Below are 138988 nucleotides of genomic sequence, written 5' to 3'. Positions count from 1 at the left end.
GTCACATTATGCCTTAACATTTGGAGAGTTTGATCCTTAAGATTTTACTTCAAGTATGGAACTTGAGCAAACACTACTCAACATGTTGACATACAATTTTAGCATTTTGTAAGCTTTTTTCTTTTTATTGTATAGAATGCTAAAATATTCTGAGGTCAACTATGTTGGGCTTCCCAGGTGGCGCAGTGGTGAAGAATCTGCTCGGCAGTGCAGGAGACATAGAAGAGTCAAGTTCCATTCCTGGGTTGGGAAGATCCCCTGCTGGAGGAAATGACAACCCACTCCAGTATTCTTGCCTGGAAAATCCCATGGACAGAGGAGGCTGGCAGGCTACTGTCTGTGGAGTCACAAACAGTCAGACATGACTGAACACGCACGCACACACAAGTTGTTAGATTTCTCACTTTTCATTATTAACAACAATACAAATATCATAATTTTCTATTGAAAAGCAAAGCATTAAAGGTCTCTGATTCCTTGATAAACTTCCCTCAACGCTTATAATGGCATTATAAGTTATGACACAGATTGCCACTTAATAAAGAAGATGAGTTGCAAATATATATAAGTAATAATCTGAAGTGCCTTTCACTGCTCCTTGGTTATTGAACTAGTTAACTCATCTTAAAATCACTAGTTAAGGAGTACTCATTTGCTCCCTTTACCAGGGATTGGTAACAAATATTTACTGAGTGCCTGCTCAGCCCAGTCATTGTACTAGTTAATTTTTATAAGCATCTCATTCTCATCATTTAGTCTCAGACAGTTTTTTATTGTTACATCCTTTGTTGGTATTTTGATTCAGCTTTTCTTTTGCCATATCCATTTGTTGTTTTGCCAGTAGAAATGAAATTTATAAATTATGGAAACAGTAAGTAGGTTTTGGTACCTTTTTTAAAATGCAAAGATTTGCCTGTAAAAAATGGAATTATGTATTTGGAATGGGGTCAGATGATCAGTGAGAAGTCTTCGATGCTGGAACCAATGAAGTCTGACCTACACACTTAAAGGGTACAATGTTTGCTTATCTTTATTATGTATCTCGCCCTGTGAGTTCAACCTATAGTTTTTAACCATTTTTTTCTTTTAACTTTAATACAATGAAGTTATTTGATATTTCAAAAAATATTGCCACCATCACACTCTCCAAGGATAACCTTTGGGAATATTTGGATGTATCCTCTCCAATTTAAAAGTTTGAACTGAGAAATGGATGGGATAAAAGTTGGATTTTAGGTGGCTTAATCTGACCAAAGCATATTAGAAAAATCTAAGCAAGGAGACCATAGAATGAGAGCGACCATATTGAGCTATAGTGACAAGTCAGACGTAAGTCAAAAAGAGCCAAGGCTGGTACCAGGGCAATGGACGTGGAAAGCAAGCAACAAATACAGGAAACAGTTCAGAGGGAGGATTAAGAGGACTTGGTGACTCATGAGCTCTGAAGGGGTGAAGAAGATAAGTCATTAAAGATGATGGTAAGGTGTCACCTTGGGCAATTTATATAAACTTCAATTTCCTGGTCTGTAAAATAGGGTTAACAATTGTACCTTCCTCATAGGATTGTTGGGAGGACTCAGTGGATGACATCTAAAATACTTAGCACAATCACTGGAATGTATTCCCAGTCAGGGTTAGCTGTTATTGTTTTTATAGATGTTGAATCTAGATGACTGGGTTAATGATGAAACCCTTAAAAGAAATAGGAAAGTCAGGGTGGAGGTCGGATTGAGGTGGGGGAGGTGGGGTTGAGCTATAATCTAGACATGTGAAATTTAGGTTCATGGTGGTCAGTGAATTTAAAATATTCAGCAAGTAGCCACCACTGCCCAGTGATGTTTTTGACAACAGGTACGTTCTAGGAAGATTATATTTATAAGAAGCGGAGCTATGAAGAGTGGATACCCACTGCAAAGTATTATCTGCCCCTCTCCCCATGGCCTCCATTTATTAGAGAAATGACCTTGAGTAATGAGCAATCTCTGTAAGAACTGACTTCCTTGTTGAATGGCTCTCTGGGTAAGACATGTCAAAGTAGTGACACATCTGGATTTTGGAATTAAATCTGTGACTCTTGACTCTTCTACTTAACTATTATCTGATTTTATAAAAATTAACTCTAGGAAATTCCCTGGCAGTCCAGTGGCTAGGACCCCATACTTCCACTGGCGAGGGCCTGGGTTCGACCCCTGGTTGGGGAACTAAGATTCCAGGAGCCATGTGGTGCGGCCAAAAAAAGAAAAAAGAAAAATTAGTTTTCTAAGCTTCAGCTTTGTTTACAAAACAGAAAATAAAAATTTCGACCTCATAGAACTGATGGGAGGATTAAATGGAAACATTAAGTGAAACTCTTCACATATAAAATACTCTTTACATATAAAATGTGACATAAATACCAAGTATGGCTCTTAGTCCTATCTTTCCTGTAGGTTATAAGTTGTATTTATACGTCTTCTCCTTCCTTTATGATGCCAAACATGAGAAGCACGCTCTACCAACTGCTGACCCCTTTGCCCCCTTGACCTTGGTCTTCGGCCTCTCCCTCTGTCTCAGTCTCTTTGGAATTTTGTTGCCCGTGATTGTGAGAAATTCCAGAATGCTGGGCAGGATCTGACATGAACTTGAGCAAACTCCGGGAGACAGTGGAGGACGGGGAGGCCTGGAGTGCTGCAGTCCATGGGGTCACAAAGAGTCAGACATGACTTAGCGACTAAACAATAGCAAGGCAGGCTCTCTGGGGCAAGATGGCCTTTGTTTGGAGAGACTGTTAGTTTTCTATTGCTGCTGTAAACAAATAACCACAAACAGTGTCTGAAAACAACACAGATTTAATATCTTTGTTCACTCAGTCAAGTCCGACTCTTGTGACCCCATAGACTGTAGCATGCTGGGCTCCTCTGTCCATGGGATTCTCCAGACAAGAAAACTGGAGTGGGTTGTCATTCCCTCCTCCAGGGGACTTCCCCACCCAGGGATCAAACCCACGTCTCCCTGCATTGCAGGCAGACTCTTTACCAACTGACCTATGACAGAAGCCTCTTTATTATCTTATAGTGCTGGAATTCTAAAGTGGGTGTCAGTAGGCCAAAGTCAAGGTGTCGGCAGGGCTGTGTTCCCATCTGGAGATTCCAGGGGAAATGCATTTTCTTGTCCTTTCCAGCTCCTGGTCCCTTCTTCCATCTTTAAAACCAGCAGCAGTAGATTGAGTTTCTCTCACATCCCCAGCCTTCTCCCCTGGTTCTCCTCTTCCTGCTCTTCCCCTACTAAGGAGCCTTGTGATTACATTGGGCTCACCTGGACAACCCAGCATACTCCTGCATTGTTAAATCTGCTTATTAGCAACTGGAATTCTCCCTTGCTATGTGGCCTGATATTCACAGGTTCTGAGCATTAGGACACGACTTTGAGAGGCCAATATTCTGCTGACTACCGAAAGGAAATTTCAGGGAGGTTTGCCCCTGCTTTTTCCCTCTGCCTTGCAGGGCCTAATTGATTCGTCAAATGATGGGCTGGCAACCACAACTGGAGATTGTAATAGTCACAGTTAGGAGGCATTTCACACTAAGATTTTTCTTCTGGTCTACTCCTGATTCAGCTCCACACTGAAAGATATATTTGCAGCCAAACACAATAAATAGTAGCTAACTAAAATTTTTCAAAGGAATACTGATCCCAGTGAATATTCTCCAGTATGGAAAAAAAGTTTATGCTCAATCCTTAATTTTTTGGAGATTTTTTTAAAAATGTGGATCATTTTTTAAAAGTCTTTATTGAATTTGCTACAATATTGCTTCTGTTTTATGTCTTAGGTTTTTTTGGCCATGAGGTAAGTGGGATCTTAACTCCCCAACCAATTGCATTGGAAGGTGAGGTCTCAACAACTGGACCACCAGGGAACTCCCAATCTTTAATTTTCATAAGTGATATCCATTTCATTTCTGACACATTTTTTATTTCTCTAGAAGAACTTCAACAGCAGTGTTGAGCTAAAGTGTTTCACTTTAGCTCCAGTTGATGATGAATGGACAGCAGACTATGGCTTAAGAAAGACAGGTGAAAAATATCAAGTTGCAAAGCAAAGCATGTAAATATATCAGAGACTGGAATTTTTTTGTTTAAAGGGGTAAAAGGCCATCAGTCCTATTTTAGGAGCACCAGGAGTTCAAACACTATAGTTGAAAATGGCTAAAACCTCAATACCTTTGAATTTCACTCTGAAATTGAGTATTCCTGTCTTTTAAGTTCTTCTGTCTCTACTGTATATGTTGTTGTTCATTTGCTAAGTCTTGTCCCACTCTTTTCGACCCCGTGGACTGCAGCATGCTAGGCTTCCCTGTCCTTCACTAGCTCCCAGAGTTTGCTCAAATGTACGTCCATTGAGTCGGTGATATCATCCAACCATCTCGTCCTCTGTCGGCCCCTTCTCCTTACGCCCTCAATCTTTCCCAGCATCAGGGCCTTTTCCAATGAGTTGGCTCTTTGCGTTAGGTGGCCAAAGTATTGGAGCTTCAGCATCAGTCCTTCGAATGAATATTCAGAACTGATTTCCTCTAGGATGGACTGGTTTAATCTCTTTACTGTCCAAGAGACTCTCAAGAGTCTTCTCCAGCATCACAGTTCAAAAGTATTCATTCTTTGGTGCCTATCCTTCTTTATGGTCCAACTCTAACATCCATACATGACTACTCAAAAAACCATAGTTTTGACTATATTGACCGTTGTGGGCTTGTCATTTCAGTTCAGTCTATCAGTTATGTCTGACTCTTTGTGACCCCGTGGACTGCAGCACGCCAGGCTTCCCTATCCATCACCAACACCCAGAGCTTGCTCAAACTCTTATCCATCAAGTTGGTGATGCCATCCAACCATCTCATCCTCTGTCGTCCCCTTCTCCTCCTGCCTTCAATTTTTCCCACCATCAGGGTCTTTTCCAATGAGTAAGGTGGCCAAAGTATTATTGGCATGTAAATGAGCTCAAAATAAATGGGTCCAAATCTCCAGTGAAAGTAATTTTTAAAAATTGTAATAATTGATCTTAATTTTCTAGGGGCGAAGAGGCTAGTCTTACTATGTAACCGAAAGGATATTAAGCTTGAATATCAGAAGAGCCAAGCACTGAATTGTTCGATGACTTTGGGCAGGACATTCAAGAGAGTGCCTACAAGTCCTGAGCATCTCTATTCCCAAGCACTGTGTTTACATATACTGTCTCACTTAATTCTCACACCATAGGGAGGCATCGTTATCCTCATTTTAAAGATGAGGAATTGAGTCTCTAAGACGTGAAGAGACACTCACAATCACAGCTAAAGAGGAACAGCACTGGGATTCGAATCCAGTTCTGCCTGCCTCCGAAGCTTACACATCCTCTCTCCACCACCCTCAACTGCTCTTCCCTGAGCCCCAAGTTTTCTCATCTACAAAATAAAGGATCCGAGTCAGCCAGTCTCTGATGCTCCTCCCCTCTCTCACTGTATGACCTTCATGGTTGGGAAGGAAAAGGGCAATTAGGATGGGGTCTCAGGCACTGGGGAGGGTGGGAGGGGAGCATCTTTCTCTCCTAACTGGTTGGAGAACTAAGATTCCACATGCCATGGCATCCAAAAAAAGAAGAAGAAAAAACAGGTCTTCTAATTTTCCTCGGTGAATTTGCATTTCCCAAAACAAATTCATCAACACTTATTGCAGAGAATCTTCTCGTGCCCATACTGGGTTAAATTGTATCAAAAACTGGCCAGCAAAAAAGTACAAGAGGTGGTCTGTATTCTCAGGAAATTCACTGTTAACACACAAAGCAATTTTTAGAAGACAATAGACAACCAGGACTGAACTGTGTAGTCTAGACAATATGTATTGGGTTGGGCAAAAGGTTTGCTCAGGTTTTTCTATACCATCATATGGAAAAACCTGTAGGAACTTTTTTTGGCCAACCCAGTAGTACAGGAACCAGAGACAGGAGAGATCAATGTGGCTGTAGTACTCAGAGACGGCTTCATGAGAACTTGGGCAAAGACAATGTTCTTAATCTTGCCTTCTAGACTAGTTTTTCCTGGCCTTCTCTGTCATTGTGAAATCCTGGTATGAGCCTTTCACATAGTTCAAAGATTCTTGGTTTTGGAGTATGCAGTGATGGACTACATATCACGTCATCTGAAGGCCGCTTCACCCTTATTGGCACATAGGGGAGGAGTAAAACCCCCACGGTATGCAAACACCGTCATGGAGACTTGCTCCGAGCCATGGGAGGTTTCATGCAAAACCAGTTTCTCAATAGGGCAAATGTTGTGCAAAGATGTAAGAAGCTTGAGAAACTGGTTCAAGGCAAAACCTGTCACGGCAAGAACTAGATTTGAATTGGGGACACTTTCTTGTCTGTGTCAGCCATGGTCTGCCTCACCTGGGCTCAAGAATTTCCCCAACGCTTTGGCCCAGAGGCCATAGGCCCATCTCATCTACTAGGAGCCTCTTACCTCTACCCCTATTTGTCTGTCCACCCTCATGTGCCACTCTGTTGATAAGATAAACTTTTTCAGAATTCCAGATCCTTTCTTACCCTCAGACAACTAAGTATGTGTCCCATTCTCCGAATTCCACCCTCAATACAATCTGAAAAACCATATTATCTAAAGAGATAGTCTGAGTTGATAAGGTCATCTAGTAGTTCAAATATTCACTACACTACTCTGTATTCTGAAGCAATGCTAGACTGAGGAATATTTTCCAAACTAGTTGAAGTCATAAAGCAAATACACAAGAAAGAGCCCCTAAGAGTGTTGTTGTTGTGTAGTCGCTAAAGCACGTCTGACTCTTTTGCCCCCCCATGGACTGTAGACCGCCAGGCTCCTCTACCCATGGATTCTCCAGGCAAGAACAGGGCAGCATGTTGTTATTTCCTTCTCCGGGGGACCTTCCCAACCCCAGGGATCGAACCCACATCTCCCGCATTGGCAGGTGGGTTCTTTACCACTAAGCCATCTTGGGAGCCCACCTAAGAGTGTACCAGATGCTAAACTGAGGGTCCCAGGTTTAGAAAAATGAGAAATCAATTTGTACAGAAGTGATGAGGGCAAGTTTCATGGAGGCAGGATTCAGGATGGACTTTAGAGAATAGGAAGACTTTGGATAGGCAGGGAAGAGAAATTATGACAATCTAGAAAAGAGATGTACCATAACCAAAGGCAAGAAAAGTGGGAGACATATTCATGAAAAGCCAGGGTAGTTGGCCTGTCTGGAGGACAAGGGGCACAAGAACATCCATAGCAAAAATCAGTAGGAAATGAGATCACAGGCATAAGATGAATTCATCAACAAATCTAGCAAACATTTATTAAGTGCTGATCAGGTGTCAAGCTCTGTGCTAGGTCTCTGGCACATAATAACAGCTTATACCCATTAGAGGTTTTGTTGTGTCAGGCGCTATGTTAAGCACTTTACATTCATTATCTTACTGAATTGTCACTATAGTTTTATGAAGTATTGCACTGGTTGTATCTTCATTTTACAGATGAAAAAGATGAAGTGCAGACAGGTGAAGGAACTTGCTCCAGGTCACATAGTTACTGTGTGATAAAGCCTGGATTTGAATCAAGGCAGTCAGCTCAAACGTGCTTTCTGAGCACAATGCAACCCTGCTTCTGCACACATCATCTCATTAAATCCTTGTGAAATTCCGTAGGGCACGGGCACGGTTCTCCCCTCTGTGCAGATGGGGACCCAAGGCTCCAGGAGCTAGTGAATTCCTCCAAGTGGTTCTGCTGAGTACAGAGCGGGGGTTTGAAAGCAGATCCACTAATCCCAAGTCCATTAAACTTTCCATTACAATATATAATAACTGCCTGGCAAAGCGATTATCTAGAATGGGGTAAAATTAAAGGAAATTTTAACAACCTGAAAGGGGTTTCCCCGGTGGGTCACAGCTAAAGAATCTGTCTGTAATGCAGGAGCTGCAGGAGACGTGAGTTCAGTCCCTGGATTGGGAAGATCCCATGGAGGAGGGCATGGTAACCCACTGAAGTACTTACTCTTGCCTGGAGAATCAATAGACAGAGAAGCCTGGCAGGCTACAGTCCATAGGGCTACAAAGAGTCAGATGCAACTGAAGTGATTTAGCATGCACACAGGGGCTTCCCAGGTGGCTCAGTGGTTAAGAATCCACCTGCCAATTCGATACCTAGGTCAGGAAGATCCCCTGGATGAGGAAATGGCTTCTTGCCTGGAGAATTCTGTGGACAGAGGAGCCTGACAGGCTACAAAAGGTAGCCATAGGGTCACAAAAGAGTCAGACACAACTGAGCGCGCACACACACACACAACAGCCTGATAAGGGCAAGCGTATAGGATAGGAATTGGAGAAGGCAATGACACCCCACTCCAGTACTCTTGCCTGGAAAATCCCATGGATGGAGGAGCCTGGTAGGCTGCAGTCCATGGAGTCGCTAAGAGCCGGACATGACTGAGCTACTTCACTTTCACTTTTCACTTTCATGCATTGGAGAAGGAAATGGCAACCCATTCCAGTATTCTTGCCTGGAGAATCCCAGGGACGGGGGAGCCTGGTGGGCTGCCGTCTATGGGGTCGCACAGAGTTGGACACGACTGAAGTGACTTAGCAGCAGCAGCATAGGATAGGAATAGGGAAGAGTTTAAAGGTTAACAGCTGTGACTTAATGAATAAAGACAGGTCTGGCATTGGCCTGGCACAGGGAATTGAATTAGGAAAGGGTGGACATGAGTGGTAGATGATATTAGAGGTGGTGATGACCTAGAAATGGGCATGGGACAAGGGAGGGAGAGAAGAATAGAAATGATGATCAATATTTGGAAGAAAATCTGATTGTTCTTGGGGACTGAATGACTGAGGGCAATGAAAGGAGATTAGATCAAAGAGAACTTTGCTTCTTGCTTGAATGACTTAGCCTATTATTGACAAGGGCTGAGAGGTTACGGGAACAGCTGGTTTGTGGCAAAAAAAAATGAAGGTCGCTTTGGACAATCTGTCGCAATCTGTTTGGCAGGATGATGAGTGGTACATTCCACAGGAAATGACCAGTAGGCAGTCAGGGACGTGGGATTGGAGCTCAGGTAAAGAGCTGAGGCTCAGCATTGCATCTGATGCCAAAGCTATGCAGGACCCATAGATAAGAAGGAGCAGACAAGTCAGATCCCAGGGAGAATAGGTTTTTCATAGTCAGAAAAAGCCAGGAGTCTGCTGAGAACAAAAATGTAGCAAAAGAAAGGAAAACAGGCCCAAGGGCAAAGCCACGGGTCTGGACAAGTTCTTAGGGCCAAGACAGAGATACAAATTAAAGGGACATAATGGCAAGTGAGATCTCACCTGTATCAGTGAAAAACGACCTCTGGATAATTTTCCATTGTGTATGTGGTATACTGAGGGTGTTTCCCTATTTCAGGAGACAAACCTACCTTAACCAATGAGACCCTACTGTCTGACTCCGCAGGCCAATAAGGACCTTTGACAGCAAAGAGTACACAATCTATTGTACATCGGCATAGAACTGAAGTCATCAAATATGTCTCCCCACTGAATTACACTTTCAAAGATGGTTACAAAGGTAAGTGTTAGGTTTTGCCTATTATACAAGAATAAAAAAGGAAGGTCTCTCCCCTGAGAATATAAATGTCTAAGGATCCCACAAAGATCTGCAAAAGTCCAACTAATTTGGCATTTCCTGGACTTACCCCTTTTTGTCCAAGGTTTTCTTTCCTTGCCCAAGTTGGTGGCTGTGCTGCTGATGGGAGGCAGGTACTCAGGCAGCCAGAGATGCTGTAGCTACCTGGCCCCTTGGTCCCCTCCGATCTACAAAGAGAACAGCGTGGTCAGTTGTTGCTATTTTCAGGGGCTACTCCTCTTCTGGCCTTTCTGCTACCTCTGTTTCCAAAACATGATCTTTTTGGCCACCGCCCCACTCTCAGTGACCTCTTCCGCCTGGCAGAATGAAGAAAGTGAGACTTGGAGCAACTCAGCCCATACCTGGGAGGGACTTACGTGATGCAGGAACCCAGCAGTCTGGGGATTTTGATTCTTGGTTATTGTCCTTCAAACACTCAGGTTCTAGGGTCCTTCTAACAGGCTTCACAAGGTTCGCCGCCAAGCCTATACACAGTTCCTTCCCCACTCAGTGTATGTCCTAGGCCTCAGTCAGGGGTCCTCTGTGAACCAGGGCTGCCTAAAATGACTCCTCCACTCTCCAAAGTAGCCAGGTGGGATTCGGCCTCACTTTTCAAGTGAGTAGACAGGGACCCGGGGGTGTTGAGAGGCTCACCCGAGGGCTCACACCTGGGTAACTGCAGAACAAGGAGATGCAGGTTGTTTGATCCACTCTCTAAATCTCTTGGAGTTAGACAAAGCGAGCCCTGCTGAGATATTTGGAATTCTATTTTTATTAAAGCTTTGCTTTTCCCATGATTGCTCTCTTTTGCCGTCTTTGTCTCCAAAGATGTTTTAAATGCTGGAAAATGTAAGACGAAGGGACTCAAAAGAGAATGGCAGCAAGAGACAGAGGGAACAAGCCCACTGGTTGTTCACAAAACCATCTCAGGCTGCCTGTTGGGCTGGGACCCCCACCCTCTCCCTCCCTCAGCCCCAAGGCAGCAGAGCCTAGTAAGGGGGCCTGTGTCCTAGGGATCTCTAGTCCTTTCTGTCATGGTTTCATGTTGACCTTGGTCTCTGAGTCTGAAATCCCTGATTACCCATGTCAATAAGCAGCCAGTCAGCTTGGGAGGGGCCCTTCAAGGCTATGGCAAGATAGAAGGATGACAGCACCGCTCATCATAAACATATTTATCAGGCAAACTTCAGGAAAAACTGGTTGCTCAAGCTTGCCACCTCAAGAGAAAGAGTTTTGTGCAAAGCTTGACCTGCTGCGAAACAGACGTATGCAATTTTGTTCCACTGCCACGTGTGCTTCAGGAGGGCTCTGTGGGGGACATCAGCATGCAAAAAGATTTTTTTTCCCACTGGAGAGCCCTGGGGCTGTAGAGTTAAGCAGAGAAATGAATTATTTGTTTTCATCAAGCCTGTATATCTTTTCTATAGTCACTTCCCCAAAATGCAGGAATTCAAGTTTAGGACATTAAGTCACAGACTCACAAATCACAAGTTGTATGGGACTCTCAAATCATCTCATCCAGGCCCTAAACTTGCAGATGAGGAACCTGAGGTTACCCACTATTGGGTATTGTACTTCTACTATGTAGCCTGAGACCACACCCATTTCTCTACAAGCCAAAAAACTGCACTGTTGGCTCCAGAGAGATGGCAGTTCACCTAAAATCTGTGGTATTTTTCATATAAACCACTGTTCAGTGCAATTTACCTTGTCCCGGGTTTATAGCCCAGATTTCCCAAAACCTTGTTCAGGCATTTACATGTTCTCTTTCCATTCGGTTTTGTTAGTTTTATCTCCATATTCCAGTCTATGATTTGGATTTTGGTTCTGCCTTAAGCTCTTGTAAGCGTGTTTGGGAATGGGGAGGATCACATGTGAAGTCACATTTTGCAGTGGGCTTGCTGTCTCATAGTTAACAGCTAAATTGTTGTACCAATAGCATTTCATTTGATATGCATGCATGCTTAGTCGCTCAGTGGGGTCCCCATGGACTGTAGTCTGCCAGGCTCCTCTGTCCATGGGATTCTCCAGGCAAGAATACTGGAATGGGTTGCCATGCCCTCCTCTAGGGGATCTTCCCAACCCAGGGATCAAACTCAGGTCTTCTGCAACTCTTGCATTGCAGGCAGATTCTTTTACCACTGAGCCACTGGGGTATATGTTGTAAACAGAACCTAAGAATTGCCCCTGATTTCCTTCTCTCTTTCATCCTCCATATCTAATAATAAGAATGGCTAACATTTACCAGGTACTTATCATGTGCCAGATACTGTGGTAAGTAATTTATAAGCCCGACTGATTTAATCCTCACAATAAGTATCATGATTTTACAGATGAGAAGACTGACACTTTCAAGAGATTAATTACTTGCTTGAACTCATGTATCTAGGGATGGTGGGGCCAGATTCACACCCAGGTTATTGTGGGTCCAGAGCCCAGAAGCTTCCCCACTTAGTTCAGATTCTCTGGGACAGCCATCAGACCGTGATGTAGGTCTGACCCTTATGAGTCTTGGAAGGAGGAGGAAGGAAGAGAGGGGCAGAGGGAGGGAGGAAGGAAGAGGAGGGGAGGGGAGGGGAGTGGAGGGGAAGGGAGAAAGTTGGTGGAGTGGAAGAATCTTTGACTGCAGTGCAGTTCTAAGAAAGTCTAGCAAAGCTGATGAAACATCCTGGAACTGATACCGCCCAAGAGGGAAGTCCCACATTTCCCAGGAATGGGTCTTCTCAGCATTGCCACCCCCCGCACCCACCTCCTGGCCCCACCACATTCAGTCATGAAGCAGCCTTTGAGAAGCATGACCTCAGTAAAAAGCAGACTTGGATTGCAGAGCAGAGAAGCTGAGGTTATCAGTCAATTGTGACTGTTCGTGAGAAGTACCTTTTTCATTGCTGCCACATTGTGTGTGTGTTAGTTGCTAAGTCGTGTCTGACTCTTGCAACCCCATGGACTGTGGCCTGCCATGGGATTCTCCAGGCAAGACTACTGGAGTGGGTTGCCAATCCCTTCTCCAGGGATCTTCTGGACCCAGGGATCGAACCCAAGTCTCCTTTCATTGCAGGCAGATACTTTTACTGTCTGAGCCACTAGGGAAGCCCTGTCACATTATAGTAAACCAACTTTTTCAGCAAATCTGTTGATTCTGTCAATAGTTGTCTCTAACTACAACCCTCGTTCAAGCCTAGACATGGTTTACCTAGGCAATTCCAACAGTACTTTATTTCTCTCCTTTCAGTCCCAACATTCCTAAAATGGTCTCTTGCAACACTAGCAGGAAGATCTTTCCAATACATAAGTCCAATTATGTCATAATCCAGGTTGAGAAGCTAAGGTGGAGACTACATTTTGTCAATCTAAGAATAGGTATGGGACTTCCTTGGTGGTCCAGTGGTAAAGAATCTGGCTGGCAATGCAGGGGACAAGGGTTCAATCCCTGGTCTGGAAAGATTCCACATACCTCGGGGCAATTAAGCTTATGTGTCACAACCACTGAGCCCACACGCCTTAGAGTCCATGTTCTGCAACGAGAAGCCCACGCACCACAGCTAGAGAAACCCTTTGCACAGCAACAAAGACCCAGGACATCCATAAATAAATAAATAAAAATTTTAAGAAAGAACAAATATGATGATCTCATGGCATATAAATGACAAGAATCTCACCAGCATTCACTAATTAGGCCAAGTACAAAATTGCCTTGTATACTTTTTCGCTAAGCTCATCAGTATATTTATATAGGGAGTTATCCCAGTTACTATAGGTCATTCATTTGTTCAAAAGCCCTTCAAACATTTGTAAGCTAAAACCCAAGCTTCTGATCATGGTACACCAGGACCTCTAGAATTTGGCTAGTCCCTACTTCTTTCCCAACATCTCCCCTGCCATGTCTTACCTGGCATTTGATGCTGCGAAAATATGGTACTAAATTCTCTGTAGCTCCTGCTACGCAGTATCATCACATCACCATGCCTTTGCTTATACTTTTCCCTCCACCTGGAATGCCACTTTCTCTTCTCCTCTCGCTGTTGTGCCTCATTGCATCTCATTTTAGATTTGGCTCAGCTTCCTCGGGGAAGCTTTCCATGACTCATACACAGCCCAACTTGAAGATCACTTAGTTCAGTCTCTACCCCAATACAGGAGGTCTATCTGAGGTCACCGCGTAGAAGGTCATCAAAGGAAGATTCTAAGTCTTCATAGGGTAATAGGCTCTGGACTGTTCTCTTGCATGCTCAATCGCTCAGTCGTGTCGGACTCTGCAACCCCACGGACCATAGCCTGGAAGGCTTCTCTGTTCATGGAATTTTTCAGGCCAGAATACTGGAGTGGGTTGCCATTTCCTTCTCTAAGGGATCTTCTCCATCCAGGGTTCCAACCTGTGTCTCTTGCGTCTCCTGCATTGCAGGCGGATTCTTTACGACTGCACCACTGGACTATGATCACGTAAACCAGTCAAAACCCCTTCTTATGTTTTATGAGGGAGTCCATCAGTTCTTGTTTCCCCAGGTTTTCTAGCACTCACCTGCAACTTCAAGATGGAGAGTTACAAGTTGGGAGCCTAACTGAGAAATTCTCTTGGCAGGTACCTATAGATGGGATGTCTAGCACTGAACTTTCAAATCCTGTCGGGGAGAGGGGGTGGTGGTGAAAATGATGATGGGGAAGGACAGAGCTTGCCAATAAGCCACTGTGTCACTTGCCTCTGCCTGTAATTTCTGAATTTTCTGGCTTTTCACTTATAAACCCTCCACTTGTGATTTATAGAGGTTTTAACAGAACTTCTGAGTGCTGAAGGACTTCAAGAAGGGGAAGGCATGGGGAGAGAGAGGATGGGCCTCCGGTAAACCACACAAGGGTTAGAATCCAGCTACCATGGCTACAGCTACTAAGATTCCAAAGGTTTCCTTAATAATCTTGGTAACTCTCTTTTTTCTAAGAATGAAATGATACATCTTTAAATATTACATAGATGGGAGATACCTGGCTTGGAGGAAAAGCTAGCAAAGGCTAATTCTGGGACCCCGCATTTACTTGGGGCTATGGGTGGAGAGGCAGGATGGACATGAGCTTTCTTTACCCACCTTCTAGCACACGCCTTGGGTTTTCACCTTTCAACAGGCACTGCTTGTTTTTTGTGCGTTTAAAAAAGTTCAGCATAGTGACTGAGTAAACACTGGGACATTGTTAAACAGTCTCGAGCCAAAAGTTTATTTGGGGAAGCACAAGAAGAAATTATAATACATACAAACACATCAGAAAAACAGATATGAATCAATGTTGTTCACACTGCAATACTGGAAATGAAAACAACAATAAAAAATCATAGTGGTTATTGACTCATTAAATTATCTTATCCACCATTGTTACTGTACACAAAACAGAGCATACCATTACATCTTTTATTGGCACTTGAGAACAGATCATCTGCAAATATAAGGATGAAGACACAAAACATTCTCTAACATAAATCATACTAATGTTTTCTTAGGTCAGTCTCCCAGGGCAATAGAAATAAAAACAAACAAAAAAAAAACAAACAGGACCTAATCAAACTAACTAGTGCTGGCACAGCAAAGGAAACCATAAACAAAACAAAAAGACAATCTATGGGGTGGGAGAAAATATTTGTATTAATAAACGATGCAACTAACAAGGGCTTAATTTACAAAATATACAAGCAGCTCACACAACAACAACAAAAAACCAAACAGCCCAATTGACAAATGGGCAGAAGACTTCAACAGACATTTCTCCAAAGAAAATAGACAGATGGTCAAAAAGCATGTGAAAGATGCTCAACTTTGCTAATTATTAGAGAAATGCAAATCAAAACTACAGTGAGGCACCACTTCACATGAGTCAGAATGACCATCCTTAAGAAGTCTACAAATAACAAGTGCTGGAGAGGGTACAGAGAAAAGGGAATCCTCCTACACTGTTGGTGGGAATGTAAATTGGTATAGCCACTGTGGAGAACAGGGTGGAGGTTCCTCAAAAAATTAAGAATAGAGTTGCCATATGATCCAGCAATCCCATTCCTGGGCATGCACCCAGACAAAACTATAATTGAAAAAGATACATTCGAAAATGTACCCCTATGTTCATCACAGCACTGTTTACAATGGCCAAGACATGGAAGCAACCTAAATGTCCATTGACAGATGAGTGGATAAAGAAGATGTGGTGCATATACAATGAAATCTCACTCACCCATCAAAAAGAGTGAAATAATGCCATTTGCAGCAATACGGATGGCCCTAGCACTTATCATACTAAGTGAAGTATGTCAAAAAAAGAAAGACAAATACCCCATCAGTTCAGTTCAGTTTAGTTGCTCAGTAGTGTCCGACTCTTTGTGACCCCATGAATTGCAGCACGCCAGGCCTCTCTGTCCGTCACCAACTCCCGGAGTTCACTCAAACTCACATCCATTGAGTCGGTGATGCCATCCAGCCATCTCATCCTCTGTCGTCCCCTTTTCCTCCTGCCCCCAATCCCTCCCAGCATCAGAGTCTTTTCCAGTGAGTCAACTCTCTTCGCATGAGGTGGCCAAAGTACTGGAGTTTCAGCTTTAGCATCATTCCTTCCAAAGAACACCCAGGACTGATCTCCTTTAGAATGGACTGGTTGGATCTCCTTGCAGTCCAGGGGACTCTCAAGAGTCTTCTCCAACACCACAGTTCAAAAGCATCAATTCTTCAGCTGTCAGCCTTCTTCACAGTCCAACTCTCACATCCATACATGACCACAGGAAAAACCATAGCCTTGACTAGATGGACCTTTGTTGGCAAAGCAATGTCTCTGCTTTTGAATATGCTATCTAGGTTGATCATAACTTTCCTTCCAAGGAGTAAGCGTCTCTTAATTTCATGGCTGCAATCACCATCTGCAGTGATTTTGGAGCCCCCCAAAATTAAGTCTGACATTGTTTCCACTGTTTCCCCATCTGTTTGCCATGAAGGGATGGGACCAGATGCCATGATCTTCGTTTTCTGAATGTCGAGCTTTAAGCCAACTTTTTCATTCTCCTCTTTCCCTTTCATCAAGAGGCTTTTTAGTTCCTCTTCACTTTCTGCCATAAAGGTGGTGTCATCTGCATATCTGAGGTTATTGATATTTCTCCTGGCAAACTTGATTCCAGCTTGTGTTTCTTCTAGCCCAGCGTTTCTCATGATGTACTCTGCATATAAGTTAAATAAGCAGGGTGACAATATACAGCCTTGCTGTACTCATTTTCCTATTTGGAACCAGTCTGTTGTTCCATGTCCAGTTCCAACTGTTACTTCCTGACCTGCATACAGGTTTCTCAAGAGGCAGGTCAGGTGGTCTGGTATTCCCATCTCTTTTAGAAGTTTCCACAAATACCCCATGGTACCACTTAAATGTGAAGTCTAAAACACAATACAAATCAACATATTGTGAAACAAAAACAGACTCACAGATATAGAGAATAGACTTGTGGTCACCGAGGAGGAGAGGAGGAGGGGAGGGAAGGATTGGGAGCTTGGGATTAGCAGAGGCAAACTACTACATACAGGATGAAAAACGACATGGCCCTACTATATAACACAGGGCACTGTACTCAATGTCCTGTGACAAATCACAATGGAAAAGAACATGAAAAAGAAGATATAGTACAGAAAAAATTAACACAATATTGTAAAACTGTACTTCAACAAAAAACTTTTTTAAAAAGGATGAGAATAGAGTGATGAAAGGAAGTTAGTGCTGTTCGTTTTTAAATTCTTTGATTTTATTTTTTATTTTTCTAGAGCAACTTTAGGTGTATAACTTGAAGGGAGATACAGACTTCCCATTTATTACCACGCCACACATGCATAGCCTCCCATTATCCACACTGCTCACTGTAATGGTTCTTTCTCTTTTTTCAACCAGGAATGAACCTACCTTGACGCACCACAATCACTCAACATCCATACTTTACCAAGGGTTCCCTCTTGGTGGGGCACATCATACGAGTTTGGACAAATATATAATGACATACAGCCATAATAATAATATCATATAGAATACTTTTACTGCCTTAAAGCCACTAGATTTTTTTAAAATGCATTCTAAACCACATCAATGAACAGTACAGTGCTGAAATAGGCAGGTCAATGGAAAAAGGTAGACAGTCCAGATATGAACCCATGTGCAAATGAAATAACTTTTATGATAAAGGGAGCATTCCAAATGAGTAGGGAAGATATTCAATAATCACCATTGGGATAAGTGGTCAGTCTTTTAGAAAAATAATAAAAGCAGAGCTCCATTTTTCTCTGTACATCAAAAATAAATCCAAGGTGGAGAAAAGGTTTAAATATAAAAGTGAAATTGCAAAAAGTACGAGAATAAAACAATGAATTTTTGTATAATCTTGTCACGGAGAAAGCTTTTCCTAACTATGACATAAAATCTAGAAGTCATAAAGAAACGATTACTAAATGTGACTACTGAAAAATGGAATTAAAAATACAACCTACAAAGTCAAAGGCAACAATCTGGGCAAAAAAATGATTAGCATATATGACATCAGCAATAATTTCTTGAATATACATATAGAGTTTTTAGAAATCTGAAGAAAAAGACCAACCACCTATAAAAGAATATGAACTGGAAGTTCAGAAAACAAAATATGAAAGCCCCACCACATACACAAAGAATATCCAATCTCACTGCTAATTCAGTAAGTGCAAATTAAGGGATCACCAAGATACCAATTTTTAGTACCTTGAGTTGGCAAAACTTTAAAAGTGTGATAACAAACCATGTTGTGTGGTGAGGAAACATACACGAAATGGAAATTTCTGGTGGAAATAAATGGTTTGTAACTCTTTCTGAGGAAACCTTGTCAGTAACCTGCCAAAATTCAAGGGTTTATGTACTTAACCTAGAGCTTCTTCTTCTAGGAATCTGTCCCACAGACAAGAGTCACACGAGAACAGAAAGATGTATAATCAAAGTTGTGCATTTTTTTTTTTTATTGTTTAGCTAGTAAAAATAAAGAGTAAAACAAAAAGTAGATTCTGAAAGAAAGGAAAGAAAACCAAGACTGAAGGAAGGAGAGAGTTCCACATACAATGACAACGGAATCATGCCCAGTACAGGCTGTTAATTGAAAAATGTGCAAACAGTGTAATTTAGTACCATCTATGTAAAAATGAGAGGGAGGTACTTTTACTCTTTGTAGTGTGTTCAACATTTCTGGAAGGCTGGACGGTGGTTAACTCTAGAAAGTGTGTCTGGAAATTTTACTTTTTACCTTACAATCTTCTTTGCTGTTGGGATATTTTAACCATGGGCAAATACTAATTTTGAAATAAAAAGCTCCTTTTTTTTTTTTAACTTTTACAAATGAAAAAGAGAAATTCCATCTGTTTAAGGAAAGTTTCTGTGGACAACACAGAGTTTTAGTTTTTCACCTCTCTTAAATAATTTATTTTCAACTCTATTGAATAAATGAAAGATTCTAAATTCAGCTTCTCTGTCTAGCATTCTCTCTATCTGCCCATCCATTTCTTCCTGGAGATATACATCTGGTGTAATACATATATTACAAGTATGACACAATATAATAAAATATTATAAAATAGGAACTTTCCTGGTGGTCCAGTAGCTAAGACTCTGAATTTCCAGTGCAGGGGACACAAATTTGATCTAACTGGGAAGGGAACTAGATCCTACATGCCACAACTAAGAGTTTCCAAGCCGCAACTAAATATCCCTCATGCCACAACAAAGATCAAAGATCTTGTGTGCAGCAAGTAAAACCTGGTCCAGCCAAATAAATCAATATTAAAAAAAAAAAAAAAGTGTGGGGGTGGCTCAGTGGTAAAGAATCTGCCTGCCAATGCAGGAGACATGAGTTAGATTCCTGATCTGGGAAGATCCCACAGGCTGCGGCGCAACGAAGCCCACGAACCACAACTACTGAGCCTGTGCTCTAGAGCCCGGAAACTGCAGCCACTGCAGCCCATGGGCCTGGAGCCCGTGCTCCACCAGAGAAGCCGCTGGAATGAAGAGCCCGTGCACTACGGCGAAGAACGGTCCCCACTCACTACAACTAGGGAGAAGCCTGCACAGCAACAAAGACTCAGCACAGCCAAAGTAAATAAAATTACTTTTTTTTAATATCATAAAATGACAGATACTGAGGAGCTGCCAGCTGCATGTGAAACAGTCAGTTCCCCCCATATTTGTCATTCTCCTGCTTCAACTCTCAGCAGCTCCTGTGCTAAATTGCTTTAGTCTTTGTGACCCCATGGACTGTAGCCCGCCAGGCTCCTCTGTCCGTGGGATTCTCCAGGCGAGAGTACTGGAGTGGGTTGCCATGCCCTCCCCCAGGGGATCTTCCCCACCAGTCTCCTATGTCTCTGGCACTGGCAGGCAGCTTCTTTACCACTAGCACTTCCCTGGTGGCTCAGACGGTAAAGCATCTGCCTGCGATGTGGGAGACCTGGGTTCAAACCCTGGGTCAGGAAGGTCTCCTGGAGAAGGCAATGGCACCCCACTCCAGTACTCTTGGCTGGAAAATCCCATGGACGGAGGAGCCTGGTGGGCTACAGTCCATGGGGTCACAAAGAGCTGGACGCGACTGAGCGACTTCACTTTCTTTATCACTAGCGCCACCTGGGAAGCCCAAAGGCTCCCAAGCACCTTCAAATTAAGTCCCTACTCCCAAGCTAGACATTCAATGTGCTTCATCATCCAGTATACATTTGGCCCGAGCTCTTGACACTGCTCTTCCCAGCTCCTGAGAAGCCTGAATTATACTCACACCAAATTATGCGTGGGTTCCCCATTGTAATTCCACACCACAATGCCTTTGAAAATGTATCTTTTCTTGCTTTATACTCATCCTTTGAGACTTGGCTCAGAAATGAGCTCTTCAGGAAAGACACACCCTAGATCCCCTCTACATTTTATGTGTGCCTTTAGGATCACACTTAACACACTATCCTGCAGATATGTAGAGAATCCCTCGTCAGCGTGTAAGCCTCGTGAATCTTGGTGTGTCTAGCATACAGCACAAGGCCTGATGAGAAGGAGTTGCTCGATGTGTTTTTAAATGAAAGGATGGATTTATAAAACATGGATGGTCCAGTGGTTAAGACTTTAACCTTCCAATGCAGGGGATACGGGTGTGACCCCTGGTCAGGGAGCTAAGATTCCACATGCCAAAAGAAACGCTGAAATATAAAACAGAAGCAGTATTTTAACAAATTCAGTAAAGACTTTAAAAAATAAAATGCCTTAAAAAAATAAATCAGTTATCCTCTGGATACATTCTGCATCTCCCTTGGGTTCCAGCTCCTCCCTACCTCAGTTCCAGTGCGACAGGCCTCCCCAAGGCATTATAGTGCGGTTCCCATAACAATGAGTAGAGTGTCAACCATGCTGCCAGTGCATCTTATGTAGGGAAAGGGTCACCTAAAAATGCACCAAGTCAACCTGTATGTATCATTTCCCTAGAGAAGGAAATGGCAACCCACTCCAGTATTCTTGCCTGGAAAATCCCATGGACAGAGGAACCTGGTGGGCTGTAGTTCGTGGGGTCACAGAGTTGGATACCACCGAGCACATGTATCATTTAAATCTTGACAGTGTACCCCTAGGCAGATGCCTGAATTTTTCTTCCTTCCCATAGTTAGCCTCTCTCCAAACAAGCTCAGATAGCAACCTGCTTTGTTTGGCAAATTGATGAATGGGGACGTGATTCAATACGCCCGGTTGTATGACATAGCCAGTAGCATTGCCATTTTGTTTATGAGGTGTTGGATAAAAATACTCAGGAATTTACTTCCAGTGGAGGGACCACCTGTTAGCTGGAAACATTCAAGAGGGAAATCTGGGCAGGCAGCTCCGTTATGAAGTTCCATCACCAGCCTCATCTCCCCTCCCTACTCCCAACCCTGCCCCCAACAAACTGCCTCTTCAAAGCATGGCAACGTGGGTACCTTAGCCCTTTGACTGCCTGAGCTGTTCTGCCAGCACCTGGAGAGATGCCCAGTTAGCTCTTCCCCAACCTGAAGGAGGGCAGAGCTGGACTGGGTGTCAAGCGTTGCTTCGGTGGCCAGGAGAGAAGTGGATCTTGATGAAGGGGTAGAAACTAGGGAGAAAAGAAGTGTGAGAGAAGGGATGGGAGGTGGGGAGGAAACACAACTGTTGGGCAGAAAACTCGGCCAGTGCAGCCAGGACCACTCCCACCTTACCTCCAGGCCTCTGTGGTAGATATGCGGGAGGGCTGGGAGGCTAGGGGTTACTACGAAGGAGGTGTGACCCTGTCTGGGAGCTGTGACCGGGCAGGAACGGAGCTGCCTGTATTTGAGTCTTACCTGCCGCAGCCAGAACAGAGCTGATCAACAGACACCTTCCAAGCTGAGCAGGAAAGGAGGCAATCGGAGGGCAACACAGCAGAAGGTCTGGAGTTTTCCAAGACAAAACAAACCGGAGACAATCCTTCAGGTGTAGGGAAAGGATAACTCCTTCTCAGGACTCCATGTCTGAAAACATGAAACAGCAAGAACAGAACACCAGGCAGGAACCATGTGAGAAAGGGGAAAGGGTGAGGCACAGAGGAGAGGGTCAGAGTCCACGCTGAGGCCAGAGGCGCCAGACATTGCGGCAAAGGACGGACGTTCCGTGCACAACCCCTGATGGCGTGTGCGTCTGCCTGGGCGAGGCCATCTTGCTGGCCTCGCTGGCAGCCTGGTCTGAGGAAGGCAGCGTCACTTAGGACAAAAATTACTTTCTCTTCTCCTGTAGAGAAACATCTATAGAGGAGAGAGCTGAAATGTACAGTAAATCTGTAAAATCTGAAACGACCTGTATGGACTACTGGTGACGAGTGGAAGGAGGGGGCTGCTGTTCATGCCTTGACTCTCGTCACTGTGAGAGCATCAGGAGGGTCAGGAGAGGGGCAGCACCAAATTTTAAGATTCTTACATGCCTACATTGCACTCGATCTTCATTTTGTGTTTGTGGTTTTTTTGTTTTGTTTTGGCTGTGCCATGTGGCATGCTGGACCTTGGTTCCCCAGGATCGAACCTGTGTCCCTTGCATTGGGAGCGAGGAGTCTTAACCACTGGACCGCCAGGGAAGTTCCTATACCACACTCTAAAATGAGTCCTGTAACAAAATTAGCCAGTCATGCAACCAATGGTATGACTCAAGCCCAGAAACAGTGAAGGCAGAATCACCATGGGTTTTGTTTTTTGGTTTTTTTTTTTTTTTCACAAAATAAGGATCAAAGGATGTCCTTTGAAATTTGAGATATACTTACAGTACATATTTTAAAAGAATTATTTCACACAGCAAGCAGAAAAAAAGGCTTTAATGACTCAGACATATTTATGAATGACAGAGATAGAAATGGCTACTCAGCAGAATGATGCTAATTTTTAAGGACAGTCATTCTATTCTACCAAAGGACTGCAGCTGGGTGACAGGAACACCATTAGCACGTCAGTCAGCTTCCATGTGGCAATCCTTTAATTCCTCTGAGACAAATTTCATGAAAATAGTTTTGGAAACAAAGTGGTATTACTACTACTACTATTTTATATGTATATTTAAAATATTTTATTTTTATTTTCTTGGTTATATTTATTTTTATTGAATTATTTGGCTGCACTGGGTCTTAGCTGTGACATGTGAACTCTTTATTTGCAGCATGTGGGATCTAGTTCCCTGACCAGGGACTGGAATCTGTGCCCCTTGCTTTGGGAGCTTGGAGTCTTAGCCACTGGACCACCAGGGAAGTCCCCTAATATTCTCACTAAATTAGGTGCTGTCCCATTCAAGTAACACTGCATTGACCAGAGAAAATTGACATTAACCATATTCAGGCTAACATGTTTTTGGAAACAACCTTATGCACAAGTGAAAAGGTTTAAAGGCAAATCCTGGAATGGAAGACTTCTTGTGTAGATAAGGAAGGCTTTAAAGGAATTGAAAATATGCTGTAAAAAATTCTTAAACATGTAAACGAGTCAAAAATAAATGAAGATGCATGATGCTAAGTTGCTTCAGTCCTGTCTGACTCTTTGGGACCCCATGGGCTGTAGCCCACCAGACTCCTCTGTCCATGGGATTCTCCAGGCAAGAACACTGGAGTGGGTTGCCATGCCCTCCTCCAGGGGATCTTCCTGACCCAGGGATCAAACCTGCATCTCTTGTGTCTCCTGCATTGGCAGGCGTGTTCTTTACCACTACTGCCACCTGGGAAGCCCAAAGGAAGATATGTGATACCAAATAGAAAAATTACAATATCTGTAATGTTAGGAGAAATGATAGAAAGAGTCAAAGGTATTTACTTCCAGCAGTAGATAATACTGAGAGACAGGAAATATTAATACTTAAATCCTCATAAATAGTTTGTGGCTTTTAAAAACATCTGGAGGGCCATAAGTAAGTCTGGAGGCTTCCCTCGTGGTCCAGCGTGCAATACAAGGGACACTGGGTTGATCACTTGTCGGGGACGATCCCACGTGCTGCGGGGCAACAGAGCTCGTGTGCCACAGCTACTGAGCCCTCGCTATAGAGCCTGTGCTCTACGAGAGAAGCCAGCGAAATGAGAAGCTCACACACTACAGAGGAACCCCTGCTCGCTAGAGAAAGCCCGCACGCAGCAAGGAAGAGCCAGCACAGCCAAAAAGAAACGAATTATTTTGAAATTCTATTTTTTTTTAAAGTAAGTCTGATAGGGCCTCAGGGGTAAATCTGATTGCTTTTTTTTCCTCTCTCTCTCTCTCTTAGAAATGGAGAAAACTGAAGCAAAATTTGGAAAAGTCTCTTTGTAAAATAAGAGATGGGTCCCCTGCTGTCCTTCTGAAGTCACAGGTACCAAAACCAAGCTTCCTCCTGGATTAGCCAGGATTCCAATCTTTTGTTCCTTAAAAATGCAAGACCTGGAAGAGGAGCCCTGTCAGGTTTCCATTCAGCAAACAACTCAGGGTTTACTAAAACTTACACTGGAAACAACCTCAAAAGCGAACTTTGATGGAGGGTGTTTTTTTTTTTTTTAAAGTTTCTAAGCAAAAATGCAGGCTGAGTTTTTTTGTTTTGTTTTTTACTTACTCTATCACAAGTGCCATGGTAAGTTTAAGCATCTTCAGGTTTGAATCCGTAGAATAAAATGTGCTTGTCCTATGTGTGTCTGTTGGGTAAATCCTCAGATTTGTGAAAGAAGGTACCTGGTCATTAACTGTTGGCTCTTCATCTGTCTCTGTCCTAACCTCCACAGGCATCCAGGGTCTACTTGGCTGCTCTTTCAAAGCTCAAAGCCATAGCACAGCAATCAGATCTACCCAGATCTCTCCCCTTCTTACAACGCCTATCCTTCAAAACTGTATACATATTCCTCTTTTCTCCCAAACCTAAACCTAATTGTTAGGTAGCAAGTATGAGACCAAAAAAAAAAAAAAGCAGCTGCAGCATATTCATACTAAAGTGTCAATGACTAATAGTGATGCTTAGCAAGTCATCTCTTAGAAGGGGTAGCTTAGTCTTAAAGAGCTGTTTATTGGCCAAATAAGTATATTTTCCATTTTTTTCTGCAAACATGGGCACACTTTATTCTTTCCTGCCTGAGAGTTTTATAAGACTTAGTTATTTTCAGTAGAAACGGTAGTTGGGACGATACTGAGAAAAGCTCTTGAGTTGGAGGTGACAGTTTCAGTACGTTGGTGAAGGGGAAGAGGTAAGGCAAAGTTTGAGCAGGGAAGGTTTTGGTTCCTTGAGCTTCATTTTCTCTTCCTTATTTTTATGCTGATCAGAGCTTTTTTTCTTTCCTCATCAACAGACTTTTTAGTCCTTCTTGGCCGTATTTCTTCTGCTCCTGCTAACAAGCTAGAAGCTGAATTATGTACTCATTCTGAAAATGTTCCTTTAGGCTCTTTCTTCTGGACTTTCTAGCCAGTGAAGAGAGTAAGTAGGTACTGTGCTGTATGCAAATGTAGGCATATTTGTCCGTGTGGGCAAAAGGGAGGGGGGCATTTCGCAAAATGCCTTTAGAACAAAACCAAACTTTTGAGATGGAATATTTTATAGCTTCATGACAATAAAGTCAAACTTTTCAGAAACAAAAAGCACAGAGGAATACTTATCTATAAAATACATTGGGGAAAAAGAAAACCACACACCAAACAAAACAGAGGACTAATACTTCAACAGTGAGTTCACCTCAAGCATTTCATGAATTTCACATGAACCACCCACTTTTTCTCTGTACCTCTGAAGAGTACCATATCAGCGGCAATAACACTCTGTTGTTCTAGTGCCAGATTTACATATCAACGTAGCCATGGCATTCCTGAGGGCAGAATATTGCACTGTTACCCTTGTTTGTGGTTTCTAAATAAGGTTAATTTTTGTTCCTTTACGCTCCTCACTTAATCTCATGCCACCCCCTGCCTCTCTTCAATCAGTGGTTTGTTTTTTTTTTTCTTTGAATAGTTTTCCTCCTTTTCTTTCTGGGTCTCTGTATCATATTTGAGACTATCCACAAATTCACCATATAACTCTGCTGCGTTTTGAAAATCTTGATCACTCAGCCACAGACAAACAACTCTTTGAAAAGACAGGCCAGGGACAGAGAAGTAATGACGGGTCACTTCTGGGGTGACTCCAGGATACCTACTTCCCCAAATGTATGGTGTGTGTTAAGGTGGGTCAGAGGTTACCGTTGTAGATTTCACAGCCACCTTTGCTTCTTTCTGGGCAGGTTTTGGTGTTCATTATTACTATTTCTAGATTGGAAATGGGTCTAGCACCAATTTGCATGCCAGAATTGAATCAACCAATTTTTATTTCCATTGACTGTTAGGAAAGGGCTGGAGAATTTTTAAATTCTTAGACTCACGTGTCAAGCTTAATGGAAAGCCAGTTGGAGGCCAACAAGCTATTTTAATGAGCTTCCTTTCTCTCTGACGTTCCCCAGGGGCTATGTGCCAAGCAGGCCTATGTGGCCCAGGGAGTAACAAGATCATCTTGACTCTGTTTGGACACCTGTGCCAAGCAGTAATGGGAACAGGAGAAAGAGAGAGATGAGGGCATGGAAGGCATGCAGATCGAGTGGGAGTGGGTGTGTGCCATGGTGCTTAGGAATTCACTACAAGGAACTCCCCAGAAGCAACAGAGAAGATACGCCACAGGCCATCAGTGCCTCTATGTGGATTGTCTGATGGGCCTCCCTGATGGCTCAGATAGTAACGAATCCGCTTGCAATGCAGGAGACCTAGGTGTGATCCCTGGGTTGGGAAGATCCCTTGGAGAACCCACTCCAGTATTCTAGCCTGGAAAATTCCATGGACTACAGTCCATGGAGTCGCAAAGAGTCGGACATGACTGAGTGACTTTCACTTTCACTTTTCTGAGAGTATATGAAAAGGCGTTGCAGTGTATGTGTGCTGGGGAGGGAGGGATGGGGAGGACAGGGAGGAGAAAATTGTATACATGTTTTAAAGGAACTGCATGCTAAACAGGTTCCCTTTGAGAAGGCAATATAGGACAAAAAGATTGCAAAGCATGGATACAAAATATGCCCAGGACCCTGAGATTAGAGTCTTCATCTAAGCTTCCTCCCACTCCTTAAAAAAATAAAAAGTGTTTGGTTCACTTTTCCTTTCCTCTGAATCAGCCTAATGCTTGGCTCTCCCTACCCACCCTGAACAACTTAACACAGAGACATTAAACTTGGTCTGTACCGTTCAGTGATTGTTCCTAGTCTCCTGTGTGTGTGTGACTTTCTCCTTCCTGGATTATAGACTCCTTGAGGATTAAAATGTACAGAAGCAAATAATTTCTTTTGTCCTTCCTCACTTTTTGTTACAAATTCTGGGTATTTCTCAGCAAATGATTAACATTGTAACACAGCACTCCTTCATAACATTTTATTCCCTTTGATGTTCAGTCGCTCAGTAATGTCCAACTCTTTGCGACCCCATGGACTGCAGCATGCCAGGCTTCCCTGTCCCTTACCATCTCCCAGAGTTTGCCCACGTTCATGTCCACTGAATCAGTGATGCCATCCAACCATCTCATCCTCTGTCGCCCTCTTCTGCCTTCAGTCTTTCCTAGCATCAGGGTCTCTTCCAAATGAGTTGGCTGCTCACATTAGGTGGCCAAAGTACTATTCTCTTTACCAAGTCTTATCTTATGATACAATTCAGAGTTTTTTTTTTAAGATATTTTTTGATGTGGACCTTTTTTTTTCATCTTTATTTTTTTTTTTATTTTAAACTGAAGGATAATTACAGTATTGTGTTGGTTTCTGCCATACATTAATACAGATCAGCCATAGGTATACACGTCCGCTCTCTCTTGAGCCTCCTCCCACCTCCAACCCTATCCCACATTTCTAGGTTGTTACAGAGCCCCAGTTTGAGTTCCCTGCATGCTAAGTCGCCTCAGTTGTGTTCGACTCTTTGTGACCCCATGAACTGTAGTTCACCAGGCTACAGACTCTGTCCACGGAATTCTCCAGCCAAAAATACTGGAGTGGGCTGCCATTTCCTTCTCCATGAGTTCCCTGAGTCATACAGCAAATTCCCGATGTGGACCACTGTTACTGAATTTATTACAATATTGCTCCTGTTTCAAGTTCTGGTGTTTTGGGCCTCAAGGCATGTGGGATCCTAGCTTCCCAAAGGATTGAACCACATCCCCTGCATTGGAAGGTGCAGTCTTAACCACTGGAGTGCCAGGGAAGTCTCCTGAGATTTGTTTTTATAAATTAAGTTTTTAGTAAATAATTTAACATATTTCCACACTTTCTAAAGTGTGTTTATAGATTTTAAAAATTTAAAGTCCTATTCTAACTGTGTAATATTTCAAACATACAGAAATATGAAGGAAACAATAGACCATACCTCCACCAAGAGATTTCATATATTTGTTCCATCTCTTTAAAAGCTGTATCTGGGGACTTCCCTGGTGGTCCAATGGCTAGGACTCCACGCTCCCAATGCAGGGAGCCCAGGTTCAATCCCTGGTTGGGGAAATAGATCCCACATACTGCAACTAAGACCTGGCACAGCCAAAAAAAAAAGAAAAAGTTAAATATTCAACTAACCACCCCAAGACCTTCTCCATCTAGTTCCTCTCTCCCTCCCTAGAGAATCTCCCTCCCTCTTCTGAATCTGGTGTACACACTACTTCCCTGGGAGTGTTCAAATTTCCACTACCTGGCTCAAAAGGTCTTTAGTCCTCCTTCCTGAGGGGCTGGCGATTGTCAGCAGGGATGCAGGGAGCGTGACAAAGGACTAATCTGGAAGAATGGCAGCTCCATTCCAAAAAGAGGGCTCAGCAGGGCAAGGGGGTAGCTGGGGACGACTGAGGCCTTACTGGGCACTGAAGAGGAGGCTAGAAGGAGGCGCAAAGGGACTCAGACCAAAGGGGTAGTAGATGAGGGAAGAGGAGGAGAACCTGCAGGAGCACAGACTTGCACTCCCCGAACTGTCAGAGAGGGTGTGGCTGGAGTCTCTACCTGGAATATGGTCTGCAGGTGACAGACGACCCCCGGCTGGGCAGACCTCACCTCATAAGCCCATGGACTGCAGCATGCCAAGCAACCCCATGTCATGACCTGTTAGGTGGCATTTACCTTTGAGGAACTGACCTGCTTTGGTTCCTCTGAAGCATTACATAGATTTGATGGAGATGATTCTGCTTTTCTATTTTTATTCTTCCTCAATTTGAAGTTGTTGGATAAAATAGAAGACACTTTCTCATAGACTTAGAGACAGAACTTGTGGTTACGGTGGGTGGGGGCAGGGGGGGATAGTTAGGGAGCTGGGGGTGGACATGTACACACTGCTTTATTTAAAGTGGATAACAACAAAGACCTGCTGTAGAACACAGGGAACTCTGCTCAGTGTTATGTGGCAGCCTGGATGGGAGGGGAGTGTGGAAGAGAATGGACACACGTATATGTACGGCTGCGTCCCTTTGCTGTGCATCTGAAACTAGTTCACATCACTGTTAATCGGCTATACTCCAATACAAAAGAAAAAGTTAAAAAAAAAGACACCCAGTTGAGTCTGACTTTCAGATAAGCAAAGAATACTTTTTTAAAGTAAAAGTGTGTCTCAAATATTGCATGGTCATACTTATACTAAACAGGTATTTATCTGAAATTCAGATGTGAGTGTCCTGTATATTTATTGCTAAATTTGGTAACTCTACCTCAATTTGAATACAGGAAAGACTTGGCAAAGCACTTAGTACGAGTCTAAAGAGAGAGTCAAAGGACTCTTCAGAACATTAATGAAGGCACCATTTTTGTCAAGTTCTCAATGGCCTAACACCGTTCAAAACAAGCCCACTGACTTTACTAAAAGTGGACAACGCCAAAACATACCTCCTTATTTATTATTGAGATGAAATTCTCATACCATGATATTCACTTAAAGTATACAATTCAATAGTTTTTAGTATGGTCAGAGTTGTGCTGCTGTTGCTGCTGCTAAGTCGCTTCAGTTGTGTCAGACTCTGTGCGACCCCATAGACGGCAGCCCACCAGGCTCCCCCGTCCCTGGGATTCTCCAGGCAAGAACACTGGAGTGGGTTGCCATTTCCTTCTCCAATGCGTGAAAGTGAAGTCGCCCAGTCGTGTCAGACTCTTCGCGACCCCACGGACTGCAGCCTACCAGGCTTCTCCATCCATGGGAGTTTCCAGGCAAGAGTATTGGAGTGGGGTGCCATTGTCTTCTCCGAGTTGTGCAGCTATCACTAACTCAATTTTAGAACAGTTTCACCACCTCAAAAGAAACCCAATACCCATCAATACGCCCCATTCCTGGCCTCCACCCCCCACTTCCACCCAACCTCAGCCCCTGCCAACCACTCACCAACTTTTTGTTTTTTTTAAAGGTGCCCATTCTGAACAGTTCATTTAAATGGAATCCACCATATCCGATCTTTTGTGTCTTCTTTTACTCTTAAGTGTATTTTCAAGGCTCATCCACATTGCAGCAGGTATCAGAACCTCATTCATCATGAATAATATTCCTTTTTATATAAATACCAGGATGGGTCTATCAGTTCATCCACTGTTGAACATTTGGGTTGTTTCCATTCGTTGACTACTATGAATAACCCTTCTAGGACTGAACATTACTGCACAAGTTTTTGTGGGGACAAACAGTGTAATTTCTGGTGGAATTTCTGGCCATATGGTTAGGGCTTCCCTGGTGGCTCAGAGGTTAAAGAGTCTGCTTCCAATGCGGGCGACCCGGGTTTGATCCCTGGGTTGGGAAGATACCCTGGAGAAGGAAATGGCAACCCACTCCAGTATTCTTGCCTGGAGAAGCCCATGGACTGAGGAGCCTGGTGGGCTGCAGTCCAGGGGGTCACAAAGAGTCGGACACGACTGAGTGACTTTACTTACTTATGGTCTAACACTGGGAGGAACTGTCAAATGGTTTCTAGAAGCATCTACGATTTCACATTCTTTGTTGTTTTTAGGGGGTGGGGGTGGGGTGTTGTTTCTGAATTTTTAAAATAAACAATCTTCATGATTTTCTCGGGGTCCATGAAGAGGGCCTACTCCCAGGGACCGTCCTCCAGGGTTGCCTCTGCCAGGCCCCAACGGTCCCCACCCCGTCCCCAGGCTGCTGGAAACCACCGACCCAAACGTCTCTGAGCGCGCACTGTGGGAAACCTAGCTTCAGCTCCGCCTCCTCGGCGCTCCCTGGCAGAAAAACGGACGCCGCCTTGCTGAGGCTCTGTGGACATTGTAGTTTCCTTTCCAGTCCACCGCGCAGAGACCTCGGTGAGGGAAACTACAATCCCCAGAATGCTACGGTGCTACGGCAGCCGAGCGGGCCAATCCCCGCGACGCGCTCCAGCCCACCCTCCGGTCCGGGCTGCTCTCCAGGGCGTCTGTAAACACAGCCAGAGCCTGTCATGGAGGGGGAGGAGGAGGGGGCGGCGGCAGCGAAGGGAGGCGTTCTGGGCCGCCTCCAGGGTCCGCTCTGCCATTCCTGAACTGGTCCCTCGTCCCCGTGACTGTGGCATCAGGGAACCGAACTGTTAGGCGAGAGGAGGCGGTCAGAACCATATCCCCTTCTTCCCCCGGGGCGGGGCCGGGCCGGACCAGGCCGGCTGAGCCGGGGGAGGGCCGGCCTGTCTGCCGAGATGGATGACAGTAAGGTAAGTCCTGGGTTTTGCACGCTCCGCTGCCGCCGCCGCCTGCTTGTCGCTAAGTGTCCGTCCCGCCGTTGAGCCCTGTAGTCCACCCAGCACCTAACAGACGTCTGCCTTAGACACCCCTGCGCCTCCAGCTATGACCCCAGGTATCCAGACAAGAATTGAGGGAACAGCGGGCTGCGTTCTTCCTACAAGGGCCCACTCCGGAAAGATCACACTCAGGGCGAGCTTGTTGGTCAGCTTTTCCAGCTGGTGCAGACCCTAGTGCTTCCGAGATAAGTGAAGAAACTACTGTGCTTTTTCTTTTTGCCTTCCGTTGCCCCCAACCAGCCTTTTTCCACATCGGAGACCTAAACTAGGGCACCCTGAACCGGCCCTGTTTCCCTAGACCATCCCCTTTTCTTCTCTCAGGCTCCCTTACTCAATGCCCCATTCATATAATCAGTTCACTCCCCCTCTGAGCTATTTTCCTGTGGTTGGTTGGAACACTCTGCTAATCTCCTGTTGCTATTCGTCCAAAGCCTGGAATCTAACCTCTAGAAAGCCTTCTTCAAGAAAAGAAGTGAATTCCTTCTTGTGACTCTATTCCCCTGGAATCCCTTATCCTGGTCACTTATCCCTGCGACGTTAAGATAACAAACAATATTCATTATTGGTTAATTCATACAGTTTGTTTATAACCTTCCTGTCTTTCCACGTTAGTGTCATCTGGTTATGTGTCATGAAGATAGTGATGCTCAGTTAATTGATCATCAGCTTATCGATGTTTTAGAATGTTTAGAAAGTTGGCCTTTTTTTTTTTTTTAAGGCATCAGACTCTAGAATTTGCCAGTTTTCAAAGCAGATACTCCTTCCCTCTGCTTTACTTTCCACCATTTCTGGCATGCTGCTTTTGAGAGCTTTTTCCTTTGGGTACCCTTTCCCCCTCCACCTAACCAGTAACACTTTGCTGCTATTAAGTTTTTGTTTCACACATCCTCAGAGAGGCTGAAAAAAATCTCCATCTTCTCTGTGCTGCTTGTGTTATTCTCCATTATCTCCTCTTCCTATTCCCGTGGGAGGCTCTGAGAAAAGTGACAGAAGGGACAGCCCAGGGCACTGCTCTGGAAGTAGGACTCACCTCTAGGAACTTTTACTTGGAAAGGGGTAAAGCCCTCCTAATAGGAAGTGGGATTTCCAAGTAAGAAGGAGTTCTGCAACTTTTCTAGAAAAATCAGAAGATAATTTTCCATAACAGTCTTTGCTAGCTTGATCTTTCAGTGTCAATTTTGAAATTAAATCTGAATACTGTATCCGTTGTCTTTCCTAGATACGGCTGGCTGGGAAAGGATGCCAAATTAACATAGTCTTTAGTCTCCTTGGTTGGAGACTCTCATGGTATATTCTACAGAACTTTTGGTTGTTTCTTTTTCAAACCTTTGAAATATTTAATAACTTTCTCAAAGTCTTCAGTAATCTCAAATAAATTCAAGAAAAAAAAAACATAGGATTTTGAGTTATTTTACCTGCCTATGAAATCACATAGAACTTATTTCTAAAACAAGCAAGCTGTAGTGGTGGGTATGGTGTTATGGTTTTGCCTAAAAGAGTGAGGTTAAATTTTGTAAGTAGACTATTCATAACTATTCACAAGTAACTTCTTAGATGGATCATAGGTAAGCAAAATGAATTCAGTTCTCATTCTTTACTAGTTCATTGCTTTTGTGACAGTGTTTAGAAACCAGCAGTTTCTGTCTTCTTTAATGATTTTGGAAAAGGAAATCCATTTCAGATGTCTGTGGATGGATATTGCTTCTGTGAATGCACTGCTTTCACTTTGAATACATGTCGAAGCTATGGATGAGTAATATTTAAATGCCATGTGCTGCAAGATTGGACTACTCTTTGAGGAGTCAGGCGGTATGAAACGGCCTTTTTAAAAGGCTCCCAGTCCTGCCTTTCCCTGTGCTCTAACTGTTACAGTCCTGCAAAGTTGTATTGTTCTCCCAGTATATCCATACAGGCTCACACACACAACACATTTTCCCTCCCATTATGCATGGGTGATGGAGTCTCAGGTTCTGAAGGAAGTTGTATGGGGAAGCCGAGGGTTGGGGCTTGGAAGTGTGGTTGTGCCGGTGAGAGCATAAAAGATGACAAACCGACTAACAGAAAGGCCAGGGCAGCAGGATGAGGACAGAAAGGGCAGGATCAGCAGTCAGAGAGAAGCAGTGTTTGAATGAACAGGCCAGGAAATAGAATGACGCTGTGACGACCTCTCTTTATAAAGATTCTGTATTCTGAGTTGTTTTCATCAGTGGTGATGAGTGAGTTTGCAAGAGCACTCCATGTTCTGCTGTCTGGTTTCCTGGAGTCAGAGGAGGACAGATTGGAATGGCGGGTGCAGCTTTGCCTCCCAAGCGTCTAGCAATGTGCCTGGTACATTACATCATAGAGTACTGGTTCACAAAGACTAAGCTGAATTGGAACAGAGAGGCATTAAGGAGACTGCTCGAGGTGTAGCTGGGATTTATTAATATTCATCAGTGTGCTCTGCTGAGCCACAGTATAGAGACTACAGCAAACGGGAAAAAGAAAGCAAGAGAAAGAGTAGGTATCTAAGACTGGGGGCTTGGGGAAGCAGTGAGTAGCAGATCTCAAATTCTGATTGAGCAGATCTCTGCTTAACCTAGTTGGGAAGGGAAAAAAAAAATCTTGGCTGAGTTAACCTTTTTGAGCTTCTCTTTTATCTGTTAAATGGTCAGTGCCTTCTTCCCAGGCTTTGTTGAGGATCAGAGGTGATGCATATGAAGCATCAAGTACAGAGTAAACACATACTAAGTAAGTAAGTAAGTAAAGTCACTCAGTCGTGTCCGACTCTTTGTGACCCCGTGGACTGCAGCCCACCAGGCTCCTCAGTCCGTGGGATTCTCCAGGCAAGAATACTGGAGTGGGTTGCCATTTCCTTCTCCAGGGGATCTTCCCAACCCAGGGATCGAACCCGAGTCTCCCACATTGGAGGCAGACGCTTTAACCTCTGAGCCACCAGGGAAGCCCTTACTAGGTACCCAGAAATGTTATCATTGTTATATTACCTGGCAGTGATGTCCTTGGTCTTTTGCACAGTACAGCAGGCGCCCGAGACGCTCACTGTAGTCACTAGGTGTGTGCTTTTTCATGCTATTTGGAGCTGTGTTTCTCCCATACTACCCTCCTTTCTTAGCAATGCCCCCAAATGGGACAGGGACAATGGAATGGAACGTGAAATGGCCCTTACCTGTCAGATTGTGTGCGAATGGTTGTCTCTTGAGCCCACCTATGTGTCCACCACTGGAGAAAAGTGTTTCTTTTTATGAAAGCCTCTTCTTCCTAAGCTGCTGCATTCAATTAAAGAAAATTGAAAGGAGTCATTTTCAGGGGCTTTGATCATAGAGAGTTCTTATTTCCAATTTTATATTTGACTTTCACATTTATCAAATGAATGAGTGACTTGAAATACCCTGGATCAGCTGTGTTCCTGCCACAGACAAAGCTGGTAAAAGATGACATTTCTGTATAGCCTAGCTATAATATATAATGCCCTATATGATGTTTAGGGCATCAGTTTCCACTTGAGGGACTGGTGAGAGAGTCCCTCTCTCGCCTTAGTATGCTGATATGAGCTGCTGTTCTCCTGCATACTTCCTTTCCACCTGAGCTCCACACAATTATCTTAAAATGCCTTATACCTTCCTTACCCCTTAGGTCTTTGTTCCATTCAGTTGTTCTGAGTAGTGCTGGTTCTCACAAAAATTTTTACTTGGCCGAAAAATCTTTTTTACATTCCCAGAACTCAGTTGGTAAGGAATCTGCCTGCAATGCAGGAAACCCAGTTTCGATCCCTGGGTCAGCAAGGTACTCTAGAGAAGGAAATGGCAACCTGCTGCAGTATTCTTGCCGGGAAAATCCCGTGGACAGAGGAGACTGGTAGGCTGCAGTCCATGGGGTCACAAGAGTCAGATACGACTTAGTGAATAAACCAAACCAGAGCTGTCCTTTGGCCCCTAAGGTCCCTCTTCTTGGCCCCTTAGCCATCTTTTGCTACAGCTGGAACTACCCTTCTTGGGCAGTGACAGAGCTCAGACACTTTCTACCTTTTCTGTCCTCCTGCTCCATCCATGCTTTCAACAAGACCAAGGCAGAAGAGCCAGCTCCTTTGCCAAACTAGACAGTTCGTTAACATTTTAAATGTGCCCCCTTTTCCTGTCTAGGTCCCGTGTACATTGGGGTACCTCTACAGATATCAGCTGAAATTGAAGTTTAAATAACCTTATTCAGAATGTTTTGTGCTTTAAGATTTTCAAAAAAGTTTGTTCATTTATTCATTACTCCATTCCTCATCAAACATTTGTTGGACACCTAATATGTACGAGACATTGTGCTAGACAGTAGAGATACAGAGATGAGTAAGAGTTTATAATTATTCTCAGGAGTTGATGTTTCAGTGGCCTAGATAAACATAACAGAAAAATAACTACTGCGTGGTGAGGTGAGAAATGAGGGCAGTGACAGCAAAGTGCTTTGGGGGCACCAAGAATGATGCCTATCTGGGTGTGTCAGACATGGGTTCACACAGTAGGCATGAATCTGTCAAGAAGAATAGAAGTGCCCCAGAAAATGGGAAAGAGGGCATATCCTATACTAAAGCATATTTCACTGGAAAATAAGTATTTTGGTACAAGCTGGAGCAGGAGTTGGGAGATTTTCTGTAAAGGTCCAGATAGTAAATACCTGTGGGCTATGTGATCGCTGTTGTAATTACTCAACTCTGCCATTGAGACATGAAAGCAGCCATAGGCGGAACATAATGAATGTGTGTGGCGGTGTTCTGATAAAACTTTATTTCCCAGAACAGGCAGTTGCTGACTTTAGCTGGCCAGCTGGGCTGAAGTTTGCTGATCCCTGAGCGGAGCATAAGGCACAAGTAGAGATGTGGGCAGAGACAAGGATGGAAAGATAACCAGGAGCCCGATCAGGATTTGCTTGGCAAGTTAAGCTAAGAAATTTGGGAAATCTGATTTCCACCACTTTCAAGCTATTATGATTTTGGACAGATGATTATTTTTTAAATTGAAGTATAGTTGATTTACAATAGTGCACTAGTTTCAGGTATACAGCAAAGTGATTCAGCTATATATATTTTTTTCAGAGTATTTTCCATTATAGGTTATTACAAGATATTGCATATGGTTCCCTGTGCTATACAGTAAATCCTTGTTGCTTATCTATTTTAATCCACCTGCAATGCAGGAGACCCTGTTTCCATTACTAGGTCAGGAAGATCTGCTGGAGAAGGGATAGGCTACCCACTCCAGTATTCCTGGGCTTCCCTGGTGGCTCAGATGGTAAAGAATCAGATGGCCTGCAATGTGGGAGACCTGAGTTTGATCCCTGGGTGGGGAAGATCCTCTGGAGGAGGGCATGGCAACCCACTCTAGTATTCTTGCCTGGAGAATCCCCATGGACAGAGGAGCCTGGTGGGCTACAGTCCATGGGGTCACAAAGAGCTGGACATGACTGAGCAGCTAAGCACAGTGTGTGTCTGTTAATTCCATAGTCCTAATTTATCCCTACCCACCTCCCTTTTCCCTTTGGTAATCATAAGTTTTGTTTTCTGTCAGTGAGTCTGTGTTATTTTTTTTTTTTTTGTATATAGGCTAATTGGTCTTATTTTTTAGATTCTACATTAAGTAATATCATATAATACTTGTCTTTCTCTGACTTACTTCACTAAGTATAATATTCTCTAGGTCCATCCATGTTGCTGCAAATGGCAATATTTCTTTCTTTCTTATAACTGAGTAATATTCCATTATATATACATACTATACATATACATAACACACACATATATTCCATTATATATACATACACACACACACACACACACACACACACACACACACACACACACTATATCTTCTTAAACCAATAGTCTGTTGAGGGGCACTTGAGTTATTTCCATGTCTTGGTTATGGACTTTCATAGTGCTGCTATGATCATTGGGATGCATGTATCTTTTTGAGTTAGAGTTTTCCTCTTTTCTGAATATATACCCAGGAATGGGGTTGCCAGATCATATAGTAGCTCTACTTTTGTTTTTTTAAGGAACTGCCATACTATTTTCCATAGTAACTGTAGCAATTTACCTTCCCACCAACAGTGTGAGAGGTTCCCTTTTTTCCTACGCCCTCTCCAGTATTTATTACTTGTAGACATTTTGATGATAGCCATTCTGCCAGGTGTTGAGGTAAACGCCTCCTTGTGGTTTTGATTTGCATTTCTCTAACAATTAGCAATGTTGACCCTCTTTTCGTGTGCCTGTTGGCTATGTGTCCTTTAGGTCTTCAGCCCATTTATTGTTTACCTTTTGATACTGAGTTACATGAACTGTTTGTATATTTTGGATAGTAACCCCTTGTCATTTACATTGTTAACAAGTATTTTCTCCCATTCTGAAGGTTGTCTTTTTTTTTTTTTTTTTTTGGTTTCCTTTGCTGTGCAAAAGCTCTAAAGTTTGATTAGTGCCATTTGTTTATTTTTGCTGTTCTTTTGGGAGACTTTTGCCTTGGGAGACTGATCAATGAAAATATGGCTATGATTTATGTTGAACAGGTTATCAGAACTGAATTTCTTTACCTTTAAGATAGATGTGTTAACCTTATTGAGTTAGTGTAAGAATTAAATGTACACGTATTAGAAAAAAAAAAACATGGTTCATAAGGGGTTCAAAATAAATGCTTGTTCTGTGTGACTCCTCTTCACCAGCTTGGTTACACTGCTTACTAGAAAGACTTGAGCTGAAGACGATGCTAGAGACTGTTAGAATATAGGTGTATGCAGCATGCATAAAATCCTTGAAGGATGAAGAAGGTGCACAGAGAGAGCTAAAAAGACAGAACCCTGGCCGACTCTAAAATGATCCGAAGAGGTGGAGGAATAGGATTCAACAAAATAAACTGAAAAGAAGCGGTTGGTGATATAGGAGATCCACACACACAAAAAAGGGTTATTATTCCATCTAAAGCAAGTAGGGAAAAAGTATCCACTGAATTTCAAAAACAGGAGGTGGCTTTTGAACCTAGCAAGAGAAGCTTCAACAGAGTTGTGGCGCCGAAGCTGAAATGTAGTGGTTGAGGAAAAGTGGGTGGGAAGGAGGCAAAGAGAGTTGAATGCAGTGTGCAGGCCGACTCAGACACACTGTAGGTTCACGTACAGACTACTGCAGTGAAGCGAATACCACGATAAAGCAAGCCTCATGGATTTTTTGGTTTCCCAATGAGAATAAAGGTTATGTCTACACTAGATGGTAGTCTGTTAAGTATACAATAGCATGATCTCTTAAAAAAAAAAAAAAAAAAGTACATCATTGCTCAAAAATGCTAACCATCATCTGACAATGCCGAGTTGCCATAAACCTTCAATTTGAAAAAGAAAAAACCAAAAACTGGAGTAAAGTGAAGCACAATGAAATGAGATATGCCTGCAGACCACTGTTACTGAGTCAGTCTATAATAGTTTCGGGGATTGCTAAAATATATGTATAATCGTATTACATTTAGCTTCAAACAGTTAACAGCAAGGGGAGGGGAGGATTAAGGGTTAGGCTAGGAGAGGCAGGGGTGAACACTCAGTCACAAATGCCTGCTTTATCTTGTTACTCCTTCGTTGACTAGAAAACCTGGCAGAGGTTAGCAGCAGGAAGATGGGATTAGACTTTCTCTCTTTCTGAAGAGCTGGTAAATAAAAGAGAAAAAGCCTGAACAACAGCTGTGAAGGAAGTTTAAGGAGCCTTAACCCCAAATGAAAGTGTAGCTGCTTGTTTTTTTTCTTTAAAGTGGTAAAGCACAGTGGCTGGCCACAGTCATATCTGTCTTATTTTTCTTTAATCGATGGCAGATAAGGTTTCACTTTATGTTTTCAAAAGAAAAGTGAAACAGGCTTTCCTGCTGTTTTCCTTCTTAGCTGGGGCTGATGATACCACTTCAGGTAAATACAGTAGTTCTTATACACTTAACAGCTTGGTACTTTTATGAGTTGCCTTAAGAATTAGAGCATGAGGATGGAAATAAGTGAAAGAGGGGTGGTAAAATAATAAGAGTTATTGATTGGTTTTTCAGATTTTATATCCCTTATGAAAGAGGTTTGGTTTTCTTTTTTCTCTTTTTTTAAAAAATTTTTACAACTTTTATAAGCTGGCGGTAGTGGTGGTCATAGTAATACCAACTTAAATTAAATTGCAAAATATTGTTAATTTTTCTTTGCATTTATTCATTCAGTCATAAGTCTTTGAATACATGTCTGGCTCCGGGCCAGATGCAGTGGGGACTGGAGAAGAAATAGAGAGCACAGCTTCTCTGCCCAAGGTGCTCACATCGCTTGAAGGCTACAGAACTTAAATCTGTGAGGCCACTATAACATACAACTCAGTGTGATATCGACTGTATGTTCCAGAAATATGGAGAAGAAAAGTAACGTATGGACAGAGGTGATTGTCAGCAAGAGCTTTGCAGAAAGAGGGCCAGGGCTGACTATAACCAAAGAAAGCTTAGTATTTGCTGGTTTGGATGGTGGGGTGGGAGTGGGCGGTGTGAAGAGGGAACATTTCGAGAATTGGTGAGGACAAGTAGGAATGCAGGGGGCAGGGTGAGGTCCCTAGGGACACTGACATGACTTGCTGGGGTAAATGAAAGAGAAAAATGGCTTGGTGAGTGGGAGCCTGGGTGTAGTATGCTGAAGAATGGCCTCTAGAAAGATATATCCATGTGCTAACCCCTGGAACCTGTGGATATCACCTTATATGGATAAAGAGGGAATACTACATGGCCCCAAATGTGATTTAGTTAAGGATTTGAGAGGATGAGTTTACCTTGGATTCTCTGAGTGAGCTGTAAATCCAGTGATAATTGTCCTCCTAAGAGTGAGGCCAGGGGAGATTTGAGAGACAAATGAGGAGGCAATGTGACCGCAGAGGCAGTGATTGGACCAATGTGGCCACAGATGAAGGAATGCTCACGGCCAGCAGCGGCTCCTGCAAGCGGCAAAGGATGACTTCTCCCCAGGGCCTCTAGAGGGAGTGCAGTCCTGCCAGGAACAGAGAGAGTACATGTCTGTTGTTTTCAGCCACCAAGTTTGTGGTAATTGTTATAGCAGCCACAGGAAACTGGATTTGGTGACCTAGTAAGCAGAGCTGAGCCAGAGGTCTTCTCTTGAGCTGCAAAGAGACACAGCCTCAGTTCAGTTCAGTCGCTCAGTCGTGTCAGACTCTTTGTGACCCCATGAACAGCAGCACGCCAGGCCTTCCTGCCTATCACCAACTGCCGGAGTCCACCTAAACCCATGTCCATTGAGTCGGTGATGCTATCTAACCATCTCATCCTCTGTCGTCCCCTTCTCCTCCTGCCTTCAATCTTTTCCAACATCAGGGTCTTTTCAGATGAGTCACCTCTTCGCATCAGGTGGCCAAAATATTGGAGTTTCAGCTTCAACATCAGTCCTTCCAATGAACACCCAGGACTGATCTCCTTTAGCATGGACTGGTTGGATCTCCTTGCAGTCCAGGGGACTCTCAAGAGTCTTCTCCAACACCACAGTTCAAAAGCATCAACTCTTTGGCACTTAGCTTTCTTTATAGTCCAACTCTCACATCCATACATGACTACTGGAAAACCATAGCCTTGACTAGACGGACCTTTGTTGACAAAGTAATGTCTCTGCTTTTGAATATGCTGTCTAGGTTGGTCATAACTTTCCTTCCAAGGAGTAAGCGTCTTTTAATTTCATGGCTGCAGTCACCATCTACAGTGATTTTGGAGCCCCCCAAAATAAAGTCTGACACTGTTTCTACTGTTTCTCATCTATTCGTGATGAAGTGATGGGACGGGATGCCATGATCTTAGTTTTTCTGAATGTTAAGCTTTAAGCCAACTTTTTCACTCTCCTCTTTCACTTTCATCAAGAGGCTCTTTAGTTCCTCTTCAGTTTCTGCCATAAGGGTGGTGTCATCTGCATATCTGAGGTTATTGATATTTCTCCCGGCAATCTTGATTCCAGCTTGTGCTTCATCCAGCCCAGCGCTTCTCATGATGTACTCTGCATATAAGTTAAATAAGCAGGGTGACAATATACAGCCTTGATGTACTCCTTTTCCTATTTGGAACCAGTCTATTGTTCCATGTCCAGTTATAACTGTTACTTCCTGACCTGCATACAGGTTTCTCAAGAGGCAGGTCAAGTGGTCTGGTATTCCCATCTCTTTCAGAATTTTCCACAGTTTATTGTGATCCACACAGTCAAAGGCTTTGGCATAGTCAATAAAGCAGAAATAGATGTTTTTCTGGAACTCTCTTGCTTTTTCCATGATCCAGGGGATGTTGGCAATTTGATCTCTGGTTCCTCTGCCTTTTCTAAAACCAGCTTGAACATCAGGAAGTTCACAGTTCACGTATTGCTGAAGCCTGGCTTGGAGAATTTTGAGCGTTACTTTACTACTGTGTGAGATGAATGCAGTTGTGCGATAGTTTGAGCATTCTTTGGCATTGCCTTTCTTTGGGATTGGAATGAAAACTGACCTTTTCCAGTCCTGTGGCCACTGCTGAGTTTTCCACATTTGCTGACATATGAGTGCAGCACTTTCACAGCATCCTCTTTTAGGATTTGAAATAGCTCAACTTGAATTCCATCACCTCCATTAGCTTTGTTTGTAGTGATACTTCCTAAGGCCCACTTGACTTCACTTCCAGGATGTCTGGCTCTAGGTGAGTGATCACACCATCGTGATTATCTGGGTTTTGAAGATCTAGGGGCCCTTAAAGTTTATTCATTCTGTAATGATTAGGTATTAGTTTTTCACAATAAAGAAAAACACACTAAAGTTATTTTAATAAGCGGGAAAGAAAAGTTAATTTGGAAGTTCTTTGTAAGCTAGATCAACCGAGGACGTTCAGGACAGACATGGAGACATGGGAGAGAGACCTGCCAGGAACCTGTGGGAATAGTCTGTAAGTAGGACAGTGATGTAGGAGGAATAGAAAAGAACTAAACCAAGGACTTTGTAAAGGAGTGAATTGGCATGACTTCAGTGAGTGGGCATGGAGAGTTGAGGGAAATTTCAAAGAAGCATGAAGTGAAAACATTTGTTAGTTAACCTCCTCACCACTGCCCCCATCAAGTGACTAGTGAGTTGGATTAAATGAATCCAGTCATTAAATGAGTGACTATTTAGCATTAATATAGCAGTACATATAAAGCATCTGTCAGTTGTATAGTCTCTTCAGGGAATTATGTGTTCAGGTTAGTGAGTCCTACCTGGGAATCCAGAAGGGAAATAGTCATGCTCGATGATAGTCATCTTGTGACAAGCTGCTATGATGCTAATCAGGGGACTTGGGTTCTAGGCTCTGCTCTGATGTTGAAAATCTTTGAACTAAAATTAGGTCATCCATGCAATGGAGCAAGATAGAAAGCCCAGAAATAAACCCATGCACCTATGGGTACCTTATATTTGACAAAGGAGGCAAGAATATACAATGGGGCAAAGACAACCTCTTCAATAAATGGTGCTGGGAAAACTAGAGAGCTACATGTAAAAGAATGAAATTAGAACACTTCCTAATACAATACACAAAGATAAACTCAAAATGGATTAAAGACCTAAATGTAAGACCAGAAACTATAAAACTCTTAGAAGAAAACATAGGCAGAACACTAGATGACATAAATCAAAGCAAGATCCTCTATGACCCACCTCCTAGAGTAATGGAAATAAAAAGTGAACAAGTAGGACCTGATTAAACTTAAAAAGTTTTTGCACAGCAAAGGAAACTATAGGCAAGGTGAAAAGACAACCCTCAGAATGGGAGATAATAATAGCAAATGAAACAACTGACAAAGGATTAATTTCCAAAATATACAAGCAGCTCTTACAACTCAATACCAGAAAAACAAACAGCCCAGTCAAAAAGTGGGAAAAAGACCTAGACAGACATTTCTCCAAAGAAGACATACAGATGGCTAACAAACACATGAAAAGATGCTCAGTATTGTTCATTATTAGAAAAATGGAAATCAAAACCACAATGAAATATTACCTCACACCAGTCAGAATGACCATCGTCGAAAAGTCTACAAACAGTAAATGCTGGAGAGGGTGTGGAGAAAAGGGAACGCTCTTGCATGGGAATGTAAATTGATACAGCCACTATGAAAGACTGTATGCTGCTGCTGCTGCTGCTCCTGCTAAGTCGCTTCAGTCGTGTCTGACTCTGTGCGACCCCATAGACAGCAGCCCACCAGGCTCCCCCGTCCCTGGGATTCTCCAGGCAAGAACACTGGAGTGGGTTGCCATTTCCTTCTCCAATGCATGAAAGTGAAAAGTGAAAGTGAAGTCGCTCAGTCGTGTCTGACTCTTAGCGACTCCATGGACTGCAGCCCACCAGCCTCCTCTGTCCATGGGATTTTCCAGGCAAGAGTACTGGAGTGGGTTGCCATTGCCTTCTCCGGAAAGACAGTATGGAGATTCCTTAAAAAACTAGGAATAAAACCACCATATGACCCAGCAATCCCACTCCTAGGCATATACCCTGAGGAAACCAAAATTGAAAAAGACACATGTATCCCATTGTTCACTGAAGCACTGTTTACGATAGCTAGAAATGGAAGCAACCTAGATGTCCATCAGCAGGTGAATGGATAAAGAAGTTGTGGTACATATACACAGTGGAAGATTTCTCAGCCATAAAAGGGAACACCTTTGAGTCAGTTCTAATGAGGTGACTGAACCTAGAACCTATTATACAGAGTGAAGTGAGTCAAAGAAAGTTAAATATCATATTCTAACGCATATATATGGAATAGAAAAGTGGTACTGAAGAATTTACTTACAGGGCAGCAGTGGACAGACAGACATAGAGAATAGACTTATGGACATGGGGAGAGGGGAGGAGAGGGTGAGATGTGTGGAAAGAGTAACATGGAAGCTTACAATACCATATGTAAAACAGATAGCCAACGGGAATTTGCTGTTTGGCTAAGAAACTCAAACAGGGGCTCTATGTCAGCCTCGAGGGGTGGGATGGGGAGGGAGATGGGAGGGAGGTTCAAAAGGGAGAGGATATATGTGTACCTATGGCTGATCAGGTTGAGGTTGCCAGAAAACAACAAAGTTCTGTAAAGCAATTATCATTCAACAAAAAATAAAAAAAATTAGGTCATCCATGAAATAAAGAGATCACGGTGCGTGTTGTGTGTGTGCCTGCGTGCCCTCGCACATGCACGCATGCACGCGCATCCCCGTACCAGCAGCACCTCTGTCTATTCTGAAATGCTGCCCTTTATAATGTTATTACATGTCTGCTGCATTCCACGAGTCAAAATACATTAAAGGTAAGGACCCTATTGTCTTGTATTAACATTTCTAGGGTTTAACAGTGTTTGGGGCAGAATGAGTGCTCAATAAATGGTTATTGAATAATAAAGAAATGAATTTCCCCCTCCTTACTGAAAAAGGTGAGGATGACAGTCTTCCCCTCCAGGGGTGAGAAATAATGTGAGCTGCCAGGTGGAGGGTTGGGGTTAGGGCTTGTCGGCAGAGAGAATGAGTGCTGTCTCCCTGCACACCCTGAGCTGGCTCTGAATTTGTCTCTGTTGTTTGTTCTGAAAACACTGAAAGTAAAATGATACAAAAATCTTTGGAATAGGACTTCCTCTGGACACTGGAGTCTTCCTCTTTTGAAGAAGCCCCTGAAGAACTTGCACCTAAATCACGCCTCCTCTTTCCACGGAAATTAAACCCACTGACTGGAGAGCCGGTGGCATCAGGCCCTCCCTCTTGCCTAAATGCAGTAGTTTTATCTTATTTTTCAGCCTTTTTAAACTCATAAATTAGGAGCTTTATGCTCAAACCCTCCATCCCCGTCATGTTTTTTTCCTCCTCATCTGCTCGTGTCTCTGTGGCACCTTCCTTTTTCCTTTGCTGCTATTTTCTGTTCTCTAAGATTCATGTCATTTTAAAAAATAGCCTGTACTATAAAATTCATCCTTTACAAGTATACAATTTTGTGATTTTTTTTTTTAGTGTATTCAGAGTTTGCAGCAATCACCACTGTCTATTGATAACTCTAGAACATTTTCATCACCCCCAAAGAATCCCTTATAAATAAACTGAGGTATATCCATATAATGGAGTGTTACTCATTATTTAGTGATTAAAAAGAAACACATTATTAAGCTCCAAAAAAGTGTGAAGGAACTTAAATGCATATTGCTAAGTGAAAGAAGCCAGTTTGAATAAGGTTACATACTACATACTATATGACTGCACTACAGGACATTCTGGAAAAGGCAAAACTTTAGATAATAACAAAGGTCAGTGCTTGCCAAGGTTTCAGGGCAGGGAGGGAGGAATAGGTAGAGTGCAGGAGATTTTTCAGGCAGTGGAAATATTCTGTATGATACTGCAATGGCAGATACATGACGTGATGCATTTGTCAGAACCCACAGAATTATACAACTCAGAGAGTGAACTCTTAAGTAAACTATGGACTTTACTTATTAATACATACTAACATGAGGCTCATCAGTTGTAACAAATGCACCATGCTAATGCAGGATGTTAATAGAGGAAACTGTGTGGGCAGAGAGAGAGAGAATATATAGGAACTCTCTGTCCTTTGCTGACTTTTCTTGTAAACCTAAAACAGATCTTAAAAACAATCTATTCATTTAAAAAACAAACAAAAAGCCCTTTAGCAGTCACTCCCTATTCTCTCCCTCCCCTTCTCAGCCTTAAGCAACCACTGACCCATTGCCTGTTCTAGACAGTCTATATAAATGGAATCATACACCCTTTTGTATTTCCACTTCTTTCTCTTGGCATGTTTTCAAGGTTCAGTCATGTTTTACCGTGTATCAGTACTTCATTCCCTTGTATGGCTGAACAATGTTCCACTGTTTGGATCCACTACATTTTGTTACCCATTCATCAACCTTTGCACATTTGGTTGGTTTCCATTTTTTACCCTCATGAATAATGGTGCCCTGAGCATCTGTGTACAATTTCTTATGTGGATGTATGTTTTCATTTCTTTTGGAGATATAACAAGACATAGAATTGCTGAGTCATATGGTAATTCTGTGTTTAATATTTTGGAGGAACTGGCAAACTGTTTTCCAAAGTGGCCACCATTTTACATTCGCATTAACCATGTAGGAAAGTTCCATTTCTCCACATCTATACCAATACTTGTTCTTGGCTATCTTTTTGATTACGCAGTGGCAGCAGCTATCCTAGTGGGTTTAAAGAGGTATCTCATGATTTTGATTCACATTTCCCTAATGACATTAAGCATTTTTTCATATGTTTATTGGCATATATCTTTGGAGAACTGTCTGTTCAAATATTTTGCCCACATTCTAATTGGGCTTCCCTTGTAGCTCAGCTGGTAAAGAATCTGCCCGCAGTGCCGGAGACCTGGGTTCGATCCCTGGGTTGGGACGATCTCCTGGAGAAGGGAAAGGCTACCCACTCCAGTATTCTGGCCTGGAGAATTCCATGGACTGTATAGTCCATGGGGTCGCAAAGAGTTGGACACGACTGAGTGACTTTCACTTCACTTCACTAATTGGATTATTTATCTTTTTATTGTTGAGTGTGAGTGTTATATTCCGGGTATGTCTCTTATATGTGATTTACAGTTCTTTCCCATTGATCTGTATGTCTGTCCTTGTGCCAATACCACACTATCTTGATTCCTATTGTTTTCTAATAAGTTTCGAAATCAGAAAGTGGGAGTCCTCTGCCTTTGTTCTTTTAAAAGATTGCTTTGGCTATTTTGGGTCCATTGTGTTTCCGTATGAAGTTTAGGATTATCTTGTCAATTTATGCAAAAAGTCAGCTGGAATTTTGATAGAAATTGTGTTGAATCTGTAGCTCAGTTTGGGGAGTACTCATTTTAATGGTATTAAGTCTACCAATCCATTAACATGGAATGTCTTTTTATTATATCTTATTTAATTTCTTACAATGATTTTTGTGGTTTTCAGTATATAAGTCTTGCAGTTCTTTAATTAAATTTATTCCTAAATATTTTATTATTTTTGATACTATTCTAAATGGGATATTTCCATAATTTCACTTGCAGCTTGTTCATTGTGTATAGAAACACAACTGATATTTTATATTGATCTTGTATCTTGCAACCTTGTTCAACTCATGAGTTCTAATAGTTTTTTTGCAGATTCCTTAGAATTTTCTGTATATAAGATCATATCATCCTCAAATAGAAATAATTGTATTTTCCTTTATAATCTGAATGCCTTCTTTCTTTTTCTTGATTGCTGTGGCTAGAACCTCCAATACAATGTTGAATAGAAGTGACTGGAGAGGACAGAATCCTTGTTTTGTTTCTGATCTTTGGAGAAAGAATTCAGTCTTTCACCTTTACATGATGTTGGCTGTGGGTGTTTGTTTCATAGATGCCCTTTACTAGGTTGAAGTTCCCTTCTATTCTAGTTTTTTGAAGGTTTGTTTTTTTAAATAATACAAGGGTGTTGTATTTGTCAAGTGCTTTTACTGAGTCTGTTGAGATGAACATGTAATTTTTGTCTTTTCTCCTATTGATATGGTATATTACACTAATTCATTTTTAGTTGTTAAACCAACCTTTATTCCTGGAATAAATCACCCAGTTATGGGATATAATCCTCTTTATATGCTGTTAGATTTGGTTTGCTAGTATTTTATTGAAGATTCTTCCATCTATATTCTTAAGACATGTTGGTCTGTAGTTTTCTTATATCTTGGTTTTTGGTATCATGCTAATTTTGGCTCATTGGATGAACTTGGTATGTTCTTTCCTCTTGTTTTTTTGGAAGGGTTTGTAAAGAATTAGTGTTAATTCTTTAAATGCTTGGTAATTTACCAATGAAGTCACCTGGTCCTGGACTTTTCCTTATGGGAAATTTTTTGATTACTCTTTCAGTCTATTTGTCATAAGTCTTTTAAGATTTTTTATTCTTTCTTGAGTCACTCTTGCTACATTGTATCTTTCTAGAAATTTGTCCATTTCAACTAGGTTATCTGGTTTTTTGGCATACAATTTTTCATAGTCTTCTCTTGTAATCATTTTTACTTTGGTAAAGGTAATAGTGATATCTTTTCTTTCAGTTTTGAGTTTAGGGTTTTGAACATTTTCTCTTGTTAGATCAGTCTAGCTAAAGGTTTGTCAATTTTGTTAGTCTTTGTGAAGCACCAACTTTTGGTTTTATTGATTTTTTTCTATTGTTTTTTCATTCTCTGTTATATTTATATCTACTCTGATATTTATTATTTCTTTCCATCAGCTTGTTTTCAGTTTAATTTGCTCTTCTTTTTGCTAGTTTCTTAGGGTAAAAAGTTAGGTTATTGACTTTAAATCTTTCTTAATTTAGGTGTTTGTAGCTACTTCTGAGCACTGCTTTAGCTGTATCTTATAAGTTTTGGTATGTTGTATTTTCCTGTTCATTCATCTCAAAGTATTTTTCTGATTTCCCTTGCGATCTCTTCTATGACTCATTGGTTACTTAGGAATGTCTTCTGTGGTTTTTTAAAATTTTTATTTATTTTTTAATATATTTTTTTGGCTGCGTGGCATGTGGGATGTTAGTTCCCTGACCAGGAATCAGACCCTCACGCCCTGCATTGTAAGTGTGAAGTCTTAACCACTGGATCGCCAGGGAAGTCTGTCTTTTGTGTTTTATCTGTCATATTTATTAAACATTTATTGTGAACTCATTGTGAAACCCTAAGTGGTAAAGAATGCGCAGTGGTAAAGAATCTGCCTGGCAATGCAGGCAACACAAGAGATGTGGGTTCAGTCTCTGAGCCAGGAAGATCCCCTGGAGAAGGGAATGGCAACCCACTCCAGTATTCTTGCCTGGAAAATTCCATGGACAGAGGAGCCTGGCGGGCTGCAGTCTGTGAGGTTGCAAAGAGTCAGACATGACTGAGCACATGCAACATGCAACTGAAATCTAACATCCCTAATATCCTGCCTTTGTGAAGTAAGTTTGCTGTGCAGAGCAAGAAAAAGCATTGGCCAGTTAGGCTGCTTTTTTTAATGCTGGGTGTTAGGGACACAGGCCTTGTGAGTGTTTCCCCTAGGACCTTCTGTCCTGAGCTAACAAATGTGTCTTGGGGAGGAAAAGGAGGTAAAGTAGATGGTGGATAAAGTACACTGTTTTAAAAACAGCTGTTTAAACTTTTATGTGGCCCTATGTTAGTACAAGTAAAATTAGAACAGAAAAAAAAGTTAAATTGGGGAGTTATTTTAATAGTTTTCTTTGGAGTTGGTGTTGTGCACAAAAATTAGTACTTTTATTTAGCCACATTAATGCGCTTCCTCAGAGAACGAGAGTATGTGGTTGCCTTTGAGTTTATGAAAATTTTAAGAAACACTGATGAGAATAACTTTTGTTTCAGACATATTTAAGGAATTCGTGGGGTTGATTTCAGTTTCAGTTCCTGGTTCCTTATTTCTAATTAACTTCCCTTATCCATCCCCAAGGTTTACGGCTTATGAAATAATGTAAAGTTCAGTTGTTAAGGCAACTATTATACTAACCTGCATTTGTATGATAATGATCCCCTCCTTTTTAAAACAAAGTGCTTTCATACATTATTTTACTTAAGATTTACAATAATCCTGTGATGTGCTTGACTCTCTTGAAAACTGGTACACTAATCAGATTTTAGCTGGCACCAAGAGCCAAAATTTCAGTTTATTACTGAGGAAAAATTAAGCTAGAGAAGTGGTGGTTATGTGGTCTTAAATGTAATTTTACAGATGATGTAAAGTGCAGGAACCCTGGGTTTATTTACTGTGCCTTTCTAATTAAAAAAAAAAGGAAATAGTTGCAGTTTAAATATTTTACTTCTGTGAAAACTAAACAAAGGGTTATACCTTTTGTTTGATTTTTATGACTATACTAAGTTTGTGTAAAAAAAAAAATCAGTAAAGTTTGTGCAGTACACTATGTCCTTCTGACTTCTCAAAGGTGCCATTCCTGAATTCCATTCCTGAATTAATTAATTAAAAACAGCAATATATGAAGGTACTGGTTTGTAATGGTGTGTGATCAATGACTCATTTTATTACATAAAGAATAGATGTGATAACCATTTATTTAACTAAGGACATGGGTTTAGGCTGTAAATATATTGCTTTTTGGGAGAAGGCAATGGTGACCCACTCCAGTACTCTTGTCCGGAAAATCCCATGGATGGAGGAGCCTGTTAGGCTAGTCCATGGGGTCGCTAAGAGTCGGACATTACTGAGTGACTTCACTTTCGCTTTTCACTTTCATGCATTGGAGAAGGAAATGGCAACCCACTCCAGTGTTCTTGCCTGGAGAATCCCAGGGATGGGGGAGCCTGATGGGCTGCCATCTATGGGGTCACACAGAGTCAGACACAACTGAAGCGACTTAGCAGCATATTGCTATTTAAAAACTATCAATAGCAGATATACTTTGTTTTAATGAAGGGTGATTTCAAAATACTTTATTAAAATTGTACAGTTGATAAGCATAATTTAAAATTTAGCCCATAGTAATACTTGGATCAACTAGTTACCCTGCAATTGCTAATTGTATACTTGACCCTGAAGGAAAGTTCCCAGGCATGTATATTATTATACTGAAATTTAAAAAACGTGATGATGCAGAATAGAAAAGCATTAAAAGAGCAGTTTTTGAAAAGTTCAAACTAATTTGGGAGTAGTACTGAAGCAGTTAGCTTTTAAGATGGTGGTAGGAAGGAAAGATTTTTTTTTCCAAGAGCCTCAGAGTATTCAGTCTCATTTCAGAGCCACTCTATAAAATGCTGGATGCAATGGTTAGCTGTCATATTATGACAGGATTTGGTAAATGTAGCTGATTCACATATGAAGTTTGGTTTTCCTGACCTAACCATGATACCAAGCAATGATCTGATCTTTGCAAGGTACTGAGCATTGTTGGTGTATAGTATTAATGGTGATTTCAAGCATAAAAACAAATCAGAGTTTTAATATCCAAATGAAGATTGATCCTTTAAGTTTTGTTACTTAGTTAAGACTTTTACATGTAGTTCAATGGTTTGCCAGTGTTTGAGTTTTTCATCTTCTCTTTTAAAATTGCCTTTAAAGCATCTGCCTGCAATGCGGGAGACCTGGGTTTGATCCCTGGATTGGGAAGATCCCCTGGAGAAGGAAATGGCAACCCACCCCAGTATTCTTGCCTGGAGAATCCCATGGATGGAGGAGCCTGCTGGGCTACAGTTCATGGGGTCGCAAAGAGTTAAGACACGACTGAGTGGCTTAACTCTTTAACTTTTAATGCTTCAGTAATATTCCTTTCAGTATACTGAAGTTGTGACATTTTTATTCTCTGAGGGTAATCTTCAGAAAGAACTAGACATCATTTGGAACCTCATTGGATAAACAAAGTGAACAATCAGATTGCTTGGGAATTTAAAGAATAATGTATTACTTGAAAGTAATATGGTGCATTGTGTTGTGGCCTATAAGAAACTGGCTCCAAAAGCAGCTTTCAAGAAAGCTTATTCATTGGAATAAATGGACACCTTTCAAAGTGACTCCTTTAAAGGAAATTCATTTGATGTATAAGTTCAGGTTCATGTATTTTAAAATTCATTACCTTTATCTCATAGTTATATCTTGTGTAATAACTTGGGGAAACTCCAAAGCTAAACAATGAAGAAGATTAGATTACTTTGCCAGTCACCAAAAAACCATGCCTGTGCAGGTAACCAAATAGCAGGGGTATTGAGAGGCTGTCTGTGACACCAGTGGGAGCAGGCAGAATCTCCTGAGACAGTCCCAGGGTTATAATTATAGACTTCTAATGGCAGGAGAGAAGTATCCTGAAAATGTCAGGGTCTTCCTGTGTGTTCCTTTGGGCTCAACAAATTTGAAGAGGGAATTGAGAGCCAAATTGCTTAGGATACATACTTATTTATATATACACCCAATTTTAAATAGAAATTTTATATTTTTCTAACTCTAAATACTGAAAATAATTAATTAAAAATACAGATGAGAAAGAAGCTTTTTCTAGTCACAGTCGGAGACGTCCTCACTGACCTTTGGTTAAGATCCTTTCTTCTGTGTATTGTTTTGTAAGGTTGAGATCATACTGAACTTACAATTTTCAATACTGATTTTTGTTTACTTTCTTAATAAAAATAAGTTGTGAACAAAATATTTAATGGCAGTTTTTTGTTATCCAGCTGCTTATGGTTCATAAAGTGTAGTATGTATGTGTGCTCAGTTGCTTAGTTGTGTCCGACTCTTTGCAGCCCCATGGACTACAGCCTGCCAGGCTCCCCTGTCCATGGGAATTCTGCAGGCAAGAATACCGAAGTGGGTTGCCATGACCTCCTCCAGGGGATCTTCCCAACCCAGAGATCGAACCCACATCTCACACACTGCTGGCAGATTCTTTACTGTCTGTGCCACCAGAGAAGCCCAAAGTTTACTACAAAGCTATGTAAAGTTTATTATGAAAAAAAGTTTAGAAGAAATAATGAGCACGTACACTGTTTCTTCCCTATTCTTGGTGTGAAAAGTATCAGAAAAAAATATGAAGCAAAGAATCACAAGGCATTTGATGGGATTGTGCTTTCTTAGTTCTGTGGGGTCTATTTATTTATTTGTAAATGTTTTCCTTGCTAATATGCAGCCACAGTCACTTTCCTAGACTCAGAACTAAGAAAAAAAATGACTATTTCTTTCTCTTGCTGAAGGTGGTTGGAGGTAAAGTGAAGAAGCCCGGCAAACGTGGTCGAAAGCCAGCCAAAATTGACTTGAAGGCAAAACTCGAGAGGAGCCGGCAGAGTGCAAGAGAATGCCGGGCCAGGAAAAAACTGCGGTATCAGTATTTGGAAGAATTGGTATCCAGCCGGGAAAGAGCCATTTGTGCTCTTAGAGAGGAACTGGAAATGGTAAGAAAGCCTGTCAGTAAATGTATGAAACAATCAACCTAAATTATATTAAAACCTGAAGATACAAGTTTTCAGCTATCCAGTTGATGAGCATGAGAGAGAATATTTATTAGCTAGAACATAGGGAAATACTCAGTTTTTATATGTTCCTGGTACGAGTGGAAAGTGACTATTTCACTAAGGGACTATTTATGATACGAAACAAAAAGGAGAATAACCCAAATGCTCAACAGTCAGGATTGGTTAAATAAATTATACTGCATTCATATATTGGACTACTTTGCAGCCCATGAAAATCACAGTGCACATATGTGTGTACTGATATGGAAAGACACAGTATATTGCTAAGTGAAAAAAGCAGTATAACAATATGTAACAGTATGCATTGTACGATACTATTAGGCCTGCTTTTATTCATTCATTCAGATTTCAAGAGAATAGAAACCTCGATAGTACTGTAAGCTCAGGGGAGGAGGTGATAGGTTGGAAAAGAGAGAGATAATACTAACATGATCATTAACATGGGGACAGGCTGCCCCAGCTTTTTAGAAGGTCAAGTTGGGGCATGGAGAGATTCCAGATGCACACTATTCAGGAGACTTTTTTTTAATATGCTGAATATAACTTATAAATTATTTTTTACCTCCTGCAGTGTAAGCCACTGGAGGACATAATCTTTGGATTGATTGATCTTTTATACCCCCAAAGTCTATAGTATACACTTTGGTAGAAAGTACATGTTTAGTGAATATTTATGAACTAGAGAAAGGAAATTACAAATTTACTTACTTTAGGAGTGGAAATAATAATGTGACAGTCAGCACAAAGAGATGAATTTTGATGCGTGGCACTCTACTGCTGCTGCTGCTGCTAAGTCACTTCAGTTGTGTCCGACTCTGTGTGACCCCATAGACGGCAGCCCACCAGGCTCCCCCGTCCCTGGGATTCTCCAGGCAAGAACACTGGAGTGGGTTGTCATTTCCTTCTCCAATGCATGAAAGTGAAAAGTGAAAGTGAAGTTGCTCAGTCCTGTCCGACTCTTAGCAGCCCCGTGGACTGCAGCCTACCAGGCTCCCCCATCGCTGGGATTCTCCAGGCAAGAGTACTGGAGTGGGGTGCTATTGCCTTCTCTGGTGGCACTCCACAGGGAGGTGGTATTTTAGCCAGAGGGGCCTTTTACATCTGAGCAGTACTCCAGCACATCACAGGGAGATTCAGTGGTCGTTTTTCACCCTCCTTTCTGAAGATAGCAGGCCTCATCCATGTCCTAGGTCACGAATAGGAATGCAGTAGCAGGTGGGGTTCCCAGCAGCCAGTTTTGACCTCTAGTTATGGGAGTTGTTCTGTCTAGGATTTTCTACCTGACTAGTAGAATTTTACTCAATTATATTTTACATATTTCAGTACAAGCAGTGGTGCATGGCAATGGACCAAGGTAAAATCCCTTCTGAAATAAAGGCCCTACTCACTGGAGAAGAGCAGAGCAAATCTCAGCAGAACTCAAGCAGGCACATGAAAGCTGGGAAGACAGACGCTAACAGCAACTCCTGTGAGTACGGTACACGGGAGAGTTTATCTTCAGAGGAGTGACTCAAAGTAGGCTTTCTGTTGACCACTTCCCTTGCTGTGTGTTTTCAAATAAAATAAAATAGCGATGTCATTTGTAATACACTGGTAACCAAGTGAAATGGCATTATATTCTAAATATTGAAATGTGTTATACATGGGGTCTATAAAGAGCAGCTGATAAATTCATGGCAATTTAAAAAAGTAGAGTTAGTCGATAAATGAGACTGTACCATTCTAGTGAAAAGTGAAAGTGAAGTCACTCAGTCATGCCCAACTCTTTGCGAGCTCCTCCAATCCTCCAAGCTCCTCCGTCCATTTTCAAGGCAAGAAGTACTGAAGTGGGTTGTCATTTCCTTCTCCAAGGAGTCTTCCCAACCCAGGGATCGAACCCAGGTCTCTCACATTGTAGACAGACGCTTTACCGTCTGAGCCACCAAGGAAGTCTAGTTGTCATTATTATTATTGGCCTCACTGCACAGCTTGTGGGATCATAGTTCCCCAATCAGAGGTTGAACCCAGGCCCACAGCAGTGAAAATGCCAAGTTTGAACCCCTGGACCACCAGGGAATCCGCTAGTTATTGTTCATAGTAACAATTCCTTTTATTTTGATTTTGATTTACAAAGTACATTCACTTATATTTATCTTATTTCCTCCAATCACTGTGTTAAGTATAACTGTACTTATTATTTTATAGATAAAGAAATAGTATAGGAGCTTGGTAAGGTGCCCAGGGTCACACAGCTATAGTGGTAGAATCTGTCCTCACCTAGCTCAGGCTCTTATCTTTTCAGTAGCCTATCACCATAAGGATTTTTTTTTAGTTAGTTAGGGAGAAATTCACATAACATAAAATTAATCATTAAGTAACAGTTGAGAGGCATTTGGGATTTTCACAGTGTTGTACAGCAACCACCTCTGTCTATTTAGAAAACATTGTATCGCCCCAAAAGAAAACTCTGAACTCATTAGTGGTTACTCGCTATCACCCTCCCTCCAGGCCCTGGTAACTATGAATCTGCCTTCTGTCTCTGTGGATTTACCTGTTCTAGGATATTCTATATAAATGGACTCATACAGTGTGTGACTTTTTTGTGTCTGGCTTCTTCAATGACCTAGCATAATGTCTTCAAGGTTCATCCACTCTGTAGCATGTATCAGTATCTCATTCCATTTTATGACTGCATAATATTCTCTTACACATGTATACCACAGTTTATTTATCCATTTATCCATTGATAGATATTTGTTTCTACCTTTGGCTGTTGCAAACAGTGATACTATAAACATGCATGTATAAGTATACATTTGAGTGCCTGTTTTCAATTGTTTTGGGTGTATACCAGAAGCGGAACTGCCGGGTCATATGGTAATTCTGTATTTTTTAGAAGAACTACAAATTATTTCCCACAGCAGCTGAAATGTTTTACATCACCACCACAGTGTATGAAGTTTCCCAGTTCTCTGCAGCTTGTCAACACTTTTTATTTTCCATTTTTGAAAAATGTAACCTTCCTGGTGAAGTGGCATCTGATTGTGGTTTTGATTTCCATTTTTCCTTAAAGATGCTGAGCAACTTTTCATGTGCTTGCTGGCCATTTGTATATCTTTGAAAAAAGCGTCTGTTTAAAATGTCCCTTGCCCATGTTTTAGTTGAGTTGTTTTTCATTTTGTTGTTGAGTTGTAGGAATTCTTTTTATATTCTGGATTCTAGACCTTTATCAGATATATGATTACAGATATTTCTCCTATACTATAGGTTGTCTTTTCACTTTCTTGATAGTGTCCTTTGGTGCACAAAAGACTTTAATTTTGAGGAAGTCCATTTTATCTATTTTTAATTTTGTTGTTTATGCTTTGGGTACCCATTCTAACAATTCACTGCCAAATCCAAGGTTGTGAAAATTTGCCCCAATGTTTTCTTCTAAGAGCTTTATGCTTTTAGGTCTTACATATCATTGATCTATTGAGTTAATATTTATATGTGGTATAAGATAGAAGTCCAGCTTAATTCTTTTGCATGTGAAGATACAGTTGTCTCAGCACCATTTGTTGATGAGGCTATATTTTAGAATGAAGGTGTCATGTGTTGATTTCTTCATTGTTGTGATTGTTTTTTATAAGGAAACGTTATAAATTTTTTATCCTTTAAAACAATTGTTATGAGAGCCTCTCTGGTGGCTCACTGGTAAAGAATCTGAGACACGAGTTCAATCCCTGATCTGAGGAGATCCCACATACTGTGGAGTAACTTAGCCTCTGGGCTGTAACTGTTGAGCCTGTGCCCTGGAGCCCAGGAGCCGCAGTTGCTAAAGCCCGATCTCCGCAGAGCCCATGCTCCCCAAGAGAAGCTACCATAATGAGACTCTTGTGCACTGCAACAAAGAATAGCCCCTGCTCACCACAACTAGAGAAAAGCCCGCACAGTAACATAGACCCAGCATAACCAAAAATAAATAAATAAAATTATTTTTAGAATTTTTTATGAAATTGAAGGATTGGCTTTTTGATCACTTTTATTATATGAAGTAATATTTGCCTTAATCTAAATTGAATTAATGGGAAAAAAGCCACTCAGTTCAGTTTTCTTTCAGTCTATACTTAAAAATAGTCATCCTGTAGATACTCAATTTTAAAAAATTCATTTTAAAACAGGTTAACCAAACCTCTCTATCTTTAAAAACATTCTTACATTACTAACTTTACTTTTCAGGGTGAAGATCATATAAAATGATGAGTCAGTGACTGAAGCCAATATTCTGACCCTATGGAGGATGAATAGGCAAGATTGTGTTTCTTGGCTCCATTTTCTACCTACTGCTCAGTCATCTCTGTAAATCTGCAGTTTCTACCAAAATGTGTGATCATAGATCTCAAAGAATTTTGCTTTGATTTTCAACACTTAGAAAATTTACAGACATTCAGACTCGTTCGGGTTGGTATTGCCACGTTGCAATGCTTGAAAGCACAAGAAAAGAAAGAGTGAGTGAAGATTGTATTTTTGCACCTCAACTCCACATTGCTTTACTGGTTAATTTATATTCTTTCCATGTACTTCATGTAATTGTATTTGTATGTGTGTGTGGGTGTCATTTCCTTTCATGTTTTTGATTGCCCTACAAAGAGAAACCAAATGGGCTGATGACTGACTACTAAGTCCTCAGCCTTTTATGGACCTAATCTGATTTCTTTATATTTACTTGAGTCATGTTTATTTTCTGCATGAACCATGACTTCTCCTGTGAGCCATTCCAGCATAAGCTGTGAATATATAGTAACAAATATATACATTTCTATTTTTGTAATCCATAATGATACGCCTGTTTTAAATAATGTACACATTAACAAAATCCATTGAGAAAGTCCTTAAGATAGCTTCTATTTAAAACTTTAATTGCTGTCTTTTCAAACTGTATTTATACAAGTTTATTAGGGCCTGATCCATACTTGCAGAATAATCAGTCAAACTTTTTATTTTGAAACAAAAAATAACCTGTTAGGCATTTCAGCAGCGTCTATCATCTTGACAACCCAGAGTATGTATGTATGTGTGTATGTATTTCTGTTGTATGTGTTTCTATATGTATGTGTTTCTATATGTATATGAGGGAGGGCAGGAGTGAATGTTCACACACATTTTGTTGTGTAGTCAACTAATTTGGAGAATTTTTCTAAAGACAGTGGGATGAAATTAGCTGCTGAGATGGGAGTTTCTGCCTCAGGAGATCCAGAACCAAACGAGGGACACATTGCTGGTGGGTCAAATGGCTTTAGCTATAACCAGAACACTTAGTTTCTTCCCTGACTTGAGTTTCCTTATGAATGTATTCTGAGCCAGAGAGAAATACACTGCGGGTGTGCATCCGGTTCGGCCCTGGCCCTGCCTCCGCTCCGGAGTGAAGCACTGGAGCCAGAGTCTTACCCAGCACTGCCAGCCGGGGCCTGGTGGGAGGGGCGAGGGCAGAGGCGTTTTCTCCGATTCCCATCACAGCTGCCTTTGCTTTCTTCCTGGCTACCAAATGGAATGATGGTTGAGGAATCACACTCATATGATACACTCAGACCTGGGAATCTTTTGACGTCCCCACTGAGACACTTTAATACTCTCTCTTTTCTTTTGCATAGTTAAATAAGGAGGTTGTGGTCTCCATTGCTGCTAAATTGTAATTGTTCTTTGCTTTGATAAAGCAAACATTTGGTTTCCAAATGAAATGTGTTTTGTCACAAAATAGTTTAGGAGGAGGCATTCTAGTCTAGCTTGTCTGTGAGGTGGAACATGAGATGGACCACATAGTTTCAGGTGACAAGGTACTTCCGTCCCTTCTCTGAGGCCATGCGTTGGAATTAAGTGCCTCCCTGAGTTCTAAAGCTCTCTTGTGCATAGGTCACAGACTCAGATCCCAAGTCCAGTCCTTTGTGACAGCTGATAAACCACTAGCCCAGTCTGTTGGGTCTCTCTGTTCTGGAGGACTAGGGGTTTAAGAGTATTTAATGTCTTTTTTGGATCATAAATATAGATAGTTAATATTCAGAATATAAGTGTTTTAAATACAGTGTTCAGATTGTAATGGGTTATGCTTTTGCCATCTGGTCTACTCAAATGTATATTTTTATTTTGCAAAACAACCCAAGACTTAACTCTCTGTTGCTTTGTTCAGTACCTTTTGAATTCCCCAGAAGAGTTGTTTTCAAAGCAAACATTCCAAATGAATGTGGCTCTTCTATGGGATGTCTCCATTGTGCTCCAAGTGTTTCTTCTCTGGTTGTGATTTTAAATTACTGGCTCCTTTAAGCTGTTCCCCTGCTGCCCTTCACAAGAAAGAGCGCTGACTTTGTCCTCACTGAACTGAGAGGATGTGTAATTTTGGGTGAAAGTAAATTATAATTTATTTGAGTTTATTCTGAAACCGGTCTATTTGGTATCTTGCAGTAGATCAAACCAAGAGAAAGTTCGTTGGTCTTAAATAAGATTGCTCCGATTGCTTTGGGTACTGTGCAGGCTGCACGCCTGGGCCACCTGAAGCATGTTAATAAACATCACTGATGAAGACAGCTGGAGCATTGATTGCCCCATTCCAGTTAGGGGGCAGCAAGCTGAAATCCTGGCATCTCTTACTTACCTGTAAGGACAACAGACAGATGGAAAGAGAACCAAAGAGGGGGGAGTCAGTGAGCTCAGGCCCCTCTGAGTAGACAGAGCACTTTTCCTTTTTCCCAAAGGAAGGTAAGGAGGGAAATATATTTATGTATTTAGGCCTGTCATATTCTGTCATTAATTTAGCACAGACCTGCTGTGTATTAGAGCAACTGAGTATAACATGGAATAAGTTTGACTAGGTCAAATTTTAGGATATAGTTGATGTTCTTAAATTTTTTTCTATTTTATCTAAAATCTTTCTAATATATATGAATCAGAATCTTATCTTGCTGCAGCAAATTCATATCACTCTTTACCAGCTAATTGACAGTATTTATCAGCATCACCATTTAGCATTTTATTTTATCATCTTTGAATTGTAATAGGCTTGATTTGACTCATTATAAAAAGTATAGATTTAAACTGGTCTCACTTTAGTTAAAGGCTAATAAAAATGAAAAACATAAATGTGATATATCAGAAAATCAGTTGCATATTATCAATTACACTTTTAGTTTTAAAAGAGAGGAAATTTACTTCTAAACCACATGGTATTTGGGGGCATTGAAGGCATCCTTTTTCTGAAGAGCATTGTACAATTATATTTTTATGAAAAATAAAATATCTTCACCACAGCTATCTCAGGTTGTCTGTTTCATAGTACTGGGGTGTGTCTGTATAAGCATAGTAAAAAGAGATTTAGGCAGAACTGGTCTTGAATCCCATTTTCTGAGTCACCTTGAATTATTTAATCTCTCAGACTGTTTCCTCATCTATAAAAAAGGGGATGACTTTCCAGAGTAATTGATAGGCTAAACAGAGTTATGAGAAACTGCTTCTTTAGTAAAGAACTACATTAAGTGTGCCTGGGTTTGACTGTTGTTAAAATGTCATTCGTTAAAGATAAACATATTTAATGGACTAGAATCTAAATATGTAGTGTTGTATGTATTATGTTTCTGAAGCCTTTTTAGTTATATCATTATGTCTATCCCTGGAATGGTGTAGCTGGAGGTTCTTCTTAGCAATAATAGCCTTCATGGTGTGCTGCAGTCCATGGGGTTGCAAAGAGTTGGACATGACTGAGCGACTAAACTGATGAGACTAAAAAACAATGTTCCACCTGGCAGTAACCACCTGCATAAAGCAGGTATTCAGGCTGCTAGGTAACCTGGCTCATTTTTCCCTTATTCCATCCACTTGACTTAATCACAGAGTATCATGGATTGAAGCCAGGACTGCTGCTGAATGTGGACTGCACAAGGGCACGCAGTTGAAGTGATGGGCCTAAAATCACCTTCCCTTCAGTAAGCCACGTGTGCAGGAAAGGGTACCTGCCATTGCTCACCAGGGCATACAGGTGGTGTAGGTCTGCCCAGAGAGGAGCCTTTCTTAATTTCTCCTTATAAAAGGAGGGTACCTTTTATAAAATGTGCAAAACAACTGTGTGCTGCGGCTGGTGTGTTGCTGGCCCCAGAGGAAAGCCAGTAGTGTGCATCCAACCTCACTGCATGCTGAGTGACATCAGATGGGCAGCTTTTAATCCGTAACTCTGGGAATATTGACACCACAGAAATCAGGGATTTCCCTCCCCTGCCAGAGAGTGGGTTTTTAGCACACCACTGAAAAAGGCCTGGTGTAGGCTAGAATGGCCCTGATCAGAGCAGGCACATTTGAGGCCCCCAAACTACATGACTGGAGGACACATGGAGCTTAAAAGGACTAAGTCTGTAGGCAGCTTGGTGTCCATATCAGATTCAGCTTACAAGACAGATGGATGATGGTTGTGACTCAGAAACTGTTCTGGGTTGCAGAGAAATACCCAGGTGAATTCTGGAAATAACTAGGAGGCAAATCAGCTGAATTCTTTCTTAAAGCAAGCCTTAGGGTCAAAGTGATAGAACTAATTTACCAACTGTGACACTGCTCCTGGGCTGAGGGTTAGGCTGCAGTTTGATAATAAGCTGTGGCTTTGCACTATTTTAACTCTGCAGGAGGGTAAATATTTGAGCAGTGAAAATATTCTGAGATCCAGCAGAGCCCAGTTCAATCCTGCTGTGCCTCAGTGCCCCTTTCCTGAGAGGAAAATAATGTCTGACAAGCGCTTTACAGCTCTAAACCCAATCAAGTCAGCAGACTAGAAATGATGACACCTGCGTCTCCACTAGGTAGCCTTGGATAATAGCTCAGATTATTTCTACTTCTTGTGTGCAGAATCAACAGGCCAAAAGCCCATAGTGAATTCTGGATTTTGTCACTTCAATAGAATAAAGACCATGCTTGCTTATTTCACAAAAGCTATAGGGTTTATGATGAAAAGTAAATAATGATGTCCCTCAAACCTCAGGCCCTTAATGAACTGAATTCCAAGATCAGTCACATGAGCTTGGAAGCAAGATTCTACATCCACTGAACCTTCAGATGAGACCCTAGCCCTGGGCAACACTGACTGCAGCCTTGGGAATCAAACGACAGCCTTGGGAATCAAAGCTATGTCCAGACTCCTGACCCAAGAAGTTATGAGATTAAACAATGTCTATTATTTTAATCTGCCAAATTTGGGGGTAATATGCACTAATAGGGGCTTCCCAGGTGGCGCCAGTGGTAAAGAACCCACCTGCCAATGAAGGAGACCTAAGAGATGCAGGTTCAATCCCTGGGTCAGGAAAATCCCCTCAAGTAGGAAATGGCAACCCACCCCAGTATTCTTGCCTGGAAAATTCCATGGACAAAGGAGCCTAGCAGGTTACAATCCATGGGGCTGCAAAGAGTCGGACACAACTAGCAACTGAGCCACAAACATATGCAATAATAACTAATAAAATTTTTTCATTTTTTTCCATATGAAATGCAGATTTCATAGTTTATAAAAATAGGCTACTTTCAAATATCTTTCAAAATAACAGTAAACAAAAACAATGACCACACTCCTTTTTTTCAGATCCCTTATTCATCAAGCAACTTACAGTTATACCTCCAGGTTCCCAGTAATTCCAAAATTAGTAAGAATGTGCCCTGAATAAGTCATCTAAGCTTTCTGCTTATTGGAAAGGACTATACCCCCTTGTAAATGAATATATTAGCTTCTGGTTAATATACTTCAATCTCCTATGAGGATGACTAGGGAGAGGAGAGTCAACTTTAGTCTATGGAATTTATTCTGGGATGGGTGAAGCCAGGTTGGGACAATCACACTAAGATCATCAGCAGTTCCCTGAGGCCAGGTAATGAATGCCGTCCCTCCAGCCTGTGGTCCATCCAGCCTGTGGGCAATCTTGGCTGCCAAAGGGCAAAGTCTCACTTTCACCTTCCAGAAGGTGTGACAGCTCAGATAAACAGAACAGAAACAGATGCTACTAGAGATCTCTTCCTAGTCTGTGGAATTACACTGAGTTTTAATATGTGGTCTTTTTTAGTTCCGAGTTCCTTTAAACCACAAAACATATTCTTTTAGTATTTTGCCCCTTTGTCCTTCCAATAGTATACATACTCAAATATCTTTTCTTTAAAAAAAAGCCACAAATAATTTTGCTGGTTTAAATTTTTCTTCAAAATAAACTTAAAAGTTCCTTACAATATTGGTGTTGATAAGTTTCAATCTCTGGCTTTTCACTGTGTTTTTTTGCCCTTTCACTCCAGTTACTAAATAGCTTAAAAAAAAAAAAAAACACCACCACCTTAAATTTCAGTTGATTTCATTTAAATTTGTTTTTCTAATTACAGTGTGATTCACTTACAGTTCCACTGAAAATATACAATGGTTACATGTTTTTATCTACAGTTGCCTACAATTAACTATGGCCAAGAGTGCCTTAAGTCCTGTTTCAGGGGTTTTTCATATTCTGCTACAGTGAATAACAGTTGAAACTAATTTCCCTCTGTCAGTTCTTTCTGTTATATATGTGGAAATCCCAACTCAAGAATGATGATGAAAGTCTACATTCTCAAGTGTTCTCATATCCTGAATTTAGACCATGACTTATTAAGAAATAGAGCTTCCCTGGTGGCTCAGCGGTAAAGAATCTGCCTGCAATGCAAGAGACACAGGATACTCAGGTTCTATCCCTGGGTCCCGAAGGAGGAGGAAGTGGCAACCCACTCTAGTATTCTTGCCTGAAAAATCCCATGGATTTAGGAACCTGGAAGGCTACAGTCCACAGGGTTGCAAAAAGTCAGACACGACTGAGCACACACACAAGTACCTTCTTAAGAAATAGTTCTGTGGCAGAAAAAAATCCCCTTTGGGGTAAGTGAATAGAAGTAGCTCTGCCACCTCCCTGCCTTCCATTCAAGTTCCTTCTCCCAATTCTTTCCACCTTCAGTGTGCAAAATCCTAGCAAGGCTTTAAAAAAAAAAAAAAGTTACAGAAGGAAAATAATGCCACAATCTGAGAATGGTATTAAAAACCTGTTTCTACAAGAGTTAGCACATAGCAATAGGTACTAAATAACTTGAAAATGGAAACATCCATTGGGTTAGCAATGACTAAATTGAAATAACAATAAACCTTTTTTGAAGGCTTCCCATGTGTTTAGTAATGCACTGAATGAATGATTGACATGGATTTGGGCTCATTTTATTACTACAATAATTCTATTAGGCTGGAGCACTCAGTTACTTAATTAAACAGTAATCTAGGTGTTATAGTGAAGGTATTTTGTAGTTGCCCTTTGATCTGCAATCAATTGACTTAAGATTATCTTTGATAATATGGTTATCTAATTGGTTAAAGGCCTTAAGAGCAAAAAATGGTTTCCCTAAGAAGAAATTCTGCCTCAAGGTTGTAGCATTAATTCTGCCTAATAGCCTGCCCTACAGATTTCAAACTCAAAACTACAGCAGCTACCTGATTTTCCAGACTGCTGGCCCACCATACAGACTTCCAGCTTGCCAACCCCCTTACTCACAAGAGCCAATTTCTTAAACATATTGTCATCTGTCCATCTATCTGTCATCTATGTCCTATCAGTTCTGTTTTTTCCAGAGAACCATAATACAGGTAGACATTTATTTCACCCCATTTTAAAAACAGAGATGCTGGGGTTTGAGAATAATTTGCTGGTTAATAGGTGGTAAGCAGAACCTGAGCTTCAACACAGAAGCTGATTCAAGAGCCCTTGAAAACAACCATCATACTTGTGATTAAGTAAAATGTTGCTATCTGGAGGTGTCACTGGAGTCCTGTGCCCAATTTCTACTAATTTTTAAAGGGTCATTCAAGTACAGTGCATCTGCCTGGAGAATCAGATAGCCCAGAAGTTTAAATGAATCTGAACGGATGAACAGCGCATAAATCCGTTCTTCTCAAGAACACAAGGGTCACAGTGTGCCCCTCCAATCTCTCTACCTGATAACTCTTTGCATCTACCTTTTTGCTGCCCAGTTATCCTAGCCATGGAGAATCCCATGGATGGAGGAGCTTGGTGGGCTACAGTCCACGGGTCACAAAGAGTCGGACACGACTGAGCAACTTCACTTTCTTTTCTTTACTTTATCCTAGCCAAGGTCTGTCTAGCACACTCAGGGTCCTACTAGCAGAACATAGTCTCCTTAAAGAGACTGTTCTTTGGGAGAGATCACAGGGAAACAGAACAGAGAGTATTCATTCAAAACCCCCTTCATCTCATGTCTACCTGCTGTGGGCAAATAGCTGGAACTGCTCTAGTGACTGCCTGCCGCTGAAATCAGATGATGTTCTCAAGCTTCCAGACTGGCATCACAATCCTGAAGCCAGATACATTACACATGCACTCGTCACCAGAGCCCAGCATTTCTGGGGGTCATTTTCCTGCAGAACTAAAATCACACATTCTTCAAATTATAGGTGAATCCTAATTCCATGACTCATTAGGGTTGATTAGTATTTAAAACAATACTTTTAAAGAAGCTGCTTCTAGTAAGTCAGACAGAAAAAGACAATTATCATATGGTAACAGTTATATGTAGAATCTAAAAAAAGATACAAATGAATGTGCTGACAAACAAAAGCAGACTCAGACAACAAACTTTAACAGTTACCAAAGGGGAATGGTGGGATGGGGCGGGATAAATGAGTTTGGGACTGGCAGATGCAAACTACTATATATAAGATAGACAAACAACAAGTTCCTCCTGTAAAGCACAGGGAACTGTACTCAGTATTCTGTAACAACCTATATGGGAAAAGAATCTGAAACAATAAATATATGTGTCAGTGAATCACTGCTGTACAGCAGAAACTAATGCAACACTGTAAATCAGCTATACTCCAATATAAAGTAAAAACAACACTGTAAAGCAACTACAACAAAAATTAATAAAACAAGTAAAATAAACTGACTTTAATCCAATAAGTGAAATGGAATTATCAATAAAAAATTTTTAAGTTAAAAAACCCCCAGAAATAGATTCACAGACATAGAAAACAAATTCATGGTTACCAAAGGGGAAAGGAGGAGGAGGGATAAATTGGGGATTTGGGATTAGCAGATACATAAGTACTATATATAAAACAATAAGGACCTACTGTATGGCCGATATATATGTAAGATATATGCAATATCTTACAATAACTTATCCTACAATGAAAAAGAATCTTAGAATATATACATATCCAGTTTACTGGACACCTGAAACTAATACAACATTGTAAATCAACTATACTTCCATTAAAATAAAATAATGAGGCGTCTTCTGAGAACACAGCTTTTGAACAGCAATGTCCAGCTGAGCAAAAAGTTCAGAATGGCCCAGATTGTAGGGGCTCAAAAAATTAAAGAGGTTCTATGGGAAGTGAGACAGGCTGAAAATAAATTTAACCTAAAATAAATTTAACTGCCTACTTACCAGGAACACACGAACATTTACTTTCAGAGAAAGTCTAGGTTATACTGCTGTGGAATCCATGAATTCGCAAATGATAAAAGAAAAAAAGAGAGAGGCCCCTGATGAGTGTGGGTGGTGCAGCTGCGAGACAATGAGGTTTTCGAAAGTGCCGCCATTTGTAAAATGAGTTTAAAATAATATTTTGACAAGACTTCACTTCTATAAAGGGTATTAATTAGTCTGGCATTTCCTGCAGCGTTTAGATGCTTTGTATTTTGAACACACTGACTGATTAGTTAATCTGCAGCTGCTTCTGGGTGCTCAGCAACTCTCACTGCTTTGTTGCTAGGAGATCAGGACTTCCCCGAAATCGCCGGCGTGATGGGTCCTGTGAAGAGCTGCTGGGCTCGGCCCACTGGCCACAGTGCCACCAAGTGGTCAATCTGTAAAACGGTGGGACCAAGTTTTCCGCAGCCTTAAGCGATGGACATTAGTTTGAGTAGGCTCCGGGAGTTGGTGATGGATAGGGAAGCCTAGTGTGCTGCAGTCCACGGGGTCGCAGAGTCGGACACAACTGAGCAACTGAGCTGAACTAAATCACAGCTCTCTAAGGTTGGTGCTAGTACTAAAGAACCCACCTGCCAATGCTGGAAACGTTAAGAGATGCGGGTTCGATCCCTGGGTTGGGAAGATCCCCAGGAGGAGGGCATGGCAACCCACTCCAGTATTCTTGCCTGGAGAACCCCACAGACAGAAGAGCCTAGCAGGCTGCAGTCCATAGGATCGCACAGAGCTGGACACGACAAAAGCAACTTAGCACACAAAGGTCATCTCTGTTCCAGAGAATCAGCAGGTTCACGGAACAGTGGGGAATTGTTTATTCTCTTCATATTCTTCCCAACACAGTGAAGATTTTTTTTTCTCCAATGAACGCATCATGCCACAGCCAGCAGGATGGTGAATTTAAAGAATGTTGGACTGGTTGGCAGAAGGCATTGTAGTTTCCCCCTAATTTGACCTCTTTTGGACTTAATTTTCTCTTCTAAACAATGGGGGGGGGGTTGGGTTAGGTCTCCCAACGTCCCATTCCTTCTGCTCTACAAGTCTAATTCTTTGCTTTTTTTCACATGTGGTTTTCTTAGAGGAGCATAACCTGGAAGCTGACTCTGGTCCAGAAGCTCTAACAGATCTTGCTTCTGTTGCTTCAGAGAGTTTGGCAGGTAGCAGCAAGGCTGGAGGGTGAATGGAGGCACTATGCCCACCAGGAGGAGCAGAAGTGCTGACCTTATCTGGCAACTGACTCTGCTCCCCACGTGCTTGGTGGAGGCCCAAGGGGTAAAACTGTCCTTGCTGAGAGCACTGGCCAGAGCTCCAGCCCTGGTTCCAGGCACCGTGGGGAAACCTGTGAGGGAAGGTCCATGGGAAAGCTGATAGACTCGGAGCAGCAGGCTGGTGGGACTACCACTTTCACTGAAGATTAGAAGGAGAAATTCAAATCCTACCTCAAAGGCTGCAGCCCTGCCCCTTCCTCTGACAGTTTATGGGCACCTGGAATTGGCTCCAGGGAATTGCTCTCCTCGGAACCTTGCTCCCCATCATTAGCTTCCTTGAATTCCTGTTTTGAGGCCATACGAATCCATATTCACTCATCATGTGCCTGGTAAGGAGACTGGCGTCGTTTTCTTACTCCCCACAATAGCCTGCCTCTCGGTGACTGGTGCTTGGCGGGTAAATCTGAGTTATGGTGAATGTTGTTCTTGTATTGCTGAGTGCATGCATGCTAAGTTGCTTCATTTGTGTCCCACTCTCTGCGACTCTATGGACTGTAGCCCTCCAGGTTCCTCTGTCCATAGGATTCTCCAGGCAAGAATACTGGAGTGGGATGCCATGCCCTCCTCCAGGGGAAACTTCCCAATCCAGGGATTGAACCTGCGTCTCTTAAGTCTGCACTGGCAGGTGAGTTCTTTACCACTAGTGCCACCTGGGAAGCCCTTGTGTTGCTGGGATTTATGAAAATCTTTATTAATCTGTATATTACATCCAGTTTCCTCCAAATTCAGGATCAAGTGAGACAACAGGAATCCTAAATATTAAACTAAAAAAGTACAGTGAATTAACAACATGCTGAGAAAATATAGCTGGATTATCATAGGTCTTGAGACTTTAGAGCTCTTGCTTTTGTGATTTAATTAACTCTATTTGTTATTATTTGGGGGGATTTTTTTCTAAAAAACTAATCTCGGTAAGACTTTGCATAAGATCCTGTCACTGAATTTCCACCCACTGGGGTAACTCACAGAACATTAAAGGCAGAATAGAGTTTAGTAATCATCTAGTCATTTTCAGCTTAACCGAGACCAAAAACATATACATAAATAAAGTAAATCAAATTTTATTTTTTTACAATTTGACTTTTAAAAATAAATAAAAGTACTGCAGGGTCTCTTCTATTTTTTAACAGCCATGAATCATAAAAGTCAAGGGCCAAGTGACATCAAGCTCTGACTCACTTTGTCATTTTTGAATATCATATGTGGAGGAGAAAGAAAAGGAAGAGAAAATACAAGGTATTCTTTGTATCTTTTGACCTGGTTGATCGAAGGGAGCACCTCCACTTGAAAACATCAGTTCTATGTTTTGTAGATAGAATATTTTATCTCATTCTTTGCCCCCCAAAACCAAGCCCAATCGTGTCTTGTTTCCCTGAGTCTGCGAGACAGGATATGCCAGTTTGTTTCCAATCTCAGATGTTCAGCACCACAAGCCCAGGAACCTAGCCACAGCCAAGGAAAACGGGGGGGCCAGCTCACCAAATTTCTAGGCTCTCCTGTTAAGAACATCATGCTCTCCTAGACCTCAGATTTCTACCCAGGCAGCAGCTGTTAGGCCCACAGAGGTCTGGATGGGCTTGACTGCTCAAGTGTTCCCTAGAGAGACACCTGTCATGTCAAGGAAAGAGCCACAGACCTGCAGCTAAAAACCAGTTCAGCCACGCTCTGACTTAAGCAAGTCCCATAACGCTGAGGTCCGATCTCCTCATCTAGAAAACAGAGATGGTTATAAGAACATTACAGACTTTTTAAAGAGGATAACATGAGACAATGCAGATAAAGTTGCTGAACTACGGATATTATTATTTGCAATTCTTGTTAACTAGGGTGTAAACATGCACACCAATCTTGTTTGTAAACCTGTTATTGTTTAAACAAAACATTTTTAAAATGTGCTCGTCCTGGATTTGAGATAATGGAGACCCGACAACCAGAGAAGAAAATCTCAAGTTACCTCGGCCACAGAAGAGTGTGAGCTTGGCGAGGGTATGACCATGTGTCCTGAGAGCAAGATGAGGCACAGGAAGTACTGGCTGGAGAAACGGCCTCATGTCTACATGTTCAGGAGAAAGAAAAAACTGCTCCTTGCCCTTGCTGTCCCAGAGGCTGGGGGCCGCGCCAGGCAGCCGAAGGCGTCTGCCTGAATGGCAGAGAGCAGAGAAATGGCATCTGCATGACTCCCTTTGGCAGTTTCTGGGCTTGCCCAGCCAGGTTCCCTGCGCATTGCTTGAATTTGACTCAGAAGGGAAGTAAGCATCCTAGACACAGCCTAGATGGGCCTGGATGTGAGGCCCACAGCACAGCAACTTCAAACGCTTCAAGGCATCATCAGCTAGTTTTAAGACCGAATGAGAATGAGAGACAGAAAGAGACGGAAATTAGGCTAACCAATAAGCTTTCTTTCCCTAAGCATCTTCATTAAAATTCAATCACAGAAGGCTACCCAGGCAAGTTCTAGTATATTCCAACATATGGAGTGCTCTCCATTAACAGATCTGGACAGAAGGTAATGTAAAAACATATAAAATATTAACACTTCCTAAGTGTTGCTCAGCAGAAGAAATACAAGTCTCTGAAATGTGTCACACAGGACATTTGATTTGGAACAGAAGCCTATAGTTAACAAAAATTCAGTAGGGAGGAGAAAAAGGAAACAATAAAATCAGGTTAAATCATCAATCAAAGACAGTTTATGCTTTTTGGACCAAATAGTAAATAAAAAGTCAGAAAGCATTCTTTTTTTTTTTTTTAATGCATGTAACTAATATAGTAAAGGGACTGTTGACCATAAATAAGCTCAAGGTGAAAAGCTTCCTCTAAAACAAAAAGCAACTAAATTAAAAAAGACAAAAACTAAAATCAATAGCGAATGCATTCTACATAATAAAACATTTCCCTCAGAAAATTGATTGAAAAAATACATATACAGCTTGTTCTTATAGTTAAATTTTTAACCTCTGGTGCATAATAATAACTGAAAGAATTCTGAGAAATCAGACAAAAGTATTTGGCGGATTTGAATTAATGGGCCAAGCAAGCTTTTTTTCCTTGGCTTCCCTGTCAAACGAATCATAGATTGAGTCTTTGGTTATAGTTTTGGCCGATGGAGGGATTTCTGAGATGCCGACATAGTTTTTTTTGGCCATTCTTGAACTGGTTGTGATAGTATAGGCATTGCTTCGGTAGCACTTCATTGAGGACATGCAGAAAGTCTCTTTCATGCCTCTCCTAAAATTGGCATTATAAATGGAATACAGAGTAGGTTTAGAGGCTGAGGAACTAAAGGATATCCACGTGATAGCAGTGAACACAAGGGAACTTTTCTTATAGTCTCGCTCATGGGGGTGCCACAGCTGAGCGACATGAAAAGGCAGCCAGGAGAGCAAAAATAGCAGATTTAAAATGAGGAACATCTTGATTGTTTTCACTTTTGTCCTTGGGACAATGTTCATGGTCCGCCTCACTGTCCGGCCATCAGTGCCGATTCTCCAAATGTATTTTATGACCTTCTGGTAAAATAAGATTATGAGGATGCACGGGATCACAAAGCTCACCAAGAAATGGATGACAGTATAGGCCGTTCCTTCCCAAGAGGAGGGAAGGAAATAGTTGCAGTGGTTGTCCCAGCTGGAGCCGTAGAAGAACAACACGGGGGTCACAAAGGTTGCCTCGAAGATCCAGGATGCGGCGATCATCTTCTTGGCTTTCTCTCTGGACACCTTGAAGCTCAGCGGGTAGACGATGGTGTAGAACCGGTCTATGCAGATGGACAGGAGCACGTAGATCTGGACTCCCGGGGTGAGATACTGAAAGTAGCGCACGGCCCTGCACGTGGCGCTGCCCAGCGTCCAGCGGCCAGTGGAGAACTGCAGCAGGACGAAAGGCGTGCTGGCCACGCTGACCAGGAGGTCGGCGCATGCCAGGGACACCACAAAGTAGTTGGTGGTGGACTGAGTTCTCCTGCTGCGGTGGATGACCAGACACACCAGGGAATTGCCAAAGACAGAAAGCAGCCACAGGGCCCCAAAGAAAGTGCTTGCTGCGGCCACCTCCCCGGGGCTCGGGCCATACTGTGGGTCTGTTCTGTTGCTCCTCCAGCTGTGCTCTGGGGAGAGCTCCGTCAGGTCTCGGCTCGGCAGAGGGGCGGCCGTCTCTGCGCAGCTGTGGTTGTGAAGCGGCACCAGCAGTGTAGGAACAACCAATGGTGGCTTGCTGTTATCCATTCTGTGAGCAAAAACCATATTCATTTTTCCCCTCTTAGTTCTGGATAAGGAAAGAAGAATGAGGCCTCCTGTTAAAACGGTGTTACAAGGATTGATTCCTAAGGCTAACAATGATTTAGGATGCTTAGGTCAGTTGTCATTTGTCAAGGAGGACTTGTGCGTTGGTAGGAAAACATGACTACTACCCAGAAAAAGCTCTGGCTCTGTTTCTCTTTCATTTTAGGGCTGATTCAGCTGAGCCCAGCTCAGGGTCTCCCTGGCCTCCCCTCTCTCCTGACCTTCGTCAAATGTGGTGGAACACACTGCAAGCCCCAGCCCTCATGACCCTTGTTCCCTTCATGCGCTGGGATCGCAGAGGGGTAGGGATCTCAGATTTAGCTCACTTTTAGGGTTTACCCCCAAATGAAGAACTTCTGGAATTCTGGGAAGCATATGAGAAGTTCCTGAATGTCCTAACACTAAAGTAGTGAGGCTGCAAGGGAGGAAAACTTGGGCAGATGGAAACACAGACGTCAGCTATGGAAATAGCTAATGGGAATCTGAATACAGACTGGCTGGCTACTGGGAAGGACCCTCACTTACTGCAGAATTCCCATTACAGAAGCATCGTGGAAGTACATGGAGCAAAAGTAACACTTTCAGGTGAGCCAGAAGTAGCTCCTCATTTAATGACACAAAAACACAGCCTATTTTTCCCCAAAAGACAATGACATATTTGATGCTACTGTTGTTACTGTTTCATAAAAAGACACTGACTGAGAATGTACAAGATGTCCCCTAATGAATGTAAAACCAGGTTGCTAGAAACCTTATGGCATTCAGATAATTATAAGCAATCAACTCTAACTTTACCCAGCCTTTATTTTAACTTTTTCTTACTACTATTCAGTTAGGGGGAAAAAAGTTACACTTTTTAACAGGGGAAAACACTGTATCATTGTGAGCCATTCAATTAAAATTGAGGTGACTTTGGCTGCGGTCATCTTTAAGGTTTAATTTGATCTGAATCCAGTAAGCAGAAAGAGAAAGCACAGCAACTGAATCCATAATAACCAGGGCTGGGGCACAGGGGAGGGCGCCCCAGCAACAGGTTCTGCCTCTTGCCCTTCCACGGGGGCAGCTGTCACTACACCTCACAAAGAAATGTTTCTGTGGGGTCAAAGGACAGTTCCTAATAACCCATTTTGCCTTGAAGGATATTTGCAGTCATCTGTGGTCGGGAGAGGATGTTAATATATATTGTCCTCACCAAGAAACCCCTTTCAACAAAAGTCTGAAGCTCAGGGTGATGTACCAATGGCCAGGTCCATGTTCCCTTCAAGGCTTTTTTTGTCCATGAAGCAGCCCTACTTAATTTCTTAAAGAGAAACATAAGGTAATTAATTATTTTAATAATTAAAAGACCTTTAAGCATGCCTGGCTGGTTGATAGTAAGTCGTAAGACTAGCAACCATACTTTCCATATAAAAAATTAGGACAGAGTCTGAAAACAGGACATCAGATCTAAAATGAGCACTGTCCTTGAACATCCGTAATGCATGCGTGTCATCCTTACAAAATCAAAATCATCTTTTCACCTTTATGTGTGCAAAAGCTACAACACTGAAAAAAGAAAAAAAAACCTAATTTTTTTTTTTTTTAAGATTTAAAGTTTAAAAGGACTGATACTGAAGCTGAAACTCCAATACTTTGGCCACCTGATACGAAGAACTAATTCTTTGGAAAAGACCCTGATTGCTGGGAAAGACTGAAGGCAGGAGGAGGAGTGGATGACAGAGGATGAGGTGGTTGGATGGCATCACTGACTAGATGGACATGAGTTTGAGTAAAACTCCGGGAGTTGGTGATGGACAGGGAAGCCTGGTGTGCTGTAGTCCATGGGGTCGCAGAGTCGGACACGACTGAGCAACTGAACTGAACTGAAAGCTTAAAAATACAAGAGACAAGCAACATTTCCAGAGAGAAAGGGCAGTTCTGAATTTGTGGGGGAATGCCTGTGGCTGAAATAGAACAGGAGCTGGTGGCATGGGCACTTTCCCGTAGTTCCACACACACTTGGAAGCCTCTGAACTTCCTTCTGCTTCTTTCTTCCTCTTATAGCAAAGCTCAGCAGATCAAACTCAAAATCACCACCACCACCACCACTGATGCTCTGCGGGGGCCTTCTTCTGTCCCTTCCTCCTGCAGCTTTACAAGTGTGTCTGACCCCCACCATATACACACACCCCCACCCCCCACACACACATACCCTCCTGGAAACGGGACTAGGGAGGGGCTTCCCCTGTGATCCAGTGGTTAAGACTCCACACTTCCACTGCAGGGGAAGCATGTTTGATCCCTCACCGGGGAACTAAGATCCCACAAGCTGTGGGGTGTGGCCAAATAAGAAAAAGAAATGGGACACGACAGCCTGAGGAGTTGTTGAGTCTAGGTCTCACCTGATTGAAGGCATGACTTTTCTGATTGGACCTAAAAGTGCTGCACCTCTGTTTACTCATTCAGTACACCAAGAAACTATGCTAGGTGCTAGGAAAACCAACGAAAAGTAAGGCCAGTAAAAGGGTAAATGTATAAATAAGCTGTCTGCCATATTATAACTAAAGTCTATTAAAATTGACAGATAAGGAGCTAAGTGGCAGAGAAAAACAGGGACCCAATTGTGCTTGGAAAAGGGAAGGAAAGGAAAGGCTTCACAGAGGAGACCAAGGTGTGAGCCAGGGGCCTGGAGGATGAAGGTCCCTTCTTCAGGAAGATAAGGGTTTAAAAAAGAAAAAAAAAAAAAGTCCCAAACATTCCAAGGGAGAGAGATAGCATGTGGAATAACTTGGGGGTCATCCGTCTAGGGCTGACCTTTTCCCCTTCAGTTGTTCAGTTGCTCAGTCGTGTCCGACTCTTTGTGACTCCATGGACTGCAGCACACCAGACCTCCCTGTCCATCACCAACTCCCAGAGCTTACCCAAACTTATGTCCATTGAGTCAGTGATGCCATCCAACCATCTCATCCCCTGTCATCCCCTTCTCCTCCTGCCTTCAATCTTTCCCAGCATCAGAGTCTTTTCCAATGAGTCAGCTCTTAGCATCAGGTGGCCACAGTATTGGAGTTTCAGCTTCAGCATCAGTCCTTCCAATGAACACTTAGGACTGATCTCCTTTAGGATGGACTGGTTGGATCTCCTGGTCCAAGAGACCCTTAGAGGTATAGTTTTCTGCAGACCATACTGCTCAGACCATACAGTCTCTGCCCTACAATTAAACTGACCTATATTTTTCCTGTGGTTACAATGAGAAATTACATTTTCCGCATTCACAGGCTGAAATGTAGTCACCCGGTGGATGAGAACATTAACATATACAGAATGGCTGTGGTTCCCTCTTTCATAGAGCATTTTGTGACTCCTTTTCCCAGTTTGTTTTGCTTTAGAGCCATGCTGGACGTTCCCAGGGAGCTTTACAAAATGCTGATGCCAGGGTGCTTCTCTAGGGATTCCAGTTTAATTGCTCTGGGGTGCAGCCTGGGCATTGGGAGGTTTCAAGAGTTCCCCAGGTGATCCCAATGTGCAGCCCGAATTAACAATCACTGCTTTAGAATTGCTTCCACATTTCTGTCTTCTCCCATTAACTATGGGGTCCTGGGAAAAGGGCGTTATTCTTTGTCCATGCTCCACAGCTTCCACTGAAGTTCTTTACATTAATAATCGCTTATTAGCTATTGAATGAATTGACTTCATAAAGACAGAGAGCTGAAATACAGGCCTCCTACTCTAGGTGGCTCTGCTAGGAGAATTAAAAGCAGAGATACAAAAATCACTGTGTGTTCTGAGAGCTGGGACGCTGGTTACCATGGTGACGGGGGAAACATGGCCCCTGACGAGAGCAGGGCAGGTGAAACTAAAGGCACCCAGGTCAACTCTCGTTTAAGGGCGAGTAAAGGCAGTTTAGGCGACCTCAGACAGCCTCCTGTACCCACTCGCAGAAAACATGGTCTGCCATATTATAACTAAATTCTAGAATTCTAAAGTAAATGTTAAGAAAGCTCTCCCCTGCTCCATTAATTTGGAAATAAATATATCTTTAAGGGAGTATTTCTGAAATACAGAGGCTGCGTAATTAGTAGTTGTGTCTGGGTCACCCATATTCAGTAATTTTAGCAGCAACAGGAAAGCCGTCTTCACCTCTTTCCAGCTCATCCTGTCTCTTCCCAACCAGCCCTGAGATTACCACATGACACACCAGATTGAGTTGAGACAGAGGGTCCCTATTAATATATTCCTTAATCTGTGTAGTATCTAAGAGAGGAATTATTCATCTGTTGGGCTCTAAGAGATGTGTTTTAATATACAGGTTGGGAAAATGGTGGATGAGCTGACATGATATAGAGTTAGGGAGTGAGTGACCTCTGTAATGATGGGGCCTTGCGTCTATATATAAAATATGTCTGTCACTTCATACTGTAATTTTTATTTTGAGTGCTGTCTTCCCCTGTTGGGTTATGAATTCCTTAAGGACAGGGACTGTGTCTTTACTTCTATATCCCTGCAGCACATATATATTAATAAAGGTTTACTGAATAAATAAATGGGTAGATATGTTAAGAAAAACTATCCATTATTTGAAAATAAGGCACAGAGAGCATGGCATAATTTTTTAATATCATGCTAGGACACTGTTACATGGGCTTCCCCAAGGATTATTTAATTCTCTGGAAGAATGTATCTGTTCTTGATTTTGCTATTTACAATATGACTAGCACCCAGACATTACATGTAAACATGCAAATTTGTTTAGTAGAAAAAATAACCCCAAAGGTTATAGATTTATTGCCCTGGAGAAGGCAATGGCACCCCACTCCAGTACTCTTGCCTAGAAAATCCCTTGGACAGAGGAGCCTGGTAGGCTGCAGTCCATGGGGTCGCTAAGAGTCGGACACGACTGAGCAACTTCACTTTCACTTTTCACTTTCATGCACTTGAGAAGGAAATGGCAACCCACTCCAGTGTTCTTGCCTGGAGAATCCCAGGGACGGGGGAGCCTGGTGGGCTGCTGTTTATGGGGTCGCACAGAGTCGAACACGACTGAAGCGACTTAGCAGCAGCAGGACAATAACCAGTTTTGCGCCTCCTAGCAATCTTATGCTCACATTATTTACAGAAACAAACAAACAGGAACACCCCCCCATCCCTATAAATATCCATTTATTCAAATGCTCTTGGAAGCAACCTTATTATCTCATTGGTTTCTTCAGTAATAAGTTAATGAATTTTTGACATTATGTTCATTTCTATGCTTGAATGAGAATCATGATGAATGAGAACCATGACTTTAACCTTTGGAAAACTGTATTTCGATGGGTATATGAATGATTAGATACTAATGAGAGGACCACAAAAAAGAATCAGAGGGGCACAGATGATAAACTTCACAGTTTGCCAGAGGCTATTCCCAGATAAGTGAATCATTGCTGGGTAGGGTTCTTCCAGACTCACGAAACCCTAACAACTGATTTATTTTTCCCTCCTGAAATTACACAGATTCAGAGATATTCCCATAATATAGGAAGATTATGGCAAATTAGAATTTTATGTTAAATTTACATATGATTTGGTTGGGAAAAAAATGAATGGGAACATTTTCTGTAGAATGAGCCACACAGCCTGTGGCTAATGAGCAGTGAGAGTAACTGCAATGAAGACAGGAGTGATAGTAGCTTCAACACCACCAAGAGTTAGCACTTTGTGTGTGTGTGTGCTTTTTATCTTTCAGGTACTTCACATGCAGAGACCTTCCAGAGAAAGAGGTAATGTTATTAGCCCTATTTTTCAAATGAGAAAACTGAAGTTCTTCCCCAAGGTCATTCAGTTGGAAAGTGGTCACCCAAGACTGCCTTGCTCCAAAGCCCACGCTTTTAACCACCACTGGCACTTCATTCACTTTCACTTTTCACTTTCAGGCATTGGAGAAGGAAATGGCAGCCCACTCCAGTGTCCTTGCCTGGGGAATCCCATGGAGGGGGGAGCCTGGTGGGCTGCCATCTATAGGGTCGCACAGAGTTGGACACGACTGAAGCAACTTAGCAGCAGTAGCAGCAGCAGCAGGCACTTCATCTCCCAGGGGAGCCACAATGGGCTGGATCTAAATTTGGAGGGTCAAACTGGCTGTACACAGACTTCTCAATCAAACACGAATATAAAATTCCCCCACAGACTCTTGCAACCCACAGATACATCTGTTCAATATCTTAGCTCAGAAATATGTGACACAGTGAACATTTTGGGGGAAAAAATCACTCCCACTATATACTGCAGGGAGGCTTAGCATCAAAAGTGCAGTAGACATGCTGGTCTGGAAACACAGCCTTTCTTCAGAATAAAGAATGTGAGAGTGTTGAAAATTCATTATCAGATGACTGACTGCTGCCTTGTAAATGTAGAATGAAAGCAGAACTCTAGACTTCAGTTTGAATCGAAGTGTAGAAAAAGTCTGAACAATTCAGTATCACCCCAAGTAGGAAATTCTCTGTTAAATTTTAACTGTTGTAATTTAAGAAATATGATGGTGGTAGATATTTTCCTTAAAACTTTCACTGTTTTGGACGCTTGATTTGCCTACATATGAAATAAGATTGGAATGGAGATGGGCTGGGACTAGTTTGCATGGGGCTCCTCAGAGCACATTCCTTCCCACTTCCAAGTTCAATGACATCATGTTGGCATCATGAATCAGCCAAGGTAGGAACAGTCGCACCACGAGACTGACAAGCACCACAAATAGGCTCTTTCCCTGCAGAGCCAGTAGTTACCAGCCCACCACTTCCAGTAGGGCAGTTCACAGACCAACCTATCCAAACGTCCTGAACTTACATACATCCCTGAATTTACAGACGGCTAAGGAGGTCACACAGGTTCTTTGGATGCTTCCTGAGTTCCTATCTTGCTTCCTGACTCTGAGCTATGGCTCTGGTGTGGACACTGAGCTAAGTACTTTATAGAACTACGTAAGGCCCAGGTAGCTACCAGTATGACTGTGGTGGAGGAACAGGAAAACCAGAGAGAGAGAATACATGTTCTCATAATGAGACAGGGTTGCCAGATGAAACACAGGAAGCCCAGTTAAGCATGAATTTCAGATAAATAACAGATAACTTTTTAACACAACTATGTCCCATCCTATATTTTTATTACCTAAATCTGACAAACCTGCACACCTAGAACATAATCTTCTGCTGAGAGACACTCATTTTTCAGCTCGCAATATAGGATTATTGCAAAGTGGTTATGTGTACAGGCTTTGAAGCAGACTGAAGCAGGACTACCATCTCTGTCACTCATTATCTAGTTGTGTGACCCAAAACAAGTTATCTAACCTTCTTGATTCCAGTATTCTCATCTGTAAAATGAGAATCTGTTCAGTCATGTTTTTGTGACCCCATGGGCTGTAGCCCACCAGTGTTCTCTGTCCATGGAATTTTCCAGGCAAGAATACTGGAGTGGGTTGCCATTTCCTACTCCAGGGGGTCTTCCCGACCCAGGGATTGAACCTGCATCTCTTGCATTTCCTGCACTGGCCAGTGGATTCTTTACCACTGTGCCACCTGGGAAGCCCAGAAAATGAGGACAATTAGTCCCTATTTCATTTGATTATTATGAGGATTAAATGAGATAATATATGCTCAGGAGTTAAATGAGTTATTACAAGTCAATCTGTCTGGTACAACACCCTCAGTAAGTGTTATCCTACTATAGTTCTAAAACACAACTAGTTTGGTGTCTGACACAAAGCAAGTGCTGAAAATATTAGCCCTACTGTTAGCCCATAAAAGTCTTCTAAGCCATATGACAAGCAAATTTTAGTAACCACAGCACACATCACACCCTAGAGTCATATTACTAACATTGGTCACATAATTTAGCATTAAGGATGAATGACTTTTGTCAAGGGCCTGAATACCTCATCATTGACAGCACTGCTTTTGAGGGGAAAGTCACTGAGATCCAAATAAATAAACATAATCTTTCTCCAAGTTTCTTTATGTTGGGGATTTGTGTGTGTGTGTGTGTGTGTGTGTGTGTGTGTGACATATTTTCAGATGAGGGCTTCCCTGATGGCTCAGGGGATAAAGCATCTGCCTGCAATATGGGAGACCTGGGTTTGATCCCTGGATCGGGAAGATCCCCTGGAGAAGGAAATGTACAACCCACTCCAGTATTCTTGCCTGGAGAACCCCATGGACAGAGGAGCCTGGTAGGCTACAATCCACAGGGTCACAAAGAGTTGGACACAACTGAGTGACTTCACTCTCTTTTTGCCAGATGAAACTTTTTCTTATACCCTGAACCAAAATATATATTGATAATCTAACTGGATTGACTGGGTCTTCCTCAAAAGCATACAGACTCTATCCTGCTTAAATTATTTCCTTTAGATAATTCTGAATAATTGCAAAAGAACCTCATAATTCCAGTGAAAGTCAAGTTTCTTCTCCACCATCTGAGACTCCTGGCATTGTGACTTTTAAGCTTGAAATTTTCCCTAATGCCCTTCTCTCTTTCCTCTGGTTATACAATATATATAAGTATTTCTTCATAATATTTCCAGGTCTGTGCCTTTCACTCTGTTTCCCAACTGAGATCAAGCAGTTTTCTGAGATCAGATAAGACACACTTTCTCTTGGTTTGAATATCTGTCCTGCTTTCAAGGAGAGCATGATTTTTTTTGAACAGGAAAGGGTTTTCAAAAAAGCCTCTTCTAACATCACAAATGCAGGAGACCTGGGTTTGATTCCTGGGTTGGCAAGATCCCCTGGAGAAGGGCATGGCAACCCACTCCAGTATTCTTGCCTGGAGAATCCCAGGGACAGAGGAGCCAGGTGGGCTACAGTCCACGGGGTTGCAAAGAGGCGGACACGACTGAGCGACTAAACACACACACAACATCACAAAATATTCCCAAATAATGACATTGCTGGCGAGAAATTCTAGATATCTAGATTTAAGGAACTGTATTCTTCTTTTGGAGAAGTGGCAACCCACTCCAGTGTTCTTGCCTGGAAAATCCCATGCACAGAGGAGCCTGGTGGGCTACAGTTCATGGGGTCACCAGAGTCGGATACAGCTTAGCAACTAAACCACCACCACCACCATTCTTCTTTTATTGCCTTTACCTTTTTTTCGTTTTTCACATAAATTTGAAAATATTAGAAATAAACAGAGTCAGCATCCTTGGTGTGATTTCCAGAAATCAGGAGGGCTTCTATCCCCTCTGCTTCCCTCACCATTAGAGCAACATTCTTTTAGGGTCAAAGTCCCATTTTAGTATACATGCTGCTGAAGTGAGCACCAAAGTTCCATTTAAAATGTAAATGCTTCTTAAAGAGTAAATTTTAGAATACATTATCAGTAGAACAGTGGTGATATCTGAGACCCCTTCTATCTTGGAGAGCTATGATCTTAGTGAAAATGAAAACAGAAGAGATGCCAAAAAGCAAACGCCATAAGGAACAGTCAGGATCTAGAGAGAATGAAGGAAGATAGGGTGTTATATTGTGGGAAGGGATGGGTGGAGGGTGAAAGGTTGAAGCTGAAGAAGATAAACTTCACCGACTTGACAGTTTTGTGTGGGTATGGCTGGCACTGGAGAGATACTTGACCCACAGAAGTCCAACAGAAAGGAGCCCAGGCTTCACCCACGTGGAGGATTATGTTGATCACAAGTGGCAATCCTCCCCAGACTCTCTGCAGACCTAGCTGCAGGAGGAAATGTTAGGTCATACCAGCTCCTCTTTGGGGGAATGTATCAGGGACATGATCCAGTATTTCTCACCCCAACTGCCACTTAGTTGGGATCTATGTGGAAGTTTGAATAACACTTCCTGTCTCTCTACTGTTCTCACAAAGTCTGTGGTCAGATAAAATGCGAAAGAAACAAACAGCAATAAACTTTATCCCACGAGATGAACACTTTGCTATGACAGTGTATACACAGCAGTCCTCAATCACACGTGTATCTGATAGTTTTTATCATCTAGGAGAAGCCAGGATTGGGCTAAGTGCTGGAAATACAGAAGTAAACTACAGCTCTCCTCTACTGGGAGCAATAATATTACATAGCTAAATAAGAAAAAGTACACAATTAATAAATGGTTAGTGCCATGGAGAAAAACAAAGCAGGATGAAGGTCCAGAATGGACCGGAAAGGGATGGCAAGAGGGTGGTTGGCTGCTCACACAGTGGCTGTTCCCAACACCTCCCCTGCCCTCATGTCTCCAGAAGCTGACAAGCAAAGATAATCACCTTCCACCAACCCTTGAAGCTAGGGGTGGTCATATCAACATCATCTTCTCTGGCCACTGAGACAAGAGAAAGCCTCCTTGTAGGGTGCTGGGAGGCTCGTGAAAAAATCTTTCTTAATAAAAGGAAAAGGGCATGTTGGGAGGGTTCTTTCTTATGAGCCTGGCTATCCCTCACTTTCTGCCTTTGTAAACTGTCACATAATATCAGTGCAACTGGTGGTGTCTTATGAGGTCAAGGGAAGTCCTAAGACTCTCAAAGATACCACCCAGTGCTCTGACATTATGGAGCTGCCAGAACACCTGCCTCCACACTACTTATTAAGTAGTCTTTGATGTCTTAAGCCCTTTTGAGTTTTCTGTTCAGTTCAGTTCCTCAGTCGTGTCCGACTTTTTGCGACCCCATGAACCATAGCACGCCAGGCCTCCCTGTCCACGACCAACTCCCAGAGTTTACCCAAACTCATGTCCATTGAGTCGGTGATGCCATCCAACCATCTCATCCTCTGTCCTCCCCTTCTCCTCCTGCCTTCAATCTTTCCCAGCATCAGGGTCTTTTCAAATGAGTCAGCTCTTCACATCAGGTGGCCGAAATATTGGAGTTTCAGCTTCAACATCAGTCCTTCCAATGAACATCCAGGACTGATCTCCTTTAGGATGGACTGGTTGGATCTCCTTGCAGTCCAAGGGACTCTAGTTTTCTGTTATTTGCCTCTAAATGCAGGGTCTTATTTCAGATAGTCATCAGAGAAGGATTCTCTGAAATGATACTAGGGCTAAAATCCCATTTACAGGAAGCCAGCCATGTGGAAATCAGAATGCATTCTAGGCAGAAGGAAGAAAGAGTCCAAAGGTCCTGGGGCAGGAACAAGCTTGTTATGAGGCTGGAGTATATGAATGTGGAAGAAAATGGTGGTAGTGGTGGTTTAGTTGCTACGTCGTGTCCAACTCTTGCAATCCCATGAACTGTAGCCCATCAGGCTCCTCTGTCCGTGGGATTCTCCAGACAAGAATACCGTAGTGGGTTGCCATTTCCTTCTCCAGGGGATCTTCCCGACCAAGGAATCGAACCCAGGTCTCCTACATTGCAGGCAGATGATTTACCAACTGAGCTAAGTGCTTCACATAGCTCAAGAAAGAAAATGGTACCTGATATAATCAGAAATGTAGGCAGGGATTAGGTCACATATAGCACTGTAGGGCACAGGTGTTATTCCAGTGAAATCCACTGCAGGCTTTAAGCAATGGATGAATGAGTATTACCTGATTTGTGTTTCAAAAATACAACTTTAGTTGCTGTGTGGGTAGCTGAGAGTAGAGGAGGAGAGAACAGTTAAGAGGCTCTTACAATTACCTAGGTACATGATGACCAAGGCAGTAGCAGTGTAAGTGGAAAAAAGTAGATGGATATTGAAAACATTGGAGAAAGAGCCACCAAGATTTGCTGACGTGTGACGGGGTAGGGGATGGAGATGTTTCTTAAGTTTGAGGATCTCAGACGCAGAAAGAAAAAGTCTGGGGAACTGGAAATCAGCAATTCTATTTTGGCTGAATTAAATTCCTATTGGATATGCAAGCAGAGCTACTCAGGTGGCACCTGGACATATAAGTTTGGAGAAATGTCTCTTCAGATTCTTTGCCCATTTTTATTAATTCATTCATCGTTCCATAAACATATTGTAAGATCACACCGTGCAACAGAATGTACTGTGCTAAGAACTGGACGGATATACAATGGCAAACAAAACTGCGTCCCTGCCCTCATGAAGGTCATGGTCTAATTAGCTGTGGAGGGGTGGAGAGAAGAGTAAGAAACAAGCACAAATAAAGACCGTAAGTTGCGGGCTTCCCTGGTGGTCCAGTGGTTAAGAATCCATCTGCCAGTGCAGGAGACTAAGAGACTCACCTTCGATCCCTGGGTAGGGGAGATCCCCTGGAGGAGGGCACAGCAACACACTCCAGTATTCTTGCTTGAAGAATCCCACGGACAGAAGAGCCTGGCAGATTATAGTCCATAGGATTGCCAAGAGTCGGACATGATTCAAGCGACTTACCACGCATGCACAGGAAGATACCATATGCCGCGAGGCAGCTAAGCTCGTGCACCGTAACTACTGAGCCCCCGCGCTAAATCTATTGAAGTCCGCACTCCCTAGCGCTCGTGCTCCCCAACAAGAGAAACCACTGCAACAAGAAGCCCGTGCACCCCAACCAGAGAGTAGCCCCCACTCTCCAAGACTAGAGAAAGACAGCAACGAAAACCTAGCACAACCCCCTAAAAGGACAGTAAGTTGTTAAAAGTTGTATGAAAGAAAAGAGCTATTGTAAGAGCTTGGCAGCAAGCCCTTTCTTGGGCTGCAAATCTGGGGAAGCCATGGAGGCAGGAGAAGCAGGGACAGAGGCCAGGGTCCTCCGCAGTAGACTCGCCAGGCCTCCTGCTGCAGACAGAACACAGGCCAAGGAAATCCAGTCCCCACTGGATCCCCAGCTTCCTTTCAGATCCCAAACCACGTTTCAGGCTCTTTGGGTTGCTCTTGTGACTGGCTGTTGTTCTTAAGGTGACTCAGAATTCTTCGCCCCATCACATGGGGGCAGGGAAGACAGAAAGGAGTAAGCGGGGCCTGGAGGGGCAGGGTACTTCTGGGCACTTCCTTTCACTCTGGTACCACAGAGGGGCTCCCCGTTCTCCCTCCCCACTCCCCACTATGTGCCCATCAGGTGCTCTGTGAGCAAAGAGAGGTAAGGAATCAGGGAGGAGAGAGGTCTGACACCCCTCTGAAGGTCACTGCTCCACGGGGGCAGTGGCTGCCCACGGGTACGTGCAACCGGAAGACCTCACCGGCTGGTACAGAGAGAGGTTAAGTCACTGAGATGCTGATGTGCGCGCACTGTGCTCCTTGCCGGGACTTTTTTCCTGTCCTCTGCTGAGAATGGACCCAGGGCTAAGCTCTCTTGTCTTGGAGGAGAGCCGTCTCACCAGGCCTGAGACAAGCCTGTTTCCTTGGCTTTTGCTTTCTGGGTGCTGGGTTCTCTGGTTGGTTGGGGAGGAGTGGAATGTCTGTATTTCTTTACAGGGGAGGAGAGAGAAACCAGGACCTCTGAAGCAGGAGTGTGGCTGTGCCCCCTGGAATCCTGCAAAGGGGAGCCCTGGATGAGCACAAGGGACCTTCTGAGGATGATGAAAAGGTTGTGAAATTGGATTATATGATGGTTGTACAATTCTGTAAATGTTAACAAAAATCACTGAATTGTACCCTTAAAACAGGTGAATTTTATGGCATGAAAATAAAGCGATTGAAAAGAAACGGCAGGCCTGGGACCCTTGCCTCACTTCCTCACTGTGCTCCAAGTAAGGGACAGGTGGAGATGGAGGTTTGCAGGTAGGGAGGTGGGTTCAAGGAATGGAGTTCCCCAGCCGGAAAAGAGGCCACTGCTCCAGGTCAGGGGCGGGGTGGGGGCTATACTGATGCGGCAGCTTCACCAGCCTTCAAGCACACACACCAGTTCAGGCCACAATTACATAATCAGAGGGGATCCAAGCCAAGAGGGGCCACCCTATCTTTTTGTAGTGTGTAAGAGCCCTGAGTCCTAGAAAGAGGATAAGAATCCTAGAAATGTTTGTCACCAACTTTCCCATTGTCCTGGTAGGATGGAGCCTTGCCATTATTTAAAGGAAATAACATGTACAGTCCACGGGGTCACACAGAGTTGGAAATAACTGACACAACTCAGCACACACTCAGACAACATGTAGACAGAATGCCACCCCCCACCAAGACGTCCATACTTTCACTCCTGTCAATATGTTACACTAAATAGCAAAAGGGACTCTACATATACAATTATGGCTGTGCAATTTAAAATGGGAAGATGATCTGGAATTAGCCAGGGGGCCCAAACTAATGAGCCCTTTCAGAGATAGAACTTTCTCAGCTGATAGCAGAGAGCTACAATAGAGGCCAGAGACAGATTCCAAGAGTGAGAAGGAACTGGTATGCTGTTCTGGCTCTGAGGTGGAGGGACCCACATGCAAGAACCAGGGGGAAGCCTTGGGGAGCCACGGGTGGCCCCCAACTGAGAGCCATCAAGGAAACGTGCCCTTGGTCCTACAAGGATGAGGCACGGGATTCTACCAACCACAGATATGAGCTTGGAAGGGGAATCAGCCCTGGAACCTCTACAAAGAGTGCTGTCCTGTCAACACCCTGAAGCCTTGTGAGACTCTAAGCAGAGAAACCAGCCAAGCCCACCCAGACTTCTGATCTGCAGAACTGTTACGTAATCAATGGCTGCACTTGTGTTGGCCAAGTTTGTGTTCGTTTGTGACAGCAGCAACAGAAACATTCAATATAGATTTGTTATAAAACCGAGCGTGAACAATGAAACTCATACCAGCCATTCTATCACCTTCTACTACCCTACCAGTATCTAGGATATCAGAAACCCCCAAAAGCTTAAAGAATGTAGTACTTTCTACTTCACCTTTAATTTTAGACTGTAGGCTGAGAAACCCAAGCTATAATTCTGATTATAAGCACTGAACAGCAAATCAAGAGACCCAGATCTTATTTTTATATCAGTGTAAGGACCTCAAGTAAATTAATCTCCCTGCATCTCTGTTTCCATGTCTGCAACAAAAATGAGTTGGTCCAGATGATTTCTAAGGTCATGTTTGCTGTATGTACTAAAACTGACAGGCAGACATCATAATGAGCAACACACACTCATTTAACTTATAAGCCACCACTCTCAGCTGGTGGAAAGCTCCTCCTGAAAGTGCACTTTGATGGGAGGAAAGGGAATCTGTTAAGGGATGCTGGAGTCCAGTCCGAGGTCACTAGTCTTGGTCTCCAAAGGAGAGAGGAATTGCACTGAGGGGTCAGCCAAGCCCTCCTCAGTAGCTACCCTGGATGTGCCAACAATCTCCTATAGAAGATCCCTCACCAGAAGCGGTCTGGTCTAAGAAAACCTGCCACCTGTGTTTGCTTCCCATCCCAGGCAACACCAGACTTCTTGGGGAGGAGAAATATTTGCTAGAAACCCTGACTGTCCTCTACCAATTTTTCCACCTCTCTTCCTAGAATGGGATCTTTCCAGTTTTGAAGAAAATAATTTGGCCAAGGAATTTGCACCTCAGTAAACTCAGTTTATTACAACAAACATTTTTTGAACAGCTGCTGTGTGCTCGTTGAATTCAAGTTTGGTAGGGAAATGTTCAATTTCATTTCCAATCTCTGATTTCAGTATCAACATCTTTAGTTATGAGACTGAAATAGGAGAGATGTCGGGAGGCAAAGACCAGATTCATGACACTCAAAGCAAAGAGCTGAACAGTGGATGCGATCTACAGCCTTTTGAAAAGAAGGAGAAGGATTCATTAAGAATCGAGTATAAGCACTGAATAGCGAGTTACCAAAAACTTCTCTTTTTCAGAAGCATTTACATGCTATCTCACATCAAGTTCACATCAACACTCTGGGTAAATTTTGATCTGCACCACTGTCCTCAATCATGGTTTTCCAAGAAAGCTACCCTCAAGCTCATGGAGAAGCTAGATTTGAATGTGCAGCACATGTATTTTTCATGGACAAATTATGCAACTATGTATGTGGTCAGATGTGATTAAAAATATGGTCGAACACATATTTGCATATGTTTCACGTGGTTAATAACATATCTTAGTGCCATATATTTTTAGACATTTTACCAGTTAAAATGCTACTGCTATCACTTCTCAGTGCTTATTTTAATCCTCTCTGCATATAAGCAACGACTGACCGAAATCACCAACACCAGCAATTTTCAACTTCCTCTTCGGAGGTAGGTGTGACATTGAGTCCATACATGAGATATACTCCTACAGACACATCCAGAACTATGTGCAACACTTGGCACTCAGACCACAATCTTCAAGCCAAGAAGTCATGTAGTTATGTAGAAAAAAAAATAATTATGTTGACATCCTTAAATTTATTATAATAAGTTTTTTAAAAAATGAATAACCAGCAAACTTTGGTATTTTATTTAGCTAGAAATTATTTGCCACAGACACCCTTTGTTTGGGACATATTTGACACTTTGGATAAGCATTGCCCTGCTATACCATAAGTGTACGCTTCCCAATTCCTGAAGGCTAAAGGTGCATAGAACCATGGAAAAAGTTCTAAGAGAGAAACACATTCTCCACACTGGGCAATGGTGGGATAAGATAAACCTGTGACAAAAGTCCACTAATGAGCATTTTTCTGGAAGTAACTAATTTCCTACCTATGCTCTTTAAAGCCACTGACATCCCAGGCAGGTTTCATAGCCTGTATCCAAATTCAAAGGTGTATTTCTTTCTTGACACGTAGAAGAAAATACTCGAAACGCATTTAAAATATGAAGAGGCTATGTTATCTCAACCACCATACATGGTTCAAAGCACAGGTTCTTAGACTAGTGGTCCAGAGGCCCTTTTGCCTCCCAAGGGACATCTGGCAATACTGGGACGCTCTTGATTTTCAGAACTCAGGGAGAAAAGTGTTGATATCTTGTAGGGAGAGGCCAGGGATGCTGCTAAACACACTACAGTAAAGAGGACCGATGCTCCATTCCCAACACAGAGCTGTCTGATCCAAGATGCCAACAGTGCTGAGGCTGGGAAACCGTGCTCTCGAGTCAACCTGCCTGGGTTTCAAATCACCTGTTTCTTGTATAAGTTACTTAACATCTATGTGCTTACTGTCTTTACCAGTAAAATTAGAATAATAACAGTCTCCACACCTTATTGATTTGTTGTGAGAAAAAAAATGACACAGAAAGGAGCTAAGAACAATGTCCAGAACAAAGCCAGAGCTTAACAAATGTTTACTTCTGTTATTACTATATGCACTGAAAAAGACAGAAGAAAAACACCAAAATTTTAAAATAAGTTGTTTCTAGGTGGCCAGACCACAACTGATTTTTATTTTCATTATTCTTTTACATGTCTTTATATTTTCCAAATTTTCTAGAATTGTATTTGTTATTACTCTAATATTCAAAAAAATATTTTTAAAAGAATACAGAGGAAAGAATTTTCCTTTGGGACATGGTGGAACCAGAAAGACCTGGATTCAGATGTTGGCTTTATTTACTGTGTGTGGCTTTGGGCAGATTAGTTACCCTGAGCTTCAGTTTCCTGATCAGAAATTGGGTCTAGTAACGCATATCAGAGAGCTTCCATTAAGATTAAACATGACAGTCATTCAGTGCCTTGGAAATATGCTGAATGACAGGCTCTGAGAGATGAGCTTTTTCCAAGTTTGGCCCAGGAAAAATGACGCTACAAACAGGGAAATATATTCATGATGGTGACTGTCCTTTTGCTTTTTAAACTGTCCTCTCATCTCAACCCACTGTTTGTCTGGACTCAGAGGAGAAATTGCACCCATACACTGATCCTTGTCTCTATTCCTTCTACCTCCTCAAATACATATCCTAGGAAAGGATCTGCTAATCTGGTGGGCAGGGCGGACTAGCAGCTGGAAGTTACTGTGAGTGAAAGGCAGGACCCAGGTATCACTTTCACAAGCTTCACACACCCTCACTATTCCTCCTCATATTTCTTCTTTCATCCCCAGCCTCCAAGCTGAAAGTGTTCTTAGCAAGGTCTCTCCTCCAGGGGAGCCTCTCCACTTTCTCTTTGTCTTCTCCTGTTCGGCTGGTTGAGAGGACTGTCCCCTTTCAGATTTGAGAGGGACGAGTGGAAGCCCAGAGAGGCTTCTAGATCCAAGCCTCTTGTGGGCACAGCCCTGCTCATCTGAGGAGGCCAGCAAGTGTGCAGTGGGCAAGCAGCAATGGCCCAGCTGTACAGTGTTTCCAGCTGGGCTGTTTCTTTTCCACAACTCATTCACTCCAGGCCATACTGAAGGCTGGGAGGATGAGTAGACAGGATTAAAGGACACACACCTTATCCACAAACCCCACTCTTAATGTTCTTAACGTTCCTTAATCAGATGGAAAAAGAATTGTTTAGTCCTAAGTCATGTCTGACTCTTTTGCGACCCCATGGACTGTAGCCTGCCAGGCTTCTCTGTCCATGGGATTTCCCAGGCAAGAATACTGGTGTGGGTTGCAGTTCCTTCTTCAGGGGATCTCCCCAACCCACGGATCGAACTTGCAGCTTCTGCACTGGCATTGTCTCATTGCCGCTGAGCCACCAGCAAAGCTGGGAAAAAGAATAGAATGGGTTATATTTGTTTATGCTATCAGGAGGGGTAACTATTTTAAGCCTAGTTATTAACCTGATAAATTCAAATCCCAAGCAACCTTTAAAGATGCTCTGAGACAGTCTCTTGTACTCAGGTCCTAATCATCACAGTATGGAAAAGGCAGTCTGGCTCAATCCATTCTGACTCTGAAGCTTCTGGTTCTCTAGAGAGGAGTCCTGTAGTCCAGTGGGATGGGATCTTGGTGCAATGTCCTAGGGAGTGGGAGGGATGGTTGGTTAGGACAGGACGGCCTGGGGCAGGAACTGATCTTCTCAAGGCATTCTCAAGGTGAACGATCTCAACTTGGGAGATGATGCCAGGCCAAAAAAACATCAGAGGAAAATGAGACTATTCAGGGTGCCTCCATCTAGATGTAAATACAAATATCTGGAGAACTACATTCTAAATGTAAATAAAATGTCAGGGGGACTGGTAATCAGCAGGAAAAAAATTTATGGATCTTTCTTGAACTCTAGTCTGCTCCAGGGTTGGTCTGATTAGCATATGTAAATTTCAGACATAACTTTGACTGTTGCCATGTTCTCTCCTACTACACTTTAACCTCCTCAATACCTTTCCCCATAAAAGCATGCAAAACAAAATAGATATGGGACCCCAGAATGCTGTCAGAGTCTTCAGTCTTCCCACTCTTCATTCACAAGTGCATATTGAGACGATACCATAAACAGGCCAGGTGCTAAGTGCTAGATATCCAGAGATGGAAGAAGTGGGTCCCTTCTGTCCAGAAGCTGACTTCAGATGACTACGACAGTGTTAAGTGTACTTGTTCCAGGGAAATGTAGATTTCAGCAAGGATCAAAGGCTTAATCTAAGAACTAAAGTTCAATAAAGTTCAGGGTGTCAGGGAGACACCCTCCTCTCAAAGCGTTTTTCAGTGAAAGCTTGAAGGGAAACATACTAAGGAATTTCACAAAATTTTAATTCCTACCCCCTTTTCTTTCTCTCTGTATCTTTGACCCACCCAGTAATTTCTCTCAGTTTTCCCACAGCATATAAGAATGAGATGTCATCTTTTCTTATCAGGGGCCAGAAGGGGAATGACACAGACCAAGAGGAAGCAAACCTTATATTTCAGATACTTCCAGAAGTTTAAAAAAATCCCTCTTTTTCCCATAAAACCTAAGATAATTTGTAAAAGAGAGGTCTATTCCCTGTTTTAAAGTATGATAGTGTCATTTTAAAGCAATAAATCTAGTCAGTTTGATAAAACATAGTTTGTTTATAATTTTAGAAGTTTTTATTTATTTTATTTTGAAAACCAAGTAAGTACTGTTAAAGATATATGGTTAAGCTGGTCTTGTTACTAGGTCCTGAGGATGGAAGAATGTTTCTGGATTTAGTTAAAAAAAAAAAAATCAACCATGATGTAATTTTAGATTTCTTTTTTCCCTTTAGATATCATTTGGTCACCATAGCAACACAGTGTTTTACTACCAGATATCTATACAGCACAAGGGAAGAGAAGAACAGACAATTACTTACTGAGTTATTTGGGGGTACAGAATGTGACTAGTGGGATAATTCAAAATTAAATATAGACTTCACCGGGGATCTGTTTTAGCCAGGCAAGCCAATTCAATGTTCTAGTAGTGTCAGCTGAACACAATTTGTAGCCAAACCAACTGCTGACATCATTTGAAATAAAAGAAGCAGGGAAGCAACATAGTTCAGTGGTTAACAGCATGGACTCTGATGTCAAGTTTTTTCACTCCAAACCCCATTTCTCCTATTTGATAGCTGTGTGACCTTGGGAAAGTTGCTTAACTTCTCTGTGCCTTAGTTTCTTCATCTCCAAAATGTGGGTACTAATAATAATTCCCACAGAAGGTTATTATACAGATTAAATAACTGAGTGTGCTTAGAATGATGCCTTACACATAGCAAGGACTTTGTAAGTATTTGTTAAATAAAGACAAAATAAAATGTAAATTTGCTAGCTCCTTTCTTTGTGCTGGGTAGAAATAACCAAAGGAATCAAGATCTGAGTGCACGGCAGATTCTTTTAGCCTGTAACTCTGGAAGATTCCTTTGAGAACTTCCTGGGAGCTATTCTAAAAGATACGAGATTTGGTGGACAGCCTACCATCCCTAGCAGAGAGCTGAAAACAATCACAAGCACTCCTGGTATCAGGGACATGAGAAGGAAGATGATCACACAGCACAAAGAAACAGCATGCTAGCCCACTCAGGCTCCCTCAGCCACAGCCAATAACCTTTGGGAACATGGACACAGAATAAGCAGCTGAAAAAGCATGAAACAGGATTTGATTGTAGTGACATATGAAATCTGGCTGGTGTCAGTAACATTATTTTTTCCCTCTTTCCAGGATTCAAAGAAAAAAAATCTCTTTCAGCAATGAGTGCTTTGTTTTATTCATTATCACTGTATACAATGTCCATCTCATTTTTCTTCAACAGGCAGTTATTGTGGTGAATTATGCATTTTACAGAACTACCTAGGCATCTTTTCTGGACCTGTGACAAATCAAAAGCCCCTAACCCGCATGTAAGCCAAGTCAAAATCTCCGAATGGCCTGGAAAACAGAAGGTATCATATCCTCTGAGCCAAATTTCAGCCACAAAACCGCGGGGTCTCTAGCACATACCTCCATCTGGACTTGATTTCAGAGACGGTCTCCTTGGGTCTTCTTGGTCAGGTTCAGCCCTTGCAGAGGAGTTTGGAGGATGCCATAAACCACCACAGAAGCTTGGGAACACAGTCATATCTGTCCTCTGCCTTCCCCTTGGCTCAGAGCCTGCTTCCTGGTAGGAAGATAAGATGACGCTGTGCAGGGTTGACTGTTAAACCATCTTCCCGCCCCCAGCCCCACTCTCCTGGTGCCCCTCCCTTCTCCTTTCCTGGGCTCTGGAATGTGTCACATGGGAAATGGATCATGTGGCTCACAAGGAGAATGTGGCCAGCTTCTCTCTCCCTTCCCCCTCACTTTTCCTTTCAGGAGCACAGAGGCAGAAATCTCCCACCTGATTGGCTCTAACCAAAAATCTCCATATGAAAAGGGGAAGATTCAACCATCCAAACCTCTAGCCTTCTCCACTTTCTTTTTTATTTCTCATCTGAACGTTTTATCCTGGACATGCAGAATTGCTTGGAAGGGAAGGAAAGGATGCTTTCTCCCCAGGCCCTCCCATTCTTTCTTGTCGTCTGTACTCTAAGTTGGCAAGGTGCTCGCTAAGCTCCCTCCGGAGCCACCTTGGCACATCTGACAAAAATCAAGCGTTCAGCACCACGGACAGCATTATAACCCCTCAGCGCTCATTTGTCTATTTCACTCTCGAGTAAATAGAACCATTTAAAAAATATTTCCCTGAGGTTTTGTGTCTAAATATACACCTGGCCATATGTAAGTAGGACTCCAACTTCCCCTACTGTCAACTTACTGTTATTTATAAACACAAATATAATTTTTACATATCATCAAATGTCTATCTTCCCACCCCCATCCCACCATCCATCCACACCCTTTAAACATGCTCCATGTTTTGAGGGTGGAGAGGAAATTCTCATTACACAGTTTGCCATATGCCCATATATCTATGCTCACAGGCACAACCACAGAAATATGTAGGTTTCTTGAGTGTGCATGTTCAGATGTCTTCAGCCCCATCCCTAGGCCTCAGGCAGGGCTGAGTTAAGAGGCAGAGAGTGAGCCTGGTAGGAGCTGTTTTGTGCAGGGTCTTTCCTGCCTCGCTGACGTCCCGGTTGCCATGGTGCTAGGTAACTGCTGAAGGGGATGACTGCGTTCAGAACCAGTCACCATGGGACCCTGCTGACTAAAGAAAGGAAGAGGGAACAGAACTGAATTGCAGAGGAGGACTTTCAATTAGCATTTCAGAGCCAAATTTACCTAATGGGCCCCTTCTTTACTGAATTGCTGCTGACCCTAAATCTTGAAAGGATTCTAGGAATTAGTATGGACACTGTGACGGTAACTCCCTCCATCCTTCATTGCTTCTTTCCTTAAAAATCTATTTAGGTGCAACAGAATGAAAACGCCAGCTTCACAGAACGACTGTGGCATGCCATCAGAAAGCAGGGTGGGGGTGGGGGGGTGGGGGTGGAAGAAGGCAGGAAACATACTTCTCAGATTGTGGCTTCTGACTTTTATGAGGCCATTCATCTAGATCTAACAGTCTTAAGTGGGAGATACACTAGACCTACACCTGAACTAGGAACAACTGTGAATGCTTTATGAGTTTACAGGAGAAAAGATAAATATTGTTTAATGTGACTTGCTGGATTATTTTAAAGAAAAATAAATTTGAATAATAAGGTCAATCCCTTGCATAACATTTGGACTATCCCAAGTTAGGAACTGAATCTATACATTTGTCTCTTTAGACATACACATAACCTGTTTGCTTCTAACTCAGAATTCTAAGAATGGCAATTCTGAATACTGTATTTCTATGGGGGGGGGGTTCAGGTAGAAATACTGACTTTCAATGTGCAGTAATGCAAATTCTGTTAAGAAAAGAGGTAGCATGGAGAAGCTCCAGTATAATTTCACGAAATTGAAGCTCTTTCCTGGCTTAATGTCCATAGCGTAAGACATTTTTACTTCTTTTATTCTAGGATAAGAATCAAGTTAATTCTAGTTTTTCTATATAAGGCTCAGAGAAATTCAGCTCTGTTAATTCTAACACTGGCCTCTTTCAGAAAATTAATTTATCAGGAAAGCTGGACATGTGTTTGAAGAGATTCTTAAGAAAGCTAGTCAGATGGTGACTTAATATCATCTCTCTTCTCTTAGTGAATAATAATAATAATAATAAACGCAACAACAGAACCAGCTAATTATATATCATGAGCCATGATCTCATTTAACCCTCCTATCCAACCAGAAAAAAACTTAACTGTATTTTTCTCATTTAATAGACTTTTTGGAGGTTTGGCCTAACTTGATAAAAGAAATTATTGTATTTGTAATAAAACATTCATCACACTGGTAAAAAAAAAAAAATACTGGGATTGGGGTGATGTATTATGTTTCTCAGCAAATTATGGTGGCTCAGACGGCAGAGATCCCACCTGCAGTGCAGGAGACGTGGGTTGGATCCCTGGGTCAAGAAGATCCCCTGGAGGAGGGCATGGCAACCCACTCCAGTATTCTTGCCTGGAGAATCCCCATGGACAGAGGAGCCTGGCGGGCTACAATCCATGGGGTCGCAAAGAGTTGGACACGACTGTGCAACTGAGCACATCCAACCATAAGGAAGGTACTGTTATTAACATTCCTGTTTTACAGATAAGGAAACTCAGGGAGGAGAAGTAACATGCCCACAACCACACCACTAGTTAGTACAGGAGCTAGGACTTGGGACTGTTTAGTCTGACTCCAGAGCAGGTACACTATACTATACTATTCTATATCATAAATAATGGATTCATTTAAAATAACTTATTAATATGAATGATGTGATTCAGTACTATAGGCCTTTGACAGAAGAAATCAGAAAGACTGCTTTAAATCATTTGAGAGCAAAAAAAGACCAAATTATTCATTCTTTTTAGAATGACTGCGCATGTACATCATAGCTTAATGATAAAATAATAAAAATGATTTTATAAGGAATCATAATCTGAAATATTAATACTATAAAATGCTATGTAATATACTAATTCTATTAAAAATATTTATAATCACCAAACTTATTCCCAGCCTTTTTGAAAAAAACAGACAGTTGTCTTCCATCCAAACCCATAAAATCCTGTAATATTTGTGTAACTGGGGTCATATTTTGAAAATAACTTATGTGATTTTTTTTCTCCTCTGCCTGCCTGGGGATAGACAATTGGCCTTGGGGATAGACAATGTGGCACTCTTCAGAGTTACCAAAGTGATGAGGAAAAAAGAAGGAATAAATATTCAGCTTCCGAAATTTAAAACAGGAGTGTGCAGCAAGACAATAGGCTTGAAATCCAAGCTACTGTTTTGAAAGCCATTCTCAAAATTCCTTTATTTGTCATCAACCAAATATAGAAGACTTTGCTCAGATTGTCTGGTACCATAGAGTAGGCCTTCAGACTGGGGCAAGCAAACATTTTCCAAAGGGTCCCAGAGTCTGGAGCCAGTTCTATGGGAATTAATTTTTAGATCCTTAACTTCCACAAACTGATCTTCCTGTGAACTGCTGCAGTCGAAATATCATGCTGGTTCTTGATTCCCATCTAGAAGTTTTTCTTCCCTTATACCACAGACTGGTGAACCTCTCAGCCACCTTACCTCAAATCCTACCATGGTGAATTGCTTGGATTTTAAAAAACTCCTGGGAGCCAAGCAAAGAAACAACTGGAAACATTGAGGATGCTATTGAGATATTAGTTAACTTGAGTTAACACATCCTTTTAAAAAAACAAGAGCTCTCCAACTGCTTTAAACAAAGCTGAAAGCAAACCACTATCCAATTGTGCACTGAGATTCATTAAAACAGTTCTCTTAAAGGAAAGCTCTATTTACAAAAGAATGCCAGCTAATAAATGCAGAATATAATAGTTAGAACACCACTTTTGCAGGCCCCAGTGTAATGATTCAGGCAAGGACCACAAAAACTATGAGATGAAAAGTTGTTGGGAACAGGTTGTTTGTAGATTATTTACAAACTTTCAATGGTGAGACTGGGAGAGGGGGGTCATCATCTTAACCAAGTAACCAAATTTAGCATCACTAACAATGGTGGGCCACAGTCCATAGGTTCGCAGAGTCGGATGTGAATGAACAGACTTACAACAGGACAACCTGAAATTAGTGCCTAACGTAAAGCAATGTAACCTACCCAACATTACTAATGAAGTATTCTTTCTAAAAACATTTATCTGAATATAATCAAACCTCTATACAGTGTGCCTCTCAGGGAGGGGAGACGGGTGGGAAAAGCAGTGGTTGGAGAAACAAATCAAAGACATTATAAGAAAAAAATCAACCAAACTGAGAATATAGAATATTCTGTAAGAGAACTAGTCTGGACTTATCAGAAGGTCGTTGTTTTAAAATAAGAAGGGTGAGCTGTGACAGATTAAAGAGACTAAAGAAAACCAATTGCAAAGCACGTAATTTGATGAGATCCTGACTGAGGGAGAGTTAAAATATATAAATAGTTAAAATATAAAATATATAATATATAAAATAGCTCTAAAATATTTTGGGGACAATTGGGGAAATTTGTCTTGTGATTTGTATTAGGTGGTGTCATGAAATCATTATTTCTATTAGGTGTGAGAAAGGAATTGTAGTTAATGGGTGGATTTTCTTATTCTTAGGAGACGTTGAAGAATTAAGGATGAAAGGTCAAGATGAATTCAAGTTACCCACACATAGTTAAACAAGAAATAATATGTACATACATAATCAGAAAGGGAAAGTAACAACGGGCGAATATAGGTGAAGAGTCTGTGGGTGTTTACTGCACTGTACTTTCAACCCTGTTGTCTGAGTAAAAATGGAAAATAATAAATTCTGCTCTGTGGTGGACAAGGACACGCCACACAGAGAGTAAGAGTCTCTCCCTCTAGATCTCAGGTTCAGAGAAAAGAGATAAAGGAGAATAAAGCAGCCAGTCACTGGACCTGACTCCTAGGCCAAAGAAGGATATGAAAGTATTCATTTTCTCTTGGTGACTCTTTCAAATTACTGGAAACAATGGCTTCAAATAGCACAACTCTATTGTCTTATGGTATTGTAGGTCAGAAATCCAACATCAGTCTTAGGGCTCAGATATGGTGACAGCAGGGCTGTGTTCTCTTCTGGAGACTACAGAGAGAGAATCTGTTTCCATCCTTTGGCTTGTAACTCCCTTACTCCATCTTCAAAACCAACCATCCTGTAACTCTTTAACCATTACTCCACAGTCAGAGAGTAATGGAGAGTAACTTAAGCCATTCCAGAGTCACTCCCTGTGGCTCTGATCTCAGATTGGAAAGTCACTAGGCTGGATCCACGAGATAATCTAGGATAACCTCCTCTCTCAAGGCCTTAACCTAGTCATATCTACAAAGTCCCTTTTACTCTGGAAGGTAACATATTCACAGGATCTGAGTACTAGGGTAAATATCTATAGGTGTCCTAATTCTGCGTACCACAGTAAGTTACCTCCAGGTTGAGAGGAGCACTCAGGGCAAGAGATCTCTGCTTTTGCTCCCCTCTGGAAACAGCTGCCAAGGCCCCTCACACTTCGTTCTGAACTCTGCATGGCCATTTGGGCCAATGGCAAATTTTCTACAGCGTACACAGGCATACAGAGCAGCTGACCATCACAAACGTTTCCTGTTCCTTTGAAGCATGGATGCTAAACTAACAGCCATAGGGCCTGCTGTGGTCAGGTGAAGTGACTCGATAGCAAGAGCCAAGGAGAAGCAGTCTCTAAGAGGGAGAGGCTGTTCCTCCCTGGGAGATTTGCCTGAAGCCAAAAACGGGCCATGAATTCATGAGATCCAGGCTTCAGCATCACAGGCCAGCAGGTTCCCCAGTGATCAGGCCAGCAAGGGGCATCATGCAAGAACCCTGCCAGTGAACACACTAGGTCCAGAATGAAGCCAGGGAATACCCCTTACTCATGAGTCCACAGGAATGTATCTGTTACCCCTCCCCACCCTTCATACAAATGGACATTATCATCAGAGAAGATGTCAGGACCTCCTTAGGAAACATTATGAAATAGGACACATTTTTATCCAAAGGAGACTTATGCTACTTAAAGAAACCACTTAAATAATGAAATTGATTGAACTATATTTGAGACTGAACTGGACACTTAGTTGGTTTTTCTGTAATCAAACAGTTGGGGTGGCTTTAAAATATGTCCACAAATTCTTTGGTATGCCTCCCTTCAAATGGTGACAACTAACAATATTTCTCTTGAACACGGGCCATCCTTACAACCTGTTTCCAGTTAAAATGATGTGTTAGAAGTGATTCTCTGTAACTTTTGTGGCTAGATCATCAGAAGGACAGTTTCTGCCTGGCTCTCTCCCTCTTGGATTACTCATTCTTGGGGAAGCCAGCCACCATGTCATGAGGACACCAATGCTGTACTGTAAGGAGGTCCATGCATGGAAAACTGAGGCCTCTCACCAACCAGCGCCAACTAGCAACCGGGCAGTGAGCCACCCCGGTATCAGATCCTCCAGCCCTAGTCAAGCGACTGCAGTCCAGACGACACCTTTTGTTGCCATTCTTCTGCTGGGTCTTCACTGCTGCACATGGGCTTTCCCTAGTTGCAGCAAGGGAGGGCTAATTTCCAGTTGTAGTGCAAAGGCTTCTCATTGTGGTGGCTTCTCTTATACAGAGCACAGGCTCTAGGGTGTGCAGGCTCGGTAGTTGTGGCATACAGGCTTAGTTACTCTACGTTGCAGTGGAGAAGGCAATGGCACCCCACTCCAGCACTGTTGCCTGGAGAATCCCATGGATGGAGGAGCCTGGAAGGCTGCAGTCCATGGAGTTGCAAAGAGTCAGACATGACTGAGTGACTTCACTTCACTCACTTCATACTTTATCACTGAAGAAGGATACGGCAACCCACTCCAGTATTCCTGCCTGGAGAATCCCATGGACAGAGGAGGCTGGCTGGTCATAGTCCATGGGGTCACAGAGAGTTGGACATGACTGAAGTGACTAAGCACGCACGTACTCTATGTTCTGGAATCTTCCTGGACCAGGGATTGAACTCATGTTCCCTGCACTGGCAGGTGGATTCTTATCCACTGTACCACTAGGGAAGTCACAAACAACATCCTGACTGCAACTTTGTGAGATCCCAGGCCAGAACTACCTGGTTAAGCTGTTCCCAAATTCCTCATCCACAAAAATGATAAGATAATGCTTATTATTAAGTTCCTAAGTTTGGGGGAGTTTTGTTATGCAATAATAGATAACATACCTACATGAAAACTCTAGAAAGCAACGAGGAGAACTACTTTTTCTTGACATATTTGAGCAATAGTGAGTTAAGTAAGTGTCCCTGCTGCATATGTGTGTTCCTGTTGTGGTAAATTGTGGTTTTATTCATCCAAGGGCAGGAGGAAACGGAGAACACAACTAGCCACATTAGAGAGCTATCTAAGGGGAAAAAAGAAAGCCACTCGGGTGGAGGTGGATTTATTATAAAGACTGAAGAAGAACTGCAGGGAACTCAAGAACAGGAAGTGGCAGTCAGACCAAAGATGGGACTGAAGTAAGGGACAGAAAGCTGTCAGAGCTGAGATAGCCACCGACTCCATCTCCTTCTCTCTTGAGGCTACAAGACCTATTCTCTCCCATTTTCTCTCTCTTAATTAGCAGCATTCACCTGCTTCTCTTTTGCAATCAGCTTGTTCTGATTACTGATGCACAAATGGTGGTCTTAGCTCTCTGCAAGTTACACGACCTTACAACTTCAATGCTTCTAGCTAAATGAAGCAGTCTCAATTAAAACAGAACTACAATATGATGCAGCAAGCCTCCTTCTGGGTATACTGTTGTCTAGTCGCTCAGTCGTGTCCGACTCTTTGCAGCTCCATAAACTGGAACCCCTCAGGCTCCTTTGTCCACGGAATTTTCCAGGCAAGAATCCTGGAGTGGGCTGCCATGCCCTCCTCCAGGGGATCTTCCCAACCCAGGGATCAAACCTATGTCTCCTGCGTTGGCAGGCAGATTCTTTACCACTAGACACCTGGAAAGTCCACTTCTGTGTATATACCTAAAGGAAATAAAAATCACTGTCTAGAAGAGATGTCTGCATTCCCATGTTCATAGAAGCATCATTCACAATAGCCAAGATATGTGGAAACAACATGTCTGTTGACAGATGAATGAGTAAAGAAAATGTGATATACAAATACCCACCCCCCTGCCTCACACCCACACACACTGGACAATTATTCAACCTTAAAAAAGAAAATCCTGATAAGCCAGACACAGGAAGACAGATACTGAATGATCTCACTCATAAGTGGAATCTAAAAAAGTTAAATTCATAGTAACAGTGAGTAGAATAGTGGTTACAGGGCTGGGGGATTTCGCTACAGAGAGAGATACTGGTCAAGGGTACAAAGTTTCAATTATAAGATAAACAAGTTTTTAAGACCTTATATACATATATCATGTTGACTATAGTTAATAACAGTGTATACCTGAAATTTACTGAGAGAGAGTTCAAGTGTTCTCACCACACATGCAAAAATGGTAACTATGTGAGATGGGGTATTATTTAGCTTGACTGTGGTCATCACAATGTACATTACAATGTACATATATCACATCACATTGTATACCTTTATTTGTCAGTCATACTTCCATAAAGCTGGGGAGAAAATATATGACCCAGTCTCTCAATATTCTGATCCAAATTCTTAGGAGGCAGTCAGTTTGACTCAGCTCAAGGGGAGCAAGGAGATCAAACTAGTCAATCCTAAAGGAAATCAACCCTGAACATCCATTGGAAGGACTGATGCTGAAGCTCCAATACTTTGGTCACCTGATGCAAAGAGCCGACTCATTGGAAAAAGACCCTGATGCTGGGAAAGACTGAGGGAAGGAGAAGGCGATGGAGGATGAGATGGTTGGATGGTATCACTGACTCAATGGACATGAGCTTGAGCAAACTCCAGGAGATAGTGAAGTACAGGGAAGCCTGGCTTGCTGTAGCTCATGGGGTTGCAAAGAGTCAGACACGACTGAGCAACAATAAAGTCAGATATAAAGTGGATCAAATCAGCTGGAGGCACTGGGATGGAGCAGAGCTCTTGTGCTCCCCTCAACACTCTCTAACAGATTGGCAAATATTATAAAGAGGAAGGACAAGGAAGGGGAGGAAGCGACTGGCAGAGGAAATGACTGACATCATAGTGTGTATTTTTTTTTTAAATTCCATGAACTCTCCACTGCCGAGCCTGCCAATAACCACAATATCCTGGCATCAATAACAGCAGTAGTATGGTGGCTTCAACTTCTGAATTACTTATATCCCTAGAAACCTATAAGAAAGTACCCTTTCTCTTAGAAATTCAAATTCATGACCCACACATGCCATCCTTCCCTGTCCAAGTGATTCTCTACTCACTGAAAGGCGACAAACATAGCCTTGATTCTCACTATTCTCATTTGAAAGTACCGACAGCACCACTTGTGTAGTCAGAGCAGTGGTTCTCAACCTTGGCAGCCGAATGAGGAGCTTTAACAAAATACTGATATCTGGGTTCTGCTTCCAGAGATTCTGATTGAATTGTTGAAGGTGAAGCCTGGACACTAGGACTTTCTAAAGCTCCCCAGATGATTCTAATGTGCAGGCAAGGCAAAGAATCTAGCCTCAGGTTCTTTGAATACAGATGCTACATTGAGCATGCACATTTTGGTGAGGAGATGGCAGGCATAAATGGTGAGAAGCTCAAGGCAGAAACTCTTATTTATTAAATATACACTATAAGTTATGCTAGTAACTCATGCAGTTGTCAACAATATTTTGTTTCATCTTTACAGTCATCCTATGAAGAAGACACTACTGTTCTAATTCAACACACAGGAAAATCGAGACTCAGAGAGGTCACACAGAGAGACTGTCATACCTTAGCTTCAAACTCCAGGTCTGATTCTCAATTCTATACCCTTTCTGCAACACCGTACTGAGAGATCTCACTTCTTACAGTTGGATGATCCCACTCCCTAAAACCAAAATACGAAGGCATCAATGCAGAAACCCTATTCTATTGCATGCGTAGATTTTTTTTTTTCTGGAACATTTTCATGAATGACACACATGTGGCCCAGTTACTAGGTTACACTAGTGTTAATTGCTCAGTCATGTCTAACTCTGTCACCCCATGGACAGTAGCCTGCCAGGCTCCTTTGTCCATGGAATTCTCCAGGCAAGAATACTGGAGTGGGTTGCCGTTTCCTAGGCTATACTGTAGGCTGCCAAAATGAAGTGAACTGCTCTAGGGAGAACTTCCTGATAGGGGACTACCAGGACTAGACCTTTCTTAATGAAGCATTTCCATTCTATTGATTGACACCTGGATCCTTCTCCTTCACTGCTAACTTAAGTCCTGTGGCTTTCTATACTGAGTGTTTCTTACAGATGAAGCTATATTGCTTACCTACAAAAAATTCCTTTGCTGGTCGACTAAAATCACATAGTGCATCGTTCCTCTGCCTTGTACTCCAGACAGTACATAAAAAATCAAAATATATTCAAAATCAAAAGTTGACTAGAGATTGCTGCCAATATCAAGATGGACTCTCATACCAAGTGACTCTGGAGGCTAAAAAGCAGAATGTATGTACTTTTGTAACAAGCTGGTGTCTTGATAGCTCAGTTCCACCATTCCACTCCATGAAATCCACACTGCATCCTGCCTGAGGTGTGGCTGAAGTGACCCACATGGCCAGAACACTGCAGGAAGAAACTGAATGCTCGCCCAGGTGACCCAGTATCCTGAGAGAGAAAGAAGTCAGATTAGTCAGTTCTCCCAAGATGCTCCCAGAATTCCCAACTCCTCTACTTCCTCATCCCAACCTCAGTCCTTGCTCAGGACTCTGGCTTCTAGAATCCTCCTTGGCCCACTCACTTAGGGACTCCCCAACTTCCACCGTACTCAAGAGGAACTAAATATGGGGGCATTTCTGTCTTTCTGTTTACGAACACGAACATCTTCACACTATCTGATGGGAAACGTTCTCTACTGCAGGAGTTCCCAACCTTCAGGCTCTAATGCCGGATGATCTCAGGTGGAGCTGATGCCATCATGATAGAAATAAAGTTCACAATAAATGTAATGAGCTTGACTCATCCTGAAACCATCCCCTGTCCCCCACCCACCATGGAATAACTGTCTTCCACACTAGTCTCTGGTGCAAAAAAAAAAAAAAAGTAGTGTTGGGGAACACTCCTCTACTACCAAGAGCTCTGTTTTCCTAGTTTCCCCTCTCCACTGGGCTGTGTAGTTACTGCCTTCCTTCACCGCTTCTATTTTCCCATCTTCTCCTTCCCTCTGCATTACCTTACTTCACAATCCCTCTTGGTCTCCAGGAAAAAAAAAAAAAATTTTTTTTTCACGGTCCTTAAAAATGTATTCCTTCTGTCGCGTCCAGGGTTATCTTTCCAAATACATAAAGCCCATCACTCTGGTTTTAAAGCCTGAACGACTCTCCCATGTCCACTCCTTTATTATTCGATTCGCTGAATTCTCAGAGAATTCACGGCAGACACACAGTAAGGAAAAGAGGAACGACCGTACGCGCATGTGGAGTAGTTACTGCAAAATCTCGAAGAAAGTAGTGTTGTGTGCTTGAATCCATCGCGTCAACGTAAATTATCCTCCGACCTTTCTCGAGGGTCAAACTAGCTTGACTGTTATTCACCAAAAAGTTTCAAAATGTTTTCGCGCTTAAAAGAAAAAATTAGCCAGGCGCATGCGCAACCGCATACAGGTGTGGGGGGCGGAGGTTGCTCTTCGCGCAGGCAAATCTCGCGATGTTTGAGCCAGACCAGAGAGGAGGGTTTTTTCTCCCCTCCCCTCCACCAAGTGCAGTGATTTAATGCTGTAATCAAATTAAAAATATCAAGACTCCACGGCGAGAACAAACGAGGCTAGAAGTAGGCAACACGCCAGCGGCTGTTTTCCCTTCTAGGAAGGGCTTCTTGCGACGCCTCGAAGGCCCCACAAGTTCCTCAGAAACAAAAGTCAGAAGTATGTAAAAACAGAAGAAGCCAACCACTGTATCACCTTAGAGCGGTGTGGAGATTCTTGCTTTTCCACTTTTTACTGTACGAAAAATCCTATTGGCTGCTAGCAAACCAGGTTACACGCCTGTCGCCACTGCGCATGCGCTAGGCTTTGTTTACTACCTCGGACGGCCGCTGGGTCCCGCCTCGAGAGCCTGGCGTGTAAGGACACGTTCTGGGGTGTACTTGTAAGCCGCGGACACGGATGGGAGGTTGATACCAGGACAGGTTAAGTGTAAGCCTGAAACCAGGGAAAATACGAGCGGTAATGAAAGCTCTTGAACACTCAGAAACCGTTGTCTTGTCAGATCTGTCGTGTACTGAAGGTAATGAACGTGATAGCGCCACTCTTAAATAACTAAGAATTGGTAAGCAGCAACTCTAAGCCCCAAAGCGCAGGTGGAATTTAGGTGCTTGTTAAAAATATGGACTCTGTAATGGAAAAGATGCAAATAACCCTAACCCTTAAGCCCATCTTACTTAAATTTCGAGCAATACCTCCATGATTAAGAATGGCTCTTGGAGCAGTCAAGAAGGCAGCCATGCAAATTTTGAAACTAAAAACTGGTGACTCTAGAAGCAATAGCCGGAAAAAGCACCAACCAACAAGCAAATTTTTAAAAAATGGCTTTAAGTTCCCTTCAAAATCAGTTTCAAATGGGTTAGAAGGCTATGATACAAGATGAGAAGATCTGGTGAAACTTTGGTTGTATCATAGATATGGCTAGATCCTTTTGAAAACAAGGCAAGTTAAATTTTTTTTTAACGTATTTTTGATGAAAGAGTTCCTAATGGTGAATTTTAATGTGCTTTAAACGGGCTTCAGTTGCTGGTACATTCAGCTAAACCTAGATCTGTATCTTTGAGTTTGATGTTTACAATTTGGACGTTTTATGGGACTATTTGTTAGGTTTCAAATAATGAATTTGAAGACTTTAATTTGTAATAGAAGAAACTTTCTACAAAAGGAAGGTGAGATTTTTACGTCGTGAAATTAAGTAAGGGAAAAGTATGTACATGTGTGCAAATGGGGCCAAATTTTCAAGGCTCTGGGTACTTCCACCATGGTTCTCAGAGAGCCTTAACCTTAAAAAATTAACCTCTAGATTTTTCTCATGTTTGATGTGATAGTAAAATGTAGTAAATGTAGCAATTTGGATATTTTTAAGGCAACAATTGGTACCAAAGTCAGAAGGAACTTAAAAGTCCTGCTCCATTATCTAAGGTTGCACTCATTTGGTTGAGGTAAGGTGATAGCCAGTTTTCTAAGCAGGATTGAATTGACGTTTTTTTCGTGAAGGAAAAGAAATGTAGATAAGCTGAACTGATTCTTTGTTCACTTATTAAGGTGATTAAGACTGACTCATAAACACTGCTTACTTTGTCAAGGCAGTCAACAACTGTAAAAGAAACTGAATGCTTTTATTGCACATGATGAGATGGTGCTAATGGAAATAGAGAATGGAAATTGGATGAAGAGTTGATACAGAGCTACCAATCCTTTGAGACTACCGGTTTATTTACATGTGATGAAAACGTTAGTGTAAGACCAGTAACTGGTCAAATAAAACTTTTATCTTTGTTCACTGAAAAAAAATCTTTTAATGAGTAAAAGAAACTCACCAGTGAATCGGTTACCTATTCAGTTTGTCATGCAACTCAGGAAATAGACTTCCAGAATTTCCATAGTCAGTAGCTAAAAACGTTATCCATGAAATAAAAAAAGCTATCCATATTATTTATTTAGCAGCATTCTGAGCATGCTCTACTGTAATTATCCTGACATTGTAAGGCAGTGAAAAAACTGCTGCCTTTTGTAGTCACATTTATGTAAACGTGGGTTCTTGAATTATTGTGACCCCAACATAAGGAACTGCTGAACAAGGAATCTTCTATGCATTCCCAATTACCCCAAATTTGTTGAATCAATACAATATAATCTTACTTATTGCTTCCCTTGTGGCTCAGCTGGTAAGGAATCTGCCTGCAATGCAGGAGACCTGGGTTCAATTCCTGGGTTGGGAAGATCCTCTGGAGAAGGGAACAGCTACCCACTTCAGTATTCTGGCCTGGAGAATTCCATGATCTTTATAGTCCACGGGGCTGCAAAAGTCAGACACAACTGAGCGACTTTCACTTTCAATCTTATTAACTGAGTGATAGAATTTTTTTCATGACATAATTTTAAAAGTATTAAACATGTTACAGCCAAATTGCAGTGTTTGTGCATGAATCTTTATTGGTGAACAAGGGACTGCCAGAGAACTGTGCTGCTGCTTCTAGCCCTGCAGTCTTTCATGTGTTGGGAGTAATTCTAGTACACTTGTCACACCTGAAGAAAGAATATTGCAGGCAGATGGAAGGGAATCATTAGCAAGGGGGGTAGGGGCATATGGGAGAAAAAGGGGTGAACTTTGGTTGTGAATATTTAGCAGTGCCCATTAAAGACATCATCTCTGCTACAATACTCTTGCGACAGCTAGAAAACTCCACCCTAGGCTCTCTGCCATCCTCATCTTTGCCCGGCTGGCTTCTTTATTGCATTTACATCTTTCTGTTCTGCCGTCCTCAACTTAGTCGTCTTCTGTCACAGTCTCAGGATGGCTGCCATAGCACCGAACATCATGTTCTCATATGAAATGTTCAAAGAGAAAGGAAGGGATAGAGGAAAGGAAAAAAGAAAAGAGAAAAATGCTTTCTCTTTGTGTCCTCCGTTATCAGAGTGAAAAATCTTTCCCATATGACTTAACAGACTTCCCCTCACATCTCATTGCTCAGAACTATGTCATATGACTACCTCTAGCTGGGAGGAAGGGTAGGAAAGTATGTATATACAGACCAAAAAAAAAAAGTATTTTTTTTAAACAGCACACTAGACATAACAGGACTTACAGAAAATACAAGCTCAGGAACAGACCACTCAAAACCTATGCAGTTTTGTTACCTGAGGACCATAAAAGTTACTAGGCTAATGAAAAATACCATCACAATTAAATCTCCTCTGGTGTTCTCAACATCACAGTAGTCTTTTAGAGCTATATTGTCTGTTTTGTCTATGTGAGGCTCTTGAGCATTTTTTAAGATGTTTTTTAATGTGGACCATTTTTTAAGCCTTTATTGAATTTGTTATAATATTGCTTCTGTTGTTTATGTTCTGGTTTTTTGGCTTCAAGGCATGTGGGATCTTACCTCTCCAACCAGGGATCAAACCTGCACCTGCTGTATTGGAAAGTGAAGTCTTAACTACTGGACCACCAGGGAAGTTCCATTCTTGAGCATTTAAATATACCAATCCAAACTGAGATGTGATGTAAGTATAAGATACATACCAAATTTCAAAGACTTCAGTTCAGTTGCTCAGTCGTGTCCGACTCTTTGCGACCCCATGAATCGCAGCACGCCAGGCCTCCCTGTCCATCACCAACTCCCGGAGTTTACTCAGACTCATGTCCATCGAGTCAGGGATGCCATCCAGCCATCTTATCCTCTGTCGTCCTCTTCTCCTCCTGCCCCCAATCCCTCCCAGCATCAGAGTCTTTTCCAATGAGTCAACTCTTCACATGAGGTGGCCAAAGTACTGGAGCTTCAGCTTTAGCATCATTCCTTCCAAAGAAATCCCAGGGCTGATCTCCTTCAGAATGGACTGGTTGGATCTCCTTGCAGTCCGAGGGACTCTCAAGAGTCTTCTCCAATACCACAGTTCAAAAGCATCAATTCTTCGGTGCTCAGCTTTCTTTACAGTCCAACTCTCACGTCCATACATGACTACACTACTGGAAAAACCGTAGCCTTGACTAGATGGACCTTTGTTGGCAAAGTAATGTCTCTGCTTTTGAATATGCTGTCTAGGTTGGTCATAACTTTCCTTCCAAGGAGTAAGCGTCTCTTAATTTCATGGCTGCAGTCACCATCTGCAGTGATTTTGGAGCCCAAAAAATAAAGTCTGACACTGTTTCCATTGTTTCTCCATCTATTTCCCATGAAGTGATGGGACCGGATGCCATGATCTTCGTTTTCTGAATGTTGAGCTTTAAGCCAACTTTTTCACTCTCTTTCACTTTCATCAAGAGGCTTTTTAGTTCCTCTTCACTTTCTGCCATAAGGGTAGTGTCATCTGCATCTCTGAGGTTACTGATATTTCTCCTGGCAATCTTGATTTCATGTTGTGCTTCCTCCAACCCAGCGTTTCTCATGATATACTCTGCATATAAGTTAAATAAGCAGGGTGACAATATACAACCTTGACGTACTCCTTTTCCTATTTGGAACCAGTCTGTTGTTCCATGTCCAGTTCTAACTGTTGCTTCCTGACCTGCATACAGGTTTCTCAAGAGGCAGGTCAGGTGGTCTGGTATTCCCATCTCTTTCAGAATTTTCCACAGTTTATTGTGATCCTCACAGTCAAAGGCTTGGCATAGTCAATAAAGCAGAAGTAGATGTTTTTCTGGAACTCTCTTTCTTTTTCGATGATCCAGCAGATGTTGGCAATTTGATATCTGGTTCCTCTGCCTTTTCTAAAACCAGCTTGAACATCTGGAAGTTCACGGTTCATGTATTGCTGAAGCCTGGCTTGGAGAATTTTGAGCATTACTTTACTAGCATGTGAGATGAGTGCGGTTTTGCAGTAGTTTGATCATTCTTTGCATTGGTTTTCTTTGGAATTGGAATGAAAACTGACCTTTTCCAGTTCTGTGGCCACTGCTGAGTTTTCCAAATTTGCTATGAAAATATAATGTTGAATATCTAATTAATAGTTTTTATATTGATTATATGTTGAAATAGTTCACCTGTTTCTTTTTACGTTACTTTTTGAAAATATAGCTACTTAAAAGTTTAAAACTGCACGTTTCTCATATTTCTGCCAGACAGTGCTGCTTTAGAACCTTTAACCCGGGGACGTGTGCTTTCTCCTTGGACATATAGGTCATTGAGGACATTTGATTCCAACTGAAAGCAGTTTCATCGAAATTAAAAGTCTGCTCCAGTGTCTCATGCTCTTGGATTGAAAGATATTGTTAAGAATGGCCATACTATCCAAAGCAATCTGTAGATTTAATGTGATTCCCTATCAAGTTATCCATGACATTTTTCACAGAACTAGAACAAATAATTTCAAAATTTACATGAAACCATAAAAGACCCAGAATTACCAAAGCAATCCTGAGGAAAGAGAAAGCCATATATTTATATCTGAAGTCAAGGTGAATGTGTCATGGAGGCAGTGTATGTGTCTATATGTGTTTAGAGGGATGAGGGTGTGTCTCTCTGAAGAGTAGTTTAGTGGAAAAGGATCAGGCTTGGATTATTTTTCACCAGTTGCATGTGACCAGAGACAAATTCCTTTTATCTTTTTTAAAATATGTATTTATTTACTTATTTGGCTGGGCTGGGTCTTAAATGTTGCATGTGGGATCTTTGATCTTTGTTGCTGCACACCAGATCTTCAGTTGCAACATGCAAACCCTCAGTTGTAGTATGTGGGATCTAGTTCCCAGACTAGGGATTAAACCCTGGGCTCCCCACATTGGGAGCACAGAGTTTTAGCCACTGGACCACCAGGGAAGTCCCCACCTTTTCCTTCATTTCTACTTACTCACTTGTTAAGAGCTATAATACTTATTTTGACTGTGCAGACAATTATTAAAAACACTCTGCTATGATTAACTACATTAACATTAAATTCAAATTATTATGTGAGTAATGTATGAAAATGATCTGAAAATGTTCAATAAGTAGAGTCTATGCAGATTTACAGTTCAGTTAAATTTGGAGGGAATGATGCTGAAGCTGAAACTCCAGTACTTTGGCCACCTCATGTGAAGAGTTGACTCATTGGAAAAGACTCTGATGCTGGGAGGGATTGGGGGCAGGAGGAGAAGGGGACGACTGAGGATGAGATGGCTGGATGGCATCACCGACTCAATGGACGTGAGTTTGAGTGAACTCCGGGAATTGGTGATGGACAGGGAGGCCTGGCGTGCTGCAGCTCATGAGGTCCCAAAGAGTCGGGCACGACTGAGCGACTGAACTGAACTGAACTGAATTTATGAAAATGATCTGAAAACGTTCAATAGGTAGAGTCTATGCAGATTTACATTTCGGTTAAATTTGGTGGGGTTTAAAACTCTGCTGTATGCATTTAGAACGTAGGCTGTAAGTATGCTTATGGTCTGGACTATTTGCCAGATTGGGGCCGAGAGTTCTGGCCTTGTGCTGCCCTCCTGTGCTGTTTCAGCAGTTCAGCAGGTCAGTTACATTCCTGCTTCATGAATGCTCTGCGGGGGAATTCTTATTCCTTACCCTCTTCTGTCCTCATGTGGCGACAGAGGGCCTAACTATTCTGGATGTTTCTGTTTCTTTGGTGAAGGAAGCCAGATGGAAAACCACTCTGAAACATTTAGGTCAGAAAATCAAATCCCAAGTTAAGGAAAAAGGCAACAAATTGCAAATTGCATTAGATACTAGAGATGTTAATTGGTTCACTGATACAGGAAGATCTTAAGCAGATTATTGAGGTTCGGAGAAAAATACCATTATGACAACGTCAGAAAAGGCTTTTTGTCAAGAATAAAAACAGAACTCAGTGTCCTTTTATTATGCTAAGAATTTACAATAAAGCGATGATTTTCTAAGCAGAACATTAGCCGGGTGAAATATGAGATTCACAAGCACAGCTCATTCAGTGCTAATTCTCTTAGCACAGCCTCCAAAAGCAACTCCTTTCCAAGAAGTTTAAGGTAATTTATCAACCTGACAATTCTCTGGAAAGTTAAGAAAACACACTGAAGGAATGATAGGATGTGAAACCATACAGTGAAACAAGCAAAGGTGGTCAGTGGGTGGCACCTTCTTTACATGCTTAGCCCCCTATCTGCCAGTGCCCAGGCCCCCATCCCAGGCCTGCTGCCACACTGGCCTCCTGCTATTAGAACCTAGCCACCCTCTATTTAGATGAGGTATGTGTGTGCATATTTTGTTCATGTGGGTATACAGCATGCAGGGACATTACATGACTTACCTTTTAGTCTACTCCTGCCAGGCTTTCATATCCTCCACTTAGCCAGAGCTATTCTTATCAAGATCACCAGTGACCTTCATGACCAAATCCAATAGTCAATTTTCAGTCCTCATCTTCCTTGACTTACCAGCAACATTTGAACCATTCGATCTCTCTCGTCATTGAAACACTTTGTTTTACTTGGCTTCTGAGTCACCTCTCTCTTGGCTCTCCCGTACTCCATCAGTGGCTCCTTTATATTCTCTTCTGTTTAGAGACTTCCCATCGTTTTTATTTCTAAAAGTTGTAATGCTCAGGCCTCTTCTCTATCTAAACTCGCTCCCTTCATGATCTTATCTAGTCCCAAGGCTTTAATATCATCTAAATGCTGAAAATTTACAAATTTGTGTCTCCAACACAAACCTCTCTCGCCTGACTTCCAGACTCGTATATACAACTGCTTACTCAATGTCTCCACTTGGATGTCCATGTCTGTCTCACACTTAGCACACTCGAAGCAAAATTTGTTCCTCCCTCATTTGTCAACTCCATTTCAGTATATGGCCAAACCTTCTTCAGTTGCTTAGGCCAAAAAGCCTAGGGGTCATTATGGACTTTTCTTTCCCATACACTCTACATTTTCAATCATTTGGCAAAGTTTGCTGGCTATATCGTTAAAAACATGTCTGTCCATTGACAGATGAATGGATATAGAAGTTGTAATACATACACACAATGGAATATTACTCAGCTATAAAAAGGAACACATTTGAATCAGTTCCAAAGAGGTAGATGAACTTAGAACCTATTATACAGAGGGAAGTCAGAAAGAGAAGCACAAATATTATATATTAACGCATATATATAGAATCTAAAAAGACGGTACTGACCATCCTATTTGCAGGGCAGCAAAGGAGACGACATAAAGGACAGACTTTTGGACACAGTGGTGGAAGGAGGGGGGAAGTGATTTGAGAGAGTAGCATGGAAACATACGCATCACCATATGTTAAATAGATAGCCAGCAGGAATTTGCTGTATGATGAAGGAAACCCAAAGCCAATGCTCTGTCACAAACTAGAGGGGTGAGATCGGAAGGGAGGAGGGTAGGTGGCTCAAAGCGGGTGGGGGTGGGGTGAGGATATATGTATACCTATGGCAGATTCACGTTGATATATGGCAGAAACAATATTTTACAATGTTGTAAAATAATTATCCTCCAACTAAAAATAAGATAAAAATTTTAAAACCCACGTATCATAACTCTAGCCTTTTTTCCACATACATTGCTACCACCCTCGTCTGAACCAGCATGACCTCTTTGGATTACTGCAGTGGTCTCCCTACTTCTCTCAGGCTTCTTTGAAGAACTTCCCACGCAGCAAAGTGATCAAAATTAGCCAAAGTCAAATCAAAACTCCCCGCTCAAAGATGGCTTACCTCAATTGGAATAATATTGAAAGTCTTTATCATATCTTATAAAGTATACATGATCCAGCCCTCTAGTTTCTTTCTGATCTCATCTCCTACCTCCCAGCCCCTACATACTCTAACTTGCAAGTCCATTTATTGTTCTTCAGCATCCCAGGCACATTCCCCGGGGCTCTTGGATTCGCTATTTCCTCTGCCTGGAACACAGAAAATTATGTAGTCCATGCCCTCATTTCATTGAGGTCTCTGTTCAAATGTCATTTAATCAAAGAGTCCTTCCTAATATAGCACCTGTCTTCATTGCTCTCTGCACCCTCAGTGACACTAGTTGAGCACCTTTAATGGCATGACACCCTATGCTTACTTATTTGTATATTGCCTGCCTTCCACACTTGAGTATTAACTCCATTCCATTAAGCAGGACCTTGGCTGTCTTTGTTTTCTGCTATGTCCCCAGAGGGTCTGGCATCTGGTAAGAGCTCATTAAAAATTTAATGAATGAAGGAATGAACAAATATTCATGTGAACAGTTATTCAGAGAGTGGTCAGGAACAGAAAATGAGCACTTTCCAGTATTTTTTTTATCTGTCTGTTTGTGTAAATTGAAGACTGAGGTGGTCATTGAGAGAGGTTTTCTCCTTCATATCTTCTCAATGAATGTAGTTGAAAATGGTGAGTTGGTGGCGAATATGTTTTTTGTTCCAAATTACATATTCTACTCACAGAAGTTGTCCATTTATGTTTCAATCATGGAACTTAAGGTCGTGAAACCAGAGTTTGCCATTTCCCCTTCTTATGAAACCAGCAATACTGCATTTTCTTACTATATTTTACTTAAAAATGAGAATTTTTTTCTCTAATTAAAAATGCCTCATGAATTTTTTTTCCTCTAAAGTCTGACCTAGCTCAGTTTTAAACCTTTTTGAGTCGTTTCTTTCAAAGATGCTATTTTTCTTTTCAGAAATTCGAATCTCCTTTTCTCCAGAACCTTCTATTGATGAACAGTAGGTAAACTAAGCCAATGAAACTTCAGTGACATAATTTACAAACTCACTAAGTCATTGCCTCATCTACAAGGGTCATCACAGTGGACTCTGGACTCAGCTTCCAAAGGGCAGGCACTCTGTTCCTAGCGCCTTGAGCTTCCAAAGGGCAGGCACTCTGTTCCTAGCGCCTTGCCTGCACCTTTTTGTGGCTTTGGAACACTCAGTCTTCTTAATCTCTGGGCCTCATCTGCAAGAGAGGATAATGGCATTTGTCTTGCCATGGTGGTCTTATGAGGGTCAAATGTGATGAAATCAAAGAAGCTGCTTTCAAACATGTAAAGTATTAATCAGGGATGTCTTGGGTTCTACTAATAGAAACCAGGAACAAACTAGCTTGGAGCAAAATGGAATTGTTTTACAGACAGGCTGTCCCACGGAACTGAAATCCAAGTAATTGGACCTCCCGAGTTACAGGGTCCAGCAACTGGAGAGTTTAGGGTGCTCAGTGTTATTTGTCTCTCTAAAACCCGGGGTCTCAGGACTTCCCTGGTGATCCAGTGGCTAAGACTGCACTGCTAATGCAGAGGGCCCCGGGATTCAACCCTTGGTCAGGGAGCTAGATTCCACATGGCACAACTAAAGAGCCTTCATGCCACAGTGAAGACCCGGTACAGCCAAATAAGTAAATAAATGTGAAAATCTGTGCTCTCTCTTCTCCTCACTTTGAATGGCCCTTTCTTTCTTCTGACACTGCAGGCAATCTTTATCTCCATCTCCATCACATATGGGCCAAAGATAGCTTTCTTAAAACTGTGCTTTCAATTCTGAATCTGAATTACCTTATGCATCTCTAACTTACAGCTTACTAATTGAAGTTTTTGAGACCTGATTTCAAATATCCAGGAGAGAAGATTTGGTCAGCCAAGTTCAAATCAGATAGCTACCGACTCTCCCCTCTCTGGTTATCTTCAAGAAGCAAAGTGGGAGCAATGTCGTATAACCCCTTACCAGAAAAGGCTAAGGGAGCAAACTCTGAGAAGGTGCGTGGGGCAGCGAAGAGAAGAGTGTTGCCCAGGTCAACTGTGATGGAAAATATGGAGAACATTCCGCATGTACTTCTCCCATACTTTTGAAAATTTCTTGTGGGATCTGACCTGGTCATATGATTTCTTTTGGCATATTTGTAAATACAGACAGGTCTCAGAGAGTCCTGCCAACCATCCCATACCTTTACATTAGGTGTCAGATTCATGTCTCCAGTATTACCTGTGTTACCCATTTTTGTGTGGGGCAGGGATTATAATGCCTGTTTTCAAAAGTTAACTATTATTATTTGGTTGAGTTGAATCCCCATGGCTGTGTGATGGTTTTCTCTAGTTGCAGCGAATGGGGGCTACTCTCTAGTTGCAGAGCGTGGGCTCTAGGCATGTAGGCTTCAGTAGTTGCAGCACATAGGATCAGTAGTTGTGACGCATGGTCTTAGTTGCCCCGAGGCCTGTGGGATCTTCCTGGACCAGGGATTGAACCCATGTCCCCTGCATAGGCAGGCAGATTCTTAACCACTGGACCACCAGGGAAGTCCCTCTGTTACCCTCTTAAGGAACATAACCTCTTATTCTTTTTTCCCTCAAGGATATAGTTCATTTCAATATATATACTGACTGAAGCAAATCAAATTCTCAATCTTCCCTATTCTTTGTCTCCCAGACTTTCCCATTTGTATTAGTTGTTGTTGTTCAGTCGCTAAGTCATGTCCGACTCTTTGTGACCCATGCACCGCAGCACACCAGGTTTCCCTGTCCTTCACTATCTCCTGGAGTTTGCTCAAACTCATGTCCGTTGAGTCAGTGACACTATCCAACCATTCCATCCTCTGTTACCCCCCTTCTCTTTCTGCCCTCCTGTATTAGTTAAGATTGACTATAAAATGTTATAACAAATCGACCCAAACTAACATGGTTCAACAAAGTAGAAATTCATTTTCTTCTCTTGGGTCAAGTCATTGATGGCGACTCTATCATCTTTAACGTGTGGCTTCCAAGGTTGCAGTAATATTCACCTTAACAGTCCATGGGAGTGGGGAGAGAGAAGCAGAAGGGGAGGGGTCATGTGATAGGTTTTATACACTAGGCTGGAAGACACATATCACTTTTTCCTACATTCTGCTGGAAAATACCTACCGTCAGACCACATCCAACTACAAAGGAGGGTGGGAAATTTAACGTAGCTGGGCAGCTGTAGCCTGGTTACAATTCTGATACTGAGGAAGAAGGAGAGAATGGAATTTGGTGGACAGCAAGCCGTCTCTGCTGCCTCCTCCCTTTGTGCTACTGCCCTTATTTGACGGCACCATTCTCTCAATTACCCTTAAAGTCATCCCCCATTTCCCCATCTTTCACCAGCCCTCGTGTCTGTTCTGACTACCTAAGCAAACCCACATTCATTCCTTGTTTTCCATTCCTTCCTCTGCGCCACAGCTTAAGGCCCTTGTATCTCTTGCTTAGGGCTGCCCAGGTGGCACTAGTGGTAAAGAATCCACCTGCCAGTGCAGGAGATGCAAGAGATGTGGGTTCAGTCCCTGGGTTAGAAAGATCCCCTGGAGGAGGGCATGGCAGCCCCACTTCAATATTCTTGCCTGGAGAATCCCAGGACAGAGGAGCCTCGTGGGCTACAGCCCGTAGGGTCACAAAGAGTCATACACGACTGAAGCGACTTGGCACACACACACCTCTTGCTTGAGCAACTGCAATCAGCCTTCAAAGTCACCTCCCTATGTCAGTGCCTCCATGCTCATCACAACCACCCTATACTCTGCTGTCAGATGCCATTTCTGAACCCCAACATCTGACTGTCCAAGACAGCTTGGGGCCCTTTAATTTTTTAATTAATTAAAAAAACATGTATTGATGTGGCCCAAGAGAACTTTCAGTTGTAGTATACAAACTGTTAGTTGTGGCATTTGGGGTCTAGTTCCCGGACCAGGGATCGAACCTGGGCCCCCTGCATTGGGAGTGCATAGTCCCAAATTTTTTTAATTAATTTTTATTAGAGGTATTTCCTTGGTGGTCCTTGGGCTAAGACTCCATGCTCCCAGTGCAGAGGGCCCAGGTTCAATCTCTGGTCAGAGAACTAGATCCTGAGGCTGCAACTAAAGATCAAAGATTCCCTAGTATCACAACTGAGACCCTGCACAGCCAAATAAATAAATAACTTAAAAATTTTATTGGTGTATAGTTGCTTTACAATGTTGTCTTCAACTGTACAGCAAACGGAATCAGCTACACGTATACACATATCCCCTCTTTTTTTGGATTTCTTTGCCATTTAGGTCACCGCAGCGTACTGAGTAGGGCTCCCTAAGCTATAGGTAGGTTCTTATTAGTTATCTATTTTATATATGGTATCAATAGTGTATATATGTCAATCCCAATCTCCCAATTCATCCCACCCCCCACCCTCTTGTTAGTTTGTTCTGTACATCTGTCTCCATTTCTAGACTCCACATCTATGCAGCTTGGGTCCCTTAACTGTTACCTCCACTCCTGGTCAAGGTGGTGATCACTGCATACAACGTATCTGCAGCTAGGCCTTTGTAACTCAGTAGCTCACACCAGACAGCCTCCTGTTCTCTGTTCCAAGCCCTCTTTCTCTGGTCTCGTGGCTCACGCTTCTACCCTTTTGCCTCACATCTGTGCTCTGTGCAAAACTCAGTTCCCTTTCGATGAAGACCATAATGGGACTGTCCACCCAGCTTTCATTTGGCTCTGTCCCTAGACTCTTGTTTCTCAGGGCACAGGCTTGCTCTTGGTCAGGAAACATGTTTGAACAGTGATCATGTTATTCTCTTCACCAAAAGCTCCTTTGCTTACTGAAGAAAGCAGACTTTTTCACTAGCATGTTACCCCCATGCCTGCCACTGTCTGATCCCGATCCCCAATTACCACCGCTGCCAATACATCTTTATAGTTTTCATGCTCTCTCTGGAGTCCTCAGAGCATCTCTCCAAGGGCACTTTCTCATTCTTCAAGATCTGACTCCTATCACCTCCTTGACAGCTTCCTCTTTCTCTCTCCTTTGTACTCCATCTTTGAACAAAGTTCTTCCATATTTTGCTTTCTATCTATGGAGTTTCTGTGCAGAGGGTGGTCTGCTTATCTAAGATGAAAGTGTTAGTCGCTCAGTTGTGTCTGACTCTTTGCGGCCCCATGGACAGTAGCCCTCCAGGCTTCTCTGTCCTTGGGATTCTCCAAGGAAGAATACTGGAGTGGGTAGCCATTCCCTTCTCCAAGGGATCTTCCTGACCCAGAAATTGAACCCCGGTCCCCTGCATTGCAGGCAGATTCTTTACCATCTGAGCCACCAGGGAAGCCTTCTAGGATGAATACTCCCTAAAAGGCAAGAATTGTGACTTCCTCATCCTTCCATTCTCCACACTGCTGAGAATACCATCTTGGGGAATACCTTACCCATGGTGAGAGGACATCATTACAGTGCTTAGAACCTCCTACTGCTTCAGTGGCCTCCCCTGTCCTTCAGTCGTGGATTAAAATCCTGCATAGGCCTACCTCGCTTTGTTTGAGCAGATACTGCTGCTGTTACTCCCTCCTCTCTCCCCTTTGTTCCTTGAAGACAAAATCACACTTCAGAACTTTTGTGTTTGCTGTTCCTCTCCATCCTCCAGTTAAAAAAATTTTTTTAAAAAGTCTTTTGAATTTGTTACAATATTGCTTCTATGTTTTAGTGTTATTATTTTTGTCAGGAGGCATGTAGGATCTTAGCTCTCCCACCAGGGATGGAACCCCCACCTGCTGCATTGGAAGGAGAAGTCTTAACCGCTGGACCACCAGGGAAGTCCTCTGCTGTTCCCTTTATGGGGACACTACATGGCTGCTCTCTCTGGAGTCCTCAGAGCATCTCTCCAAGGGCACCCTCTCAATGAAGCCTTCCTGGACCACACTGGTCACACTGGGACCTCACAACGCTCTCTTTCCCCCTCCTCGTGTTATTCTCCATAGCATGTATCACTTCCTTCCGCGGTATGTATATTTCACCCATGTATTATTGTGTATTTTCGGTCTCCTCTCCCCTACTAGAGTGTAAGCGGTCATCCTAGTGTAAATCTTGTTTACCTCTGTATTCCCAGAGTCTCAGATATCAAGGCACTCAATAAATATTTGTAGAAAGAAAGAATAAGCAAATTAATAGAAGATGCTCAATAAGTGTTTATTAAATTGAATAAAAAGGGTCAGAAACAGACTGTGAAATTTCCAAACTCTAAAAATATGTCGGTTTAGGGGCATACTGAAATTGAGCGAGCGTCGCCTCACCGTAAACATCCTCGAGGAAGGATTAAAATCTTGTGCTCGAGGTGGGAGGGGCAATGGGGCCAGGAAGCGTGCGCCTTCGCAGAAGTTTTGGGGGCTGCTTGACTTCCCCCTGCGAGGAACTGCACCTGGGAGGCGAGATGGCTCAGCCGCTCCGCCGGGACATTCGGCTACCACGCAGGTGTTTTCTTTTAAGTAAAATTGGTCTTCGTCTCTCTCCTAAGCTGTTAAAGGACACACACAAATCTTGGGTGGCTTATGGGCCACTTCTCAGCTCTAAGGAGAAAACTACCAAGAGGGAAACTGACAACAAAAACATCACCCAGGACGAGATTCTGGGTCTTGGGGGCAGCCGAGCCCCCTTTTTCAGAGCAGCGCGAGTGTAACTTTCTGTCTTCTCCCCAGGCTCCGCCTTTAGGCTGTTTATTGGAAATTCTCCCGGGCTCAGTCTTTTAAAGCCGCCGCCTACTTTCCACTGGAGGATGGCGCTCACAGCTCCGGGTTCTCTTCCCTCGGGGACTCTGTCGTATTTTTTTCACGCTTCGTCGCTACTACAGCAGACGCCTGCCCTCTCACTATTTGCCCCGCAGTTCTCCGGTGCCTTGACTGTAAACAAAACACTTTAGATCATAGCAAGGTCGGAGTAAGCACAGCCTTTCTGCTGGCAGCCAGACGTCTTAAGGTGGCGTCACTGTGACTCGTTTGGTTTTCAAGATTAACAAAGCGACAAAATGGTGGTCCTACATACTAGGACATACATATTAAAGAAATATTCAGGGTGCATAGGGGATGAAAATATCCATTTTTTACTTTTCTGGAAGATATTAATTCCACGAATAAAATCAAACATCTGTGGCAAGGTGTAATACTCTAGAATGTCTCCATTTACATAGATGTGGTAGTTGTGTACTTATGCATCTGAATTTATGTTCATATAGAATACAGAATTTTGGTGTAGTCCAACAACTGTGTAAAGATTTCAACAACAATAATCTATAATTTCAGGAGTAGGGTATTGAGACCTACCCTAATTTTTCTGTCCCTCTTCTCCATCTTCTCCAATTCAGTAAATTAAGTGGGGGCATTCGACCTAAAATAAAGAAGATGAGACCTTTTACTTAGATGCCAGATGAAATATTTTCTCTCCATCAGGTAGGAAGTCTGGCCTTTGAAAGCACTGTCTCTCTCGCTGCTCTCTGGGTCTCGCCCTGCCCCTTTGGAATCTGCATTTTAGTCATATTAAGTGCAAGGTCATACCAAAGGCCAGTGACAGTCCTATTTAAATATCAGGGACCACAGGCCACATCAAGGAAACAGCTGCAAGCAGCCCAGAGCATGAGAAGGAGCCATTTTGAATCATTTATAGGAGAGGAGGACCTGCAGACTATAGATAGGAGAATCACTCTGGGTGATACCCAGAGAAACCTCTCTTGAGTCTCAGTTTCCTCAATGGTTAAAAGAGAAGGTTGAACCACAGGGTTTCCAAGGTTCCTCCTAACTCCTACATTCTGGAGTGTCTGAAGCAAGGAAGGCACACAAAGTGGGCAAATACTATGTGGGTTAAGAAAACAAGTTAAATGTCAAACTCACCTGTAGCATAGATGCCTAAGAAAACTGTTGTGCACAATTGCTGTTGGGCACTATTAGAACCGGAGATTACTTTCCAGTAAAATGTGTAACTTTGATCCAGAACAAAAGGAGGCTAGGGAGGGCAGTTAAAGACCCTTTGTTTCAAATATAACAGCCTGTCCATCCTGTTTTAACTTCCATCACCTCGCTCAGGAGCACACTGTTAGGTAAATGTCAAGTTGCAAAGGGGAGCAGAGAAATGCCGAAATACTGGGTTGACCAAAAAGCTCGTTTGGGCTTTTCCGTAGGATCTCCTGGAAAACTCCGAACGAACTTTCTGACCAACCGAACAATCTCAGACGTGAGGACACGGTTGTGGTTGCTTTAGAAATCACTTCGCAATCCGGACTTTCCGATTCCTTTCACTTTTATAAGACCCGCCGCCCTTTAAAAGCGTCACTCACTTGAATCTGAATGGTGTTCTGGGTGGGTTCCAAGAAGCTGAGTCTGGTGGGAGAGAAGGGTGGAGGAAGGAAGAAGCTGTTGTGTTTGGCGGCTGGACTCAGGTAGAGGAAACTGCTACAACCCGGCAAAGAATTGAAAAATACAAAGAGGAGACGAGTTCCCACACGCAGCCCACGTCAGTGAACTGTACTTGGGAGGCAAGAACCTGGGCCAGGGATCTAACCTCGCCTTTTTTTTTTTAACTAAATGTGTCTGAGACAGCTACAAAGTTTATTAGGGACTTGGGAGATCAGTTGACTTTTTGATCTTGCAATCCTTTCTTATTTTTTATTGAGAGAGACCTTGGGTTCAGAATACATGATAAAGACTGCATCTATTCCAGGGTAATTTACAGAAAGACGTCCTCCTAGGCTTCTCCCCTAAGCCCCTAGCCTCCCCTGAAATAGCAGACTTCTAGGTTAAGGCTGAACTAACCACTGCTCACCCCCAGCTTAAGGCACCCAGGCCGAGGGGCTCCCCGCCTCCCCCGCCGTGTGAGCGATTGGGGGCCCCCAGGGGAGAGCCCAGCTAGGGGGCCGAGCTCCCACCCTGCGTCCCTCCATCCCCCGCTCGGCGAGTGCAGCGAAAACAAGATCGCCAGCCAAGGGTACCACCACCGGCGGCCGAGCACCTTGGAACTCTCCCCCGCTTTCCCGGGCGAGGAGCCGGGGGAGGTCGGGGCTCCGGAGCAGTGGCGCGCGGGTCCGCGCAGCGCCCGGGATCAGAACACCCGCCGGCCGGCCCCGCTGCCCAGGCCCCTCCCCGGCTCCCCGGCCGTTTGGCGAGCTCGTTTGTCTTATTTGTAATTTCTCCTAGGCCAGCCGGAGCAGGTCTGCTGGCAAGCCGTGCGCCTCCCGCAGTCACGCGACCAGCCCCGGGTCCCGGCCGCGCGCTCGGCGGCGGCGGCGGCGCGCTCGGGAGGCGGGGAGGCGCGGCGGGGCCACCTTAAGGCCGAGCTCGCCAGCCTCGGCGGGGCGGCTCCCGGCGCCGCGACCAATGATCTCCTCCTCTGTTTAAATAGACTCGCGGTGTCAATCATCTTCTCCTTCGTCAGCCTCCCTTCCACCGCCATATTGGGCAACTCCAAAAAGGGGGCTCGTCTCTTCGGGGGTGTTTTTTTTCCTTCCTCCCCGCTTTCCTCTGGGCTCACTCTCTCGCCGCTCCGCGACTCCGCGACGCCCGCAAGGTTTGGAGAGGGCGCTCGGGCGGCGGGACCCGCGGGCTCGCGGCGGCCCGGACTCGGAGCGGCTCTGCCCCCTCCTGTCTCGGCGGCGCTCGGCTCCCCTCCCCTCCGCTCCCCGCCCTCCCTCTTGATCGGCCGGGATCGGGGCTGCCTGGCCCCGGGGGGCTGCCCCTCGCCCCCTCCCCCAGCCCCGTGCGCGCCTAGACGCTCGGGCGCTGACTCGGCTCGCGTTTGTTTCTCTTGGCTCCAGGGGCCGGCGCAGGGCTTATAAAGAGGGGCTCGGGCTGGGTCGGGGCGTTTTGTTTTGTTCGGTTTTGTTTGGCGAGAGAGAGAGAGCGCGCGCAAGAGCCTCAGTCGCCGAGACCCCCCACCCCCACCCCACCCCCTGGGAGGAAGATGTCAAACGTGCGAGTGTCTAACGGGAGCCCGAGCCTGGAGCGGATGGACGCCAGACAGGCGGAGTACCCCAAGCCCTCGGCTTGCAGAAACCTCTTTGGCCCGGTCAATCACGAAGAGTTAAGCCGGGACTTGGAGAAGCATTGCAGAGATATGGAAGAGGCCAGCCAGCGCAAGTGGAATTTTGATTTTCAGAATCACAAGCCCCTGGAGGGCAAGTACGAGTGGCAGGAGGTAGAAAAGGGCAACCTGCCCGAGTTCTACTACAGACCCCCGCGGCCACCCAAAGGCGCCTGCAAGGTGCCGGCGCAGGAAGGCCAGGATGCCAGCGGGGCCCGCCCGGCGGTGCCTTTACTTGGGTCTCAGGCAAACCCAGAGGACACGCATTTGGTCGATCAGAAGACTGATGCCCCGGACAGCCAGACCGGGTTAGCGGAGCAGTGCCCTGGGATAAGGAAGCGACCTGCCTCAGATGGTAATGACCTTTTCCGATGCCTAAAATGTCTGTCTCTGTCTGCCGCGCTCCTTTCCCTGCTTGAGGGTCTTTAACCGCAGCTTTCTTTTCAAGCGCGTTCTGACTTAGCTTTTGGGGCGGAGGTGGGGGGAGCGCACTTTCCTACTTTGAGGTACATGAGTACATGCTATTTATTTAGTTGCCTGCTTGTCTGTTTATGACTTTTAAGTCAGAAGCTTGAGATTGTGTTATCTGATCATTTCTCTAACTGAAAACATCGCGGCTCCTCCCAGCTAGACAGCGGTAGGTATGTGACAACGTTGGGATGTTTATCAACTGCGTCCTTCTTCGCTTTGGAGAGAGAGCTTTGAAGCGTAGAAAATACACTTTCTGTTATGTGAAAACAACTTCATTTTGTGCCCTTAAAGGCCACTGGGAATGACGGACCCAAGATTGTGGGTGGAGGTTGTGGGTTTTTTGTCCCTTGACTCTTGGGCTCACTTCTGTCGGCCATTGTTTTTTTCTAATAAAGATTGTGTGTGTTCTTTTTTAAAATTCCCTCTTGCCCTTAGATTCCTCTCCTCAAAACAAAAGAGCCAACAGAACAGAAGAAAATGTTTCAGACGGTTCCCCCAACGCCGGTTCAGTGGAGCAGACGCCCAAGAAGCCTGGCCTCAGAAGGCGTCAGACGTAAACCACTCGGTGGGTTGATGACTTGGAGCAAATAAGTGACACCCCAGTTGGGTTGCAGGAACTCGTGGGCTTTCAAGCCCCAAGATAACCTGATCTCAGTGGGGGCTGGCAGATGAAAACTTGGGGGCTTTTGTTTTATGCTTTGGAAGGACAAAAAGGTAGGAATGGGGAAGACTGGGAATCAGTGGGGAGGTACTATAGTTCTTCCCAGTTTTCACCTCCTGAGATTATTTTCCTTTGAAGCACCAACTGATCAGAGCAAGTGTCCCAGGCAAGTTCTTGTAACCAAGGCTCCGTGAGTAGGAAGGTCAGTTCCCTGAAGGTGCCATCAAAACATGTCCAGAACAATAGGTTCTTTTTCCATCTGACCAAGAGCAGGGGTCTGCCTCCGTCCCACTTCATGAGAATTCATCTCCCAGAGGACCATGTTGACTCAGTAACAGATTTTGAGCTCTACATGGGCAAAAATGGCAAATAAATGACTTAATTAAAACTTTGAGGGAAAAGTGAGGCACTTTTCCTCACTGAAAAAGTGGTTCATATCTGGATAATCAAATATTTATAAATGTGACAGAAGTATATGACTTGCTTTTGTCTTTATCGTTTTCATATGCTCTCATACTCTCTGGCTTCTGATAAGTTTGGAGGATGGAGAAGGAACCTGTGTGTTTAAAAAAATAAAACTGAAATGGAAGGCTCAAAAATACTAAGGTTCCTGTGGAATTTCTGATAACACTGAAGTTGCAAAGCAGAAGTGACTCTGCCAGAGTAAGCAATCCAGGAACACGTCAGCATGCGTATGCTAATCACGCTATAACAGGAGAAGCTGGGTGCTTGTAGAGGAAATGGAGAGTAGTTATCGGGGCTGGCAGGGGTAGGTGTACCCCCAACATTAGAAGTGGAGATTTTTGCCATTCACTAAAATATGATCAACATGAAAAGCTAATTTGAATAATCAGCCCCCAGCTTTACATGGATTGGTCTTAAGGATCAAACTACACATATGCATAGTTTGTAAACTTAGAATAACTATGTCCTTCTTTCTCTCTGCACTCTCACTAGCCTAGCATATAAAGAGATCCTAAGAAATGTTCACACTAACTTTTAAAATCCTCATTTGTAAAAATTTTAAAGAAGGATGAAGGTGAGGTTCAAGTTTGTTGTGTTTTTAAATCAGTGTCATATATAGGACTTGGCTACATATACGTGATATTTTTCAGAGCTTATATAAAACAGTGCTATGAAACCTCTACATCACAGCTTATATATATGAAGTAGGTAAATTGGATGAAAATGATTTCTGAAGTAACCCTAACACCTGCGGCTCTTGGTTTGTGACTTGTGGCATAAGTCGTCAGATGAGCAAATCAGACCTGTTGAATTTTGATCTGGCTCCATTCTCACCTACCGAGAAGCACTTGTTAGTAAATATTGCCAGTTCAGAGAATACAGGAAATCGTAGTAAGGACCTATTCATAAACATTCGAGTGTATATTTCTACATATGACTAAGACTAGAAGATTTTGAGAAAAAAAAAAAGTGAATAGAATTTTCTTTGGAGAGTCTTTATAAATATCATTGCCAGTTATTTTTCAAAAAGAAAATTCTGCTACTCTTAAGTGTTACTGGTTTCTGAATTTTCCCATGTCTATTCTTTCTCAGTATCTTTGACCCCAATTCTCTAGACCAGGGTTTCTCAACCTCTGCACTGCTGACATTTGGGGCCGAATAATTCTTTGTTGAGGGAGGCTGTCCCGGGCATTGTAGAATGTTCTGGCAGCATCCCTGATCTCTTGAAGCACATGCCAGTAGAAACCTCTCCAGTCATACCCAGTGTGACAACCAAAAATGTCTCCAGCCATCGCCAAATGTCCCCCTGGGGGTGGGAGGGTGGCGAGGGCAGGCAGCAAAGTTACCCTCTGTTGAATACTGCTGTTCTAGACAAAAGCCTATAGCACAGGGGAGAGTGAAAAGCCAGTGAGAGAAATGTTGGATGGAGATGACTCTAGTCACCAGCTTTTAGTATGTTCGTTCTTTCCCATTGCTCAGGTATTTCCCAGCTAAAACTAACAAAATAATTCCGGTAATATATTGGCAATGTTTTTCTAGTGCCTTTTCTTCTAATTCTTTTCTCCTTGTTTCTTTTGCAGAACTAAGAGTATGTTTCCTTGTTTATCAGATACGTCACTGCTTGATGAAGCAAGGAAGATATAAATTAAAAATTTGGAATACATATCGCTGACTCCAAGAATGGACATCCTTTACAAGCACTGAACAGCAACAGACTTAATAACACTAAAGTTTTAGGCACTCTTAAGTCATCTGCCTCTAAAAGCGTTGGATGTAGCATTGTGCAATTAGGTTTTTCCTTATTTGCTTCATTGTACTACCTGTGTATATAGTTTTTACTTTTTATGTAGCACATAAACTTTGGGGAAGGGAGGGCCGGGGGGTACTGAGGAATTGGCATGGGGTGGGTATTAAGAGCTTGCTTCGATTTAGAGCAAGGACAAAAATATTTGACTTGCATGAAGAGAAGCAGTTTGGGGGAAGGGTTTGAATTATTTTCTTTAAAGATGTAATGTCCCTTTCAATGAAAACGGATACTTCATTTAAAAAATCACCCAAATTTGAACACTGGCTGCAGATAATTGCTATTTATTTTTACATGAAGTTTTTTTTCTCATTTGGGAGCTCTGATGATTCCGTTATATGGTAGCAAATGTCTTTTTTTTTTAAAAAACAACAACAACAACAACAAAAAGCTCAGTGCTCCCCACTAGTCTCCCTTACAATTGGAATTTACCAGTATTCATCAGTCTGGTAATCACTCCAGGTACCTCTGGGCACTCTGGCATGTGTGTGGGGAGTGTTCTGAATGCACAGAATTGACCATTTAATTTTTATCAGAATTTTGAGAACATTTCTTAATTTTCTTTTCACTTCAGGGTGTGTGTAGACACAGACAAAATAATTCTAAATCCTTGGATATTTTTAAAGATCTGTAAGTAACTTGACATAAAAAATAATGAAATAATTTTTAATTTACAGCTTCTCATTCTGTTTCTTAATTTGTCCAAAGGATAGTGGTATTTTTTAAAGGAAAGTGCATATAGAGAAAAGCACCCGTGGGTTGGCGAAATGGATACTACATCTTTAAACAGTATTTTTACATTGCCTGTGTATGTGTATGAAACAAAACCATTTGAAGTGTACCTGTGTACATAACTCTGTAAAGACACTGAAAATTATACTAACTTATTTATGTTAAAAAGAGATTTTTTTTTTTTTAATCTAGACAATATACAAGCCAAAGTGGCATGTTTTGTGCATTTGTAAATGCTGTATCGGGTAGAGTAGGTTTTTCCCCTTCTTCTGTTCTTCTGTTAAATAATATGGCTATGCTTAAAAGGTTGCATACTGAGCCAAGTATAATTTTTTGTAATGTGTGAAAAAGATGCCAATTATTGTTACACATCAAGTAATCAATAAAGAAAACTTCCAGAGCTATTCGTTGAGTTGAACTGTATGTAAATATACCTTACTAAGCTTGAGGTGTTCGACTTAGCATTCTAGTCATTTCCACAAATGTAATACGAAGTGGCAAATACCTAGATAACTCAGGCCTACCACTCAGATGATGTTTATGTAGGACCGAATGTAGTAGTCACACTTTTCCACTTAGTTCTATATGGGTGGACAAAACTTTAGAAGTGGAAAGTGGGAAAGTCACATTTTTTTTCATATTAATAAGATGGTAATATTTATATCTTCTAGAATATGAATGTGTCAAAACCAAAAATTCTTACATAAGTGTAGACTGATCACACACTTGCAGGATTGAAAATGAAACTAACATGGTGACTTCTCTAAATTCTGTATTTACACACACAGAATGTTGTAAGGAGCTAGAGCAGTTGTTCAGACGCTCTTAAGCTACACCTCTCTTCCAAAATATTCAGGTATATAGGTCCTTTAGAAGGGGGTGTGCATTCCACACTAATTTAGATAGAACAGGTATCCTTCAAATTGAACTGGCCATCACACACCAATTCCTCAACTTCTACATTTCCTGGTTACACTCTACACAACCTAAAACTGGTTAATCTGAATACCCAATCTGAGGGTTTGGGGGTCCCATATCCACATAGCAAAGTTATTTTTTATTTAAATAAAAAAAGTTAAACAGCATCTTAAAGTAAAATTTACTAAGATGATCCCTCTAATTTAAAATTCTCAGAAAATGTGGCTAAGGTGTAAAAGTAAATTATTTTTTCTAGGAATCTGCAAATGGTTAAATCGCAAAAATCTGGATTTGGATTAAATAGTTTCTCTTGAATAGTTGCATTTAATTTATTGCACCTCAAAGGGGGCAATAAATTAAGATATTTTCAGCTTATTTTGACCCGAAATTGCTTATCCAAAAAAAAAAAAGGATTGTCTGTCTGCGACTGCCGGGAAGGGAAAAATAGGTCCTTTGGTGGCTGGGCCACATCTTCCAAGTTGGGGTATTATTTTAATTAAAGACTAAAGGTGTTTTTGTGATTCTATTCAAAACACGAAGGCAGGGTGTTTTTCAGGAAGAGACTGAGAAAGCAAGAAAAACAATTCAAAATGGGGAGGAAGGAGTGGAGAGTCAGGAAATAATGAAATAAAGTCTCTCTGAGCCAAAAAGAGTAGTTTAAAACGTGTTTCTAACAGATGAGGGGCAAAAATCCTCTTCTAAAAGCTGCTTCTGCCCCCCACCCCCGTTTCTTTCCCCAAGAGGCATCGTTAATCCGAATTTTTAGAGATTGCGTTTTAGGAGTACAGGGCCAGAAAGAAGTGGATGCTCGCCGCGCCAGGCACGTTCATAGGAACGCAGCCCCTAAAGTCATCGTGTCGGTCCTTCGCCCGTTCTGCGTCAAGCCTCTGAACGTGTCCCTGAGATTGTGACCGTCCTCTCCCCGACCCCGGACTGCCTGGCCCGCCGCGGGCGTCGCTCCGAGGGGATGCGGCCGTCGGCCCAGGCACCCCCCCACCCCGCTACTCGGGCCACCGCGCCGTAGTCTCTCAGCCCTGAGCCGCAGCCCTACGATCGCCCGCCGCGGCAGTTGCGGGGTCGGGCTGACCGGAGCCTCGGCAAGAAAAGACTACCAAGTCTAGCTCCTCATCTGCTACCGGCGGCTCCCGCACCTCCCGGATCGCTGCGCGCAGTTCCCGCGCCCCGGGCACCCGCAGGCCGTGAAGGGCGGCTACGCTTCGGCCCGCGCAGCTGGGCTGGGCGGTTTCTCCGAAACTTGCCTCTCTCATCATCTCCCCTCTGGGCTCAGAAAGAAGCGAAAACCCCCCTTCCTCTCCACAATCAGACCCTGCCTATCAGTACCCCGTCAACTCCAGGGCGCTGGGGAGATGTGAGCGGATGGGAGAACCTTTCCGAATTCGTGGACCCTCCAAGGCAGCAGTCCGCTCCCACCCCCACCCCAGGCTCCAATGATCCGCAGCCCCGCGCATTTCGAAAGGCTTCTCGGCTCGCCGGCGGCCCAGGAGGGCCGCAGCCGCGCGCTAAAGGGGCCGAGCGCCGCTGCCGCTCGCGGGGGTCGCTTCCTCGCTTACACCCGCTCTGCCAAGTCCCCCGGTCCCATCCCCGCTGCCCAGTGAAGGGGATCAGGGAAGGGCAGGGAAAAACTAGGAAACTGTGGGTCCAGGGGCGTGATTGGAGACGAAGGGGACCGTGGAAATCTACAGAAGGGGAGCGGGGCGCGCGCGGCCTTTCAGGCCACGGTGCGCCCACCGGCCGCGCGCCGGGACCTTTCCCGGATGCCGAGGAACGTTGCCTTCGCCATTTCATCTTCACCCTTGTTAGCGTAGACACTTGTTCTTCTGAAGCTTTTTCTGATTGGGAAGAAAAGTGTTTTAAAAGCTCATCTAGGATCTGCTATCTGTTTTCCAGACTATGAGTTTTTTTTTTTTAAGTTTGCCAAGTCTTTCACCTGGGCCACACCCTATGCTCGCTCCCCTCCCTCCCGGCCAAAATTAAGGTAAAAATCCTGCGCAGTGGGGGAGGGCAAGAGGGTCCACGGTCACGCTTGACCCTCCCTTCCCCCGGGTGTCGGCATGCGGGCGGTGGCACCGCTTGTATCTCAGCTTGCGTGGGGGTGGGGCAGGGTGGGGTCAGCGCCAGCCGGGACCCCGCAGAACCGAAAGAGTAGCCTTCACACGTCAATTCGAGGCCCCGTGGAGTGGGGGGCAGGGGATGGTGGTGCTCTCCGCGTACTGGGCCTGTCGCGCGTGGGAGCACACATAAGAGGGAGGCAGGAATCAGTAAGTGAAAAGTACAAAAAGGAGTAGAGGCGGGCTGGGCGCGAAACATCGACGCGCCTCAAAAGGAAGGCGAAGAAAAGGCCGGGAGAAGGGCGCGCAGCCGGGGGACCGCGGGGCCGGGGGATTGCATCATTGCAGCTCCCCCGCCAGAAAAAAATGGGCTCCGAACCGCGGCCACCATCATGGCGCTCGGGCCGGGCCGCGCTTCCCGCGCGCCTTCCCCGAGCGCACGGGGCCACGGGCGCTTCGCGTCGAGCGAGAGATCTGCGGACACGTCCCCTTTCCCTCTTTGGCACCCGGCCCCCACCCGCTCCTGTCTTTTGTGTGCTTGTGGACATGTGTGCGTGCCTCCCCGCGAGTGTGTGTGCAGACCCGAGAACTTGCAGATTATTTTTTTTTCCTCTTTTTTTTTTCTCCCTCCTGTGCTGGTGGTTGTAAACTTGATTGGCATTGGCTGCGCCCACTGACCCCGGCGCCGAGTCCACTGAAGATTTAAGGTGGATCCGAGAGGCTGCAGCTTCGGGCGGAGTCTCGGGCTTTTAGCTAGTTTTGGAGGAAAAAAAAAAAAAAACCAAACCGTGCGCCCGCCGTGTTTTTACGCATCCCCTGCGGTACCAGCCCTGGCGCCCGCCCCGCCCCGCTGGCTCCTCCCTCCTCTCTCTTCTTTCCCATTGGCCCGCGAGGGTAGTTTGAATTTTTTTTCCTTGGGACAATTGTTTTCTCGGGGGAAAAAAAAATACTGCACCCCAGATCGTGTGATGAAACCTACTTCGGCGGCCGGAGGTGGGGTGTTGTAGCCGGTTTTGTGTAGGCGGGACCGAGGTGGGTTGGTGGGCCGAGTTCCTAGTCCCAAATTTTCCTCCTAAGAGCGGTTGACAGTGTGCGCGCGGGTCGGGGGGCGTGGGGCCGCTGTAAACAATCTGGAGACGCTCGGGCTGCGGGGCACAGTGTAGTATAAAAACGTTAATGGATGTCCAGGGCGCGTCGTTTCCCCGGCTGCTGGCCAGTGGGACTGGGAGGCGCTGGCAGGAGCCCTAGAGAAGACGCACCTTTCCCCTGCCTTGGGGAAGCATCGGGAAGGGCGGGGAACGGGGAGGTGAAGGTGGCCGGGAAAAGTAGACCGTTTCATTTCCTAGGAGGCTGGGTGGTCGGGTGGGCAGTGGTAAGAAACCGAAGAAGTACGTCTATAGCAAAAATGTATTATTTCAAAGGTCATCCAGTCGGAATCCCTCAAGATTCAAGCAGTGTCATTTTTTTACTGAATTTGTGGGGGAAAAATTGCTTTCTGTCTCTGATTTCTAGGGTGTTTTTGAATAAGGAAAATGTTGTAATCGAGATAGAGACTGAAACTGAAATGGCTTTTGGTTTTTGAATCTGAAGTGAATTCTTTGTTTACCATGTAGGATACTGTTATTTGTAATACAGGTCTAATACAAATGATCTCCTTCATTAATTTATATCCCAGTTGTGTTTTATTGTGAAAATTTTGAAAGTTTATGATAATTCGGGTTATTCTCCAAATTACTGTATTTTCAGATGAATGAAGTTAGCATATATACAGTTGTTTTCCCTGTTATTTTTGTGGCAGTGTACCTGATGATTTTAACCAGCTATCCAGCCCCAGCCTTCAGTATAACAGTTCCTATTCTGTCCAACCTACAGTTCATTTTTTTTTTTTTACTACTAAACTTCCCCAATACTTCCTAACCTCCCTGACCCCTTAAAGTTAGCCCAAACCACCTGAGCTCTTCAGACCACCATCAACCAATCTCCTTGTGCCCTTAGCAAGGAATTTTTGATGTGAAAATGCCTCCCCCCACCTCACCCCAATAGACAGGTTAGCGTTAGAAAGCAGTGATCTCGTTCCTGGAAGTACTGGTCAAGCACTAGTCTCCATGGCCCCTTACTAGGGACATCGCGGCGAAGATTCAAATAGCAAGTGAATATTAGGACTAACTAGTGATTTTTTAAGTCTGTTCCAGACCTTTGAGATAGTGTATTTCCCGTCTTAGAGTTTCTGGATTTCTACTAAACTAAGCAATTTTTCTCATTCATTACCATTTTCTTTCTTCTTCTTTTTTTTTAAGTATGGACAGTTTTAAAAGGTTTTTTTTTGGATTTGTCACAATATTGCTTTTGTTTTATGGCCAAAAGGCATGTGGGTCTTAGCTCCCCAATCAGAGATGGAACCTGCACCCCCTGCGTTGAAAGGGAAAATCTTAACCTCTGGACCACCAGGGAGCTACCTCATTACCATCTTCTAGTGTTACGTTATCCATGTGGTAGCCAAAAGCCATATGTGGTTGTTGAGCACGTGAATGTGACTAGTCCAAGTTGAGGTGTGCTATAAATGTGAAATACACTCAGGGCTTCCAAGAATTAGTATAAAAAGTGTTAAATATCTCATTAATAATTTTTATATTTATTGCATGTTGAAATAATCATATTTTTGGTTTTTGGGTTAAAATATTAAATTTAATTTCATCTTTTTCTTTTTACCTTTTTTGTGTGTGGATACCCGACAGTTGTAGTTTATAGATGTGACTCATCATGTTTTCATTTGGACATTGCTGTTCTAGACCAACACTCCTGGTAACTTGAAGCCCCATCTTTGAGATCGGTGGCTGTTAATCCTGAAGAGTAGGTGGTAATATCTAGCTGTCATTCTCACTTCCCAAGTTAAATCAAGGCCCAGAGTGGCTTCAGGGACCCTTAAAGAAATCTGCCAGCACCCGACACCTACTGTTTAATCTCTAATGCGTAGTATTGGTTTTGAGCCCAGACTGTGGAAATATGGTACAATTCTGTGGCTCAGTGCTAAAAGAATCCACCTGCCAGTGCAGGAGATTCAGGAGCCTCAGGTTTGATCCCTGGGAGGTCCCCTGGAGGAAGAAATGGCAACCCACTGCAGCATTCTGGCCTGGAAAATCCTATGGACGGAGGATCCTGGTGGGCTATAGTCCATGGGGTCCGGAAGAGTCAGACACGACTGAGCATGCACTGTCTGATGAAATCAGACTTGATCACAGCTTTCCACATTATGTAGAGAACCTGAGAAATTCAATATGTTAGAAATGACTCTGAAAAAAAAACATTTAGACTCCAAATGAAATCTCCATTAGTAACTTTTCACTAGCCCTTATCAGCAGAGAGGAGGATGGTGGGGAGATGAAAGTGTTCTCATTCTAAGATTGTATCTCTATCCGAAGATTTGAACAAATGAAAAGATGTGCCGTATTTTGGGGTAGGAATACTCAACATGATAAAGATGGCAAAAAATTTATACCTTTGCACTGTATTCTAAGCTCTTCTCATTCTATTTCATTCCATAGTTCAATCAGTTTAAACACTGAGAACTATTTTACTTTAATTACTGTAAATTTAGAATAGTTACAATTACTCATAACACTAATCCTCCGCACCCCAACCAGTACCTTTATACTTCTTCTTCTTTTTTTTTCAGAATTTTCCTGGCTTCTTTTCCTTGCCTTTTCTCCCCCACCCAATGGATTTAAAATGAATTTTGTCTAGTTGCAAATATAATTCCTATTGCGTTAAAATATAAATAAAGTGGGATCTTTTTCTCCCGCTTCATACCAGATAAATTCCTGAAGGATTAAAAAGTGATTTTTTTTTTTAAATGAAGCCATAGACATACCAGAAGAGATCTCAGAGAATTTTTAAAATATAATCTTGGAATGAGGATTGTCTTTCTAAGTATGACATAACATATAAAATCTATAACCTGAGTTTCCCAAAAATCATTACATTATTCTGGCTTTGCCTTCTTATTCAGAAATCCAGTGACATAAAAGTGTTCTGTGTGGAAAGCTCACCATAGAAGGTCAAAAGACAGTGACTTGGTGGTGATAGCTGCACAACAGTGTGAATGGACTTCACTGAACTGTATGCTTAAAAGTGGTTAAGATGGGAAGTCTTATGTTACATTGTAATTAACTGTGTGTGCAAGCTCCCTCTCAGTCTGTCTGACTCTTTGCAACTCCATGGATTGTAGCCTGCCAGCCTCCTCTGTCCATGGACTTTTCCAGGCAACAATACTGGAGTGGGCTGCCATTTCCTACTCCAATAATTATCTATAATAGTAAATAAATATGCAACTCCAGTGGTCCCCCCTTATCCTAGTGGATGTCTGAGTCTGAAGATACTTCACCTAAACTAAGGAGTAGCTATGCTAGACAGTGGGATGATTTTTGTCCTGGGTGGGATGGGGCCCAGACCATTGAGAGATTTCATCATGGTACTCAGAAAGTTCTGCAATTTAAATCTGTGAATTACTACCAGAGTTTTTCATGGACTATATCTGGACCCCAGTTAACTGAAATTAACTGAAACGGAGAACATTGAAAATCTGGATAAGGAGAGACCACCATCCTGGAAGAATTTTATTTTTTTTTAAGTTAATTGTTTTTTAATTTTTTAAAAAAATTATTTAATTTGGCTGTGCTGGGTCTTTGTAGCTGCGTGGGATTTTCTCTAGTGGTGATAGGGGACGACTCTCTAGTTGTGCACAGGCTTCTCATTCCAGAGACTTCTCATTGCGCTGGCTTCTGTTTCAGAGCACAGGCCATAGACCATTTGGGTTTCAGTAGTTACGGTCCCCGGCTCTAGGGCGCAAGCTCAGTAGTTGTTGTGCATGGGCTTAGCTGTTCCCCGGCATGTGGGGTGTTACCAGACCAGGGGTGGAACCCATGTCTCCTGCATTGGCAGGAAGATTCTTGACTGCTGAGCCAGCAGAGAGGCCCCTGGAAGAAATTTTAAGCTCATCCGTGTCCCACCTAAAGGAATCTCATAAGATTCTGGATCCCATCTTTTTTGAGGCTTTGAAATGAGACTCTTCAGGGTAGAGTTACCCTACTTACTCCCTGCAAGGCCATTTTGGAAGCAGTTTCACCTTCCCTGGTGGGTCAGGTGGTAAAGAATCCGCCTGCAATGCAGGAGACCTGGGTTTAATCCCTGGGTTAGAAAGATCCCCTGGAGAAAGGGATGGCAACCCACTCCAGTATTCTTGCCTGGAGAATTCCATGGCCAGAGGAGCCTGGCAGGCTACAGTCCATGGAGTCACAAAGAGTTGATCACGACTGAGTAACTAACACTTTGACCTTTTATAGTTTCTATTTCTTTAGCTATATAATGAGGATGCTTATAGTTCTCTCAAAGGATTATTAATACTGTTTGGTGGCATAATGTGTGTGCAGTATTTAGCACAGTACCTGGTATATAATAAATAATAATCATTGTATTAATATATACAATTAATAAGGACAGCCAGGTTGTTTTTTTTTTTTTTTTTTTGTGGTCCATAGCATGTGGCATGCAGGATCTTAGTTCCTTGACCAGGGATCAAACGCATGCCCCCTGCAGTGGAAGCTTGGAATCCTACCACTGGACCACCAGGGAATTCCCCAGGACACCCAGTTCTTATTTTGGATTCTCAAGTAACCACAACCAGCACTATACTAACCTTGTCAATTTATTTTCTCATTTTTAATGACTGCTATTGTTACCCTTAAGAAGAACAAATGATTTTAGAGGAGGGTGGTAATTTAATGAACAAAATGAATATATTGCAAAAACTTGCTGAAACGGTTGAGTTTAATGTGGGAGTTCCCTGGTAGCCTAGTGGTTAGAGTTAGCTTTCACTGCCATAGCCTGTGTTCAGTCCCTGACGGGATAAGTGAGATCCTTCAAACCACAAACCGAGGCCAGGCCAAAACAAAACAAAAAGGCATTTGTTTAGTTTGAAAAGTGTGTTAGTCACTTAAGTCATGTCCAACTGTTTGTGACCCCATGGACTATAGCCTGCCAGGCTCCTCTGTCCATGGAATTCTCCATTCAAGAATACTGGAGTGGGAGAAGGAAATGGCAACCCACTCCAATATTCTGGCCTGGAAAAGTCCATGGACGGAGGAGCCTGGCGGGCTGCAGTCCATGGGGTTACATGACTGAGCATGTGTGCATGAGGGTGGAGGGAGATGGGTTGGTAGCAATAAAGTGGTAGAACTTAAAAAAAAGAAAAAGAATACTGGAATGGATAGCCATTCCCTTCTCCAGGGGATCTTCCTGACCCAGGGGTTGAACCTGGGTCTCCCTCACTGCAGGCAGATTCTTTACTGTCTAAGCCACTGGGGAGGTTTGCTGCTGCTGCTAAGTCGCGTCAGTCGTGTCCAACTCTGTGCGATCCCATAGACGGAAGCCCACCAGGCTCCCCCATCCCTGGGATTCTCCAGGCAAGAACACTAGAGTGGGTTGCCATTTCCTTCTCCAGTGCATGAAAGTGAAAAGGGAAAGTGAAGTCGCTCACTCGTGTCTGACTCTTAGCAACCCAATGGACTGCTGCCTACCAGGATCCTCCATTTAGGGTCATCATTTATTATCTTGGAAAGGACCTGGTATAGATTTGTTTGTGGTACTAAGTCAGTAACACTCACACCCATACAAAAGACAGTGGCAAACTGGAAAAAATGTTGGCAGCCTATATATCAAAGACCTCGTTTCCCTGATAAATAATTTCTACAAATCAACAAGAAAAAGCAAACAAAGTAGAAAAGTAAGCAAAGTATGTGACCACAATTTTCAGAAAAGGAAATACAAGAGACTCTTAAAAAACATGCTCAGTTGTAATTGAGACTGTTAGGATATGTCATATACAGAACAGGTAAGTTTGGGTAAATAGAGTTACAGTTAGCATCTCGTAGATGCAAAGTTGACCATTATTCTTTGAGATTTTGACATTTGCTTCCCTCCCTTTTGTCCAAAGCTGAGTGATTTTTTCCCCCAGCTTCACTGAAGATCAAGAAGCAAGGAATTTGCATTTGTGGAAGCCATGACCACCTTTCAAGTTGAGTGAGAAATCCCTCTCATCCAAACTATCTAATTTTTGGCTTTTGGCATCACTTTGCCCATAGAAGTAGGTGCAATGACCTTTGTTAACACATTTCATTCATTCTTGCTTTTTTTTTTTTTTTTTTTGGACACACCACCTTGTAGCTTGCAGGATCTTAGTTCCCCAACCAGGGACTGAACCTGCAGCCCTGGG

General features: G+C 42.8%; 3 protein-coding genes and 1 long non-coding RNA gene across 4 annotated transcripts; 2 read left to right on the top strand and 2 right to left on the bottom strand.

Annotated features, from left to right (window-relative positions):
- Positions 1–20310: 20310 nt before the first annotated feature.
- LOC138079316 (uncharacterized) lies at positions 20311–22153 on the bottom strand. The gene is made up of 3 exons (XR_011144838.1): positions 21965–22153; positions 21587–21738; positions 20311–20818 (listed from the first exon to the last, which is right to left on the bottom strand). It is a non-coding gene; the product is annotated as an uncharacterized lncRNA (long non-coding RNA).
- A 9411-nt stretch (positions 22154–31564) lies between these two features.
- CREBL2 (cAMP responsive element binding protein like 2) lies at positions 31565–61094 on the top strand. Its single transcript, XM_068970706.1, has 4 exons — positions 31565–31781; positions 53578–53775; positions 55180–55324; positions 58057–61094. Exons 1-4 carry the CDS (start codon positions 31767–31769, stop codon positions 58059–58061), a joined length of 363 nt encoding a protein of 120 aa, XP_068826807.1. The 5' UTR covers positions 31565–31766; the 3' UTR covers positions 58062–61094.
- A 10504-nt stretch (positions 61095–71598) lies between these two features.
- Positions 71599–94068, bottom strand: GPR19 (G protein-coupled receptor 19). The gene is made up of 2 exons (XM_068969735.1): positions 93983–94068; positions 71599–72878 (listed from the first exon to the last, which is right to left on the bottom strand). The coding sequence occupies exon 2, from the start codon at positions 72860–72862 to the stop codon at positions 71609–71611; it is 1254 nt and encodes a 417-aa protein (XP_068825836.1). The 5' UTR covers positions 72863–72878; positions 93983–94068; the 3' UTR covers positions 71599–71608.
- A 30066-nt stretch (positions 94069–124134) lies between these two features.
- On the top strand, positions 124135–128045 carry CDKN1B (cyclin dependent kinase inhibitor 1B). The gene is made up of 3 exons (XM_068971258.1): positions 124135–124956; positions 125508–125637; positions 127779–128045. Exons 1-2 carry the CDS (start codon positions 124482–124484, stop codon positions 125627–125629), a joined length of 597 nt encoding a protein of 198 aa, XP_068827359.1. The 5' UTR covers positions 124135–124481; the 3' UTR covers positions 125630–125637; positions 127779–128045.
- The last annotated feature ends 10943 nt before the right edge of the window (positions 128046–138988 follow it).

This window comes from Capricornis sumatraensis, chromosome 4 (genome assembly GCF_032405125.1).
Source record: "Capricornis sumatraensis isolate serow.1 chromosome 4, serow.2, whole genome shotgun sequence".
Lineage (NCBI taxonomy): Eukaryota > Metazoa > Chordata > Mammalia > Artiodactyla > Bovidae > Capricornis > Capricornis sumatraensis.
Note: the sequence above shows the minus strand (reverse complement) of the source record. Positions and strands in the feature narration are given on the sequence as shown.

What these genes read in the sequence shown, in the direction of transcription:
- CREBL2 (XM_068970706.1), top strand. An exon ending in TTAGAGAGGAACTGGAAATG is followed by an intron (nt 53,776 to 55,179) that starts GTAAGAAAGCCT and finishes TACATATTTCAG; the next exon opens with TACAAGCAGTGGTGCATGGC.
- GPR19 (XM_068969735.1), bottom strand. Translation starts at nt 72,862, where the DNA reads ATGAATATGGTTTTTGCTCACAGAATGGATAACAGCAAGCCACCATTG.
- CDKN1B (XM_068971258.1), top strand. Translation starts at nt 124,482, where the DNA reads ATGTCAAACGTGCGAGTGTCTAACGGGAGCCCGAGCCTGGAGCGGATG. An exon ending in GAAGCGACCTGCCTCAGATG is followed by an intron (nt 124,957 to 125,507) that starts GTAATGACCTTT and finishes TCTTGCCCTTAG; the next exon opens with ATTCCTCTCCTCAAAACAAA.